Here is a 144,179-nt window from a genome sequence, read left to right as displayed (position 1 = left end):
CCCTCAGAATGGGAAAAAATAATTGCCTATGAAACAACGGACAAAGGATTAACCTCCAAAATATACAAGCAGCTCATGCAGCTTCATACCAAAAAAGCAAATAACCCAATCCACAAATGGGCAGAAGACCTAAATAGACATTTCTCCAAAGAAGACATACAGATGGCCAACAAACACATGAAAAGATGCTCAACATCACTCATCATCAGAGAAATGCAAGTCAAAGCCACAATGAGGGATCACCTCACACCAATCAGAATGGCCATCATCACAAAGTCTGGAAACAACAAATGTTGGAGAGGGTGTGGAGAAAAGGGAACTCTCCTGCACTGTTGGTGGGACTGTAAGTTGGTACAGCCACTATGGAAAACAATTTGGAGGTTCCTCAAAAAACTACAAATAGAACTACCATATGATCCAGTCATCCCACTCCTGGGCATATACCCAAAGAAAACCATAATCCCAAAAGAAACTTGTACCATAATGTTTATTGCAGCACTCTTTACAATAGCCAGGACATGGAAGCAACCTAAATGCCCATCAACAAATGAATGGATACAGAAGATGTGGCATATATATACAATGGAATATTACTCAGCTCTAAAAAGGGATGAGATGGAGCTATATGTCATGAGGTGGATAGAACTAAAATCTGTCATACAGAGTGAAGTAAGTCAGAAAGAGAAAGACAAATATTGTATGCTAACTCACATATACGGAATCTAAAAATGGTACTGATGAACTCAGTGACAAGAACAGGGAAGCAGATACAGGGAATGGACTGGAGAACTCGAGGTATGGGAGGGGGCGGGGGGTGAAGGGGAAACTGAGAAGAAGCGGGAGAGTAGTACAGACATATATATACTACCAACTGTAGAATAGTCAGTGGGAAGTTGTTGTATAGCGAAGGGAGTCCAACTCGAGGATGGAGGATGCCTTGGAGGACTGGGGTGGGGAGGGTGGGGGGGAATCGAGGGGGGGGCGTCAAGGAAGGGAGGGAATATGGGGATATGTGTATAAAAACAGGTGATTGAACCTGGTGTACCCCCAAAAAAAATAAAATAAAAAAAAAAAAATCTAAAGGACAAATCATTAAATACCCAGTACAACCATATTGTAAGTTGAGGAGCTAGGCCATCTTGTAAAGAAATAGACCATAACTGGTTCTGCTAGCATTATCCCATGTTCCAGCCCAAAGACACAAACGGGTTTAGTTGGAAGGAATATAGAATTTTTTAGTGTCAGTGGTCAATATATGGGAGACATATTTCCAACCAGCAAGAGTCTGCCCTCCTCAATTCCAAAACACATAATTAAATGATCTTTTTAAATGAGAGGTGGCCTTCAGGGGAACTGCTGCATTTAAAACCCAAACTCGCTTTCTTAATCATGTGTTTTACTTGGAGCTGAGCATCGGTAATGTATTCCTCTCCTCCAGAATATTCCTTAAGAATTCAAGCCATCCTTCAATCACAGCTCCTACTATGCTATTATATAGAGAACTAATGATCTAGAAAACATCCTAGGTAGCTGTCCAAGCTGAGTACTTCATCCTGTAAACGAAGCACCATTTTGGAGTATCCAAACATGAAGCAAAGTCTTAGAATCCTTATATAGAATTCCCACTTCGGAGTGAACTGCACCTCCAGCACTTGCAGAAGAAAAGGTTATGATCAACAATGTCCACATGTAGCACCCATGATGGGGAGTGGTCTGAGATCATATCCAAGTTAAATCACTCAAGAGAAGACCTTAGATATGGAGAAAAGGGAATCCTCATACACTGTTGACGAGAATGTAAACTGATGTAGCCACTAATGAAGAGAGTATGGAGAGTCCTCAAAAAATTAAGAATAGAATTACCATAAGATCCTGTTCTCCCCCTTCTGGGTATTTATCCAAAGAATATGAAAACACTAATCTGGAAAGATTATGCACCCCTACATTCATTGCAGCATTATTTACAATAGCCAAGATATAAAAAGTACTCATCAACAGATGAGTGGATAAAGATGTGGTATACCAAATGTTAGCAAGGATGTGAAGCAACAGCATTCTCACACTCTGCTGGTGGCAGTGTAAACTGATAAAAACTGCTTTGAAAAACAGTTTGACATTATTTACTAAAGTTAAAGACCCATATATCCAAGGACTTAACATTTTTCCCTAAAGACCCAGCAGAAATGCCTGCACATGTGTGCACTGAAATACATGAATAAGTATACTCAGAGAAGATGATTTCAAACTGCAAATAGGCAGAGTCAAGATGGCAGCATGGGAAGACGCGGGGATCGCGTCTCCCCACAACTAGATCGGTTGCCGGAGGCTGGTGGGGGACCTGAGGCCCAAGGAGACAGGAGAAACCCTGGAGCAAACGGGCAGGACCTGGGGGAAGTCAGGAGGGCAGGGAAGGGGAAGCCGGATGGGACCAGCGCCCCTGGGGGTTGGCTGGGTGAGGGGGGAGGTTCCCGCCTGGAGAGACCCTTGGGGTCTGGGGGGATCGGGAGACCACATCTGGGTTTCTCCCGCCCAGGTGGCCAGGAGGCCTGCTGAGCTCCCGGGCCTGGGAGCCTGCTGGGCTCCCCAGCGGGGTCCTCCACCCTCCAAGGCCCCCTCCGGGCTGCCTGGGTCCTGGGGTTGTAGGAGGGAGGGAGGAGGGGCAAGGAGGTGGAGAGGCGGACTGGTGGGGGTGGGGGCTTTGAGATCAGGGGACAGGGAGGCGAGAGCGTGTTTCGCCTGCCCTCTTGGCCAGGGAGGCTAACTAGGCTCCCGGGCCTGGTCCTTCACTCTCCAGGACCCCTCTGGCATGTGGATCCTGGGACCATGGTGGGAGGGGGACAGGGGGGAGGGAGAGAGGCAGACAGTGGGGGTGGGAAGGGATTTCTCGAGATCAGAAGAATAGGGGAGGCGCCGCCGGGTATTTCTTCCGGGTGGGTCCTCCACCTTCCAAGGGCCCCTCCAGGCCGTTGGTCCTAGAGGTATAGCAGAGAAGCAGTGGGGGGAGAAGAAAAGAGGTATAAGTGGGGAGGGACCCTCTGGGATCAGAGGATGGGGGAGGCGCGGAAGGCACTTCCACTGCACACTGGCCCAGGAAGGCTGCTGGGCTCCCGGGCGTGGTCTCCAACTCTCCAGGATACCCTCCCAGATGCGTTGGTCCCAGAGGCATAGGAGTGTGGCAGGGGAAGAGGAAGAGAGGCAGACCGGTGGTGGGATGCTCCAGGATCAGAGGACAAGGGGAGGCGTGGAGGGCCTTTCCCCTGCCCACTTGGGCCCAGAGGGCCTGCTGGGCCTCCAAGTCTGGTCCCTCTGTCTCTGGGGCCCTCTCCGGCTGCATGGGTCCTACAAGCATGGGAAGGAGGGAGGAGAGGGGAAGAGGAAGAGAAGCAGACAGTGGTGGGGGGAACCTTGCAGGACCAGAGGATCAGGGGAGATGCTGTGGGAAATCTCCCTACCCACTTGGCACCGCAAGGCCTGTTATGCCCCCAGGCCTGGTCTTCAGTCCTCTAGGGGCCCCTCTAGGTCTCACTGGTCCTAGGGGTGTAGGAGGAAAGCAGGGGAGAAGAGGAGAGGCAGGCAGGGGAGGGGGCCTTCTGGGATTGGAGGATCAAGGGAGGCACGGAAGGTATTTCCCCTGCCCACTAGCCCTGGGAAGCCTGCTAGGCTCACAGACCTGGTCTTTCACACTCTAGGGCCCCCTCCAGCTGCTTGGGACCTAGGAGAGTGGGGGGCAGGGAGAGGAAGAAAGGCAGACAGCGACCCTATGAGACTGGGAGATCTGGGGAAGTGCTGCAGGTGTTACCCTAGCCCAGTTGGCCCTGGGAAGCCTGTTGGGTGTCAGAGTCTGGTCTCCTGCCTTCCAGTGCCCCCTGCAGCTGTGAGGGGCCTAGGGGAATAGGAGTGAGGGGGTGAGGAAAAAGAGAATGCAAGGGGGAGTGACCCTCCAAGATTGGAGGACTAGGGGAGATGCCTAGCATTTCTCCCACCAGCTGGGGCCCAGGGAGCCTGCTGGGTACCTTGACCTGGTCCTTTGCCCCCAGGACCAGAGGCATTCCTGGGCCCCTCTGCCTCATTGGACCTAAGCCCCATTCCCCACCACCCCCAGGGCCTTTTCTAAGCATAGGCCCTGCCCATTGCCTAACCTTCGCCCCACCCCCACCCTTGTCTAAGCGCCATCCCCACAGCCAAGGCCTTTTCTGGCTTTTTTTTTTCTTTTTTCCTTTTTTTCTTTTTCCCACCTCCTCACTTTGGCTATCGCAGTTGTTTTACCTTTCAGTTGTTGCTCCAACTATTTTTTTTAAATTTTTTCTAACATATCTGTTGGTTTCCTATTCTTATCGTATTTTTTATCTTGCTATTCTTCTGCTGTTCTCCTACATTTTTTTTTCATTTTCCTGCTGCATAAGGCTTGTAGGATCTTGATTCACAAGCCCAGGGTCAGGCCTGAGCTCCTAAGGTAGGAGCTCTGAGTCCAAAACATTGAACTAACAGGGAAACCCAGTTCCCAGGGAATATTCATCAGAGAGAGGACTCCCAGAGGTTCTCACCTCAACATCAAGACCCAGCCAGCTATACTCAACAGTCTACAAACTGCAGTGCTTGAAACCTCAGGCCAAACAACCAGTGGGACAGTAACACAATCCCACCCATTCAAAGGGGGGGGGGGGAATGAGATGACAAAAAAATATGTCACAGATGAAGGAACAAGGTAAAAATACAGAAAACTGAAAACTGCCTAAAAAGGAATTCAGAGTAATGATAGCAAAGATGATATAAAAAACTCATTAATAAAATAGAGAAAATACACGAAACAGTTAATAAGGACCTAGAAGAACTAAAGAGCAAACAAAGAGTAATAAACAACAAAATACCCTAAATTAAAAATACTCTAGATGCTATAAACAGCAGAATAACTGAGGCAGAAGAAGAAGGAAGTAAGTTAAAACACAGAATGGGGGAAATAACTGTCACAGATCAGGAAAGAGAAAAAAGAATAAAAAGAATGGAAGACAGTCTCAGAGACCTTGGTGACAAAATTAAGCACACCAACTTTTGAATCATAACCATCCCAGAAGAAGTAGAAAAAAAGAAAAGGTCTGAGAAAATATTTGAAGAGGTTATAGTAGAAAACTACCCCAACATGGAAAAGGAAATAATTAATCAAGTCCAAGAAGTACAGAGAGTCCCATACAGAATAAATCCAAGGAGAAACACACCCAGGCACATAGTAATCAAACTAACGAAAATTAAACACAAAGAAAAAATATTAAAAGCAGCAAGAGAAAAGCAACAAATAACATATAAGGGAAAACCCATAAGGATAACAGCTGATCTCTCTGCAGAAACTCTGCAGGCCAGAAAGGAGTGGCAGGATATACTGAAAGTCTTGAAAGAGAAAAACCTACAGCCAAGAATGCTCTACCCAGCAAGAATCTCATTCAGATTCGACGGAGAAATCAAAAGCTTTACATTCAAGCAAAAGTTAAAAGAATTCAGCACCACCAAACCAGCCTTACAATTCCTAAAGGAACTTCTCTAGGCAGGAAACACAAGAGAAGGAAAGGACCTACAAAAACAAACCCAAAGCAATTAAGAAAATGGTAATAGGAACACACATGTCAATAATCACCTTAAATGTAAATGGATTAAATACTCTAACCAAAACACACAGACTGGCTGAATGGATACAAAAACAAGACCCTTCTATATGCTGCCTACAAGAAACCCACTTCAGACCTAGGGACACATACAGACTGAAAGCAAGGGGATGGAAAAAGATATTCCATGCACATGGAAGTCAAAAGAAAGCTGGAGTAGCAATACTCATAACAGACACATTAGACTTTAAAGTAAAGACTATTCCAAGAGACAAGGAAGGACACTCCATAATGATCAAGGGATCCATCCGAGAAGAACATATAACAATTGTAAATATCTATGCACCCAACATAGGAGCACCTCAACACATAAGGCAAATGCTAACAGCCATAAAAGGGGACATCGACAGTAACACAATAAGAGTAGGAGACTTGAACACCCCAGTTACATCAATGGACAGATCATCCAAACAGAAAATAAATAAGGACAAGCAAGTTTTAAATGACACATTAGACCATCTCGAATTAGTTGATATTTACAAAACATTCCATCCAAAAACTACAGAATACACTTTCTTCATAAGGGCACATGGAACATTTTCCAGGATAGATCACATCTTGGGGCACAAATCAAACCTCTGTAAATTCAAGAAAATTGAAATTGTAACAAGCATCTTCTCCAATCACAATGCCATGAGACTAGATATCAATTACAGGAAAAAAATTGTATAAATATACAAATACATGGAGGCTAAACAACAAGCTATTAAACAACCAAGAAATCACTGCAGAAATCAAAGAGGAAATCAAAAAATACCTAGAAGCAAATGACAATGAAAACACAACAACCCAAAACCTATGGGATGCAGCAAAAGCAGCTCTAAAAGGGAAGTTTATAGCAATATGATCCTACCTCAAGAAACAAGAAAAATCTCGAATAAACAACCTAACCTTACACCTAAAACAATTAGAGAAAGAAGAACAGAAAAACCCCAAAGTGAGAAGAAGGAAAGAAATCATAAAGATCAGATCAGAAATAAAGGAAAAAGAAAGGAAACAATAGCAAAGATCAAGGAAACTAAAAGCTGGTTCTTTGAGAAGATAAACAAAATTGATAAACCATTAGCCAGACTCATCAGGAAACAAGGGAGAAGATGCACATCAGCAGAATTAGAAATGAAAAAGGAGAAGTAACAACGGACACTGCAGAAATGCAAAAGATCATGAGAGACTACTGCAAGCAACTAGATGCCAATACATTGGGTAACCTGGAAGAAATGGATACATTCTTAGGAAAGTACAATCTTCCAAGGCTGAACAAGGAAGAAATAGAAAATGTGAATAGACCAATCACAAGTACTGAAATTGAGACTGTGATTAAAAATATCCCAACAAACAAAAGCCCAGGACTGGATGCATTCACAGGTGAATTCTATCAATCATTTAGAGAAGAGCTAACACCTATCCTTCTCAAACTCGTCCAAAATATAGCAGAAGGAGGAACACTCCCAAACTCATTCTACAAGGCCACTATCACCCTCATAACAAAACCAGGCAGAGGTATCACAAAAAAAGAAAATTACAGACCAATATCACTGATGAATATAGATGCAAAAATCCTCAACAAAATGCTAGCTAACAGAATCCAACATTACACTGAAAAGATCATACACCATGATCAAGTGGCGTTTATCCCTGGAATGCAGGGATTCTTCAATATAAGCAAATCAATCAACGTGATACATCATATTAACAAATTGAAGGATAAAAACCATATATAATCTCAATAAATGCAGAAAAAGCTTTTCACAAAATTCAACATCCATTTATATAAAAACTCTCCAGAAGGTGGGCATAGAGGGAACCTACATCAACATAATAAAGGCCATATACGACCAATCCACAGCAAAAATTCTCAATGGCAAAAAACTGAAAGCATTCCCTCTAAGATCAGGAACAAGACAAGGATGTTCACTCTCACCACTACTATTCAACATAGTTTTGGAAGTGCTAGCCACAGCAATCAGAGAAGAAAATGAAATAAAAGGAATCCAAATTGGAAAAGAAGCAGTAAAAATGTCACCGTTTGCTGATGACATGATATTAGACATAGAAAATCCGAAAGATGCCACCAGAAAACTGTTGGAGCTAATCAAGGAATTTGGTAAAGTTGCAGGATACAAAATTAACACACAGAAATCTCCTACATTTCTATACACTAACAATGAAAGATCAGAAAGAGAAATTAAGGGTATAATCCCATTCACCATTGCAACAAAAAGAATAAAATACCTGAGAATAAACCTAACCAAGGAAGTAAAAGACCTGTACTCAGAAAACTACAAGACGCTAATGAAAGAAAACAAAGACAGCACAAACAGATGGAGGCACTCACCATGTTCCTGGATTGGAAGAATCAACATTGTGAAAACGACTATACTACCCAAAGCAATTTACAGATTCAATGCAATCCTGATCAAATTACCAATGGCATTTTTCACAGAACTAGAACAAGAAATTTTACAATTTGTATAGAAACGCATAAGACCCCGAAGAGCTAAAGCAATCTTGAGAAGGAAAAATGGTGTTCGTGGAATCAGGCTTCCTGACTTCAGGCTATACTACAAGGCTACAGTGATCAAGAAAGTACGGTACTGGCACAAAAACAGAAAGGAAGATCAGTGGAACAGGAGAGAAAGCCTAGAGATAAACTATGGTCAACTAATCTATGACAAAGGAGGCAAGGACGTACAATGGAGAAAAGACAGCCTCTTCAATAAGTGGTGCTGGGAAAACTGGACAGCTACATGTCAAAGAATGAAATTAGAACACTTCCTAACACAATACACAAAAATGAACTCAAAATGGATTAAAGACCTACATGTAAGGCCAGACACTATAAAACTCCGAGAGGAAAACATAGGAAGAACATTCTTTGACATAAATCACAGCAAGATCTTATTTGATCCACCCCCTAGAGTAATGGAAATAAAAACAAAAATAAATAAGTGGGACCTCATGAAACTTCAGAGCTTTTGCACAGCAAAGGAAACTATAAACAAGATGAAAAGACAACCCTCAGAATGGGAAAAAATATTTGCAAATGAATCAACAGACAAAGGATTAATCTCTGAAATATATAAATAGTCATGCAGCTCAATATCAAAAAAACAAACAACCCAATCAAAAAATGGGCAGAAGACCTAAATAGGCATTTCTCCAAAGAAGACATATGGATGGCCAAGAGGCACATGAAAAGCTGCTCAACATCACTAATTATTAGAGAAATGCACATCAAAACTACAATGAGGTATCACCTCACACCAGTCAGAAAGGGCATCATCAGAAAATCTACAAACAGTAGATGCTAGAGAGGGTGTGGAGAAAAGGGAACCCTCTTGCACTGTTGGTGGCAATGTAAATTGATACAGCCACTATGGAGAACAGTACGGAGGTTCCTTGAAAAACTAAAAATAGAGTTACCATATGACCCAGCAAACCCACTGCTGGGCATATACCCAGAGAACACCATAATTCAAAAAGACACATGCACCCCAATGTTCATTGCAGCACCATGTACAATAGAAAGGACACGGAAGCAACCTAAATGTCCAACAGCAGATGAATGGATAAAAAAGATGTGATACATATATACAACGGAATATTACTCAGCTGTAAAAAGCAATGAAACTGGGACATTTGTAGAGACATAGATGGACCTAGAGACTGTCATAGAGAGTGAAGTGAGTCAGAAAGAGAAAAACAAATATTGTATATTAACACATATATGCGGACTATAGAAAAATGGTACAAATCAACCGGTTTGCAAGGGAGAAATAGAGACACAGATGCAGAGAACAAACATATGGACACCAAGTGGGGAAAGCGGGGAGGGTTTGGGGGGAATGAATTGGAAGATTGGGATACCAAATTGTACAATCTAAATATATGCAGCTTATTGTCTGTTAACTGTATCTCAATAAAAGTTCTCAAAAAAATTTAAAAAAAATAAAATAAAAACTCTCCAGAAAGTGGGCATAGAAGGAAATTACCTCAACATAATAAAAGCCATATAACACAAACCAACAGCCAACATCATTCTCGGTGGTGAAAAACTGAAAGCATTCCCTCTAAGAACAGGAACAAGACAAGGGTGCCCACTCTCACCACTATTATTCATCATAGTTTTGGAAGTTCTAGCCACAGCAATCAGAGAAGAAAATGAAATAAAAGGAATCCAAACTGGAAAAAAAAAGTAAAATTGTCACTCTTTGCAGATGACATGATATTATACATAGAAAACCCTGAAGGTGCCAGCAACAAACTGCTAGCACTAATCGATGAATTTAGTAAAGTAGCAGGATACAAAATTAATGCACAGAAATCTCTTGCATTCCTATATACTAACAATGAAAGATCAGAAAGAGAAATTAAAGAAACACTCCCATTTCCCCTTGCAACAAAAAGAATAAAATACCTAGGAATAAATCTGCCTAAGGAGGCAAAAGACCTGTATGCAGAAAACTATAAGACACTGATGAAAGAAACCAAAGATGACACAAACAGATGGAGGGACATACCATGTTCTTGGATTGGAAGAATCCACATTGTGAAAATGACTATACTACCCAAAGCAATTTACAGATTCAACGCAATCCCGATCAAATTACCAATGGCATTTTTCACAGAACTAGAACAAGAAATCTTATGATTTGAATGGAAAAGCAAAAGACCACAAACAGCCAAAGCAATGTTGAGAAGGAAAGATGGAGTTGGTGGAATTAGGCTTCCTGACTTCAAACTATACTACAAGGCCACAGTGATCAAGACAGTATGGTACTGGCACAAAAACAGAAAGGAAGATCAGTGGAACAGGATAGAGAGCCCAGAGATAAACCCAAGCACATATGGGCACTTTATCTTTGACAAAGGAGGCAAGAATATACAATGGAAAAAAGACAGCCTCTTCAAGAAGTGGTGCTGGGAAAAGTGGACAGCTACATGTCAAAGAATGAAATTAGAACACTTCCTAACACCATACACAAAAATAAACTCCAAATGGATGAAAGACCTAAATGTAAGGCCAGACACTATAAAACCCCTAGAGGAAAACATAGGCAGAACCCTCTATGACATACATCAAAGCAAGATCCTTTGTGACCCACCTCCTAGAATAAGGGAAATCAAATCAAGAGTAAACAAATGGGACGTAATGAAACTTAAAAGCTTGTGCACAGCCAAAGAAACCATAAACAAGACAAGAAGACAACCCTCAGAATAGGAGAAAATACTTGCCAACGAAGCAACGGACAAAGGATTAATCTCCAAAATATACAAGCAGCTCATGCAGCTTCATACCAAAACAGCAAATAACCCAGTCCCCAAATGGGCAGAAGACCTAAATAGACATTTCTCCAGAGAAGACATGCAGATGGCTAACAAACACATGAAAAGATGCTCCACATCACTAATCATCAGAGAAATGCAAGTCAAAGCCACAATGAGGTAACACCTCACTCTGGTCAGAATGGCCATCAACAAAAAATCTGGAAACAACAAATGTTGGAGAGGGTATGGAGAAAAGGGAACTCTCCTGCACTGTTGGTGGGAATGTAACCTGGTGTAGCCACTATGGAAAACAGTATGGAGGTTCCTTAAAAAACTACAAATAGAACTACCATATGATCCGGTAATCCCCCTCCTGGGCATATACCCAGAGAAAACCATAATCCAAAAAGAAACATGTACCACAATGTGCATTGTAGCACTTTTTACAATAGCCAGGATATGGAAGCAACCTACATGCCCATCAACAGATGAATGGATAAAGAAGATGCAGCACATATATACAATAGAATATTACTCAGCCATAAAAAGGAATGAAATGGAGCTATATGTAATGAGGTGGATAGACCTAGAGTCTGTCATACACAGGGAAGTAAGCCAGAAAGAGAAAAACAAATACTGTATGCTCACTCATATATATGCAATCTAAAAAAATGGTACAGATGAACCCAGTGACAGGGCAAGAATAAAGATGCAGATGTAGAGATTGGACTTGAGGACAAGGGGCTGGGGGGGGGGCGGCAAAAGGGAAGCTGGGATGAAGTGAGAGTGTAGCATAGACATAGATACACTACCAAATGTAAAATAGATAGCTTGTGGGAAGTTGCTGTATAACAAAGGGAGATCAACTCGATGATGGGTGATGCTTTAGAGGGCCAGGACAGGGAGGGTGGGAGGGAGTCAGGGGAGGGAGGGGATATGGGGATATATGTATAAATACAGCTGATTCACTTTGATGTTACCTCAAAAACTGGTACAAGAGTGTAAAGCAATTATAATCCAATAAAGAGCTTAAAAGGACTGCAAATAACCCAATAATAGAGAAATCAATGGTGCTATATTAATTCCATGGAATAGTACATAGCAATGAAAAAGAATAAATTACAGTTACACACAATAACTTGCAAGAATCTCACAAAATCTTGAGCGAAAGAAGCCAGGCACAAAATAATACCTATCATATTACTCCATTTCTATAAAGTACAAAAACAGGCAAAACTGATCTTTGTTGTTAAATTCAGTTTTGGGGTATCTTTGGGGGAGGTAATGACTGGAAGGGGGCATGAGGAAAGGCATCAGGGTTGCTGGTCAAGTGCTATATCTTGATCTTGGTGCTGGTTACATGGTGTGTTCATTTTGTAAACATGCGGCATGCTACATTACAATTATGGTATGTGAACTTTTCTGTACAAATATTTTTTCGTCAATTAAGATTTTTTTTAAAAAAATAAAAAAGTAACACACATCCAGATAAAACCACAATTCGAAAAATATAGGGACTTCCCTGGTGGTCTGGTGGGTAAGACTCTGAGCTCCCAATGCAGGGGACCCGGGTTCAATCCCTCATGGGGGAACTATATCCCACATGCATGCCTCAACTATGAGTCTGCACACTGCAACTAAGAAATCCACATGCCACAACCATGAGCCTACATGCCGCAAAGGAGATCTGTGTGCTACAACAGAGACTTGGCACAGCCAAAATAAATACATAAACATTTTTTTTAAATTAAAAAAAAACACTTCAAAAACTTGGTTATTAAAAAGAAAAGAAAAAGATACATGCACCCCAATGTTCAATGTAGCACTATTTACAATATCCAAGACATGGAAGTAACCTAAATGTCCATCAACAGATGAATGGATAAAGAAGATGTGGTACATATATACAATAGAATATTACCCAGCCATAAAAAAGAATGAAATAATGACATTTGCAGCAACACAGATAGACCTGGAGATTATCATACTAAGTGAAGTAAGCCAGACAGAGAAAGACCAATATCATATGATGTAGCTCATATGTGGAATCTTAAAAAATAGATACAAATGAACTTATTTACAAAACAAAAATAGACCCACAGACATTGAAAACAAACTTATGGTTACCAAAGGGGAAAAAGGGGAGGGATAAATTAGGAGGTTGGGATTAAATTATACACACTACTATATATAAAATAGATAACCAACAAGGACCTCCTTATAGCACAGGGAACTATACTCAATATTTTGTAATAACCTATAAGGAAAAAGAATCTGGAGGAGAATATATATATATTCACAGAATCACTGTGCTGTATGCTGTACACCTGAAAACTAACATGACATTGTAAATCAACTATACTTCAATTTAAGAAAACAGACATGGTATGTCTATGTGTGTGTGTATGTGTGTATATATATACACACACTTGATGGAATACCACTCAGCCATAAAAAAAAGATGAAATCTTGCCATTTGCAACAACATGGATGGACCTTGAAGGTATTATGCTGAGTGAAATAGGTCAGAGAGAGAAAGACAAATCTGTATGATGCCATATGTGGAATTTAAAAAACACAACAAACGAGTGAATATTAAAAAAAAAAAAAAGGAAGCAGACTCACAGATATAGAGAACTAGTGGTTACCACTAGGCAGAGGGAAGGAGGAAGGGGCAACACAGAGGCAGGAGAAAAAGAGGTACAATTTACAATAACTATACATGTAGTATAACCTTTAAAATTATGAATCACTATATTGTACACCTGTAATATATATAATATTGTATAACAACTATACTTCAATTTAAAAAAGGGAAAGAAAAAGACAAATACTGTATGATTTCATTCATATGTGGGATATAGAAAACTAATAAACAAGCAAACAAACAAAAAATGAACAAACCAAACCAAACAAAAACAAATATGTAGATGGGAATTCCCTGGCAGTCCAGTGGTTAGGACTACACACTTTCACCTCCGGGGGCCCAAGTTCGATCCCTGGTTGGGGAACTAAGATTCCACAAGCCTGGAGGTGCAGCCAAAAAAACCCAAGCAAACAAACAAACAAAAAAACTCACAAAAACAAACACGTAGATATAAAGAACAGAGTTACAGAGTAGTGGTTACCAAAGGGGGAGAGGTGGAGGGAGGGCAAAATGAATAGGATCAACTACTCAGTGATGCATGGAAACTGAATTTTTGGTGAACACGTAGAGTACACAAAAGTATACAACATATAATGTTGTACACATGAAACAATAAATTTTAAAAGAGGAGCCCTTAGAAAGAAAAGGGGACACAACAATGGGGTGGATCACAAAATCCTAAGGGCCAGGGTCCATCTATCAGCCAGGTACAGTAAAGGCACATTTCTGAAAGCCTGCATTGAACAGGATGTTGAACACAAGATCTCTCAGGTAAGAGACTTGGCAAAAGGTCTGTTATGGGTTTAATTACGCGCCCCCACCAAAAAAAACACATATGTTGAAATCCTAGCACCCAATTCCTTAGAATGTGTCCTTATTTTGAAAAAGGGTTTTACAGAGATAATAAAGTTAAAATGAGGTCATTAAGAGTGACTCTAACAGGACTGTTGTCCTTATAAGAAAAGGAAATGTGGCCATAGATACATATACATGGAGAATGCTGTTGACCATGTAGCTAGCCATCTACAAGCCAAGGAGAGAGGCCTAGATCGTGAAACAATAAACTTTTGTTGTGTAAGCCACCCAGTTTTGGTTACTTTCTTATGGCAGCCCTAGTAAATTAACACGTCTCTCCAAAGGCCAAGACAATTAGTGTCAAAAACACCCATATTCTAAAGTGAGGTGCTGGTCAGCTGGCAAACAAATGGTACCAAACAGGTATGCCAGCATTACTCCATTAAATTCCACAGAGATGTAAAAGAATTGACATAGAAGAAAGAAAAAAAGAATTTTTCGAGAATTCTGTCAGTGTGCTGGGCATTTTCTAACCACTCGTAAGGGTGAGATAAGACTGTTTCCCCCTTGCTGCAATCCACTGAGCTGAAGAGAAAATCACTGAGGCTGATGAAGGCTGGAAGACATAGGAACTACTGTGTGACTCACACATGTAAAATCAAGAGGTTGGGGCTTGAGGTGCCCCTGGAGAAAGGACAGTAAGTGTGCATCTTGTGAGTGGACAGCAATTCCAGAGAAAGATATTAATTTCCTGGGCCTACATGTTGTCCTGGGAAAATGAAAAGCCTGAGAAAGAAGACAACAGAAGAAAAGGTCACAACAGGCCTAGGGATTGAGACAAGTCAGAGGAAAGTCACCACATGTGACAGTGGCACAAAGTCAGGGGTCCCTGAAGGAGAAGGAAAATGTTCTCTGAGAGCATCATATCATGGTGTCCTCCATATTGCAGAGCTTGTCGCCACACTACAACTTGGCCAACCATGTCACTGGGAGGTCTTCTCTCTGAGCCCTTCTCTCTCTGGGGAACATATCAGAAGAATGAGCAAGTGGTCAAGCAGAGAGTAGACTGAGAACAAAAAGGCAAAAAGACTTTGTCTATGACTGCCCCCACACTCACATATACACATCATGTGCAGGATTCCAGTCTTCACAAAGGGTCCAGCTGGGACTGGAAGATAGTTTCCAAGATTCAGGAATTGAGGTTGGGGTTAATACAACAGAACAGACCTCTTACCAAATGGAAGTGGTGCCAGCACATTTTGCTATGTCAGAGTAACCAGAAAAATGATGGGAACCTCCTGGGCTTTCCTATAAAACATGGCAAGAACTCCCTGAATCATTTTTCTTAGGGGAAAAGAACACAGATAAAGTTACTTTCTTTTTGACCCCACTGACATCAACTCACCAGGAACTCAAAAGAAGAAATACTGACTGAATTTGAATCTGTGTTGTAAAGTTTTATAACAACACAAAAGTCAAAGTGAGGACTGCAGGAACACCATGCATGTTTGCACTATTTGATAACACAAGGCAGGAGATTAAGACACGTTGTGACTTCTTAGCTACCCAAAAACATATACTTCTATTATTTTGAAGGGACCTTTGAAATCACAAAAGAAAAGACGCTCTCTGAAAAAAAAAAAAACTCCCTGGTTCAAAGACCCACGCATGAAGGTTGGGATCCAGCGAAGCAATGAAATGATGCACTTTTAAAATTATACTCATGAACATCCAGGAAATTCACCTCCTGAAAGGGCCCAGCCGTACACTCAGATCAGTCCTCATTCCAATGTGAGAATTATCTCCACATGCAGTCCAAAGAAAATCTTAACCATGCAGATGGGAACTTACATGAAGCACAGTGGCTTGCACCCCACTTTCTATACAGCTGAAAGCTTTGGCAATCTTGGATGCTTTCAAATCTTGACCACCGCATAAAGCCCCTGATTCGTATCAGAGGCAGGATACTGAGCGCCACCCTGAACACCTCTGTTCTTCAAATCCAGCACAATTAGCAGGGCTCCCTCAACTGTCAGACAAAAAGGAAGTTAAGGTTTTGTATTTTTTAATTTATCTTTAAAAATATGACAAAATAGTCCCTTGAGAAAACCGACTTGTACAAAGTCCCCTGCTTGAAGGATGGGGTTAAGTTTGGACGAGAAATGATCCTCCCACAAAAACAAGGAGGCTACAAACCCAGAGACCTGAAGGCAATTATATATATGATGAGTCTGCACATACTCTGACAAGTCACCGAAGACCAGGATATAGGGACACTGGGTTACACCCACAGGCAGTTTCCTGGATTACTCCCAATTCACCACCATTTTCTCACTTTCTCCTTCTGTTTTTCTCTGCTGTTCCCCATGTCTCATGTTCTCATTCATTTTGCTGAGTGATATGTACAAAAAAAGCAGTGATTCCCAGACTAAAAACAGGACCCCAATCGTTAAAAGAAACTTTCATAGGGTTATCTGGGAAAGAAGACGACGAATTGAATCCATTTCCACATAGTCTTCTCCCACACATATGGTTTCCTACGTTAGATGGGCCCAAGAATGACCATGGAGAACACCCTTTTACTGGAGCATCTCCTCCCTCCCTTTTATTGGCTATTTGTCCTATTTTGATCTTCGGGTTTTCACCTATATTTTTCTAAAAGGGCAGTGTAACCACACCAGTCTCCAGATAAAGGGGATTGAAAGTCACATGGAGTAAATCTGCCAAAGGAAACTGAGTCGCTAATAGCTCACCTCCTATGGGTAAAACAAGCAGATGGGGCTCCCTGAGGTACCACCACCAGCACACACAAAAGTTGGGATCACACTTCCTACTTTGGTGTTTGGAGACCTAATATCACAATCCAAATGGCAGAAGGAGTACAAAGGCAGGGAACTCGTATTTCCTAAACTGAAAAGCTACACGCATTGGTCACCAGGATTGAATTAATACGTGAAGCTGGGATAAAATCAACAGCCAACAAACAACCAACTCTTTTCAGGGGCCTTTGAAAATACAAAAGAGGCTCCCAGAGAATACCAAGAGAATCGACATACCCCCACATGACAGCTGGGGGATAAGTCTGGATGGAAGATAATCCTGTCAACTATAAATTGGCACTTGCCATCTACCTCTACAAGGATTAAATCATATTTGCTGCTGCAGCTGCTGACCTTCATCATCCCCTGAAGGGAATTCAGGGTGGAGATCAGGAATGAGGCACTCTGCTTTGGAAAAACGGGTGGAACAGGTCTTCAGATAGTTAGATGTTTTCAGGAGCTGATTTTGTGAGCCGATCCTTGCATCTCCGCATATCTAGAAAAGCACTAAATCCCTTCATGGTGATGTCTGCTCCTCATGACTAGCAGAAACCCTCTACAAAAATATGTGTTTGAGGGGCTTCCTAGGTGGCACCGTGGTTAAGAATCCACCTGCTAATGCAGGGGACATGGGTTCGATCCCTGCTCCAGGAAGATCCCACATGCCACAGAGCAACTAAGCCCGTGCACCACAACTATTGAGCCTGTGCTTTAGAGCCCATGAGCCACAACTATTGAGCCCATGTGCCGCAACTACTGAAGCCCATGCACCTAGAGCCCGTGCTCCGCAACAAAAGAAGCCATAGCAATGAGGAGCGCGTGCACTACAACGAAGAGTAGCCCCAGCTCATCACACCTAGACAAAGCCCGTGTCCAGCAATGAAGACCTAACACAGCAAATAAATAAATTAATTAATTTAAAAAATATGTGTTTGATTGCATGTACTCCTCCTTCACCAAGATTACATATATACTGACCTTCCCCCTGCCTCTTCGGAACAGTTTCTCAGAGCTATCTGGGATGCTGTCTCCCGGGAAGCAGTCCTCATTTTGCCCCAAATAAAACAACTCATAACTCTCATCTTGTCCATCTTTTTAAGTTGACAACCCATATGAAATTCTCTTAGAGAGCAATGAGGAGGCATTTATTCCAGAGAGAACTGAAATATTCACGTATGTGGCAGTCTTCATGCACCCTGACCATAAAAGAATTAGGGGATGAAGGGATACTGGCTTCCCCCCACTTCTGAGGTAAGTAAACTGGATAAGGAAGTGCACTCAAGTGCCTACAGTTAAGGTGTAGTGCGTGAAGGTGCCGTGGTTCTGACATGTCTCTGAAAGCCTGCCTTCATAGGATGATCTAAGTGACCCATCCTCAAACATAAGAATTTTGTAGAGACTCCAAAGGCCAAAACAATAAACACAAAGTGCCTGATATTCTACAGCAAGGTTCTAAGGTACCTTACCAAACATTTAACCAAAAATGGTTCAGCTGGCATTAGCCCACTGCACACACTTTAAGGATATAAAAAGTTGAGCTGGAAAGAGGAAAGGCATATTGGAGGGAGTTGTCAGTGTAGTAGACATTTTCTTACCAATCCTGACTCTGGGCCTCCACCCCTTTGCCTAACCTTTCAATTAAACATTCTATTTAAATAGGTGATACCAGCTGGGGAAATGCCACATTTAGAGCCCAAATTTATTTTCTAAATTGTGTGCTGCACTGGGTCCGGAATACTGGTTGTGTATGTATCTGACTCAGTCTAATCTCTGAGAATCTATGCAATCTGGAACGATATAGGGCAAGAATAATCCAGTGAAAGTCCCATGAAGCTGCCGACGACCGGGTTTATTTTCCTCTGAAGGTGACACCATTGTCTGCTTGGATGTGATAGGGGAATAAAAATATAAAATACAGTCCTAGTAAGAGTCCTTGCATATTGTTCCATTTGTAATGCAGGCGGGGATGTCAGCACCATTCTTTGTAAAAGTATCTATTACATCCGTGGCCAGAGTGACCCCTGAGAGGAGGTTAGGGTGTCAGGTCTAGTTCTCCTAGTTATGAGATATGGAGATCTCTTTTGTATTTGTGTGTGGCTGTCACTCTGGGAACATTTAGCAGGCTACCTTGGTCTCATGTGCTGGAATTACTACGTCTTATTCTGGGGCCAGATTCTGAATTGCAGATGGACTACCATGTCCTGTGTGGTGATCTATCCAGATGACCATGCTGCTAACTTTGGAAGTTCAGGTCTGATGAGCCTGATGATCTTATTGATTTTCATCTTGGAAGGGTACTTATCCATGTACCTCCACACGGAGTACATAAGTAGGGATGCATCTTGGGTAATGTGCAGATGATTTTTGTCTCCAGGGGAGCTGAGATATGACGATACATTTGGCACACTGTCAGACACCAGACCAAACTGTAAATTCATATGAGTGATTCAAAATGTAAAAAGGTACATTTGGAGGGATATTTTCCAGGGCAAGCACCGCAGCCTGCGTTTCCACTTTTCTTTGGGGTTTGACAGTTTCTGCAGCCCACTGCAACCCATCTGCCTTAAACTTAGCTGCTGGATCAGACCCAGCAACCTTAAGAACCTAGCTGTATCAAAGCCACCAGAGGCTGAGGTGCTGCCACAATATCTGCATCTGAGACAGCTACATCTGGAGAGTGACTGCATATCTTTTCCTGTGCCTCTGAGACACCATTAGAGCCCAGTTTACTTCCTCCCTAAATATACCACTTTCCCATAAAATGGACGTTTCCTGTACAATACCCATTTTGTTGATGTTCTCATTTGGGACCAATGCCATGATATGGGAGCCAGTGTGTAACAATCCTTGCTCTTGTTTTGTTACTTTCTAGCACCCACTAACAAGCCAGCAACAGTCTCTCAAATGGGGTATATCATGTGGCAGATTCAAGAAAGGACCATGAACAAACCCCTAAGAGTGCCATTGCCTACTGGACCCATATTTTTGCCACAAGTTCCATTCTGCATAAATGTGAGTCACTGACAATTTCCCTAAAGATATGCTGCATGGATGACTGGCCCGAGTGGAAAGGTGGGCTGTACAGTCTGATGGGTAGTTTCTAATGCAGGATGTTGGTCAACTCCAGTGCTTGTTAGGTAATCGTATGTAATGGGCTGAGCTGGATCCTCATGTAAAACATGATGTGCACCCAATACTGCATGAGGCTATCATATGCTCTTGCCCCCTTTTGGTTACCTGGAGATTTCAAGGCCATCAGTTTTTCAGGAATAGACTCACGGATTGCTTCTAGGCACCAGTCACGTGGTTTCCATGAAGTTAACCTTGGTGGCTTGCCAACGAGACTTGTCAGGATTAACAGTTCAGCCCTTGGTTACTCACATATTGCTCCATCTCTCTGAGGCAGATAGTATGCTACCCTTACTCCTTTAAATCAGAATAATGTCACCAGGCAAGGGCACTAAGACCCCTGGTTTCAGTCTTCCCTAGGTCTCAGTCTATCCTCTGATAAGAAATCACTAGAAGGCTGAGGTTGTCACAGAGCTGCAGAATAAATAAGTATTGTCCTCTCATGTAGGCAACAAAGCTCTGGTCTTCGGCTTGCAGTAGGATCTGAAAAAGGTATTAGCATGTCCACCACTGCATATCAGACCCTTCAGTCTGTGCACTGGACTCTGCGACCATTCTGATATCTGCAAGTACAAGGGTAAGGAAGACTGCTACCACGATGAGCTTACACTAATCCACAGTGAGGACTCAAGAACCATTGGCTTTCATCACTAGACACAACATGATTGTAGAATGGTCTAGATTGTTTAAGAACCTTCAACTCTAATAGTTCCTTAAAACTATTAGGAACTTCCTTTAACCAGCTCCCCCCCATACCAATATCCAACTGTGCTTTACCTATACCCCAGGGCTGGAGTGGGAAAACCTGGTGGCTCCCATTTTTCTACTCGTCCCATAACCACTGTTCTAATTGTGGTGATTATTCACTGGGAACATCCCTTACAATTCAAGAGAAGAATTACACATTCTTTTTTTTTTTTAATGTTTTATTGGAACATAATTGCTTTACACTGCTGTGTCAGTTTCTGCTGTACAACAAAGGGATTCAGCTGTATTTATACATATATCCCCATATGCCCTCCATCCTGCGACTCCTTCCCACCCTCCCTATCCCAGCCCTCTAAGTAATCACCCATTATCAAGTTGATCTCCCTGCGTTATGCAGTTGCTTCCCACTAGCTCTCTGTTTTACATTTGGTAGTGTATATACGTCAATGATACTCTCTCACTTTGTCCCAGCTTCCCCTTTACCCCCCCACCCTGTGTCCTCAAGTCCGTTCTCTACATGTGCATCTTTATTCTTGCCCTGTCACTGGGTTCATCTGTACCATTTTTTTAGATTCCATATACATGAGTGAACATACAGCATTTTTCTCTTTCTGGCTTACTTCACTTTGTATGACACTCTCTAGGTCCATCCACCTCACTACAAATGAATCAATTTCAGTCCTTTTTATGGCTGAGTAATATTCCATTGTATATATGTGCCACATCTTCTTTATCCATTCATCTGTGGATGGGCATGTAGGTTGCTTCCATGTCCTGGCTATTGTAAATAGTGCTGCAATGAACATTGTGGTATGTGTTTCTTTTTGGATTATGTTTTTTTCCGGGTATATGCCCAGGAGTGGGATTGCTGGGTCATATGGTAGTTCTAGTTTTAGTTTTTGAAGGAAATTCCATTTTCCATAGTGGATGTACCAATCTACATTCCCATGAAAAGTGCGGGAAGGTTCCCTTTTCTCCACACCCTCTCCAACATTTATTGTTTCTAGATTTTTGGATGATGGCCATTCTGACTGGTGTGAGGTGATACCTCATTGTGGCTTTGACTTGCATTTCTCTAATGATTAGTGATGTGGAGCATCTTTTCATGTGTTTGTTAGCCATCTGCATGTCTTCTCTGGAGAAATGTCTATTTAGGTCTTCCGCCCATTTGGGGACTGGGTTATTTGATTTTTTGGTATGATGCTGCATGAGCTGCTTGTATATTTTGGAGATTAATCCTTTGTCCGTTGCTTCATTGGAAAGTATTTTCTCCCATTCTGAGGGGTGTCTTCTTGTCTTGTTTATGGTTTCTGTGGCTGTGCACAAGCTTTTAAGTTTCATTACCTCCCATTTGTTTGTTTTTGATTTGATTTCCCTTATTCTAGGAGGTGGGTCACAAAGAATCTTGCTTTGATGTATGTCATAGAGGGTTCTGCCTATGTTTTCCTCTAGGAGTTTTATAGTGTCTGGCCTTACATGTAGGTCTTTCATCCATTTTGAGTTTATTTTTGTGTATGGTGTCAGGAAATGTTCTAATTTCATTCTTTGACATGCAGCTGTCCAATTTTCCCAGCAACACTTATTGAAAAGGCTGTCTTTTCTCCATTGTATATTCTTGCCTCCTTTGTCAAAGATAAGGTGCCCATATGTGTATGGGTTTATCTCTGGGCTCTCTATTCTGTTCCACTGATCTTCCTTCCTGTTTTTGTGCCAGTACCATACTGTCTTAATCACTGTGGCCTTGTAGTATAGTTTGAAGTCAGGGAGCCTGACTCCACCAGCTCCATCTTTCCTTCTCAAGATTGCTTTAGCTATTTGGGGTCTTTTGCATTTCCATACAAATTGTAAAATTTCTTGTTCTAGTTCTGTGAAAAATGCCATTGGTAATTTGATAGGGATTGTGTTGAATCTCTAAATTGCTTTGGGTAGTATAGTCATTTTCACAATGTGGATTCTTCCAATCCCAGAACATGGTATGGCCCCCCATCTCTTTGTATCATTTTTGATTTCCTTCATCATCTTCCTGAACCAGGAAGAAACAGAAAATATGAACAGACCAATCACAAGTACTGAAATTGAGACTGTGATCAAAAATATCCCAACAAACAAAAGCCCAGGGCCAGATGGCTTCACAGGTGAATTCTATCAAACATTTAGAGAAGAATTATACATTCTTAATACAACTCTTCCTAGAATCCATTCAGCAGTATCAGTTATAGCATCTTGTGTACATTGGCCTAAAAGAGCCTTCCCATAAATGCACATCAGTCCGTAGTCCAATTTTAGACTTATTTCCACATCCATAGTAAACTTTCAGCTGAGCCCACAGAGGATTCTAGGCACATAGGCACCACAGTGACTTGTGCCCCAGTATCCATAAGGGCTGAAAAGTGTGACAACTTCAAGTGTCACCAAGTCCCCAAAACACCTTGACTAGTACATAAAGCCTCAAATAGAGAACGAGGGGCCACGACCTTGCCTTAGACCTGTTTGCTCTTGAAAACTGAAGAGTCTGAGTAGAAAGGTGGTACTGAATGTGTCAGATGAAAATCAGTCAGAATCGCACAGATATCACAATAGGGTCTAAGTCCTCTTGATCCATCACCTGTTAAGAGCAATGTGGTCATGGCCAAATTGGCTTGTAACATGGGGTCAGTGACAGAGAATGAGATGGTCATCCCCATCCTCCAGATAACTGGCAGGGTCCCTCATCTGTTAGTCAAGAAGGAAACCTCTATAACCTCACTGGGCTTTTACCCAATTCCATCCTCAATATCACTTCTTTCCAACTCACTTTAGGAGCAGAACTTAGTACATTTTGACACAACCACCTATCCCTTGTCACCAAATATTTTATCGATGAGGTTGGCTCCTGTCCCTCAGATCCTGTTCCATACCTGGACAGGCAACCTTCTGGGTCTCACCTGTATTTATGCAAAGGGATTTTGTGTCCTTATCAGTCTGCCTCCAGGAAGAGGGAGCTTAAAATTCATAAAGTCAATTTGGCAAAATCAGGTGTGGCAAAGTCCCATGTAGTGCTGCCTCAGAGAGAGACCATTTTCACAGCAGTTTTGTAGTAGACACAACTGTTGTCTCAGGAGTGTAGGACACTAGAGTACACAGAAGACAGAAGTTGTTCTTTGACTACCCGTGTGTGAAATCACATTGCCCTCAATTTTGTTAGGAATTGTATGTCTCCCTTCTGGTGGGCAATCACGGCCATAGAGAATAACACCTTTCACTTGCCAATCAACGAGACAACATGAACTGTGAAAACTTCGGACATCAGAGGAACTCTTTTTGATATGCTATAAACATTCAAAATTCAAAAAAGGATAATGTGTCAACGTCAATGACACATTATTACAGAGTACAAACAGTAAGTAGCTTGTAGGCATCTTAGCGAAATAGTAACTTTTAATTTTTCACCTTTTCACTGTAACTTCTCTCAGCGGCATTCAGACAGATTCTTTGGAAACACAAACCATAGATATTTTCATACAGACACTACAACACAAGCTTCCAATAGTACTTCTACTTTCCTCAATTAGAAGCCCAAGGAAAAGAGGGGAAGAAACACAGGGAGAACAACGGACACCAGTAAGCCCGGGCTGCTCATACTTTAGTCCACTCCATGGTACAAAGACTCTTTTCTCAAGAACTAGGCACCAATTAGGTTATTTCAATTCTAACTCTTGCTACCTAACCCTCCCACCTTTATTCAAATGGAAGCATATATTATTGATGCCAAAGAATCTATCTTACTACCAACCTGGCCTACACACCTTCAAAGAGGTGGGACGGTGGCAAGACCGTTATGCTCCCCGATTACCCACCTTGTAGACAAGGGTATGCTACCAGATCCAGGAGAGCTGTATCTCTCATAACGTGGCCTGCACTGCTCTACTGATGCAGAGAACTCTATTTCTCCTTGTTCTAAGACCAGGTCAGGAGAGTTTCATCTCAACCAATGACTCTGCCGAGGTATTCCCACATGCCACGAATTCACAGATACTTTATCCATCTTAACCTGGAACACACAGTCCCCTAGTGGGGGGACTCTGTCGCCCCTTTCATCCACCACTTAGCACACCATGTGCCAACAGATGCTGGGGAATCTAATTAGGCACTAACCAGGCCAGCGTGGTCTCTTGTCTAAAAAGGGGGGCTTTGTAACTTTATTAACCACACATTCAGTGCCAAAGTTGTCACTGAAAGCACAGAGACATACAAGGCCCAGGAAAAGGCCCAACTTATTTAAAACATAAAACTATAAAAAGCCTTTTTATATTTTGACACTTTAATACTTAAAGGGACCACAAAAATAAGAATAAGGCAAAAACGCCAGCTCCCCAGGATCCACGCCCTACCCACCAAAAAAAGACAACAGAGTAACCAAACGGGGCAAGTGACCTCAAGGCAAGTTGCAGGACACCCCCTTGTGGAGGACGCATCTGTAGACTACAGTTAAGTGGTTTTCTATTCTGCAGCTCTGTACTCAGGCAAAGGCAGGGCAGACATGCCCATGTCTCTACAGACTCTGTGAGGGACGAGAAAACTGCCCCATGAGGGACGAGGACTGCAACCACTGACCCAAACGTACCATTGCAGAAAGCTTTAGCTGTGTTCCCTGGACGGACAGCAACACACAGCCTAATGCCTGACTCACATAAAAGAAAAACTAGGGCTGGGGCTTCCCCTGCCACTGGAAACAAAAAGAGGCTGACTTGGGAGAGAACTGCACCTCCAGCAGCTACATAAGACAGGATGGCTATTCCAAGATCGCATGAGGACTCTGAGAAAGACTGAGGGGGCATTTTCTAGAACTTCACGAGGGAGGGACAAAGATTACTTCCCCCTGTGTCCTTGACCAGGGCAAATGACAAAGAGCTTCAGAAAACTGAACTTAAGTCTGCTGGAGCGGGGGACACCAGGACTAGTACAACTCATGCAAATGAAGTCAAGAATCTAGGGCTGTACATATTCGAGCAGAAGATACATGAACATATGGCTTGTAAGCGAACCGTACTTCTGCCACATGCAGAGAACGTTCTATGTTTTCTGTGGTCAACATGAGAACCCAATGAAAGTGCGTGTACTGAGATTTTCTTAAAAGGAAAGCACAGAGGAGAGGCACAGGAGGGCCGGAATCACCACCAGAGGGTGAGACTCAACAATTCAGGGGCTCAAGGGGACACTATGGCAGTTCAGAAGAAAGGCACAGGGTGGGGCAGTAGCCCAAGGCCCGAGGCCCCTTTAGGAAGTTAAAAATGTGCCCATGAGCGCGTCCCCTTAGGCTCAGTATTGTTCAAATCGTGGCAAACTGCACCCCATCACCAGCAAGAAAAAGGCTGTGTTCTCCACGATCCACATGTGGACTTGCAGAAAGGCATGCGGCGGGCCTCCGGGCCTCCCCTCCACTTTCATGAGAGGGACCTGAAGGCTACCTGAGTTTTGATCCAAGCAAATGGCAAGCAGCTTTGGAAAGCTGGTCTTATCCCCACTGGTGCTGGGAAACACATGAAGAAGTATCTGACTCGGGCAAGTGAACTCCACACGTGGGGCTGGAACTGCCCCAAGAGAGGCACACAGAGGACCGGGCCAGAGCCAGAGCAGACAGACACAGTCTCGTCGTGCCTGACACGCAAACCTGGGCACCTGCCAGGCCTGAGGCTGAGCCAGAGGCAGCTGCAAGCCCAGAACGTCGTGTCAAAACAAAAAAAAACTGAGCAAAAATTGGGAAACTTTTGTTTGCCAAAATAGAGGACTGCCCACGCTGGCAAGCTGGGACTAACCAGCCTCCTGAGCTACTGTGCATTCAAAAACCAAAGAATGCCAACTCTTTCTCAGGGGCCTATAAATATACCAGGAAACCCACACGCCTACACAGCCAGGTGTGAATGTTAAGGGACAGAGTTGCACTGGAGATAATAATACAGTATAAAAATTCCTTCTGAGAACAACCAGAGTGGTCCCAGTCAGGAGAGAGCAGAAGGGAGTCAACAAACGTGCATGAACCCTGACAAGTCACAGAATGATGAGATGAAAGGATACTGGCTTCCCCCCAATTTGAAATATTTACAGTGGATAAGAAATGTACCCACGGTTCCTACAATTAAGGGCACGGTGGGAGAAGATGCTCTGGGTCAAACACACCCCTGCAAGCCTGCCTTGTAAAAGATTTTGAAAGCAAAATGATGTCAATATAAGTGTTTGGAGAAGCTCCAAAAACTAAAATGATAAATACCAAGGACTCCATATTCTAAGGTAAGTACTTTAATATCCTACCAAATCCTTAGCTGGCACTGACCCACTGACAGCCTCAGAAAATGAAAAGTGAAGTGGAAGAAGGAAGATATTTTGCACAGAACTGACAGAGTGGTAAGCATTTTCTACCTGCCTGTAATCTGTGTTTCCTTCCTAATAATGACACTTTCTATTTCATTGAGAGGAACCTGCTAAGGAAACGCCACATTTAGAGCCCAATCTGACTTTCTTTAGTGTATGCTCCACTAAGAGCTGAGCATGGCTTTTCCACTTCTCTTAATGTTTTTTCTTCAAGAATCCAAACCATCCTTCATTGGCACTTGTTGCCTGGAAATGACATGTGGTATGAATAGTCTAGCAAACGTCCCATGGAGTTCCCCACTACTGGGTAGTTTTTGCCATAAAAGTGACACCATTTGCTTGATTAGGTCTCACTGGCAAATGGAAGAAAAAAGAAAAAGAAGAACATACACAGTCCAATTAACACTCCTTGTATAGATCCCCCATCTGATGTGCATGGGATTGTCAGGGCAATAGTCAGAAAAGGGATCTACTGCTGTCCATGCCCGTGGTCCCCCTGAGAGGAGGGCAGAGTGCCTGGTCTGGCACACCTCTGTATGGGAACTGGAGATCCCCTCTCTACTCGACTGTGCAGCTGGCACTCTGGGCACATTTGCCAGGCTTCCTTGGCCTCATGTGCTGGAATCACTAGGAATTGTTTTAGGGACAAGGCCTAATTTGTACGTGAATTACCATTTTTTGTGCCAAGTTTATCTGGGCAGACATAGTCTTAACCTGGGCAGTGCAGATCTGATGACCCTGTCGATTCCATTGATTTTCATCTTCAAACTGTCCTTACCTATACGCATGGGGCATGAAAAGGAGGTACGCATCTTGTGCAATCAGCTGATCATGTGTGCCACTACAGAGGCTGAGACTTGATCATCTGGGCATCCCTCTGCCAGGCACCAGTGCCCACTGTCCACACATGGATGCATACCCAAGCATCAGTCAAAAATGAATGATGGGGGGCTGCCGTTGCGGGCGGCGCAGGCGCGCTGCGGCCCGCGGTTTCCACGCCCCCGCCCGCCCGGCCCCGCCCCGCCGGCCGGCCGCGCGCTCCCAGCCGTTGGCGCTGCCATGTCGGGCCCCGGGCCGCGGGAGCCGCCGCAGGCGGGCGGGCCGGAGGGCCCCGAGGGCACGGACGCGGCGCTGGACGAGGCGGGGCTGAGCTTCACGACGGCCGACCTGAGCCTGGTGGAGATGACGGAGATGGAGTACACGCAGCTGCAGCACATCCTCTACTCGCACATGGAGGCGGAGGCGGCAGCGGAGGCGGCGGCGGCCGACGGCGAGCTCGAGACGCGCCTCAGCTCGGCCTTCCTGGCGGCGGCGGCGCCGGGGGACTTCGCGGCGGCGGCAGCGGGGGGCGCGCCACCCGTGTACCCCGTGCTGTGCCCCCCCGCGCTGGCCGACGGCGGCTTCGCGGGCACCAGCCCGTGCCTGGGCGCCGTCGACGTGCAGGAGCTGCACAGCATGCTGCTGAGTGAGGCGGGCGCGGCCCCCGCCGCGGAGCGGACGCCGGGCGCTAACGGCCCGGGCCCCGGCGCGCCCCGGCCCCGGGCGCCCGAGGGCGCTGGCAAGGAGAACGCGGAGGGCGCGCCCGAGGCGCGGGCCAAGCCGGCCGTGCGCGACTGCCTGGAGGACCGCTTCAACAGCATCCCCGCCGAGCCCCCGCCCGGCCCGCGCGGCGCGGCGCCCCCGGAACCCGGCGTGGCGCTCAGCAATTTGGTAACTCTTATTGGCCATCCATCCGAGTTAATGAATGTGCCTCTTCATCAGCAGCAAAACAAATGTACAACATTAGGGAAAAACAAAACTGCTGCTGCAACAACCGCTTTGCAGTTTACATACCCTCTGTTCACTACCAGTGCTTGCTCTACTAGTGGAAGTTCTCATCTTTCCCAAACACAGAGTTCTAGTAACTCATGTTCTATACTCGAAGCTGCCAAGCATCAGGATATTGGATTGCCGAGAGCATTTTCTTTCTGTTATCAGCAAGAAACTGAATCCACTAAACAGACTTTGGGTGGTAGAAACAAAGCTTTGCCGGAGCAGGTTTGGATTAAAGTCGGGGAAGAAGCGCTATGTAAACAAGCAATAAATAAGAGGAATCGGAGTAGGATATGTCAGTTGGACACGCACATAGAGCGAAGAGCCCTTGGAGAGATTCAGAACGTGGGCGAAGCCTCCACAGCGGCGCAGGGTGCTTGGCCGTCGGCGGAGCTGTCCCAGGCCACCCTCGGGGAGCAGATGCAGAGCGGGCCCCAGGGAGGCAGGTCCCAGCCCAGGGAGAGGCACAACCACATGGAGAGAGATAGAAGGCGCAGAATCCGCATCTCTTGTGACGAGTTGAATCTTTTAGTCCCGTTCTGCAACGCCGAGACCGATAAGGCAACGACCCTGCGGTGGACCACGGCCTTCCTGAAGTATATTCAGGAGAGACATGGAGATTCTCTTAAAAAGGAATTCGAGAGTGTATTTTGCAGTAAAACTGGCAGAAGGCTAAAGCTGACCACACCAGACTCCGTGGTGACGTGTCCCACACAGGAGAGTCTACAGAGTAGCCTGGCTACGGAGATCGAGTGACTGAACGTGAACACGGATTCCTGGGAAGTAAACGGCCGTTCCTTCGTGACCCATGAACATTTCCTAGGACCCTGGGACTCTGCTCTGATAGTCTAATTCTAAAGGGACATGACTTAGCTGATGGGACTCTGGGGGGACTTTGAAAGCACATTTTGTAAAAATATTTATCTGAAACAAAATACTTACCCATTAATGTCCTCTTAGACCATTTGGGGATGAAGATATCTTGACAACTGTAAGTACTTTTTCAATTATCTGTCTGATTCCATCATGTTTTCTTAACATGATAACTTAAAGAGAATTAACATCCTTTGTAATCTCTTTAGTCTTAAAAGGTACATTGCTTTTTACTTATTTTATTTACATTTTAAATATGCCCCCTTAGCAACTAGAACAAGTTAAATTGTTCTTAACTATAAGTAGTTTGGAAATTTTCTTTCATTTGTTTATCGCTTCCCCTTGTGACGACTTCTAGCTGCATAGAATTGTATTGCAGGATGCAGTCCTGTTTTAAACCTTTTTGCTAGAGATTTTCCAGAGATCGCCTTTAAAGGTGCTTTTGTCCACAGCTGAAATACTGTCACAGTGGATTGCTTCAATGCCCTCATTTTCATATTGAGAGTCATTACTTTCTGTGTAATAAACTGTAGTGTTTGGAACTGAAAAAAAAAATGAATGATGTACACTTGGGGGAGGAGGATGCTTTCAGACAAGCACCACAGCCCAGACCCACACATTGAGCAGCATTCCCTTCTGTCCGTGAACAGGTGCAAGCAATGTTCTCTGTGGTCATGTGACCTCCACTTCCAACCATACCCCACTAGCCATTAACTTAGTGGATGTGACCAGGAATCCCATGCAGGCTTCTTCAGGAACCTGGGTGTACTGAAGCTGTCCCAGGAAGATGAGGTGACACACACGTTGCATCTAATACAGCCCCATCTTGGAGGGTGGTTGGACACTTTTTCTCAGTACCTCTTAGACACCAGTAATTCATGGTTTACTTCTTTTGTGGATATACTACTTTCACTATAAAATGGATGTTTCTTGGGCAATATTTATATTGTTTGAATTCTCATGTGTATCACGTCACATTCTCATGAATTTAAATTTGTACAACTTCTCTTGCTTTGTTGCTCTCTCAATGTCCTACACTAAAAAGGCAGCACTAGTCTGTCAAACGGGATATATCAAGTGGCAGTTTGAAGGCACTGCCAGGAGCTAATTCCACAAGGTGCCATTGCCAGGTGGCCAGATTGTTTTACACGGATTCTAGTCTATATACAAATCAGACTAGAAAAAGTGACTAACAATTGACACTTTCTCAAAACCTGCTCTGCACAGGTGACTGTGCTGTGTGGGAAGGTGGTCTATACCACTGATTGGAGAATTTGGCCAACATGCATGCTTTTAGAATAATCTTATGTCATGGGCCGAGAAACAGTCCCATATGAAGTATGAATTGCATGCAGTAGGAAATAAGGTTATCATATGCACTGCCAGATTTCATTTATAGATATATTAAGGACATCTGTCTCACTTGAAAGAACCCAGGAATTATTTTCTGGGTATCAACCCACATGTTTTGCTAGAGTTAGACATATGTGGGACATCATTGGCAATTTTTACATCATCTTGGGGCAAATGATGAACATGGGTTTTAATCTGAGTCCAGTAAGGTAAAGTGGCTCTGATCCCAAGGAGGCAGAAGCCTCTTAAGAAAGCATTGCTATGTAAACCACCATGAACGTGGCCTCCAGTCTACAGAATGAACTCTGTGATCATTATAATTTCTGGAAGTTCAGGTTCAAGGAGGATTACTGCCCCACTGAACAGCACCGTGAATGTATATAAGCCTCACGAGGGCAAATATGCTTTGAATCTCTGATTACGGTAAGATCTAAAGCATTAATACATCTACTACTTCATACCAGGTCCTTCAGTCTGTACAATGGACTCCACGACTGTTATGATATCTGGAAGAGCAGGGCAGGTACAAGGAGGACTGCTGCCTCACTGTTCTTATGTTATGATATAGCAAGGTGTACCACTGGCTTGTTGCACTGGTTATTCAAGGCCACTGTAGGAAGGGGATGATCTCTCAATCACCTCTGCCTACATTAGTTCCTTGATCAGTGTAGAAACTTCCTTTCATCAGTATACCCCATAACCTGGTATCCTACTCTGCTTTACTGATACCTCTTCGCTGTGCTGAGGAAGCCTATGGGACTGCGAGTTGTCTACTTGTCCCACTACCACTGTTCTATTGTGGCATTTCTCCATTGGAAACACCCTTTACACAACTCTTCCCAAAGTACCCTCAACAGTATCAATTACAACATCCTCTGTGTGTACTGACCTGAAAGAGTGCAACTATAAACACATATCAGTCCATTATCCAGTGCAAAGACTATTTCTAAGTCCAGTCAAAGTAAAATTTGCGCTTTGGGACAAAGCACAGTGACTTGTGCCCAAGTGTCCAAAATGGCTGAAAAGGTTTGGAAACCTGGGTGCTATCAAGTCCTTTATACATTTTAACCAGTGCCTGAAGCCTCTGATTCTAGTAAGAAAGGGGCCTTGACTTTATCATAGGCCACTTTGTTTTCGAAAGAACAAAGGTCTAGCTTAAAAGGTGGTATTTAAAGCTTTAGATCAACAAAGTCCAAAGAGATAGGATCTCAGGAGAATTTAATCAAAATACCTGCTGCCAAGGATTCTTCAATATATGCAAATCAATCAATGTGATACACCACATTAACAAACTGAAGGATAAAAACCACATGATCATCTCAATAGATGCAGAAAAAGCTTTTGACAAAATTCAACACCCATTTATGATAAAAACTCTCCAGAAGGTGGGCATAGAGGGAATCCACCTCAACATAATAATGGCCATATATGACAAACCCACAGCAAACATCATTCTCAATGGTGAAAAACCAAAAGCATTCCCTCTAAGATCAGGAACAAGACAAGGATGTCCACTCTCGCCACTACTATTCAACATAGTTTTGGAGGTCCTTGCCACAGCTATCAGAGAAGAAAAAGAAATAAAAGGAATCCAAATTGTAAAAGAAGAAGTAAAACTGTCACTGTTTGCAGATGACATGATACTAAAATCCTAAATATGCCACCAGAAAACTACTCGAGCTAATCAATGAATTTGGTAAAGTTGCAGAATACAAAATTAACACACAGAACTCTCTTGCATTTCTGTACTAACAATGAAAGATCAGAAAGAGAAATTAACAAAACAATCCCATTCACCATTGCAACAAAAAGAATTAAATACCTAGGAATAAACCTAACTAAGGAGGTAAAAGACCTGTACTCTGAAAACTATAAGACATTAATGAAAGAAATCAAAGATGACACAAACGGATGGAGGGACATACCATGTTCTTGGATTGGAAGAATCAACATTGTGAAAATGATTCTACTACCCAAAACAATCTACAGATTCACTGCAACCCCTATCACATTACCAATGGCATTTTTCACAGAACTAGAACAAAATATCCTAAAATTTGTTTGGAGACACAAAAGACCCTTAATAACCAAAGGAATCTTGAGGGGAAAAAATGGAGCAGGAGGAATCAGACTCCCTGACTTCAGACGATACTGCAAAGCTACAGTAATCAAAACAAGATGGTACTGGCACAAAAAGAGAAATACAGATCAATGGAACAGAATAGAGAGCCCAGAGATAAACCCATGCACATATGTGCACCTTATCTTTGACAAAGGAGGCAAGAATATGCAATGGAAAAAAGACAGCCTCTTCAGTAAGTGGTGCTGGGAAAATTGGACAGCTACATGTCAAAGAATGAAATTAGAACACTCCTTAACACCATACACAAAAATGAACTCAAAATGGATTAAAGACCTACATGTAAGGCCAGACACTATAAAACTCTGAGAGGAAAACATAGGAAGAACATTCTTTGACATAAATCACAGCAAGATCTTTTTCGACCCACCTCCTAGAGTAATGGAAATAAAAACAAAAATAAATAAGTGGGACCTCTTGAAACTTGAAAGCTTCTGCACAGCAAAGGAAACTATACGTAAGACGAAAAGACAACCCTCAGAATGGGAGAAAATATTTGCAAATGAATCAACAGACAAAGGATTAATCTCTGAAATATATAAACAGTTCATGCAGCTCAATATCAAAAAACAAACAACCCAATCAAAAAATGGGCAGAAGACCTAAATAGGCATTTCTCCAAAGAAGACATACAAGATGGCCAAGAGGCACATGAAAAGCTGCTCAACATCACTAATTATTAGAGAAATGCAAATCAAAAGTACAATGAGGTATCACCTCACACCAGTTAGAATGGGCATCATCAAAAAATCTACAAACAGTAAATGCTGGAGAGGGTGTGGAGAAAAGGGAACCTTCTTGCACTGTTGGTGGGAATGTAAATTGATACAGCCACTATGGAGAACAGTATGGCGGTTCCTTGAAAAACTAAAAACAGAGTTACCATATGACCCAGCAATCCTACTCCTGTGCATATACCCAGAGAACACCATCATTCAAAAAGACACATGCACCCCAATGTTCACTGCAGCACTATTTACAACATTCAGGACGTGGAAGCAACCTAAATGTCCATCAACAGAGGAATGGATAAAGAAGACGTGGTACATATATACAATGGAATATTACTCAGCTGTAAAAAGGAATGAAATTGGGACATTTGTATAGACATGGATGGACCTAGAGACTGTCATAGAGAGTGAAGTGAGTCAGAAAGAGAAAACCAAATATCATATAGTAACATATATATGTGGAATATAGAAAAATGATAGAAATCAACCAGTTTGCAAGGCAGAAATAGAGACACAGATGTAGAGAACAAACATATGGACACCAAGTGGGGAAAGCGGAGGGGGGGGAGGTTTGGGGGGGGTTGGGGGGATGAACTGGGAGATTGGGATTGCCATATATACATTACTAATAAGAAAAAAATATCAAATTGTACACTTAAAAAACAAAAACAACAAAAAAACACCTGCTGCCTAATCCTATAAACATTTTTCAGCAAGTAGCATAAGCTACCAGATCCGTGAAAACTATCTTCAGAGGATGTTGGGATGAAGGCATACTGGGTTACACCCATATTACATGCACCTTGTTTTCCTGGATATCTCAAAATTCATTCTCTTTACTCCTTTCTTTTCCCTTTTCTGTTTTTGTCTAGTTTTCTCCAGGTCTCCCCTGTTGTTACTCATTATGCTGAGTGATATCTATAAACAATGCAGTGGCTCTTGGACTGAAGGAAGGACCCTAATCACTGAAGGAGACTAAGGAGAGCTAGGCAAGGAGAATCCTAGTCCTGTTTCCATACATTCATCTTCCATACGTCTGGTTTCTGAAATTTCATCTGCTTGTGAATGGCCATGGAGAACTTCCAGTATCCCCTCCCTCCCTTTTCACAAGACACTTGACCTATATTGATCTACAGGGTCTCATCAGTATTTTTCCAAAAGGGCATTATCAACTTAGTAGCCTCTAGGTGAGGTGGCTAAACAATACCATAGAGTACATTTTTCCAAGAAGTTGGGGCCCAGATGGCCCAGGTCACGGGGAGTACAACCCAGGTCAACATGGAGATAGGATCCCTGAGGTGCTACCACTTCATACACAACCTCAGGATCACGCTTCCAAGCATGGTGCCTGGTGACCCAACACGTTGTGATCCATTGCAGACAGAGTATAAATGCAGGGAACTGCTATTTGCCAGGCTGAAGGATTAGACATACCGTCAGCCTGGACTGACTACACACCAGAAGCTGCAGTAGATCGGCAACCAACAAATACCAAGGCCCCAAAAGGGCCTTTGAAAATACAAATGAGGCTCCCAGACAATAACCACTAGTCTATATACCGCCACTTGATAGTTGGGAGCAAGTTCGGACTGCTGATAATCTAATATAAAGTTCCTCCTAAGAACAACCAGAAAGCTTTGAGCTCAGAGAGAGCAAAAGAGAGCTAATACGTGGCAGGGTCTGAAGGTAACTTGACATCTCATAGATTGATGGGATGAAGGGATACTGACTTCTATCCACTTTGGAAATATGTAAAGTCAATAACAAAATGTATTAGCAATGCCTTAAACAGGATGTTGAAAGCAATATGTTTTGGATATGAGAAAATTAGCAGATGCTCCAAAGGCCAAAATAATAAACGTCTTTTGAAAGTAATACTTGCCAAAAACTTAAGCAAAACTGAGTCAGCAGGCACTAGCCCATTTCAAACTTAAAGATATGAAAACTGAGGTGGCAAAAGAGGAAAGAAGCTTGGGAGGAAGTTATTAGTGTGGTATGTATTTTCTTCCCAGATTGATTCCAGGCCTCCTCTTCCCTTCACAACCTCACTATTGAACACTTAATTTAAATAAGAGGCACTTGCTGGGGAAATGCTATATTTAGATCCCAAACTGACTTTCTTAGGTGTATGTTCCACTGGGAGATTAGCATCAGTTATTCATTCCTCTTTGAGTTTTTTTTTTTTTTTTAAGAATCCTAGCCATCTTTCAATGGCATCTGCTGCCTGGGGATCACACACAGAGGGGCAATGGTTCATCAAGTACCCCATTGCTGGGTATATTTTACTACAAAGGTGATGCCATCATCTGACTGCATGTGGCCAGTGAATCCAAATATAAACACACTCCAACTAAAAGTCTTTGCTGTGCACACAGGGGTTGGCAGTGCCGTACTCAGAAAAGGAATCTACTGCAGTTGATGCCCAGCAGTAACCTTGAGTAGAGGGAATGAGCCAGATCAAGTACATCTGTGTTTGGGACCTGGAGATCCCCTCTCTACCCCACTGTGTAGCTGGCCCCCTGGGTACATTTCCTTGCTTTCCTTGGTCTTATGTGCAGGAATCACTAAGTCTTGCCTTTGGGCCAGGTCCTAAATTGTAGGTGAACTTCCATGCCTCGTTACATTGTCTAGCTAGGTGACCATGGCCCTAACCAGAGCAGGATAGGTCTGATCAGCTTGTTGATTCCTTGAATTTCATTCTCAAAGGATCCTTCTCTACGCAATCCACATGGGGCACGAACCAGATGTGTGGGTTTTGTGCAATTAGCTGATTAGGTATGTCACCTTAGAGACTGAGACTTGATAAACCACTTATCACATTGCCAGGATCTTTCCACATTGTCAGCCCATAAGCATCTTCCAGAAGTCAATCAAAATATAAAAGGGTGCATCTGATGGGTATTTTCAAGAGCAAGCACAGAGCCCATATATTTATCCATTATGCCAGACTCCATTTTCCATGTACAGATATAAGTAGTTTTCCTTGGTATTCTAAAACTTCTGCTGCATTTAACTACATTTAAGCAAATTCATCCATGTACTAGACCAAGGCATCGTCAGGAACCTGGATGTACTGAGTTTCTAGGAGTCAGGTTGCTAGCATAGTCCCTGCATCTCAGTCAACTATATCTTGAGGGTGACTGGGGACACTTTTTCCTACACTTCTGAGATACTGTTAATGTCTAGTTTACTTCTCCTCTGGATTCACCTTTTTCACCTAAAAATGTATGTTCCCTGGGCAACACTCACTTTATTATTTTCATTTAGGCCCTATCTCATGGTAGGGAAGTCAGGGTGTAATAACCCCTGCTACTGCTTTGTATTCTCGATGTCCACCAGCACCCACTAAGCAGCAGCAATACTCTCTCAAATGGGGTATACTGGGTGGCAATGTCAGGCAAGCATCATGAACAAATTTCAAAGGGCACCACTGCCTAGGGGTCACATCTTTTTGCCAGAGGTTACAGTCTGCAAAAAGTGTCAATGACATATTCTCTCAAAATACACTGCACAGATGACTGGCCCAGTAAAAAGTTGTTCTCTACAGTTTGCTGTAGAGTTTCTAAGCATGTTGTTGGTCAAAGTGGGTGCCTTTAGAGTAATCTTATGCAATGAGCTGAGCAGGATCCCCATGTAAGGCATGAAGTTCCTCCAATACTGATCAAGCTTACCATATGCTATGCCAAATATTGTTTTATGGAGGTTTTGTTTTTGTTTTTTTATTGAAGTATAGTTGATTTGCAATATTGTGTTAGTTTTCAGGTATACAGCAAAGTGATTCAGATACATATATGTGTGTGTGTGTGTATATATATACACACATATATGTATTCTTTTTCAGATTCTTTTCCATTATAGATTATTACACGATATTGAATATAGTTCCCTGTGCTACACAGTAGGGTTTTTTTTGTGGGGGGGGGGGGGAGTTGGTTTGGTTTTTGTCTTTTTTTTCTTTTTTGTTTTTGGTTTTTTTGTTTTTGTTTTTTTGAGGCAAGGAATACAACTTTATTCAGAAAGCCGGCAGACCAAGAAGATGGCAGACTAGTGTCTCTGAAAAACCAATTTATCAGGGTCTGGATGCCAGTTTGTTCTATAGAATCAGAGAGGGTGAGGAAGTAAAGTAAAAGGCAAAATAGAGGGAGAAGCATGGGGAAGTAAAGTAAAAAGGGCTATCAGCCTTGCAAAATATCTCCTGGAATGACCAGCCTCGCGGAGGGGAGGTGTTCATTTCTTCTTTTCTGCAGCCATTCACACAGGTGGGCAGGGCAGACTGCCTGCCTGTGAGCTGAACAGAGGCATTTTAGCTTAACATTCAGGCAGAGGGGCAGGGTTGCCTGAGGCAGGCCATCATGTAAAATTATAATAACAAAAGCAACGAAAAGCAAAGGTTAAAGTCAAAGAAACAGACCCAACATGGAGTCCGATTTAGCTCTTCCCTGTTACAATTCCCTACTGTCAATGTCCACTCCACAATCTTGTGGAAGAAGGGGTGGCAACGTTCTAATCACTCTATCAGATGGATCTTTCTGGGAGTGTCTGCCATCAGTGTCAGTGTTCCAAATGTTGAGATTTGTTCTGCTTTGAAAGTGTCTACTTTCCACCTGTAGACTTAAAAATATTTACAATCCAAAAGTTGAGAGTTATTATGAATTTTGAGGGCTTGAAGCGCAGGAGGCCACATCTCAAGTTAAGGAACTTGGCATTTTTCTATGTATGGGAAGATGCAAGAGTCTGAGCTTGCTGAAATCATTTTTTTTCATATGTACCACAGCTGTCTGGGGCCTGTATCCTGTATTTTCACCTCCTGAGTTTCCTCAGGGCTCACCATAGGGAGTGGCTGCAGTCTGATGGCTGCTAGATGGCAGGTATTCTTCTCCTTCCTGAGTTTCCTCAGGGTTCACCGGCTCACAATGGAGGGCCTCCAATGACTGATCCTCTCCACTTGGTCAGGAATTTGACCCGTATTTGGAAGACATTTCATGATCAAATTTTGTCCCACAGTGCTGGGAGGCTCATCCCAGGTCAGGCGAAAATTCTTGATATACCACTCCAGGTGCTAATTTTTGTATTAGGCCCTATTGATAATTAAAGATTTTCTGGATCCTCTGTCTAATTATGATCCAGGAGACATTTTCCCTTGTTGCTTCTTCCCATAAGTAGGTCCTTGTTGGTTATCTATTTTATATATAGTAGTGTATATATGTTAATCCCAAACTCCTAGTTTATCCCTCTCCCTTTCCCCTTTGGTAACCATAAATTTGTTTTCTATGTCTGTGAGTCTATTTCTGTTTTGTAAATAAGCTTTTTTACCATTTTTAGATTCCACATATAAGTGATATCATGATATTTATCTTTCTCTGCATGGCTTACTTCACTTAGTATGATCATCTCCAGGTCCATCCATTTTGCTACAAATGGCATTATTTCATTCTTTTTTATAGCTGAATAGTATTCCACTGTGTGTGTGCCACACATTATTTATCCATTCATCTTTCAGTGGCATTTTCTGGAGGTTTAAGGCCATCAGATTTTCTTGAATAGGCTGGAAGATTGTTATCTGGTCCTGAGCTGGCATGCTTCCCTAGAACTAACTATGGGTGGCTGGCCATTGATTCTTGCTCTAGTTACCCAAGTACTAGACCATCTATGTAAGACAGAAAATATGCTGTCTTTAGTCCTTCCAATCAGAATAATGTCATTGTTAAATGACAACAGGACTCCTCTGGTGAACACTCAGTTTTCTGTAGTTCTTGGTCAATCCATCAATGAAAAATCATGGAAAGCCTTAGGTTGCCATGTGGCAGAAGGCCCCATAAAGGCAAACAGGCTGTGATCCTCTGATTGCAGTGGGATATGAAGAAAACATTAACATGTCCAGCACTGCGTACCAGGCTCTTCAGTCTGTGGAGTGGACTCCATGACTATTATGATATCTGGAACCTCAGGGGCAAGGAAGACTGACACTGCATTGAGATTACAATAAGGTACAGAAAGGGGTGAAGTACCATTGGCTTTTATCATTGGACACAGGGCTACTGTAGGATGGTATGGTCTTTTTAAGAACCTCTATCTCCATTAGTTCCTTGATCAGTGTAACGAACCTCTCATCACTTGCTCTCTAAGCCAGTATCCTACACTGCTTTACTGATGCCTCATGGCAGGGCTGGAGAAGTCTGTGGGCTCCAAATTGTCCATTTGCACCACTACAACTGTTATAATTATGGTATTTCCCCATTGGGAGCATCCCTCCCAATCAAGAGAAGAACTACACACAGTTAACACAACTATTTCCATAAAACTCTCAGAAGTATAAGTTATAAAAATTTGTATGTGTATTGGTCCACGTGGCCTCTACCATAAACTCACATCAGTCCATAGTCCAATCTGAGAGTTATTCCTATATCCAAAGTAAATTTTTGACTGTGCCCATGAGGACATCAAGGCAGCAGAGTAACTTCAGTCCCCACCTACATAACAACTGAAAAAGTTCAGAACCAGTCTGAAATCAAGTCCCCAGCACACCTAGACAAGTGGATAAAACTTCCTGTTCCAGTTGGAGAAGGTCTAGCATGTCCTGACCTCTACCTTAGACCTGTTTGTGCTTGAAAGAAAAAGAGTCTGTGTAGAAAGGTGTTGTTGAATGCATTAAATAAACATCAGTCAAAAGATAGATCTCAGCAAGGTTTTCTAGGTCTTCTTGGTCCTCCTCCTGTGTTTACCAGGTGTTGGTGGCCTGACTGCCTTAGACATGAGGACAGTGATTAAGCAACCACATGATCTCCACTCCTCACCCTCCAGCAAAACTGGCAGGGCTCTCGCATCTGCTAGTCAAGGAAGAAGCCTGTATGGTCTCATTGAGTATTTGCTCAAATATATCCTTAATATCACTTCTATCTCACTCTCTGTAGGAGCAAAAGCCTCAGTACATTTCCCTGTAAGCAACTGCCCCTTGTCACCAATTTATCCATGAAGACTGCTACTGCCCTGGGTCCTGATTCATACTTCACTAGTCAAATGCAATACCAATTACACATTATTACACAATATATTACATGAATTGACTTGCAGGCCTCTCAATGACAAAATCACTTTTAACTCTATGTTTTCACCGTCAGTTCTAGAGTTGCATTCACATACCTTTTTCAAAAACACTGACAATGGATATTTTTACACAAACACTACAACACAAGCTTCCAGGAAACTACCTATTCTCCTAAAGTGGAAGCTCAGGAAATAAAGGAGAAAACATGCAGGTGGAGCGACTGACACCAGTAGGCACAGATTTGCACTTACTTTCAACCACTCTTTGGCCACCAAAAATGTGCTTTTAAAAACAATTACGCACCAACCAGACAGGTGACTTCAATCCTACCTCTTGCTGCCTAATCCTCCAAACTGTTTCAACAGGTAGCAGACACTATCATATCCCAGAGAATCTATCTTACCTGTGAGCTGGCCCACACACCCTGGAAGAGGCTGGACACTGGGAGGACCCTTATGCTCCCCCTTCTCCCACCATGTAGACAAGGGTTAGTTTCTACCTCCTGGTGAGATGCTTCTCTCATAACCTGGCCCACGCTTTTCAACCTGATCTAGGGGAGACTTGATCTCTCCTAAACTGCCCAGGCTGGGCAACAACATCAGGAAAGTCTCATCCACTGAACCAGAGATCCAAAAGTCCTGTCAGTCCTAACATGGAACACAAAGTTCCTTAGTGGGGAGACCCTATACCCACTTCTCACTCACACCTTAGGTCAGAGGATGTGACCAGATGCTGGTCATCTATCCCAGGCACTAACCTGGCCAGTACGACCTACTGTCTAATAAATGGGCATTGTACCTTTATCAGCCATAGATCTGAGGCCAAATTTGTCATCTCATGCACAGAGATAAGCACGGCCAAGGACAAGGCCTAATATACTGTTCCAGTTAAAAATACAAAAAAAAATCACTTTTATGTTTAGACACTTTAATATTATACTTACAAAGATGCCAAAAAGTAAAGGAGGTAAAAGTGCCAGCTCTGAGTGAACCTTGTCCCACACACCAAAAATACTGACAGGATAACCAAAGAGGATGAATGATGTCAATGAAAGCTGTAGGCTACTCCCTTCTGGAGGAGCTACTTCTAGACTCCAGCTAAGTGGTTTTCTACAAAGGCAGGACAGAAATTCTCATATCTCAACAAACCCTGAGGGAATGAGAAAACTGCCTCCAAGCACCAATGACTTCATCAAGAGGGTTTAAGACCTCATTGTCTTGCTACTGTTATGAGCAATGTGGTCATGGCCAGACTGGCTTGTAACATGGGGTCAGTCATAGAAAATGGGTTGATCTCAACTCCTCGTCCTCCAGGAAAACTGGCAGGGCTCCCTCATCCACTGGTCAAAAAGGAAGTCTTTATAATTCCACTGGGCTTTTACCCAACCCCAGTCTTACCATTACGTCTTTCCCTCTCACTGTAGGAGTGGTCCTTAGTACATTTTGACATAACCAACTACCCCTAGTCATCAAACACTTTATCAATGAGGTCTGCTACTGTCCCCGGGGCCCCGTTCCATACTTAGGTATGCTGGGGTTTTTTCCAAAAAGACATTGTAACCTAATCACCCTCCAGAGGAAGGAGTTTAAATCCATGGAGTCAATCTGCCAAAAGAAGGTGGTATGAACCCCTAGTGCAGCATTACTTCTTTTACTGAGAGGCAAACCAGCAATTTTTGCAGTAGTTTTGAAGAAGCTACAACTGTTCTCTCAGGAATACAGGATATTAGAGTGTGTGATGGACAGCTATTGCTTTTTGACTATACATGGGATTCTGTGTGTGAATCCATTTAAATAACATCAAGTATTATAGCTGACAAGTACGTCCGCAAATTTGTTGGGAATTGTAAGTCTCCCTTCTGGTGAGCACTCAAAGACATTGAGAACGATACCTGTAATTTGCCAATCAACAAGACATCATGATATACTGAAAACTTTGGACATCCAAGTAACTATCCTCTGATACTGTAGGCATATTCATAGTTCAACATGGAACACGTTCCAATCACACATTAGCACGTGGCACATACAATGAATTGGCTTGCAGGCTTCTCAAGAACACAATCACTTTTAACTTTTTATCTTTCCACTGGTAGTTCTATAGCTCCATTCAGACACTTTTCACAGAAAAGCCATGTGTATTTTTTACACAGATATAACATACCAGCTCACAGAAGACCATCTACTCTCCTTAGACAGAAGCCCAGGAGGTAGGGGTAGAGGAAGCAGGAGGTGCAACCGGCACGAGCAATCACTGGTTTACACATACTTTCAGCCACTCTTTGGCCACAACCAACATACTTTTAACAGCTACGCACCCATTGAACACGTGATTACAACTTACACCCTGCTGCCTAAACCTCCAAAACTTTTTTCAACAGGTAGCATCCACTGTTGGATCCCAGAGAAATCTATTTTAACCCTGTCCTGGCCCACACACCCTGGCAGTGGTTGGACAGTGGGAAGACCCTTATGATCACATCTTGCCCACCATGTAGAGAAGGAATGTGCTACCAGATCCTGGGAGCCACACCCCCCATAACTTGGCCTGCAGTGCTCTACCAGATCCATGGGAGCCTTGATCTCTCCTAACCTGCCTTTGCTGTGCTATTAGATCAGCAGAGTCTCATCCATCCACAGGCTCAGCCAGGATCATCACAGGTACCACCAATTCCAGATGCCTTATCCATTTTACCATGGAACAAGCCATCTATTAGTGCAGGGACCCCCTTGTCCCTCTCACCACCACTTAAGTGAGAGGATGTGATCCCAGATACTGGGGAATCTATCTTAGCCTTTCACCTGACCAGCATGGCTTCTTGTCTAATAAAAGAGTATCATAACTTTATCAGCCACATGATCAGTGCCAAATTTGGCATCTTACTCACGAAGACATACAAATCCACAGAAAGGTCAAACTTGTTCCACTAATAATATTTTTAAAGGCCCTTTTATATTTTGAAACATTAATGTTTACAAACACAGCAAAAGAGAATGAGGCAAAATTCCAACTCCCTGTAATCCTTAAGCCACACAACAGAAAAAAAACATGGTAAGAAAATGACGTTAGTACAAGTTGTAGGAGACCCACGTGTGGAGGACTCACCTTTCGACTGCAGCTAGGTGGTTTTCTATTCTGCAGCTCTGTACTCAGATGAGAGCAGGACAGAAATTCCCATGTCTCAACAGACCCTGAGGGAAGATGAGAAAACTGTCTCATGAGGATGAGGGTTGGAATGGCTGACCCAAGGGCAAGAGCTTCAGAAAGCTTCTCTTGTGTTCTCTGGTGACACGGGCCTGGTGTCTGATTAACGTAGAGAGAAAAACTGGGGCTGGAGCTGCCCAGCCAGTAGGGACAAAAGGGGGCTGGCATGGGAATGAACTGGAGATGACAGTGTCCCACTTTACAGCTATGATGCTCAAATGACTGCATCCCGTTTAGGCCTACAGTATTTCATCATATTTTCAAGAGAGCACTGTGGCCTTAGCAGCCTCCAGGAGAAAAGGGTCAAAAATCTCATGGAGTCAATCTATGAAAAATATGTGGGGCTCTGAGTACCTGTCCTTGTGAGAGTTCAAGACCCCCAGCCAGGGGCCAACATGAAGACAGGCCACTCAAGAAGGAGCCACTGACAAGCTGGCAAGCTTGGCCTCGGGTTTCCCAGCTTGGGGCTGAGGCTGCATGTCTGGAGCACTGACATGTCACTATTCAAAAGACACAAGGAACTGGTATTTACCAAAATGAAGTGCTACCCCACACTGGTTTGGCAATCTGGGTTGTGGCAAGTCCTTTATTATGCTTTACCCAATACATGAACTTTCCAGGTCTTTTTGGAGATGGAGGGGCCTTGACTTCAACCACAGGCTTCTTTGCTTTGGAATGGAGTAAGGTCTGGCTAGACAGGCAGTTTTGACAGCTTCAGCTCAACAAAAGTCCAAATAGCCAATCTCAGGCGATTTTAATGATAACATTTGCTGCCTCAAGCTACAAAGATTTTCAACAGCTTGCATACACTATCAGATCTGGAAAATCTACCTTCAGAGGATGTTGAGATGAAGGCATACTGGATTTTATCCACGTTCATGTGCCTTATCTTCCTGGCTATCTCTCAATTCACCCCCTTTCCCCCGTCTTCCTCCTTTCGTTTTTGTCAAATGTTCCCAAGGTCTCCCTGTTCTCACTCATTATGCTTATTGATATCTATAAAGGATGAAATGGCTCTAGCACTAAAGACAGCATATCAATCATTTAAGAAGACTCTTAGGTAAGCTGGATGGGGAGAATCCTAATGGAATCTATTTCCACAAACACATCCCCTACATATATGTTTTTTTCCCCTAAACTAGTTCTGCCAGCAAATGACCATGGAACACTTCCAGAAACTCGGCCCTCCCTTTCCAATATCAACTTGTCCTATTATGAAAGGCAAGGTCTCACAAGTATTTTTTCAAAAGGACATTAAAACTTAGCTGACTTCAAGAGAAGGAGGCTAACATATCATGGAGACTATTTGTCTAAGAAGCTGGGGCCAGACTGTCCTGTCCTTGGGGAAGTTGGACCCAGGCCAACATTGAGATAGGAACCCTAAGGTGCCACCACCACCTCACATGCAAACTTGGGATGGGGATTCCTTGCCTAGGATCACGAGCCCCAACATGCCACAGTACAAATGGCAGAAAAAGTATAAAATTGGGAAATTGGTATTTGCCAAACTGAAGGACTACACACATTGGTCAGCCCAGACTGACTACACACCAGAAGCCACAGTGAAATCAACAGACAACAAATACCAAGTCTTTTCAGGGACTCCCAGAGAACACCCACTAGTCTAAAACACCTCTGCTTCACAGCTAGAGGGTAAGTTTGGACTGGAGATAATCTGATATAAAATTCTAAGAACCAGAAGACTGCAAGCCAGAAGAGAACACAAGGGAGTCAATGTATGGAAGAGTCTGCATGCACCCTGACATCTCACAGACTGATGGGATGAAGAGGCACTGGATTCCCCAACATTTGAAAGTGGATAAGGAAATGTACCCACAGAACCTACAGTTAAGGGCGTGGTGAGGGAAGGAGCCATGAGTCAGACACGTCTGTGAAGCCTGCCTTGAACAAGATGTTGAAAGCGACTCATCCTCAGATATAAACATTTTGGCGAAGACTCCAAAAACTAAAAACAAATATCTAGAACGCCATTTCTGGAGTGAGGTCATGTACTGTCTTGCCAAAAATCTGAGCAAAAGTAGGCCAGTTGGCATCAGTCCATTTCCTACCAGAGTTATAAAAAGCTGAGGTGGAGGAAGGGGGAAAGAAACTGAGGGAGTTATCCATGTGGTAGGCCTTTTCTTCCCCAATCAGAATCTGGGCCTCCTCCCCACATCCCCAAACCCATCAAACATTCGATGTAAATGGGAGGTACCTCCTGGGGGAATGCCACATTTAGACCCCAAACTGACTTTCTTAAGTGTGTGCTCCACTGGCAGCTGAGCATGCGTTGTCCATTCCTCTTTTTTTTTTTTTTTGAAAGAATTCAAGCCATCTTTCAATGGCATTTGCTGCCTGGTAACAACACAGGGAATAAATGGTCCGTTGAATGTCACATGATGTAGTCCACTGCTGAGCAGGTTTTACTATAAAAGGGGCCCCAATATCTGACTGCATATGATCAATGAATCAAAAAAAAATCACAATCCAACTATAAGTCCCTGCATAAAATTCCCCCATGTGCTGTGCATGTACAAAAAGTTGGTAGTGACATAGTCAGAAAAGGGGTTGACTGCAGTCTGTGCCCAGTAGTAATCTTGAAAGGAGACTACAAAGCCAGGTCCAGTACCTCTGTGTATGAGACCCGGAGATGCCCTTGGCTTGACTGTACAGCTGGCACTCTGGCACATTTCCAGGCTTCCTTGGCCTTGTGTGCACAAATCGCAGGGTCTTGTTTTGGGGCCAGGTCTCAAATTGTATACGGATTACCATTCCTAGTGCATAGTCTATCCAGGTGACCGGGGTGCCAACCTGGATGGGAAGTGTCTGATCACCTTGTTGACTCCAACGAATTTCACTCTCAAAGTCAGTGATGTACATCACATAGGGCACAAATAGGAGATGTACATCTCGTGCAACTGGCTGCTAATGTGTGCTACCACAGAAACTGACATTTGATCATCCAGTCGCCATGCTGCCAGGTACCTGTGCACACTGTCAGCCCATGGGCTCCTGCCCAGGAATCAGTCAAATGTAACAAGGTATGTTTGCGGGGCTTTTTTCCAGGGCAAGCACCACAGCCTGCAGACTATGCAGGCAAGCTTTACCAGCTGAGCAGATTGTCCTTTTCCATGCTCAGGAGCAAGTAGTTTTCTTTGAGGTTGTACAGCTTCCACACCCCACTATGGTCTACCTGTCTTTAGTCTAGCAGATGTGTCCATGTATCAGACCCAGGCATCCTCAGGAGCCTGGGTGTATAAAAGCCAACAGGGGTGCCGGCACCATCTCTGCATCTCAGTCACTCACAGTTGAAGAGATGTCTAGACACTTTTTCCTGAACCTCTGAGGCACCATTAATGCCTGGGTTTACTTATTCTCTAGATATACCACTTTCCCATAAAAATGGATATTTCTTGAGCAATACGTACTTTGTTGGAGTTCTCATTTAGGACTCATTTCTTTACGACAGGCGAGTTAGGGCATATCAACTCTTCCTCATGCAGTGCTACCCTCTCAATGTCCATCAGCACACACTAACAAGTCTTTCAAATGGGGTATATCTAGTGACGATGTCAGGCAAGTACCACAAACAAATCCTAAAGGGTGCCATTCCCCAGTGACCACATCTTTTGCCACAGGTTCCAGTCCAGATAAATGTCACTCTCTGACACTTCGTCTCAGAACACACTGCATGACTGATTTGCCCGGGTAGAAAGGCTGGTCTGTATAGTGTTTAAGAGTTTCTAAAAGCCCGGATGGCTTCGCAGGCGAATTCTATCAAACATTTCAAGAACAGCTAACACCTATCCTTCTCAAACTCTTCCAAAATATAGCAGAAGGAGAGATACTCCCAAATTCATTCTACAAGGCCACCATCACCGTCATAACAAAACCAGGCAAAGATGTCACAAAAAAAGAACATTACAGGCCAATATCACTGATGAATATAGATGCAAAAATCCTCAACAAAATACTAGCTAACAGAATCCAAGAGCACATTAAAAAGATCATACACCAAGATTAAGTGGGGTTTATCCCTGGAATGCAAGGATTCTTCAACATATGCAAATTAATCAATGTGATACATCATATCAACAAATTGAAGGATAAAAACCATATGATAATCTGAAGAGATGCAGAAAAAGCTTTTGACAAACTTCAACATCCATTTACGATAAAAACTCTCCAGAAAATGGGCAAGGAAGGAAATTACCTCAACATAATAAAAGCCATATATGACAAACCAACAGCCAACATGATTCTCAATGGTGAAAAACTGAAAGCATTCCCTCTAAAGACAGGAACAAGACAAGGGTGCCCACGCTCACCACTATTATTCAAGACAACTTTGGAAGTTTTAGCCACAGCAATCAGAGAAGAAAATGAAATAAAAGGAATCCAAATTGGAAAAAAAGAAGCAAAACTGTCACTCTTTGCAGATGACATGATATTATACATCGAAAACCCTAAAGATGCTATGAGAAAACTGCTAGCATTAATCGATGAATTTAGTAGAGTAGCAGGATACAAAATGAATGCACAGAAATCTCTTGCATTCCTATACACTAACAACGAAAGAGCAGAAAGAGAAATCAAGGAAACACTCCCATTTACCACTGCAACAAAAAGAATAAAATACCTAGGAATAAACCTGCCTAAGGAGGCAAAAGACCTGTATGCAGAAAACTAAAAGACACTAATAAAAGAAATCAAAGATGATACAAAACAGATGGAGGGACATACCATGTTCTTGGATTGGAAGAATCCACATTGTGAAAATGACTGTACTAGCCAAAGCAATTTATAGATTCAACACAATCCCTATCAAATTACCAACGGCATTTTTCACAGAACTAGAACAAGAAATCTTATGATTTGTATGGAAACGCAAAAGACCCCGAATAGCCAAAGCAATGTTGAGAAGGAAAGGTGGAGTTGGTGGAATTAAACTTCCTGACTTCAAACTATACTACAAGGCCACAGTGATCAAGACAGTATGGTACTGGCACAAAAACAGAAAGGAAGACTTATGGGACAGAATAGAGAACTCAGAGGTAAACCCAAGCACATATGGGCACCTTATCTTTGACAAAGGAGGCAAGAATATACAATGGAAAAAAGACAGCCTCTTCAATAAGTGGTGCTGGGAAAATTAGACAGCGACATGTCAAAGAATGAAATAAGAACACTTCCTAACACCATACACAAAAATAAACTCCAAATGGATGAAAGACCTAAATGTAAGGCCAGACACTATAAAACTCCTAGAGGAAAACATAGGCAGAACACTCTATGACATACATCAAAGCAAGATCCTTTGTGACACACCTCCTAGAATAAGGGAAATCAAATCAATAATAAACAAATGGGACCCAATGAAACTTAAAAGCTTTTGCACAGCCACAGAAACCATAAACAAGACAAGAAGACAACCCTCAGAATGGGAGAAAATACTTGCCAACGAAGCAACGGACAAAGGATTAATCTCCAAAATATACAAGCAGCTCATGCAGCTTCATACCAAAAAAGCAAATAACCCAATCCACAAATGGGCAGAAGACCTAAAGAGACATTTCTCCAGAGAAGACATGCAGATGGCCAACAAACACATAAAAAGATGCTCCACGTCACTAATCATTAGAGAAATGCAAGTCAAAGCCACAATGAGGTATCACCTCACACCAGTCAGAATGGTCATCATCCAAAAATCGAGAAACAATAAATGTTGGAGAAGGTGTGGAGAAAAGGGAACCCTCCTGCATTGTTGGTGGGAATGTAAACTGCTACATCCACTATGGAAAACTGTATGGAGCTTCCTTCAAAAACTAAAGATAGAACTACCATATGACCCAGCAATCCCCCTCCTGGGCATATACCCAGGAAAAAAAACATGATCCAAAAAGAAACACATACCACAATGTTCATTGCAGCACTATTTACAATAGCCAGGACATGGAAGCAACCTACATGCCCATCCACAGATGAATGGATAAAGAAGACGTGGCACGTATATACAATGGAATATTACTCAGCCATAAAAAGGACTGAAATTGATTCATCTGTAGTGAGGTGGATGGACCTAGAGAGTGTCATACAAAGTGAAGTAAACCAGAAAGAGAAAAATACTGTATGTTCACTCATATATATGGAATCTAAAAAAAATGGTACAGATGAACCCAGTGACAGGGCAAAACTAAAGATGCCAATGTAGAGAACGGACCTGAGGACACAGGGTGGGGGGGTGAAGGGGAAGCTGGGACAAAGTGAGAGAGTATCATTGACATACATACACTACCAAATGTAAAACAGAGAGCTAGTGGGAAGCAACTGCATAACACAGGGAGATCAACTCGATGATGGGTAATGACTTAGAGGGCTGGGATAGGGAGGGTGGGAAGGAGTCGCAAGAAGGAGGGCATATGGGGACATACATATAAATACAGCTGAATCCCTTTGTTGTATAGCAGAAACTGGCACAACAGTGTAAAGCAATTATACTCCAATAAAGAGCTTTAAAAAAATCCATCTGGGATCCTAACCACTCAGTCCACATGGGAGCTTGGGTTAAAATCAACATAGAGATGAGGCCCTTTAAGGTACTGTTACTACCCCACATGCAAAGTTGGGATCAAACTTCCTACCTTGGGGTCCTGGAGGCCAAACATACCACAAACCAAATGACAGAAGGAGTAAATATGTGGGGAGCTACTTTTTGCTAAAACGAAGGGCTACACACACTGGCTGCTGGGATTGAATCAATACCTGAAACTGTAGTAAAGTCAACAGCAACAAATGCCAAATCTTTTTAAGAGGCCACTGCAAATACAAAAGAAGCTTTCTGAGAATGCTACCTAGTATAAATATCCCTCTTGAAAGGTTGAGGAGAATTTTGCAGGAAGGTAACTCAAAATGAAATTCTCTCTGAAAACAAAAAAGAGGCATTACCTGCAGAGAGAGCCAAAGGCAGTCACATATGTGGCAGAGTCTTCCTGCACCCTACTTATAAAACAATGGGATGAGAGAATACTGACTTCCCTCCACTTGTGAGGATAGGTAAAATGGATAAGTTAATGCCCCTGCATTATAAGAATTTTGCCAGAGGCTCCAAAAGCCAAAATCATAAATGCCAAGTAACCCGTACTCTTCAAGTGTGAACTCAGCTATCTTGCCAAAACCTTAAAAAAGCTGTGTAGGGAGATATCAGCTCATTGCCCATCTCTGGGATATAAAAAGTTAAGGTGGAAGGAGGAGGAAAGGAATTTGGAAGGGAGTCACCAGTATGGTAAGCATTTTCTTCCCTGTTTTGTGGGCCTCCTCCACCACCTTCTCAACCTCATAATTAAACCTTCTATTTAAACAGGCTGTGCCAGCTGGGGAAATGCCACATTTAAAGAACAAACTTGCTTTCTTAAGTGTGTGCTGCATTGGGGACCAAGCATCAGTTGTCCACTTATCTTCCACTGTCTCTTCTCTAAGAATCCATGTAATCTTTCAATGGCACCTGCTGATAATGAATGATATGGGGCATGACTAGTCCAGTAACAGTCCCATGAAGCTGGCCACCACTGGGTACATTTCCCTCTGAAGGTGGCACCACTGTCGGACTGGATGAAGTTGGTAAATACAAACATAAAAGTGCAAATAAGAGTCCTTGAGTACTGCCCATACTTGCTATGTGGACAGGCACGTCAGTGCTGTTCCTTGAAAAGCTATCTACTCCATCGACGGCCAGAGATACCCTTGAGAGGAGGTTAGGGCACCAAGACTGGTACTGCTGGCTATGGAACCCAGACATCCCCTCTCTACTCAACTATGCAGCTGGGACTCTGCACTTATTTCCAGGATTCCTTACCCTTATGTGCTAGAATCACTAGATCTTGTTTTGTGGTCCAGGTGAAGATGGATTACCGAGTGCTGTGCAATGGTCTATCCAAGTGACCATGGTCTTAACATGGGCATCACAGGTAATGAGATCCTTGATTCTACTGACTTCCATTCTTGAAAGGTCGTTATCCATAGGTATGCATGAGGGACAGAAATAGGAGGTGAGCATCTCGAGCAATCTGATAATAATTTTTGTCCCCACAGGGGCTGAGACTTGATCATCCAGTGATTATGCTGCCTAATACCAGCCAACATTGTCAATCCATGGGTCCTTGCCCAAGAGCTAGCCAAAATACATCAAGGTGAACTTGAGGTGGTGTTGCCCAGGGCTAGCTACACCACCCATTGTGTAGAATCACCTTTGCCTTGCACAGATGCAAGCAGTTTTCTGTTAGGTTGTAAATCTTCCACAGCCCACTACGACCCATCTGCCTTTAACTTCACTGATGTTTTCATGAACCATATCCAGGCATCCTCAGAAACCTGGGTGTACTGAAGCTATCAGAAGGCTGAAGTGCTGACACACTGTCACATACACAGTTTAACTAAGAGTCCTTGCATAGAATTCCTCCACTGCCACCAGAAGGCTGAGATGTTGGCAGAGTCTCTGCATCTGACACAGCCACATCTACAGAGTGGCTTTTTCTTATACCTCTGTGACACCATTAATGCCTGGTGTACTTCTTTGCTAAATTTAGCAGCTTCACGTAAGGTGGCTATTTCTTAGTCTACACCCACTTGGTTGGTGGTCTCATTTGGGAGCCACCCCACAGCATGGGAAAAGTTGGGGGGTAACAACACCTGCTCTTACATTTTTACTCTCAATACTGAGGGGCATCCACAATAGGTGAGCAACAGTCTTTCAAATGGGGTATACTGTAGCAGTTTCAGACAAGGGCCACAAACAAATCCCAAAGGGTGCCCTTGTCTAGTGGCCACATCTTTTTGCCACAGGCTCTACTTGGCATAAATGTCAGTCACAGACACTGTTCCTCAGAAGTACTGAACAAGTACTTGCCTGAATGGAATCATATTCTACTGTACAGCTTGTTGGACAGTCTCGAGACAGGCTGCTGGTCAAATCAGATGCACTTTAAGATGTATAATGTCATGGGCTGAGCAGGATCCCTATGTGAGGTACAAATCACATCCACTACTGAACAACCTTGTCATAAGCTGTGCAAAATGTGGTCTTCCAGAAACTTTTAGGACATTTTGCTTTTACTGAACACATTCATTGATTGTTTATAGACATCAGCCCACATAACTGTACTTGGGGGGGCTGGCTGCTGGTTCCTGTAGGGTTAATCTCCAAGCTCTGGTTACTCAGATATTGGACTGCCTACCTGAGACAAATGGTATGTTGTCCTTAGCCTTTTGATTCAGAATACTGTCACCCATGTAATGTTATCAAGACAACCTGGCTGAGGTTTCAATCTTTTCTATGTCCCAGCCTGGAGAAAAATCAGTTTTAGGTCTTTGGGAGGCAGCACACTGAACATATGTTGTGACCTGAGACCCAGGGAAGGTAAATAGGCTCTGATCCCATGGATGCACTGGGATTTGAAGAAAGCATTAGCACGTCCACCATCGCAAGCCAGGCTCCTCAGTCTGCACACAGGACCTGTGATCATTATGAAACCTGGAAGTTCAGGTGCAAGGAGGACTGCTCCTCACTGAGGCTGCTATATGGTGCAGTGAGGCATCTAGTACTTTTTTGGCTTGTTTCATGGATAATTCAGGGCTATTTTAGGGTGGTACAGTATCTTTAAGTACCTCTGCCTCCGTGAGTTCCATGATCAGTGTAAGGACATCCTTTCATGCAACTCCACCTTCAAAACCTAGCATCATATGCTGCTTTACTGATACATCATGGCTGTGCTGAGGAAGCCTGGTGGGCGCCTGCTTGTTTACTCATTCCAGCACCACTGTTCTGTCATGGCACTTCCCCACTGGGAACACTCCTTACAATCAAGAGAAAATGTACACACATTTAACCCAATTCTTCCCACAACACACTCACCCATACCAGTTACAACACATTGCATGTGTACTGGCCAGAAAGGACCCACCTATAAACTCAGATAAGCTATCCTTCAGTCTGAGAATTATTTCCAAATACAGTAAGTGCAAACCTTGACCATGACATCAGGGGCTTCTACACAGCATAGTTCCCAGGGTCCAAAATTGCCAGAATGGTTTGGCAACCAAGGTACAGTCAATTCCCCCAAATACTTTATTATTGGGGGGGGGGGGGATGGTACAACAGAGATTTATTTTATTACAGTGTTGGAGGCCAGAAGTCCAAGATCAAGATATCTGTATGTTTGCTTTCCCCTGAGAACCCCCTAACTGGTTTACAGATGACCGCCTTCTCCCTGTGTCCTCACATGGATTTCCCTCCTTGTGCACACACCCCTGGTGTCTCTCGTTGTGTCCAAAAGTCCTCCTTTTTTAAGCATACCAGTCAGCCCAACATACTTTAACCAATTACAGACGGACAGCCCTTGAACTCTATAGCCTAAACCTCTTCTTGTTGAAAGAAGTAAGGTCTGGGTAGAAAGGTGATGTTGAAAGCATTGGATAAACATCCTTCTGAATAGCATCAATCTCAGCAAAGTTTCCTACTTGATCCTCCACCTTTCATTAGCAAGGATGTCATGGCCAGGCTGACTTTAAACATGGGGTTAGTCATTAGATGACCAGGTGATCTCCACTCCTTGTCCTCCAGCATGACTGGCAGGGTTCCATCATCTGTTAGCCAAGGGCCCAAACAAATATAGTCAGTTTCACTGGGCATTTGCACAAATCTATCCCTAATATGACTTCTTTCCCACTTTTTACTTATATATCTCAGTACATTTCTGCATGACTGACTGCCCCTTGTCACCAAACACTTTATCAATGAGATCTGCTACTGCCCCCCAAGTCCTGTCCCATACTTAGCTAGTCAACCTGTGGGGTCACATCTGTATTTTTCCAAGAGGGCACTGTGACTTTATCAGCCTCCAGGAAAAGAGAGTTTAAAATCCCATGCACTGACATATATACACTACCAAATGTTAACTAGAAGGCTAGTGGGAAGCTGCTGCAAAACACAGGGAGATCAACTCGATGATGGGTGATGACCTAGAGGGCTGGGATAGGGAGGGTGGGAGGCAGGCTCAAGAGGGAAGGGATATAGGGATATATGTATAAACACAGCTGATTCACTTTGTTGTACAGTGGAAACTGGCACATTGTAAAGCAATTATACTCCAGTAAAGATCTGAAGGAAAACAAAAAGGTATACAAACTTTAAAAAAAAATCCCATAGAGTTGGACTTCCCTGGCAGTTCAGTGGGTAAGACTTCATGCTGCCAATGAAGGGGGCATGGGTTCCATCCCTGATCAGGGAACTAAGATACCACACGCTATGTGGCATGGCCAAAATATTAAAATTAATAATAATAATAAAAATAAAATCCCATGGAGTCAATCTGTGAAAAGCAAGTGGGAAAGGACTTCCTAGGTGGCGCAGTGGTAAAGAATCTGCCTGCCAATCTGCAGGGGACACAGGTTCAAGCCCTGCCCTGGGAAGATTCCACATGCCACGGAGCAACTAAGCCCGTGCGCCACAACTATTGAGCCTGTGCTCTAGAGGCCGTGAGCCACAACTACTGAGCCCATGTGCCGCAACTATTGAAGCCCACGTGCCTAGGGCCCATGCTCCACAGCAAAAGAAGCCACAACGAGGAGCCCGTGCACCACAATGAAGAGTAGCCCCCGCTCACAGCAACTAGAGAAAGCCCGTGTGCAGCAATGAAGACCCAACGCAGCCAATAAATAAATTAAATAAATAAATAAATTTATTAAAAAAAAAAAAAAAAAAGCAAGTGAGAAAGCCCCAGGTACTTTTGCCTCTTTAAGACTATATGACAATAAATGCTCTCTCATCAAAAAAAAAAAAAAAAAAAAAGACTATATGACAAATGGGCCATGACTGCAGCAGTTTTGTAGGAGCAACAAGTGTTCTCTCAGAAACATCGAATTCTTTAGTTTGTGGAAGACAACAGCAGTTCTTTGCATGCAGAATTCAGTGTGTGAGCCCATTTACATTATTCCAAGTATCGCAGTTGACACACAGGCCCTGACTTTTATTGCGGATCATAAGACTCCCTTGCTGGTGGGCATGCAAGGCAAAAGAAAATGGCACCTTTAACTCACCGATCAACAAGACACCATTATACAGTGAAAACTTTGGACATCAGACAAATTGTTCTCTGACACCATATGAACATTCAAAATTCAAACATGTAACACATTTCAGTACCCATGACATATTGTTACATAGTATAGACAACGAACCGGCTCACAGGCCTCTCAACAACAAAATCACTTTTAAGTTTTTATCTTTTTACTCCAAGTTCTCTCAGATGCAGTCAACCCATTTTTTCAGAAATAGAAACCACAGGTATTTACACAGACATCACAACACCAATTTCCAGACGACCATCTAACTCTCCTTGGCTGGGAGCCCAGGAAAGGGGTAACAGGAAATAAGGGGTAAGGGGCGCAGGAACTGCAACTGGCACTAGTAAGCACAGGTTTGCACACACGTTTGGCCATTCTGTGGACCTTGACAAACATACTTTTATCAATAACTAGGCACCAAACAGATGCGTGATGCCAATCCTACCTCTTCCTACCTAAACAACCAAATGTTTTTCAACAGGTAGCAGACACTATCCCATCCCAGAGAACCTACCTTACTCCTACTACACTGGCCCACACACCTCAAAAGAGGTTGGTCGGTGGGAGAACCCTTATGCTCCCCGCTCCTCACCGACCATGGAGACAAGGGTGTGCTACCAGATCCCGGGGAGCTACACCGCTCATAACCTGGCCCGCACTGCTCTACTGATGCGGGGGAGCCTTGATCTCTCCTAACCTGCTCTCGCTGTACACCCAGATTAGAGAGTCTGATCTCATCCACTAACCCAGCACGGGCTCCTAGGGAGCACAGATCCTAGGTGCATCATCCCTCCCAACATAGAACAGGCAATCTGTTAGTGGGGAGAACTTACCCTCCTCTCACCCACTGGCAGGTGAGCGTATGTGCTACCAGACGCAGTGGAATCTAGCTTAGGCAGTAATCTGTCCAGGGTGGCCTCTTGCCTAGGAAAAGGGCATCATAACTTTTCTTGGCCACACATCAGTGCCGAGTCTGGCATCTCACGCAAAGGAGACCTATGAGACCAAGGCTAAAGGCCAAGGCCAAATTATTGTCCCATCAAAAATACAAAAGGCCACTTTTACACTTTCACATTTTAATACTTACAAAGACACCAAAAGAAAAAAAAAAGGAACGAGACAAAACTGTCAGCTCCCCATGATCCTTGTCCTCCACACCAACCTGACGACCGCGTGACAAAAGGGAGCAAATGACCTCAATGCAGGTTGTAGGATATCTCATTATGGACGAGGCACCTGTAGACTGCAGCTGAGTGGTTTTCTATTCTGCAGCTCTGTACTCAAGTGTTGGAAGGACAGAAATAACCAGGTCTCAACAGACCCTGAGCGGGGTTAGAAAACTGCCTCATGGGGATGAGGGTTGGAATGGCTAACCCAAGGGCAAGAGCTTCAGAAACCTTCACTCACATTCCCTGGAGTCAGAACAACACAGAACCTCGTGTCTGCCTCTTCTAGAAAGAATAGCTGGGGCTAGGGCGGCCCCTGCCTAGAAAGACAGAAGGAGGCTGACACAGGAGAGAACTGCACTTCCTCCAGCTGCAGCAGAAAGGAAGGTTCTCCAAGGTCCACACGTGGACCCTGAAGAAGGGAAATTGGTGGGCATTTTCTCCACCCTCACGAAGGAGGGACAAAGATTACTTCCCCCTCTGCCTCAAGCAAATGACAAACAGCTTCAGAAAGCTTGACGTATGTCTCCTGGGGTTAGAGGAACAGTGGGACTAGAGTGGGACTCATGCAAACGAAGTTGAGAACCTGGGGTAGAAACGGCCCAAATCAGAAGGTATAATATAATGGCTGGCACAGAACACAGTGCTTTTTCACCACCTGCATAAGAGAGGACTGTGTTTTCCATGGTCAATACGTGAACGCTGCTAAAGTGAGTGGACTAAGTTTGTCTTAAAAGGAAAGCACCAAGACCAGTGCCTAAAGAGAAAGAAAAGCTCCACAGAAGAGAGGGACACAAAAGTCTATATATTTAGGGGGAGTCTAAGGCCCAGACAACAGCTGCACCTGTGGACCCTTCCGGTAAATGGCGACAGCTACTAGTATGGGTATCGCATAGGAAGAGAAGCTAGAGATGCAGCTGCCCTGTAGAAGAAAGGACTTTCTGCCAAGGTTGACATGTGGACTCTGAGAAAGGGACAGTGGTGGGCATTTTCTCCACTGTCATGAGAACAAAGATAACTTCCCTCTGACCTTAATCAAGTGAAAAGGAGCTTAGGAACGCTTGAGTCATGTCTTCTGCAGTTAGCAAGACACAAGAACTAATGTCTGATTCATGCAAATGAAACCCAGCATCTACAGCAGAAAATGTCTGGCCAAAAGATGCAATAAGAGGAATGGCATAAAAATATACTTCACTCATGCCACATGCCAAAGAAAAGTCTGTGTTTACCATGGCCAACAAGATAACCTGGGGAAAGCGAGTGTACTCCGATTGTTTTCTAAGGAAAATACCAAGATGGAGCACCTAAAAAGGCAATGACCCCAACAAAAGTGTGGGTCACAAAACACCAGGGTCTGACACGGAGTTTATTGGCCAGTCAGAGGAAAGGCACTGGATGTGACAGGAGCCTGCAGTTCGAGTCCTTTTAGGAAGCTCAAAATGTGCCCAGGAGAACGTGAGCTCAGAATTTCTTCTGTATCACAGAGCCCCAAAGCCTCACTACAGTTTTGCCAACCATAAGTGTATGTTCTCAAACAATCACCTCTCTTCCTGGGGATCACATCTGGAGTGGTGGGGCAGATGGGTATATATATATATCCATCCTATATAAACATATATACAAAACACTGGCAGGATGACAAAACTCAAGAAATACACAGTTGCATATGTGGGGGTCTCCATGCACCCTGATGAATCCTACAAGGATGAAATAAAGGAACACTGGTTTACATCACTTTACCCGAGCACAACTTCCCAGTATTCTCCCATGCTCCCTCTTTTCTCTCCTTCTCTGCCACGTTCTCCTTTTTCATTACTTTTCCCCACTTCTCTCATATCCTCGCTCATTATGCTGAGGGAGATACATAAGAATGCAGCATTTCTCTGGCTCAGGTCAGAGGCCTAATCCTACAAGGAGACTTTCTTAGGGGTACCTAGAGAGTCCTAATGAAACCAGTTTTACATTTTCATCTTCTATATGTATGTTCTCCTAAAGTATATCTACCTATAAAGAATCCTGGGCCTCAACCATGTCCACCTTCCTCCCTTTTCATAATCAACTTCTTATATTTACAAACCGTAAATCACTTAGAAAAAAAAGTATTTGTAAATCTTTGTGACCTTGTGCTACACAATAGTTTCTTAAGTATGACAGCAGCAGCACAAACAACCAAAGTAAAAGTGGTTTAACTGGAAATTACCAAAATTAAACAAAGTTTGTGTCAAGGGACAGTATCAAGAAGAAGACAATCTAGCCATTCACAAAGTAAACAGATATTACATGATTCCATGTATATGAAACGTCCACCACAGGCAAATCCATAAAGTCACAAAATAGATTAGTGCTTCTCAGGTGAAGGGAGAATGGAGAACTGAAAGTGACTGATAAGAGGTTCTGGCTATCATTTCTGAGGTGAAACGTTCTGGAATGAGCTAGTGGCAATGTTTGCACAACACTGCACATATACTAAAAACCTATGGACTATAGTTAATAATACTATATTGCATACTGAATTGTACACTTTAAAATGTTGAAATTTTATGCACTGAATTATATCTCAATAAAAACTACAAAATAAAATAATAATAAACATTATCAAACTCACAGTTTGTGTGGGTCTCGAACTCAGGAATGGCTAAGAGGGGTGGTTCTGGCCCAGGGTGTCCCATGAGGCTGCAACCGAGATGTTACCAGGGCTGCAGTCATCAGAAGTGACTGGAGCTAGAAGATCTGCTTCCAAGGTGGTGCAGTCACAGGCTAGCAAGGTGGCACTGGTAGCTCATGGGAGGCCTCAGTTTCTTCCCACACCATACAGGTCTCTCCAAAGGCCACTGGAGTGTCCTCACAACTTGAAGGATGACATTCCCCAGGATGAATAATCCCAGAAGGAGACAGAAAGAAGCTATCCTCTTTTTATGACCTAGGCTCAGGAACCACAAACTTACTTCCAACATACGTATTTGTTAGAAGTGAGTCCCCAAGTTAGAATGTGAGGTCCACATTCAAGGTAAGGCATCACACTGACCCTATCCTTTCAGCTTCACAACATGGGGAAGGTATTATTGTCTCCCATCTACAGATGAAGAAACTGAGTCTCAGAGAGGTTAAATATATTTCCCAAGGCCATGAGGCCAATTGGTGGCAGAGCTCAGATTTGAACCTAGAAACGGCTGACTCCACAACTTGTGCTCTTAACCTCCATCAGTGGTGGCTGTTAACCAGACACACCCACTGCAGGACTGTAGACACTTGGAATGCTCTCCAAGGACATGTCACATCATTGCCTGCCCCCTTGTGACACTCACTGTGACGACACATCTGCCTGCAGGAGGCAGGCACTGCAGAAGGACCAGTGGATAGAAGGATTCTGAGCAACTGCCAGCCAGAGTGACAGTCGTCAGGAGGTTCCAAGGGTACTAAGGGTGCATGGGATACGCCTGTGAGATGGCTGGCCTGCGACATTCCCTCCAGTGGGCAGGAGGTTCACTAGGGCTCACTTGGGGTCAGTCCCTGCTACCTACAGGGGCACCTCAGCGCAGCCCAGAGGAAAGAGGTGTAGGGAAATTAAGCTCAGTACAAGCTGCCTCTCTCAGCTCCCAAGGGAGCCCTTATCTGTGGGTGAGCTGATGCCCTCCACACAACTAAATCCTCATCATATCCAAAGTTTATCAAAAAGTCTCACAATTTACACTGACAACTAAACCCCTCTGGTGGCTGCACATTCCATGGCAAGCAGAGCAGGCACTTTGCCACAACCTTTTTACAAAGATGTGTGCAGAGTAATGCACTGGGGGATTAAGACCTATGGTCAAAGGGTTTATCACCATGCTTCTGTCTTAGCCTTGTTGGCCCCTTTACTAGGAGGGGCACCAGAACACTGGATCCTCCTAGAAGGAGGCATTGGAATGGTGGAGAGTGAACGGCCCCTCATACTCTCAAGAGGCTTAAGCTACTGACTGCTCAAATAATGTACTCTTCCAGGCCTGAGACTGGCACTGTCTTGCTAATTTGAACAGAGACTATTTTATTGAGAAAACAAGTTTTATTGGCCCTCTCTTTTACAGATTTGAACCTACTTGTGTTTTACCCTCTCCAAAGAAAGTTGTATCTCAGTCATAATTTCCACTTTTCCAAAATTATTTTTCTAACTTTAGAAAAGTAAATATTTTAGAAATAAGCCAGTCACTACAAAGGTACAAAATGTAACCTTTTACTACCATCTACTGGAATTACTAAGCTTTGCACAGAAAATTGTTTCGCTTTGTCATTCTAGTATTTCATTACCCTCACCTATCACGAAGGAATATCCCTAACAAAAACAGCAAGTCCCCGGTGCCATCCTGACCAGAGCCCCACCCCCTCTGGCGCTCTACAATGTATAGCAACTCCAAATAGCTTTGAACTGAACTTATAATATCCCAAGTAGCATAAAGTTTACAAATTTATTAAAATAACTGAGGTTTTAAAGTTATTAGTTGAAGACAACAGGAACCATGAGAAAGCCAGTATGGTAACATGATGACCCTCCAGACTTGTCTGTCCTGAGGACATGATATCAGCTAATGGAGAGAAGGTAGCTCCAATAACTCTCTACTCTAAGCCACACCAAATGCACCAAGCGCCTATACAATAAATAGTAAAGCTATCTCGAGAGAGTAGCACAGACGTATATATACTACCAACTGTAAAATAGTCAGTGGGAAGTTGTTGTATAACAAAGGGAGTCCAACTCGAGGATGGAAGACGCCTTAGAGGACTGGGGCGGGGAGGGTGGGGGGGACTCGAGGGGGGGGAGTCAAGGAAGGGAGGGAATACGGGGATATGTGTATAAAAACAGATGATTGAACCTGGTGTACCCCCAAAAAAATAAAAAAAATTAAAAAAAATAGTAAAGCTATCTGTGCAAGAGAAGGCTTGTAATCCGCCAACAATCATACTTCCCTTCTCACATGGAACTGAAAGTTTTACCTGAGCAAATGGCCAGGCACGCCGCTCAGACCTCAGCTGCTTCACCGTGCCTCTCCTGCTAGGGGTTAGACATGGTGGTGAGCAATCCCTGACCATGTGAAGGAAGGGAACACTCTAAAATGGCAGTCACAAGACAGCAGCCTGACAACCAGCCCAGAATTTTGTTTAAGGGAGAAATGAGTAAGAAGTCAGAAGCAAAAGGGAAAGGTCAGGAGAGGAAATACGGATGGAGACATCACCCTCACGCAGCTAAGATCTGGCAAAGAGGGACCAGAGATGAGAAAGAGTTTAAAAACAGATCCTTGGATAACAGTAAATCTTAGAGAATGGGAGAGAAAGACAAGACAGAGAAGGAACAATCAGAGCAACAGGATAAAAAACAAGGGACCTGAAAACTCACAGGACAGAGGCACTATAAGCCGTAATAAAGAAAAGAAGGCCTAAGAATGGACCCGTGGATGCCCAGCTGTGGGATATTGGCAGGACCACTCCCTGGAGCCATCCCTTTGCCTTTTTACAATCCTCCCACTGCCGCATCCACACATGTGCCCAGACTGTCCTTACATAGCTCACCAATTCCTTCCTCATCTCTTGTAGCACCCTAGAACACCTCACACTCTCAGACATTTGGGCCACAGAAGGAACACATTGTCAACTGCCACCTCGTATCCAGGATCACATTTATGATCCATAACTGCCCACAGCCAACAGTCATGGCCAGGTAGAATCAGAAGCACCAGATTAGTCTCCCAGACCTCAACTTCTTGTTATAATGTGCACATTCTATTCCCTTGGTGGCCCAAAGGCAGGCACAGAATGGGTCTGTTACACCCAGCCTGAACCTCCTCCCCAACTCCAACCTCAATGAAACATTGGATTTAAATGGGATGTACCCTTCTGGGGAAATGCAAAGCTGACTTTCTTAACTGTTTGCTCCGCTGGGCCCTGAGCACTGGTGTCCACTTCTCCTTTTCAGTTTCTTCGTTAAGAATCTGTGCCATCTTTCAGTGGAACCTTCCATCTGGGGTAATATGAGGCATGAACAGTACAGTGAATGTCCCAGGTAACTGCCTACTACTGGTACTTTTGCTATAAGCGTGGCCCCATTATCTGATTCAATGTGGTTAATGAATCCAGATGCAAAACACAGTCCAACTAACAGTCTTTGCATAGCTCTCCATCATTTTGTGTGAGAACACAGTTGGTAGAGCCATACTCAGAAAAGGGACCTACAGTAGTCCATGCCCAGGAGTGAGTACCTCCGAGAAGAAGGTGAGGTGTCAGGTCTAGTACTTCTAGTTATGGAATCTGGGCATTACCTGCTCTACTTGACTGTAGGTTGGGCAAGTTTGCCAGGCTTCCTTGGCCTCATGTGCTGGAATCACTAAGTATTATTTTTGGCAACCCGGGTGTCATCGAGTCTCCAACACACTTTAACCAATGCATAAAGCCATTGTTTCCTATCAGAGATGGAGGGACCTCGACCTCTACTGTAGGCCTCTTTATTCTTGAAAGAAGTAAGATCTGCCTAGAACAGTGGTCTTGAAAGCTTTAGATAAACGGATGTCTGAAAAGCACAGGTCTCAGGTGATTTCAGTCATACCTCTGCTGCCTAACAAAAAGATATTTTTCAAGAGGTAGCATATATCAGATCTAGAAAATTTATCTTACCACTAACCTGGCCCACATACTCAGCACTAGGCCAAACACTGAAGGAACCCTACACCTCAGACCTGGCCAACCATTCATATGAGTGATCTACTAACAAAACTCAGGGTTTCTCTGACAGTCTGGCTCCCACTGCTCTACCAGATCCTGGGAGCTTTTATCTCTTGTAACCTGCCCCTTGCTGTGCTACTACGTCTGAAGAAGAATTATCTCATCTGCTAACCAGGCAGGCACAATCCCATTAGCTACTGGATCCCAAATGTCTTATGCAACCTAACATGAAACACTCAATCCCTTACAGTAAAGATCCTGCTGCCTCTCATACACACTACCTAAGCGAGTGCTCCTGCGTCACTATTGGTGGGGAATCCCTACAGCCTCTAACCTGGGCACAGGGGCCCCATGTCTACAAAAAGGGCATTATACCTCTTGGCCTCCTCATTGGGTGACATGAGGACAAAGCTAAATTTTATTCTTCCTGTAAAGATTTTTTTAAAACCTGCTATTTTTACATGAAGCACTTAAATAACATATAAAAACAACTTTAAAAAGAGTAAGTCATAGGAAGAAGCTACGGTATTACTTCTCAAACACTAAGGTAAACTTTTGTTATTTCTTAAATTTTTCTCAAGATGTCAGAAAAGCACATTTATTTTATTATTGATGTCTTACTTATTTTTTTATTGGAATATAATTGCTTCACACTCTTGTACCAGTTTCTGAGGTACACCAAGGCCAATCAGCTGTATTTATACACATATCCCCGTATCCCCTCCCTCCCTCGACTCCCCCCCACCCTCCCCGTCCCAGTCCTCTAAGACATCATGTGACAACAGAGATGAACCCTGAAAACATTATACTTAAGTGAAAGAAGCCAGACACAAAAGGACATATGTTGTATGATTTTATTTATATGAAATGTCCAGAATAGGCAAATCTATATAGACAGAAAATAATTAGTCATAGCCAGGGGCTAGGGGGAAGGGAGGAATTAACTGCCAACAGGAATGAGGTTTCTTTTTTGGGGTGATGGAAATGTTCTCGAATTAGATAGAGGTAAGCCCAAAGTATAACACTGTGACAATACTAACAACCACTGTATTTATTATATATTTTAAAATTATAAATTACATATTTTGTGAATTTTATCTCAGAAAAAATTTTTGGAGAGTAAGTCTTCCCCCAGATTGAGTAATATAAACACAAGACACACAGAAACTATCCTTTTTATGACCTTGACTCAGAAGTGACAAAGCATTCCTCCTGTCATATGCATTAGAAGTGAATCCCTGGGCCCACACTCCAAGTTAGGTTTTACACTTGTATCATGAAACTCATATTACTTCAGTTTCACAGCATGGGGAAGGTATTGATGACTCCCATCTGCAGATGAAACTAAGGTTCAGAGAGGTTAAATTAATTTCCCCAAGCCACAAGGTTAATAGGTGGCAGAGCTCAGATTGGAACCTAGAAACAGCTGAGTCCCCAACTTGTGCTCTTAACCTCCATCAACAGTGGTTTTTAACCAGACACATCATTTGTGAAACCATAGATGCTTGAGACCCACCCCCCAAACATTACTTAAATCATTATTTCTGGGGCTGGGTCCATACACTCAAATGTTTTTAAGCTCCCCAGGTGTTTCTATATACACAGAACCACCTCCCTGTGTCTGACTGTTTTGTATTATTAATATGGACAGCTGATTCCAGCTGGATGGTGAGTGCCTTGGGGGCAGGGCCCCACCCCAACCCTCCTTGTGACTGCCACCATGACAGCACAATGTCTACCTGCAGGAGGCAGGCACACGGGGAATATCATTGGACAGAAGGATTCAGAGCAACTGCCACCCAGAATGTTAGCTACCAAGGGGTTCCGGTGAGAGGTGTACAGTTTGTGCCTGGGAGCCAGCCTACCTGCCCACTCTCTCCTGTGGGCAGGAGGTTCACTGGGGCCCACTTTGGTGGGCAGCCCTTGCTGCCAACTGGGGCACCTCAGCTCAACCCAGAGCAGAGGTGTCAGGAAATAATACTCTCCCCAACTTTCCTCTCCCAGTTCCTAAACTAAGGGACCCAGTTCAGAGCCTAGAATTCACTGAGGCTCTGTGGCTGTTTGCCCAACAGTCACCATGGATCACCGAAGCCGACTTCGGGGCATAGGCCTGAGCCGAATCCCTGGGACTCAGTCCCGAACTCCCCGGGCCCCACTCCCCTTCCATGTGGAACAGGAGGCCAGAGAAGGAGAAGAATGGGAGATACGCGAGGTGCCTCGTCCAAGGACTCCTACCTACGGGCCCGTGGAAAGTGAAGAACAGACAGACAATGTTATGGGTAAGGACATGGTCCCCCCACCCCCTGCCTACCCCCTTCAGCAAAAGAGAGGTGGCTTCCTCCTTTGCCCACAAGAAACAGAGGTCAGGAAACAAACAGCAGATCACGTAATGGGGTGGGGTGAGGGATGAGATTGTAAAGGGCAGGTTTCCTGTCTGCCTCAAAAGGGTTGTCACAAAGAATAAGGATATAACATGTGAAGACAACCTAAAACTATGACAGGCTATCAGGAACATTAGGTGTTATTTACAAAAACAAGTGTCTACAATAGCAAATGCTCACCTTGTGCCAGGTGCCTTGGGAAACAAGGATGAATTAGACATCAATTTTGACCCCAGGGAGCAGACAGTCCAATAGAGGAAAGAAACTGTTAGGATGGCTTCTGTGGGATTCAGAAAGATGACAAGAGCTCACAGAAAAATAGAAGGGACCCTGGGGGCATAAAGGCTGCCAATGGCTTCTGTCTTTCTGGTGTGTGTTGTGTTTCTCCCCTCAGTTCTCATCTGCCATCTTAGCAAATGGGTGAGCGGTGGGGTAATTGTCAGAAGATGGAACCATACCATGCCTGGGAGAAAGGGTTTTGTGGAAACTTATCAAATCTTGAATTTAAAAAAATACACACCTTGAGACAGTCTGAAGTCACCAAACTGTGACTTTCCTGCTTGAGCTTCTTTCCCTCTAGAAGGTAGTAAATGGTCTCAAGATATTGCTTTTCAGGTTAGACCTTTTTTCTCTAAGTCCTCCCAGGACTTAAAAGGACTACAACCAGAGTCATGGCACCATTCACCCAGCTCACTGCAGGAAAAGGAGAATAAGTATCTGTTAAAGGTATAAAATGCAAGCCATTCAGAGGGAGAGGGTTACTTTTAGCCTGTTTGGGGGGGGGGGGAGATGGTGTGCGGCAGCAGGAGAGATGGGCGCGGAAGGATAAGAGGGTCTAAAACAGTGCCGCGGCCACACGACCAGTCACCGGCAATGGCAGGAAGCCTGTCACAGCAATGGCGGGAGCCCAGTCTCCGGCGAAGCTTTGTGGAAGAGATGGGCCTGGAAGGATGAGGAGCACCTAAAACATTGCAGAGGGCGAACGGGAAGTGTGCTGGGGGCGCTGCAGAAGACCTGACGCCATGATGCCATAAAGTGATTTACTGAGTTGGGCGTCGCTGGGCAACCTGGGCCGAGCCCCTCAAACTCTCCCAGGTCCTATAATGGGCATTGACTAGGGTGAGGGATGAGTTTGGAAAGGGTTGTCACAAGGAGTAAGGATATAACATGTGAAAGCAACTCGAAACTATGACTGGCTGTCGGGAACATTAGGTATTATTTACAAAATCAAAGGCTCACAAGGGCAAGAGCTCACCTTGCTCCAGGTTGCCTTGGGAAACAAAGCTGAAATCCACATGGATTTTGACCCCAGGGAGCTGACAGTCTAACACAGGAAAGACAAACTGTTGGGTGGCTTCTGTGGGATTCAGAAAGATGACAAAAACTCACAGAAAGATAGAAGGGACCCTGGGGGCATAAAGGCTGCTGAAGGCTCCTGTAAAGCGATAGGGTAATTGTCAGAAGATGGAGCTATACTGTGCTGGAAAAAAGTTTGGTTTTCTGGGAACTTTTCAAGTCTTAAAAAGAAAGGCAACTTTGAGACAGGTTTAGGTCACCAAACGGCCTGTCTGCCTTGCCCGCTGGAGGAGAGTAAATGGTTAGGCCCTTCTCTCAGTTTTCCCAGGATTTAAAAGGGCTGCAACTAGGGGCGGGGAAGGGGGGAGGAGGTAGTCATGGCGCTGTTCACACAGACCACTTGAAGCAAAAAACAAGTAACCGTTAGAAGTATAAAGTGCAAGCCGTTCAGAACAGAAAAGTTAGTTTCACCTTTTTGGGGGGATGGTGTGCGGTGGTGAGGCTTTGTGGAAGAGATGCCATCGAAGGATGTCTAAAACAGTGCAAGGGCTGAGTGCGTGAGAGCAGTCACGGGCGATGCCACTCCACAGAGTTACGCTAAGCGCTCAGCCCTGGCCGGCCCCAGGGCGCATGAGCAAACGCCAGCAGCGGGTGAGCGAGCGAGCAGGCGGGGCTGGCGCCCACGTGGCGGGGCGGGGCAGGGCGGGGCGGCGGGGGAGCCCGAGAAGCGGGGGACCGGGGCGGGGGCGGGGGCGGGGCAGGTCTCGCGAGGCCGCGCTTCGGCTCGCGCGGGCGTTGGGCGCGCGGTTGTAGCTCGCTGGCGGCGGGAGAAGTGGCACTCGAGCCAAGGAACGTGCAACAGCACTCGCGTGGTCATGGAGGCGCTGCCGCCGCCGCTACCCGCGACGACTTCGGCCCCTAGCCGGAGCCGAAAGCTACTGCTGCTGCCGCTGCTGCTGTTCCTGCTGCAGGCTGAAGCTCTGCAGGGTTTGGAGGCGGAGGAGAGGCCCCGAACCCGCGAAGAGGAGTGCCACTTCTATGCAGGTGGACAAGTGTACCCAGGGGAGGCGTCCCGGGTTTCGGTCGCCGACCACTCCCTGCACCTCAGCAAAGCCAAGAGTAGGTGGTGCCCCGCCAAGGCGGGTTGACCGGTGGGAGAGGGAGGCGGGAGGTGGGGAAGGCCAGGAGACACGTGTACCCTGGTTACGGTGGCTACCCGGGGGCCTGGCTTGGGCGGCACCCCCTGGGCTGCCTCCGGTCCGGGGGTACCCTGGCTTTCTCTTGGGGGTTGGGGGGATGGAGGAGGGGGGTGGCAGGTGTGAAGAAAGGGATGGGTTCCACTAATCAGATTTTGGAAGAAGTAGTGGTTACCCCAAAAGCCGCAGATGAGGGAAAGAGGATGGCTCTGGTCCTGGGCTTGCAGGCAACGAGGATGTTGTGCAAACTAAAACACTTCCTCAAACATCGCAAAGTGCCTTGCAGCACATCGCGTCTGTTTTCAAGTACGATTTCGGGGAAGAATGCATTGATAAGTTGAATAATGATTCACAGAAAGTTTGATTAAACAGAAAAGTGGCTAAACAAAATACTCAGGAGGGCAAACGTTTGTTTTCTTTTTTTCTTTTGTTGTTGTTGCATCTTATAAAAAAAGACTATTAAAAGTCACTTTCCCAAAGACCTATATATAGTTAATGGGTGTTCTTTGTGTTTCTCAAAAATGAAGAACTTGTTACAGGGTGTACTTTGGAGGCTCTTTGTAGGGAAATGGGAAAGGGGAGGTTAGAAGTAATGCATTTGGGTTGATGATAAACCTCGTGGCAAATTTGTGTCCTGCCAATTTGGCGTTTGATTATTTGCATTTCTGTCCAGTGTACACAACTAATGGCCACTTTCAGGAAGGACACGTCAGACTAAGTAGATACTGAGAAAGTTGTGGCCTGCTGCATCTGGATGTTAAGATTAGCCAAAAAGAAGTGGCTAGGGGCCAAAGGATAAAGATTGTCCCTCGCTCGCTTTTAAGTAACTCGCTTTTCCTGCTGACCATCTGGCATTCTGAAGATGTGTATTTGGCTTTTGTGGTCCAGTTACAGCATGTTCCTTGCCCATGTTCAGTGAAAAAAAATAATGCTTCACAATTGTGAATCCCCTGTGTTAAATGGGATGTTGTTATGCCTTAGGATGGAGTGGGAGTGATAAATGAGAAAAACTGTTTTGCCTCCTTAAACAACTGCAGTTCTACTGAAAGTTATCTTTAGATTTTTGTTTTTAAAAAAGCTAGTGTTGCATTTTTAGAATCATATTTCCAAGTCCCACTGGTTTTACTTGCCTGGGAAGATATTTTGAAATATGTCAGCCAAAGTGTTTACTGGCATTACATACATTTCCCACAACAAATCCCATCCAAGTCTGCTCATGGAAGCAAAAAGTAGTAATAATAATAGATTTCCCTCTACCAGCAAACCTTTTCAAATTTTAGGCACTTGCTACATTTCTCTCATGTGTAGGTAGACTCATCTAGAATTAAAGTTACAATGACTTTTCGCTCATAAAATCGAATATTATGGCACTATTAAGCATACTTTCAAATAATTTTTAGTAACATGAAAAACTTCATGATCTACTGCTTCCTTTTTTAAAATGTGGGGTGCAACATGATCCAAATTTGTGTGTTTAAAAAGGACTGGAAGGAAAGACATCAAAATGTTAACAGTAGTTAAAGTGATGGGGGTCATGGGGAGAGGGGATTTAAATATTCTGTATACTGCTCTGCATTTGCTTTGTTAATTATATGAATTATATTCGGGACAATTTTTGTTTTTTATAACATGCAAGGGGTTGCTTTGGGAATTCCATTTATAGATCTTAGCAAACTGCATTCTTTTTGCTCTGTAAACTGATGACAGTTTTTTTTTAAACAACACTGCAGTTCTTAAATCAAGAACCCAAAATTTCGCCAAGGGGAAAAAAAAAAGCAAACCACATCCAGGTACAGTTGAGGATATGAGGGCCTGCCTTTCCACCACCTTGCCAACATTGTGTTATTTAACAAATCTTCACCGATTTGCTAAGCCAAATAATAAAGTATTCCATCAGTGTTTTTAAAAAAGAAAAAATAAATGAAAGAAAAAAGAACCCAAATTTTCCAAAATCAAGACTTTCAGAACAGAATTTTTCAGTTTTATTGGTTTTCCCAATATGCTAAACTCATTAAGGACTATCATTGTAATGCATTTTTTTTAATTATAATTTATTATAGAAGATTTAGGTTTTTTATTTTACTTCTTTATTTGGCTGCACTGCATGGCATGTGGGATCTTAGTACCCGGACTAGGGATCAAACCTGCACCCCCTGCTTTGAAAGCATGGAGTCTTAACCACTGGATCACCAGGGAAGTCCCTGTACCACATTATTACAATTATAACCTCACACTTGAGTATCATTTTAAGTAATGTATATAAAGCATATGTAGTTCCATATCCTTTTATCTAATTCTCCCTCCTGGCCTTTACCTAATCAGATCAGGATATTTCTGTGAGGTAGACTGCTGGCTCAAGATAAGTAATCACGTGTTATATATTAACTTCAAAGAGAAATTAATCTTGTCTCTTCAGAGTTATCAAAAATGCTGGCTATTATACAAAATATAATAAATGCTGGCTATTTATTATAGCCTTACTTTCTAGGAAACTTAGTCAAACTAGGAAGCAAGTGTTGACTTTAATGTATGTAATGGTTCTGAAAGTTTAAGTGCTATCTGAATGTGTTAACAGAAGATTAAGGTACCTTATTATCAAACCCTGTCATCTAGACTTACAGCATGCCCTTACAAGACAGCAGCATGAACTATTCAATTTCCATTAGGTCACTTGAAACCTGTTCAAGAGGGTCTCCTCTTTCAAAGTCCTGGAAAATAATCCCATGGTCTGGGATTTTACACTTCTGTCCTCACATATTTGCAGATTTCCTGTTCCTTGAATGTAACAGCAGGTCCTCCATGTGTATGTGGGAAACTGGACAAACATTTAAATTAGTAAATCTGGAATACTGCCATTAGAGAACCAAAAATCTAATTATTTGAAATGTAGGAAGCTGATTATCTTGGAGGGACTATAGTGAAGTATCCAGTAGGGTTTAGTGAAGTGATGGAATGTAGGGGGTCTGTGAGCATGAATAGGAAAAAAATATTTTTTCACTAACCTCCAACCGAAATTTAGCATTTCTTTCCATTATTAACATCAGCAGCAAACCACCTTCGCTTCAGCAGTACTTGCTTGTACTTGTCTCCAGTAGAATCACAGGTATTTTTATGCCACATTATGGTTGTTGCAAGTATCCTGAAACACCATTTACACTCATCACAATCTTGGGTAGTTACTAGATCACTGCTAGATTTTGCAGTTTTAAAGTGTTAATAAGAGGGCACAAATATTAACATATCACCAGTTTGTTTTTTGACAGTTTTGATAATTGCATTTCAATGTAATTGGTTTCCCTTTGAAATTCTAAATATTTTATGCATTCAGTAACACTATTCTGAGAAGTTTGTCAGCATCACCAGACTGCTAAAGAGGTCCAAAGATTCAGAAGTCTTGATTTTAAGTGATTTCCTAAAGATGTCCTTCTGTCATCCCACCAACCTTCTCATTGTTAAAGAGCATCATATATTTTTCTTTCTTAGTTTCCAAGCCAGCACCTTATTGGGAAGGAACAGCTGTGATAAATGGAGAATTTAAGGAGCTCAAGTTAACTGATTATCATGGCAAATACCTGGTTTTTTTCTTCTACCCACTTGATTTGTAAGTAATACATGTACATAGCAGCTAGTAAAACCTCAGACATCGATCATTATTCAAGAACATCAAATAGTTAGAAATTATTTTCTTTAGCACTTGTTCTTAAAGGGCAAACTGAGATGAGTTTTTTCAAGAAGGTAACATCTTGAATATATTTCAGAATCATAACCCATTGATCCCAGTACTTTATATCTACATGATTGTGTTATAATATAATCATTAGAGGAAAGCCATATTTATATTCATTAAGCTATACTTAGTGAAGCAAGAAAATGGACTGAGAATATTTTAGAAAGCATTTAATAGCAAGACTTATGCCACAAATCTGTTTCTGTGTTAACTTGAATATTTATAGACCTTTTTCTCTGGTGATACCATTTAACTGTGGTTTTACTATTTTTATCCTTTGCTACATCTGTTGCCTTCCTGTGATCTGAACATTTTCCTGAAAATATTGGATGTGCTTAAAGAATAATACTTATAAATTATGGTTATGGGGGGGTTCGAATGTTTTTCAAATTCCATGAAAGTGAAAAGATACCAAAGAGAGTTATCCCAGCTTTTACCTTTTTTGTTTGAATATGTTTTTTGGTTACAAAAAGTAATAGAAGATTTTTCTGTCTTTGCCACTGTATATTAAGGTCCTTTTTCCATTAGGAGTAATCTAGAACTATGTAAATATATTTTAAACTTGCAGAGAGGATATACTTAAGCTCATATCCTTATGTTGTCTCTAGGCCAGGGGTCAGCAAACTTTTCCTGTACAGGGCCAGATAGTAAATATTTTAGTCTTGAAGTGATCTTCATTGTAGCTGCTCAACTTTGCCATTGAAGCACAAAACAGCCATAGACAATAATGAATGAGTAGTGTTGTGCTCCATTGAAAATTTATTTACAAAAAATAACATAGGCTAGATTTGGACTGTGGACTGAAGTTTGCTGACCCCTACTCTAAATCCAAATAGAATTCTCATAAAAATTTGTACATTGAGACTAAAACAAATCATGAATCTGCCTAATATGTAATCTTTTAAAGAACTTGCTTCTTTCTAATCACCTCATACTATGGCTTGACTAGCTAAAATGTATAATATAACTTCCAGTAGAAACCAGAAGTAGAAATTTTAATATATATATTGATAAAATTATAAGCCTTCTAACTTTACGTTGCTGTAAAACTGAAAAGCAACACATATTTTAAATATATATATGATGCTAAACCTGAATTTTGAAATTAGTGTAACATAGCAGACAAATACGCTATTTCTCCAGTGTTATTTAAAACTCCATAATGAATAAGACATATCTAATTACAGCATGATGTTAGCAATGGCCTTCTGGGGCAAGGAGCTAAGAGAGCTTCTTTCTGTTGTTTTCGTGTAATGCCTGTCAGACTGGGCCTGGTTAGAAAAGGAAGAATCCTGGGACATTTGCCACAGTCTGCAAGGAAGAAAGTCAGAATTGTAACCCTTCAGTTTTCTGCCAAAACTTTAAGTTGGGCCAGTATGTCTCTAGGTAGCATTTCTTGGGACAATAGGAAGGAGGGCAGGGGCCAATCCTTCCTACTTTTGGAAAATATTAAAAATACATGTCATAGGCCAGGTTTCCAGGGACATAATCTGCCTGCTTGTAAATGGCAGTCTTCCACTGGAGCAACTGAAACATTTGAAAAGCCTATATTGGGCTGTGGTAGGAACTTGTTGTCCCCTAAGTCTCTATTTTCAAACTTTCTTGACCATGACACACAGTAGGAAATACATTTTTCGTTGCCACCCAGTATACTTACACATACATACAAGGTAACATTCAGTCTGTATGTACCAGTATAGTCATGCTCCTTAAAATACTGAGCAACTTCCATACCAAGTTGCCCCTCCCACCTAGTCCCTTTCAGAAACCTCCAGAGCTAAAGCCAACCTTGAGTTAAGGTGGTTAAATATTTTTAATATCACTCCTGAACACACATATATGTGCACTTGTGTGTATATATGCATATATATACATATATATACACACATATATACATGCTTCATAACTTACCCTTACTATGTATGATGTATTCTCAATATTTTCTATTTCACTTTTTTAAAATGTTGGTTGGAAGTCAGTAAATTGGCTTCAGGAGTCCCTGCCACTGCTTGAAGAACACTACCCTAAAGTAATATTCTCTAAATGTGCCCTTCTGACAACAGGACTGGGAGACAAGGTAGTAAGTAGAAGAGGACCTTATCAAGAAAGGGAGGGGGTGGGAGAGTATTTCCTCATCTCCATAATAGGGATAGATGCATCTAGCTCATAGGGTTGGCATAGGAAGTTAAAAAAAAAATAGTGACATGATGTAAAATTTGTATTGATCCTTTGAAAGCTATAAAGCACTATATAAATATTATTGAATAAAAGCTAATAAAATGGGGGATGCTGCCATAAGAGAGAAGGGAACATTGGTTGGTCACTGATCCATTAAGTTATAAAAGTAAAGTTTATCAAGATATAATTGGGGACTCTATAATATACTTTTTAAATTAAATGATATTTGATAAAATAACCATTTTTTAGACTATTACATCTTGAGAGGGTTCGTATATAAAATTGTTCTTAGTGTGCATTTTTATATACTAAAGATGTTTATAAAAACAAAATCATTTGAAACTAAGTATATGTGTATTTTGAGAATAATGATTTTTTTTTAACTTTCAGCACTTTTGTGTGTCCAACTGAAATCATCGCCTTTGGTGATAGAATTGAGGAATTCAGATCGATAAACACTGAAGTGATAGCATGCTCTGTCGATTCACAGTTTACCCATTTGGCCTGGTTAGTATCTTAAAGTTAACATTTGTAGGGAAAGAATGGACATACTCTTAAATTATGGGCAGACAACTCTTAACGTGATGCAAATATAGTTATTTATCAGGCAGTTCAGGAATAAATTTATCTGAGAGCTCAATGAAGGTACAGTAAAAATGCTTAAGGATTTTATAAGATATTTCAAATTTAGGAGAAAAAAAGTTAAATTCAAAAGATGTAATATCCATAGCAAAACCCACTGAATTGTGTGATTATTATGATAAGTTGGGTAACCTTCATGTGGAGAAATAAAATCTCAAATATCATGTCTCTCTGTTACACAGTTGTCTAGTATTAACTCAAACTCAAAATAGGTTTTATAATTACTTTTTAAGAAGCAATGATTTTTTTAAATTAATTCTTTAAATAATTTTTTAAATTAATTAAACATGAAAAGATGTTGCACCTAATTAATTGCAAAGAATTTAAAATTACAATAAAATGACAAGAGATGCCATTTTTTTTTCTGACTGGCCAAGAGTTTAAATATTTAAGAATTTCATCCAGTGTTGACAGAGGTGTGAAGAAATGGTACTCAAACACACACAGCTGATTCAGCATTTCTGGAGAGCAGTTAGGCAACATGTTTCAAACACTGAAATGTGCATGTTGATGTGAGTTTTAAATAGCATCCTTAATTTTGTTGACAAAATTTTATGCACAATGAAGATTGCTCAGAATTATTTTGGTTTCAAAACGATATTCATTAACGTAACAAAGTCAAAACATTTACAATTATGTATGTAAGTATATATACATATACATGAGTATATATTTGTGTGTATGTATTATGACTATAAATGCATATAAATTATAATTATAAATGTAAATTATATATACATGTGTGTATATATAAGTAAAATTTTAATTGGTTCAGGAGCTACAATTTAAATTTAATTTACATTCCCTTAAGTAATTGATTTTCTTAAGTATTTTAAGATGCAGTTAAATATATTTAAGTATCTCAATTTTCAGATAAACTCCCAAGAACTTAAGCAATTCTTACAAACCTAATAAATAGGTGTGTTTTAAGTCCTTTTGAAATGTTTCTTTACTATTTATAAACTGAATGAAATTTCAGATTATACATTTTGAATTGGAATGACAAAGTGAATCTGTTAACATGCCAAATCTCTTAAACATTATAATATACAAATATAAACTAATTATTTCTTATTATAAAAATATTAATCTATCGGTTTAATTTGCTTCATCATTTCTATAGTAATTCTAAATTAAAATGCAAATCCACTAAGGAAAAAGTTATGTCATCCCAAATAATTTGGGATTGCTTTCCCAAGGAATTCTTGGGGATACATTCTCAGCTGGACAGGTTTCATATCAAAGATTGCTACTTGGATGTCAGAACTGGGGCTGCAAACATTTGAGCAACATTTCCCTGTTTTCTAACTGCTGTGGCAGTGCCTTACCATGAGGGCCCCAGCCCACATCCCCCAGTTTCCAGTTACAGAATACTTAGATCTGAAGACAGATAACTTCCTTGCTGCTTCAAGAGGACTTTGCATTTCTTGTCTCTCAGAATATTAAAATGCTATCCAGTTGTATCCTGCTTATCTCACAAGGCTTTGTCTTGCAATCACAATTCTAAGGTTATGCTTACGACAGTGCATATCCTTTGATCCATAATCCCACTTCTAGGAATTAATCAGACAAGTATACAAAATTGAGAATTATAAGGATTTTCCAGCAGTGTTTATAAAAGCAAAAAAAAAATGGAGACAGCTTAAATCTGTCAGTAGAGATTAGTAACATATACAGTATGTCTATACATTAAAAATGTGATGTGTACCTCCATATTTAGTGTTTAAAGGATATGAATATATTGTCAAGGGGAGGGGGAGGCAAGAAAAAAAGAATGTTTGTTAGCCTTTGTTAGAAAAAGAATGTGTGTTGTGTGTTTGTGTGCATATGCAAAGAAAGAGTGCTGTTTTAATATATGCCGTTTACTTAACTCTGAAAGGTAAATTTTCTGTTACAGGATTAATACCCCTCGAAGACAAGGAGGACTTGGGCCAATAAGGATTCCACTTCTTTCGGATTTGAACCATCAGATCTCAAAGGACTATGGCGTATATCTGGAAGACTCGGGCCACACTCTTAGGTACCTTTCAGTGGTGTTACAATATATTTGTAATCCTCCTTGAAATGGACTTAGAAGATACAAGGTTTGATCAAGAAATCTCTATTTGCTTTATTTGCAAAAGTGATGTAGATACCATTAAGAATAATTGGTGAGTGCCTGACTTAAACTATGTGAGTGTTATAGACTGTTAGAGCTAGATTATTTAGAGGTCTTTGACCAACCCTGTCATTTTACATAAAAACAGATTCAGAGTTCCATGAACTTGGCCAAAGTTACTATAGTTAACTGCAGAGCCCAGACATGAACCCAGGTCCCCAAATTCTTTGTCCATTTCTTTCTCTTCTTTTCCAAACTGACTCTAGTAATGGTAAATACAAGTATCATAGTATTTAGCAAACCTATGTCTTTGGCGTAGGAAGAATGAAGGAAATATTTTACCCAACAGCTCTCATTGGGTTACTTGAGTTAATAAATGCTGATAGAATTCTTTGAAAAAAGGGCAACTTCAGCTTGAAACGGTTGTAATTTTCTTATATACTGTTGATTTGCTTTGCAGTGCTAATAGTTTCTTTGTTTTATGTGAAGGTGTCAGTATTTTATAATCCTGTTACAATTTTTTATAACAGCTTTATTGAGATATAATTCACATACCATACAACTCACCCACTTAAAGCATACAATTCAGTGGTTTTTAGTATATTCACAGAGTTATGCAACCATCACCACAATCGATTTTAGAACATTTTCATTGCTCCAAAAAGAAATCCCATACCCATTAGCAGTTACTCCCCATTTTACCCAGTTCCCCTCCCCTAGCCCTATACAGCCGCTTACCTACTTTATGTCTTTCTAGTTGCCTGTTCTGGACATTTCATATAAATGGAATCCTACAATATCTGCGCTTTCATAACTAGCTTCTTTCACTTAGCATAATGTTTTCAAGGTTCATCTATATTGTATCATGTACCACTACCAAGTTTATTTTTTTGTATTTGCCAAGTCTGTAGTGGTTTCTGCCTGAAGTTTATTAGTAAGTTAACTCCCAAAGAGTAAATATGCCACTAAAAAGATTGAGACATGTTTAAAATTTAGGTTTATTTGAACATTAACCAAGTAAAATTATCTAACGTTAGCTATTTTATGTGATTTGAACCAGTAGTTTAAATTATTTTTTATTTTTGTCAAAGTAATATATGTACATAGTTTTTAAAAGTCACATTTTCTTAAGCAACAGTCCCCTCCTTACTCCTAGCCCTGCTTCAGGGAGGAAGCTACTTTCAGCTCATTAGCTACTGCTTTCATTATTTGTCTCCATATTTCTAAATAATATCTTATATAATACTTATCCTGGATATATCAATTTTTGGTATTTTTTATCATGGTAAATAGGACTTTATCTTTCTTACATCATCCCCAAATTAATTTTCCCAGTATAATGTGTCACAATTTTGGATTAAGTCAGTATTCAATGTTTATATAAATATTGTTGACTGCTAAGCTTTTAAGTGTAGTGTGCAAAAGATTACATTCCCTTCTGGCAAATTTTTTTATTTTTTTGTAGCTAATAAACTACTTCATTTCTTTCATTCCCTTAGTTTTCTATGTATCTGTCCATCACTAATTCTTCCTAAGTTCCACAGCTGGATTGTAACCCCATTGCATTTTTCCTCTGTCCGTTGTTTTTTTCCTCCATCCTCCTGCTTCAAATCAGACTGACAGCTGTCTAGGCCTGCTACATAGCTGCTGTCGCAGCACTTTATGCACCAGCATCCTGGGACTTTCCTTCACCTCTTCTCTGTTAGATACCTAATTTTCTGGCTCCCATGCCTGCCTGCCTTCTTTATGTAATCCTTTGTTTTGGTGAAGCACATCCTCATAGCTTCGTAATAAAATGTATTGGAAGGTAAAATGCTTGAAAATGTCTGAAAATGTTTTTATTCTGCTCGCATGCTTGATTAATAATTTGGCTAGGTGTAGAACTCTAGATTAAAATGCATTTTCCTGTGGACATTTGAAAGCATTGCCCTGATACCTTTAGCTTTGGGGGTTGTTATTGAGATGTCTGTTGCCATTTTAATTTTGTACTGTTTATAAGAATAACCTGTCTCTGCTCTGTGGAAGAGACATACATACATATTACACCAAGTATGGCAAATGTCTTCGTCTCATAGTCTACCAAAGAAGCAGTTCACAAAATCAAAACAGAAAACAGAAGCTACGATTTACTACCACAGAAAAGGCAGATGTGTTTTTGTGTGGTATATGTTGGTATGATGTGCCTTATGGAAGCAAGGTCAAAATTTCCAATCAGGGTCACTTACTTCAGAACAGACTTGATCACCTTAGTTGAGAATTTTCAACCGTAAAAGTAGTACATGAAAGAACACCCATATGAATGGTAATTAACAATTTTGCCTGAGTTTGACCTGCTCTAAGGAGACTGAGCCCTAGTTAGTTCAGACATCAAGTTGCTCATTCAAAAAATGTAGAATAAGCAGGAACACTTCAGTAATGTTTAATATGATTATGGAATAAGATTTCGTGTAGTAGATATGTAATTCCATGTATTTCTACTAAATATATAGCTCATCATTATTTTAATACTTGTACCTAAGCAATTAGCCCTAGTACCCAAGATCTTTTTCTAATTCAAAGTAAGTATTGGGTTGAAATCCATATTGACTGAAATAGATAATAAAATCCTTTGACAATTTTTATCTCTAGTATACTTTAACTCTTACTATGCTACCCCTATCTCAATGGCAGGTCTTTTAGGTCAAACTATTTCATTTATTCCCCAGGCCGTAATAGTGAATCACATATAGATAGACTGAGAAGGAAAGGCAACTTCATATTGGTGACTTTGTCTTTTTCCACCACTGAAAAAGTAAATAACAAAGACATTCAAAACAGCCAGTGATACGAAAGATGGATCACTCCTTCATCCAGAGGAAGGCTTTGCTATGTAGTTTCACCATTTCATTTACAGTACAATCCCAAACCTAGTACACGTGAAGATTCAACTGACAATACTACAGTACATTTCATAGACAAAAACAAATTTTTAAAGCTACCATTAACAGTGATAATCCCAAAATATATAGTAGGTCAGTGTGGGTATCAGGGTGTGTGCATGTGCATACCAGTCAAGTAGGTGGGTAGCGTGGTTTTGGTTCTGTATAGCATCTTTCTGTGTGAGTGGTACAGGGATTCACATTAGCTAATATTTGTCTTAACTGAGAACAAATGTCCTTACCTTTACCATTCTTATGTTTTATAGAGGTCTCTTCATTATTGATGACAAAGGAATCCTAAGACAGATTACTCTGAATGACCTTCCTGTGGGTAGATCTGTGGATGAGACACTACGTTTGGTTCAAGCATTCCAGTATACCGACAAACATGGAGAAGGTACCCTTCCCTTCTAACTATCATAGCTTCTTGATTTTTTTAGTTTGAGAGAGAGTAACATAATTAATTTGGTTTCTTATCTTACAAGTAATTTTGATGGTTCCACAGTCGTCTGATTGTTTTCAAAACATTAGGTCTTTTAAACAGATCAAATTATAATTTAAAATGCTTTTAACAAAATATCACTAATATATTCTACTTACTGAATAGGATTATTTTCATAGTCCTTTTGGATAAGCTCAGAGAAAAGTTTCTGCTATTGTAATTTTTCAAATCTGTAAACTTAAAATGCACCAGCCAAACTGGCAGTATCTAATAATGCAGGTTTTATTTGCATGTTTACATTATTTGATTTAGCTTTTTTCCTCAAAGTAATTCAGAAATCCTTAAGGTTATTCAGTATCACACTGGTAGTCTATCAGTTCATCCTTTCACTTCAAGTGTTTGCAGAAGCCAAATGGAAAAGGTCCGTTTTTTCTTAAAATAGAACACGTTATATATTCCTTTCAAAAATGTAACTCAGTGCCTAAGTCAGGGTGCATTCTAAATCAAGGGGAAATCCTACCTTCCAAATAATGTTAAAGTCTCTTTTGACAAACTGAACCATGGCATCAGTACAAAATACTGCAGGACCTAGCAGATAAGCATAAGGAAATGTACATTCGAGGAATTTTTGCTGTACCCAGACCTATCAGTTCACCAGCTTCCCAAACTTTCCAGCTTTATTAGAGGAACACTCAATTTGGTTTCTCCTGTTGTTTAAATGTAACTAAACATAACTGACAAAAGTGAAAACAGATTAGCTGCCTGCTGGTAATAAGCTCCGTGACTAAAATTTCTTGGTGTGAACCAGTAAGCTAACAGAAGTCAAGTGTTCTGTGGCCTAGAAATGTTCTCATTAATATAGGCTCTATTTTCAGTTTCATTTGGAAAAAGAAAAGCCAAGAGTTGCTAAAGAGAACTGAACTCTGTTTTTAAACTGTCTTTTGCCAATTTTTGTTCCTTTCAGTCTGCCCTGCTGGTTGGAAACCTGGTAGTGAAACAGTAAGTCAAATTGATTTTTCTATTAAGGGGATGGCTGGGGCCAAAAAAAAAAAAATGCCAACCTTAGGATAATCTTTCCTTACAATAGAACGGCCTTGATTTTGTAAGTGAAGTAAACATTGCTAGGCAGAATTCCGTAAGAGTACAGGCATCCTTTGGACTGTAGGGAGAGTGGCTGAAACTGGGAAAGAAGAACATGGGACTTGATGCTGTGAATTTCAAAACCAAGTATCCAGAGAAATATACCATTAAAAAAGCAGGGGGAGCAGTAGCGACTTGGTAAATTCAGGGCAAAGAAAACAATCACAAGCAAAACCTTTCAATGTATATTAAAAGCTTTTGAGGAAATCTGGCTTGACAATGAAGCTAATGATTCCCTCCTTGTCATTTGAAGGAAGAGTAGACTGAAACAAGTCCATTTTTTCATTTAGGGAGGCTATATGATTTATAGACAATCTCTAAAGTAGTCCCTGGCCAAAATACAATTTGGAAGCTTGCCTCTACCTTTTTAAAGAACATATTTATCTTCTAAAAAATGAAAGTTTTATACATAATGTAGTTAAGAAATTGAAAAATACTAGCACATTGGAGGAAGAAATCATTATCTTAGGATAAAAGAAAAATGTAGACTTATAAAACTTTCTTCCTTAGAAAACCAAAAAAAAAAAGGTATCATTAGCCACAGACAATGAGAGGTAGAAATTTACTCTGTAACCTCGCCCAGATTAGGTAAACTAACATTGTACTGGTTTTGAACCAGTTTTTGATGGGTTTGCAAAAACAGCTTTGCCTTTGAGGGTCAAAGCTGATGTTTTAATACAAACTCACTCACCTCTACGTGGATCTGATGGATCTCAAAGGGAATTTGAAGTTAGGCACTAAAGGGACTTTAAATTATAAATTAGTCATTAGGTTAGTTTATAATTATTGATTGTGAGCCTTGCAGATAGAAATATGAATAGAAGCTGCAGGCATCACCCAAGAAGCCTTAAAAAGCATTTCTGGACAGATCTTCAAGGTTGGAGGCACTTCCCCCTGGAGGGTACAGCAAAACCAAGAGTGACTGACGAATAACACCCCTGTCAATCACAGGCACATGCTAAGGGATGAGAGCCCCCAAGAAGTACAGATTAGCTAGGATGACATCACAGGATGAGTACCTTACATTTCAGAAAACATGCTGTCTACTTGATTAACTTCTGGGGGGCTTATAAACCCCTGTGAGTACCTAATGAAAACCATGGATTCTCCCCCCAGAAAAAGGCACATGTAATATCACATACTGTGGGCATTCCTTTTTTTTATTCTCAACTTTATTGAGGTATAACTGACAAATAGAATTGTATATATTTAAAGTGTACAATATGATGATTTGATATATATATATATACATTGTGAAATGATTACCACAATCAGCATAATTAACATCCATCATCTCACATCGTTACCCTTTTTTTGTGTGGGGTGAGAAGGCTTAAGATCTACTATTTTAGCAAATTTCAAGTATACCAACAGTATTAACTATAGTCACCGTGCTGTGCATCAGCTCCCCAGAATTTATTCATATGAAAACTGAAGGCTTATACCCTTTGACCAGCATCTCCCCATTTCCCCCAGCCCCTGGCAACCACCATTCCACTCTGTTTCTATGGGCATTCATTCAACAGACATTCCTTGAGCATCTGCTATATGGCAACTATTCAAACTTTGATGATAGCCAGATGGTACTTACTAGTGAATACCACAGCCAAGATCCCAGCCCTCGGAGTTACGGCCGAATTCTAATTTTAGTTGTGGCAAATGCTTTTAGAAACAGGTTGATGGGAGTTGGTGGGACAGTGCCTGGGATGGGGATAAAGTAGTCAGGAAAGACTTCTCAGGTGATATTTGTGCTGAAACATGTGAAGAGAGGGAGCCAGTTGTGCATGGAGCAGTGCAGAAAGCGCAGCACGGGGAGAGGCCCTGAGGCAAGAAGCATCTTAGCATGACAGAGGGAGCAGAAGGGGGCCGGCGTGGGAGCGCTAAGCCACAGGGATGGGGAACGCCAGCGTCCCGGCGCATTGAGGGTTGGAGTCCCATGAGTTGACTGAGCAATGTGGAGTCCCTGGTGACCACAGTGAGAGCAGCTGGTGGTTTGAGGACAGAACCAGGGTAGGATGAGGAAAAGGAGATGAAGTATGAACTGGTTCAAGACCTACAGCTGTGAAGGGAAGAAGGAAAGAAAGTAGCTGGAGAGGAGGATGTGTGGGATCAAAGAAGGTTTGGTGGTGGCATTTCTTTGAAGATAGATGAATTTTTCATGTCCATTGCACTGGCCTCCTGATTTATCTCCCTGACCTCAGTTTCTCTCCTCTCCAACACATGTCATTCTGCAGACCAGAACCTCTTAGTGGCTCTGCAGTTACAAAGTCCAGATGCTCAGGCACAGCCTTCAAGCTTCTGCATTCTTTGTTTCCACCGCCTCTCCTGGGTTATCGTCCCATGCTGTGTGCGTGCGCGCGCGCGCACACACACACACACACACACACACACACACACACACACACACACAGTGCTCCCACCAAATCACATGACTCATTTTTCCCCAAAATAAGCCCTACTCTGTCACACTTTTGTGCCTTTGCTTAGGTCTGTCTTTCTGTAGCCTGGAGTACCTTTCCCCTTCCCTGAATTCTCCATCTTTCAAGACCAACTTAAATGCTACTTCCACTCTGAGGCCTTCCCTGATGCCATCTCAGCCTCTGTTTAGTCACATAGCCTGTGTCGTTGCACCAAAAGCAGTTCTGTACACGTACATCTGCCCCACATGCTTGTATGAGCCTCGCAAGGCGGGGACTTCAGTGGTTATCCTTGGGTCCCCCACTGCGCAGCACACTTGGCACACAGTGGTTATGCCATAAGTACTCTTGAATTGGAATGCGAGAGATTATAAATTGGCAAAGACAGAATACTCCTGGAGTGATGCCTGAAATCAGGTAACATTTATGCTGAAGAAAACGCATATAGAACTATAAGCTGATTACAATAGGTTATTTTTTTATATAGGGATAGATGTACTTTACCTGTAACTAGCAAGTAACAGTTAATGTGAGAAATGTATTTTAAGTCTAGGAGGTTTCTAAGGCTGTAACGCTCTAGGAGGGAACACTTCTTTTAGAGTATTTGTCCATTCAGTAAATAGTTATTCATGTTGTTTTTAGAGTATTTCTTTTACTTTGCAGTTTGAGATTAAAAGTTTACATCCTGGAACTCCAAAAAATTCCATTTGAACTCAGTGCCCCCTTTTCAGGTTGTAGCATACCATCACTTCATCAGCAGATGATTTTAAAAATACATTAACATCTGTAGCCATGCTCTCTTAATATGTTTGATTTAATTAGATCAAACCTGAAGATGCCATGAAAGCCTGGTGGCCAAGAGAAGAGCTGTAAGTAAATTTGGGGGTGCTTGAGTACAGATGTTAATTTACTAGCAAATTATCTGCCTTCTGGGATAGCTGAGATTAGCAGGTAGGACAAATCGTTTTTCCTAAACATACATGATAAAATTTGGTACACAAAAATAATCTTTATTTTCTTCAATCAAGAGATGGGCAGTTAATGTCAGACTGTTGATGTACTTTGGCTTTTAAAATGCATAATTTGCTTTTTTCCTTTAACAGATAATCCCAGATCCAGCGGGAAAACTGAAGTATTTCGATAAACTGAACTGAGAAATACTTCCTCAGATCATGATGCTTGAAACTTCTCAATAAAGCTCACTGTTCTGTTACCACATTGTGTTACAGTAGTAATTTCTTGAATAATATAAAAATCCATGTCAGGGTCTAAAGATCTTTAGTATTTGTTAGACACTGATGCCAAAAGGTAGGCAGTTATTCTCTATCTTGCCAAAATACAAAATGTCAGATTGGCTCAAACTAGTAACAAGAGTAATAACTAACATTTATGGAATACATGCCACATAACAGGCATTGTGGTAGAAGGTCGGGTGCATTGTTTCACTTAATTCTCACAGCAATTCTTTGAGTTATTTTACAGATGAGGAAACAGCTAGCTAGCAAAGGTGGAATCAATCTTTGAACCCAGACAGGCTAATTCTTATTTTGGGGGTACCTTTGAGGGTGGCAGGAAAGAATAGGTTGTGAGCACAGTCACCTTCCATAGTGTCTGGTAGGGATGGTAGACCCCAGACTCTCTGCTCTGTATACAACATAAAGCCCCTTGGTTCCCCCTTTCTCTAAATTTACATTTTCAGCTTGTATCAAATTTATAAGTAACAAATTACATGTTTATATATAGTTTAACAATGGGAATTCCCTGGCGGCCTGGTGGTTAGGATTCTGGCCTCTCATTGCCGTGGCCCAGGTTCAGTCCCTGGTCAGGGAACTGAGATCCCACAAGCCGTGTGGTGCGGCCAAAAAAAAATTAACAAAAGTTGAATCCCTAAATATATGTAGCCAGCTATTTACAAATGACCACATACAAAGCTGAACTCCAGGGTTACTTTATCACCCCAGTATGGCAATGGCTTTACTATAATTATTTGTATACATGCCTTGTAGTTAAGAGAAGTGGGACCCAGGAGAATCTGCCTCGCCCTGTCTTCCACGCTAATCCCCTCTCAACACTTGCAAAAAAGCCCCTCGCCCCAGGGGAGGCTGTCACTAGAACTGGCGATGTTACTGGCCTCCTGGCTGATGCTCTGAGTTGTGTCATAAATGGCAGGTGATTAGTGACAGGCATTTGGACATGGACATGGGACTCCAACTGCCATTTATAACCCTTTGCTACAGCAAAGTATGTTCTAAGTGCTCGCTTACAGTCAACATTTTAGAAGCCAGCTACTAGTAAAGTTGACTACTGCTACTACTTTGGCATTCACACAGGTTTGTGATGATCTTGTCAATCAATACCTGCAATAGCATTGGAATCTTATTCTCAGGTTTCCTCTTTCCAATCTGAAAAGTACAAATTTTTTACTCACAGAGTAAGCTTGTATCTTCTTGATAAGCAGTTTCCATTCTTGGGAGCTCTTCTAGCCTCATGTTTATTTTAGGTATGTTTACAAGGAGGACAGCTATTTTTGGATCCATTCAAAAAAGCCAGTCATTAATGTTTTCATTCAACTTTCAGGAACTATTGATCACCTACTCTAAACAAACACTTGGTGACCAAAGACAAACTTCTGCCCTCAAGGAGCTCAGTATTTGATTTCTGAAGCAGGTGCTAATGGTGTAATTTCCAGGTACCTACAAATAAGTGAAAATACATCCTGACTCACCACTTTTCATATTAACTGGGTAATGTTAACCTATGAATAAGATAGCATTAAATGCACTCCTTCTTGGTGCCTTTTATTAACTATCCCTTCAACAGCTGACTTGAAAGTCCACAGGCCCAAAAGTATACCCAAAAGATGATCTCATGTGGCCATTTACAGAAGGCTAGAAAAGGGGTTCCAAAAGAATAGTCCCTTGCCCTGCTGGAGAGGATGGGCCCTGGGCCTGACCAGGATGCAGCTACAGGAGACCTAATTCAGAAATATGCTGACGTACCATAACCTGCAGCAGTAATTCTCAACTGGGCACAATTTTCCCAAAGGACATAGTAATGTCTAGAGATGTTTTTGGTTGTCAACTATGGGAGTGCTACTGGCATCTTGTGGGTAGATGCCAAGGATGCTGCTAGACATCCTACAATGCACCGGACATACAACACAACACAATTACCTGATCCAAGATGTCAATAGTAGCAAGGTTGAGAAACCCTTCTCTAGGGACAGTTGCCAACGGATTATGGAAAAGAGACCAGTATAGTTTAGTAGCTACCTGTGCAACAGGAGGACAGACAATACCATGAGAGTAGAAGCTTATCCAAAATAATAGGTCAAGAGGTGGCCCAAAGTTTCTATGAAACACTATGAAAACATCTTTTCAGTATATATACATATATATACACACACACACATATATGAATAACATCTGTAACTCCCTGCTTCTCCCTCAATTTCTGATCTTCTGTTGAATATTCCCCAGTTAAGCCTAGCCAGTGTTCTCACCTTTACCGTGATCGTGGTGGACTGCTCTTTCAGGGATTTCTTAGTCCCCAGAATCTCATGCAAGGACTCATTCCCCACTCCCATCATTTTTTCTGCATCCAAGGGCACATCTAATCCTACATCCTAAACTTCCCATCTGTCAGTAGACTTGCAGGTTTTATATTTTGTTCTTAAATACATTAACCAGTATTTTATTAGTAATATTTTTGTACCCTACCCCCCCCATATGGTATCATGGAATGCATCCTGGTATTTTGTTACCCATGAATTCTGACATTATGTCACTGAAGTATCTTTGAGTAGAGTTATTAACATATGAATGTGAGGAAATATATATTTCAGGTAAATAGCTCCATAAAGGTCTCCACGCCAGTGGGGGGGGGGCATGCATAAATATTAATGTGTTTGTGTGTATACATACATACACATACACACTTCTATAAAATCATTAAATTCTTTACTTAGCTTTTAAAAGGAAATAAAATATTTATCATAGTTACCATTTATTTAGTCTTAGTCAGCAAAGCCACTTTTAGCAATTCCATTATTAACATAGTAACAGAACCCAAAGAGATGAATCCACCCAATTCCCTGAACTAGCTGGTAACAGACCCAGGCGAGACCTCACAGGTGCCTATGAGCAAACACTCGAGTCAGCACCACTCCTCCCATGTCACACTGCCTGCCCGAAACCCACCCGCTGGACCAAAGGACCCCAGATTCACCTCAGATTGATCCCCTTAGATCAAAATAATCCCATGATACAACAGTTTTATCTAGAAGCATTGTGACTGGTCAAGGGTCCTTAAATTCATTTTTGAACTTGCCAAATCCCTATTTTCAATTCCTCTTTCCTGTTATCTATTTTAAAGTAGTTCATTATTTGTTGCCAGGGAAGGAGAGAAAACATTCACAAGTCAATTTAGAGGGTCAATCACAATTGCAGCAAAAGTTTTTCTCTAACAGCAAATAAAAACAAATGCCCAAAAATATGTCTCTTATGGCTGAGACCTGGTTGTATACTCATGTGCTAAAATCACAAGTTAACCCTTTATCACACTAGCTGAGAGAGTATGTATGAAATATGGGAAAGGGCCGAGATTCTAGACCTAGTCTGGGCCTACCCCACCTAACCCCACCTATGTACAATTACAAGGTGGGCTGTGGGAAGTTACTTTCCTTCTCTAAGCCTCACTTTCCTCACCTGAAAAAGTGGGTAATAACGGTATTGACCTCAAAGGCTGACTGTAAGAATTAAACGAGAAAATACATTTTGATGTCATTAGCACAGTGCTAAGAATCCAATATGTGTTAGCCATATACAGAAATTCTTATTTTACACTGATTACATCCTGTGACTGATTTTTTGCTACACTGCACTAACATACGTGTTGCAATGGGGTTCTATATAACCAAATAAAGAACCCATAATTACTTCCAAATGTTTTCATGTTAAAGCATAAAGCACTGAATTTGAGTTTGAGGCTCTTGTACAGAAACAGAATAACACCACTTATGTTCTCTGTATCAAAATGGAGGGAAATATCTTATAAACCAACCTTCACCATCTTCCTGATGCACTTCCCTTCACCTCCCTCTTCTACTCTGTAAAGGAGCATAATGCTAAAAGACTACTATTCAGAATTTGTTGTAAAGTTAAATGCATTGCTACAAGTTAACGTTTTATAAAACATCAGCAGTGACAGCAAGAAATTACACTCCTGTTAAAAAGCAAGACTGCCAACCCTGGAAAAGCGGGAAAGTCAGTCCGATCTAAAATCCTTAATTTGTCCTAAATTTGTTTTTAAGAAACATAATACTAATACTTGATTCTTCATAGCAAGGGACTTCCCTGATGGTGCAGTGGTTAAGAATCTGCCTGCCAGTGCAGTGGTTAAGAATCTGCCTGCCAATGCAGGGGACATGGGTTCACTCCCTGGTCCAGGAAGATCCTATATGTCGCGGAGCAACTAAGCCCATGTGCCACAACTACTGAGTCTGCGCTCTAGAGCCCGCGAGCCACAATTACTGAGCCTGTGCGCTGCAACTACTGAAGCCCACGTGCCTAGAGCCCATGCTCTGCAACAAGAGAAGCCACTGCAATGAAAAGCCCATGCACTACAACGAAGAGTAGCCCCCGCTCATCACAACTAGAGAAAGACCCGTGTGCAACAACGAAAACCCACCATAGCCAAAAAATAAATAAAAAATAAAATTTTTTTTAAAAAAGAGGGCCTGACGATTTACCCTTTGGACAATACACATACTGCCATTTCATGTTACAAAATAGAACACAGAATATAATTCTGGCTTTGTAAAAGTTCTTAAAACTCCTAGTATGTTCCATTTATTCATAGGTATTAACAACAACAAAGTCCATGAGCAAATAAGTTTCACAAAAGCTGATGTAAAAAGTTAAACAGGTGTTTTAATGGCCCTACTTTTCAAAGTCTTTTGTAAGCTAATATGCATTATAAAATACCACAAGAGTGGTATCCGATGCAGTGTCTCTCAATGTTACTTGTCAATAAAATGTTTATAAAAGACATTTTATAAAATCTTACAAATTGTTAAATTGTTTATATATTAAACATAGAAAATGTTTATGAAAGAGCATTTCACCAGTGTCCAAGGACTTCACCCAGGAAAGAAAGCTGGATGCTTGGAATTACTCAGCCCCTTACCATCCAGCTCTAGGCACCATTGCTTTTTGAAACTGCTTTTTCTTACCAGTGACCTCTCCATCATCCAACCGGTAGCCTCTTCCCAGTGCTCATCTTTGGGAACTTCCACAACACCACTGATCACTCTTCACAAAAATGACTTCGAGAGGCAGGATGATGTAGTTAGGAGCTGGGAATCTGACTGTTTGCTCACAGAGCCACAGGCCACCATTTAAGAAATCCAACTAGCCTCTTAAGAGAGGCCTGACTGGCCCCTGCCCATTCCAGCCTCCCCAGCTGATGTGCCAGATGGTCTAGCCCAAGACAAGCTCCCAGCTGAACACAGCTGCCTGCGTGACCCCAGCCAATGCCACACAGAGCAGAAGAACCTCCCAGATAAGCCCAGCCACCCCAAAGAATCAAATGTGTCTTTTGAAAGATGAAAGGCCTTTTTCTCTGCCCAAACTCACTGAAAAGAAAAATGAAATGTTGAACTCCCTGGGGTGGGCGTGGAGGGCAAACTTTCGTTTTTCAGGAATCAAGCTACTGGCTCTATTCAAAGACGGGAGGAAGAGCAGATGATACAGAGAATGCAGGTAGCAAAGGGAACATGCAGACATGAAGAATACTCAGGTTACCACGAGAAATGGAGCCACAGCATCACATGGGCACACAGAACACAGTGCAGAGCATACTAGTGTGAAGTCAACTCTTCTCAAGAAACCAACAGTAGACACTATCCCTGAAGACTTCCCAGTGAAGAACTACCTCAGCAAAAACTAAGAACTTAATAAATGCCTGCTGTAAAATGGGGATATCCCAGCATGCACTATTCAGTACAAAATTATGTCCAACTCACATTAGGAAGTTCTGTGCTAGACAAGCAGCAGTGCTTGTACTGGTTAAAAGCCCACTATTCCTTAAAGAAGAAGGACAAAACACTAAACATCAACAACCTACTGTATATCCTTTGGAGTTTGCTTCATCTCATCTTCTTAAAGTTCTGCATTAAAAATAAAAATCTCTAGCTCTTATAAAAACTTTTACTGGTAGACAACATATTTTGATTTAAAAATCTGATTTTCAAAAATTACTCAAGTAATTTAACTAAAAAGACAATAAGCAATTTTTATTTGTTTGTTTTGTTTTTTTGGCACACGGGCTTAGTTGCTCCGTGGCATGTGGGATCTTCCTGGAGCAGGGATCGAACCTGTGTCCCCTGCATTGGCAGATGGGTTCTTAACCACTGCGCCACCTAGGAAGCCCAACAATAAGCAATTTTTAAAAGTTCAATCTCAATAGAATTCAAAGAAAAGCAATTAATGAATGTCATCTTTTCACCTACTGAAATGGCAAAGATGTTTTTAAAAGTAAAGGATAAAAGTAAAGGATAAAATGCAGCCAAGTTCAGGGAAATTGCTAATGAGTTAGTTAAGTGCATGTGTACAACTGCTCTGGAGGGTTATGTGAAACAGTCAAAGACTTGAACATATGCACACTATTTTGACCTACAGATCACTTATCAACAATTTTCCAAAGGAAATAATTTAGGAATTAAGTGTTTTAGTTTTAGGTTATAGAAAGATCTGCAAAATGCTGTGCTGAAGCACTAGGTGAAGCTCAGGATGCTAGCAAGCTCATGGCGCAGCACACGCTGGGTGCCACGAGGCCAACGCGTGCCTCCAGACGAGCTGTTTGTTCCCATGACTATTTATGCCAGAAATGTTCGTTCACATTAACTGTGGTTTCAATAAACATTAAACTAATACAAAATTTTTAAAAAGCACTCCAGCCAATTCTGAGACAGAGCAAAGTTTGTGACCGCTGTTCTAGAGCCCACACTCAAGACTATTTCTTTCCTGGGAGCACCTTTGCAGAGATTACGTTTTTTCCTCTGTGCAGCCTGGTTTTTCTCTCTTCTGAACTTGATCAACTTCCCATCCCATCAAAGAAGAAACTGGGTCTTGGCTGCAGACTCATGGGCATATGTCCCTTTGGGTTCCTGGGTGGCACTGTGATCTTGGGTATGGCCTCCCTTGCTATCAATACATTCCCAGAAAGCAGCACTCTGGCCCCACACTACCTGGTTCTGAATCCCAGCACCACCATCTACTAGCTGGGGGAGGCTAAGCAAGTTATTAACCTTTCTGTGCTTCAGATTCCTGAGTGACCAAACCGTATGAGCGGGTTACAGAACCTTCCTCATGGTGTTGGTGGAAGAAGTAATCGGGCTGATACACATCAAGTGCTTACGAGAGAACCTACCTAGCACAGGGCAAGTGCTCCACAAGCAAAAGCAGCTGTTATTATTATTACTGTTCATGTTTCTTAATCAGATATACACTGCCCAGCCCCTAGCAGTGTGTGCTGAAGGGCTGTCAGGTGAATGGAAGAATGAACACTTGGTCCTGTGTCTCCTCACCTAGACTATCTGTGAATGCCTCCTCTTGGTATGGTTTCAGATCTAATGCTTCCTACAAATCCTTACAAATGTCGTGTCTTTTGTTGAATCCCTTCATTCCAACTTTTTATCTACCCTCTGCTAACAACAAAAGCTGGGAAATAGAAGGAGGCAAAAATACAAAGGAATCACGTAGGGTTGATGGGATTTAAACAACACAGGGGAATTGCAGTAAGGGTCAGGTTTAAAGAATGCCCTCCAAATGCCCTGGCAGGAAACCATGTGGGTTGATGGCTGAAATATGTGTAAGAAAAGAATATGTCCATCACATAAAAGGCATTCTGCCCTCATTTCCTGAGCAGACAGGAGGCAACATGATAGGTTCACAATTTAAATTGTCTTGAAAGTATTTATTATTCAATAATTCTTTCGCCCTCTGCCCCACTCAGCCATTCTCTCATTCTACTCTTCTGATCATCCTAAAAGCTGAATACATCCTTCTTCTCTATGGAGGATGAGACTAAGCACTAAAACCAATACACTTGCTCAGGCCTTCATCAGGCACCGTGTCTCTGGGGGACGCTGGCCTTCAACACACGCAGTCTTCCTAGGGCTCGACGAGGTAGTCCTTTTTCAAGGTCACTGGTGCACTCATGGAGTTGAAATGCCGCTGCCCATCTAAATACAACATGGACTCTGGAACACAAGAGAGGGATCCCTGGAGAAACGTGCAGCACCTAAGAAAATCACTATACAAACACAAGACCACTTGAGAACACTGAGACGGCAATGAAAATGCAAAACAGGCACCAGGCATGCACTGCTGGGCCAGAGAGTGTGCAACGTCCCTCAGGGAGTGAACCTCGACTCCAGCCCTTTGGCTGGACCAGTCCTAACCACCAGTGGCTGCCTGCAGATGGCAATAGCCCTTGAGACAACAGCCAGGTGGGCAGAGCCGCAGTGGCCACCTGAGAGCCATGAGGCATCCTGGGCTTTAGGGCTGCAGAATCTCAAAAGCACAACCCCCTAAAGACATGGTCTCGGGCTGGTGGGCATCAGAGTACTTCCTACAACAATTTAAAAGGGAGAAAAATGTCTTTGCAAGTTCCCCTCGTTAGGGACAAGCAGTCATTTGCCACTTACCTCCATATGTTCTGGGGAAAACCAAGGGCACTTCTTTTTCCGACATGAACGTGAAATGAAAGACATTGGTGGTCATATGCTCTTTATTCTGTAGAGAGGCCACCTCACTGTGTACTCTGACTTGAATGTAATTCTCCTGGGTAAAGCAAACCTAAGCGATTATGGACACAATAGTCAATTGCATTAGGAAGGGGGAAGAAAGCAGTCATAAGAGAAATGGTGGCTTTAGAATATAAAAACCTCTCTTCTGGGGCCAAATAATAAAAAATTGTATTTCACCTCTCACTGCACACCTACCTGCGAGGAAAGAAACAGCAATGATCCAACCTCAACAGGTTTCTGAAACATGATATCATCCACAGCAACTATAAATGGTCGGGAACCACTACTGGGAAAAGACAGTACTTGGGGTCAACTGCCAAATTCAGATGATCTCCAGTTTTTCCCTAACAATCAGCTAAAGCAAACTTTAAATGATCAAAGAATAAACCTAGAGAAGGAGGAAATAATCATACCAGGCGGTAAGAGGTGACACTGTGACCAGATCAGTGCCAAAATCATCTTTTCCCTTCTGCATATCATCACCCCTTTTCCGCAGCAGGCGTTTAATGTACTAAATGACAACATCAGAGCAAGAGCCTTCCAAAATGAAGATCAAACCCACCTGGTACCAGTGTGGCATTTACTTAAAAACGCAATACATTCCCAAACACATCCAGACTGGTCCAGTGTTTCACTGAGTGGGGTAGTATATATGGCCTCTCAGGAGTTAAGACCACCTTAAATCTAACTCACCCGAAGTTACAAGCAGTAGCCCATCCAAGTTCATATGCCCTCCTCATAAGGAAACCACCAAAGATTCGATTGAAAATGTTCCGCTCCTATAGGACACAAAATAAATATTAATAAATACGAGCCCTGTGACCATCCAAATCTACAGAACAAAGGAATTAACAATGCCATAGAACAGAGGTCAGTTTAAAGGTGGGTCAAATCTTAGATGAGTGTCATGAGTCCAAGTTATCCTGTTTAGAAGACTTTTCACTAAATTCCAATACCTGAGGGTGGCAAATATCCAAGCTCTTCAGTTTTGAATTCTCCATCCACACCGCATTAGGAGGTAAAACTCGACTTCGAAAACTTATAGTCCTGTACAAATGGAGATTGAGTAAACTCTGTCAATGCCACCGTTTTGCTGCTGAAAAGTAAAATATTCGCAAACAATACCCAATATGTTCAAGCAAGCGCAGCCCTGGAGAAGGCCAAGGTTTAGATGCTTTCCCAACCTGGAATCTCACCATCCGTACTTACTTTGTATCCAGCGTGTTAAGAAACATCTCATGTATGGTTGTCCTCTCCTCAGCAGTGGGAGCCATTTTCAGTAATGACGTGGAGCTGAAGGTGACCCTTCTCCCCCTGTTCACTGGAACAGGGGACAATAAGGAGCTATGATCAGGAGGGCCGCACTACAGCACTGGGTTCCTGACCAGGGCCGCCTCGGACCCTCTAAATGCAGTATTTCCAGATTTCGAAAAGCCCACTGGAAACTGTACATCTATCCCAGAGAAGGCTGCTGAGGCTACATAAAACTTGCAGTGATTTTTTGCTTTCAGATGGAAATCACATTGTCTCAGTGTGAAACCACTTATAATCACCTTGACCTGCAGCCCCAACCAGCAGTTATTTCATTAAGATACATTTCCCATTTCATTAAAAGTAAGAAAACAAATTACTTCACTTGATATTGTATCATCGATAATACTGGTCAAAGTGTGGACTCTGTGGACACTTTACTGGCATGAGGAGTCCATACATACTCTTAAATAATCTCCTCTGCAGTAGAGTTAATGTGCTTTTTAAATTGTATCTTATTTTGAACAAATTAATATACATTCTCCTTGTCTAAAGAGCTCTTCTTCCTCTGGGCTTTCAAGGGTGAGTGGATTTACAAACGCCGGCCTAAAGAGAAGAAAAGAAATGAAAATTTTTAAGACACACCATTACCTAATAAAAAGTGAAGATGTTAATTTTGGGTAACGCTTACTGACTGCTTAACATAAGAACTCTGAACAATTAGCAAGCCTTCTGGTTACAGACTTATCTGTATACTAGAAAGTTCACATTGTAAAAAGGATACAGCCACTTGCCAAAATGTTTCACCTGTTTCTAATTATGAGGAAAACAGTCAAAAATAGATTGTAGAACATTCTGTAAGACAACTGGCCTGGACTCTTCAAAAATGTCAATGTCTACCCAAGGCAATCTACAGATTCAATTCAATCCCTATCCAATTACCAATGGCACATTTCACAGAACTAGAACAAAAAAATTTTTAAACTTGTATGGAAACACAAAGACCCAGAATAGCCAAAGCAATCCTAAGAAAGAAAAACAAAACTGGAGGAATCAGGCTCCCTGACTTCAGACTATACTACAAAGCTACAGTCATCAAGATAGTATGGTACTGGCACAAAAACAGAAACAAAGATCAATGGAACAGTACAGAAAGCCCAGCTATAAACCCACACACTTATGGTCGATTAATCTATCACAAAAGAGGCAAGAACATACATGGAGAAAAGATAGTCTCTTCAATAAGTGGTACTGGGAAAACTGGACAGCTACATGTTAAAAAATGAAATTAGAACATTCTCTAACACCATGCACAAAAATAAACTCAAAATGGATTAAAGACCTAAATGTAAGACCGAATGCTATAAAACTTCTAGAGGAAAACACAGGGGCAGGATACTCGTTGACATATATGGCAGCAAAATCTTTTGGGATCTGTCTCCTAGAGTAATGGAAATAAAAACAAAAATAATCAAATGGGACCTAATTAAACTTAAAAGCTTTTGCACAGCAAGGGAAACCATAAATAAAATGAAAAGACAACCCTTAGAATGGGAGAAAATATTTGCAAACAAAGCAACCAACAAGGGATTAATCTCCAAAATATACAAACAGCTCATACATCTCAATATCAAAAAAAACAACCCAATAAATTATGGGCAGAAGATCTAAATAGGCATTTCTCCAAAGAAGACATACAGATAGCCAAAAGGCACATGAAAAGATGCTCAACATCACTAATTATTAGGGAAATGCAAATCAAAACTACAATGAGGTATCACCTCACACCAGTCAGAATGGCCATCATAAAGTCTACAAATAATAAATGCTGGAGAGGGTGTGAAAAAAAGGGAACCCTCCCATACTGTTAGTGGAAATTTAAATTGGTGCAACCGCTATGGAAAACAGTATGGAGGTTCCTTAAAAAACGACAAATAGAGCTACCATATGATCCAGCAATCCCACTCCTGGGCATATATCTGGAGAAAACTATAATTTGAAAAGATACATGCACCCCAATGTTCATTGCAGCACTATTTACAATAACCAAGACATGGAAGCAACCTAAATGTCCATCAACAGACAAATGAGTAACAAAGATGTGGTATATATACATAATGGAATATTACTCAGCCATAAAAAAACAATGAAATAATGCCATTTGCAGCAACATGGATGGACCTAGAGGTTATCATACTAAGTGAAATAAGCCAGAGAAAGACAAATATATGATATCATTTATATGTGGAATCTAAAAAAAATGATACTAATTAACTTATTTACAAAAGAGAAACAGACTCAGACACAGAACACAAACTTACGGTTACCAAAAGGGAAAGGGAGGGGCGATAAATTGGGAGTTTGGGATTAAAATATACATACTGCTATATGCAAAATAGATAACCAACAAGCATCTACTGTATATCACAAGGAACTATACTCAATATTTTGTAATAACCTATGTGGGAAACAAATCTGAAAAAGAATATAGGTATAGATACAGATATAGATATATAACTGAATCTCTTTGCTGTACATGTGAAACTAATACAACATTATAAATCAACTATACTTCAATAAAAAAAAAAGTCAATGTCTTAAAAGACAGAAAGAGGCAGGGGGATTATTTTAAGGGGAATTATTTAAAGAAATATAAAAACCACATATAATATATGGTCCTTGATCAGATCCTGACTCAGGGGAAAAGGTTATAAAGAATATTTTAGGGACAACTGGCAAAGTTTGAATATGGATCATATATTAGATAACATAATTGTATCTGTTAAATTTCTTGGGTATAATAAACGCACTGAGGTTATGTAGGAGAATAATCTTATTCTTAGGAGATACATGCTGAATTATTTATGAGTAAAGCAGTCTCAAACTTACTTTGAAACAATTCCAGGCGGAAAAGTGTATATGCTTGTATTTATTGTGAAAGGGCAAGGGTGAGACAAATGTGGTTAAATGTTAACTTGAGAATTTAGGTGAAGGGTATATGGGTGCTCACTGCATTATTCTTTCTACATTCCTGTAGGTGTCAAATTTTTCATAATAGAATACTGAGAAAAGGGATAGTACTTCACTGTGGTAGAAACCAAAGGTTGGATGAAACAAAAACGGAAGAAGTACTGAAACGGCAGGTTGGAAAAATAAAATGCATCGGCTGGGAGAGAAACTTTAAGTAACGCCCTCAGTGCTGGAAAACAAACCCGAGGCCAGCCACTAGGAGTCGCAGGTCAGCTGGAGCTGGTGGGAGGAGGTAGAGAAGATGGGTGGATTGTTTGCTTGGATCAGAATCACCACGGGGTTTTTTGTTCTTAATTCAGGTTTCCATGTCAGCTTTCCACGTACCATAAGAGATTTCTCATTGCAGACTCCTAACTCAACTTTAGAAAACAAATTAGACTTCCCAAAGGCCTCTAGACTCTGTCCTGCACAAACAGCAATCCGGTAATGTTCCCTCCCATCCTACTCCCATACACATAATTAAACAGTTTTTCTGGGTTTGAATGCCTTGGGTGTAACTGGCGTTAGGAACCAAGAATTCAATGTAAGAAGAAAAAGACAAAGTATAAAGCATTAAAGTCTGCACAGTTAAACTTGACTTGGAAATGACAGCATAAATTTATGAGTTTTTTTATCCACTTTTTAACATACATCCAAGCTCTGTCCACTGAAAAGGCCTAGCAATAATGACAAGCTAATAACAACATATAGTTCTAGCGCCCAGAGTTTGGTGTCTAAATACCAGTTTCCCACTAAAAGGAACCTGAGGACTCCTTGGAAAATGGCTGATTCCAGGCCTGGGGAAAGAAATGTACAGGATGAGTCCAGGATATCTCATTGTACCAGAGATTAGAAAGTTATCAAAGACTAACTAGGGGGACTTCCCTGGTGGCACAGTGGATGAGACTCCACGCTCCCAATGCAGGGGGCCCAGGTTCAATCGCTGATTAGGGAACTAGATCCCACATACATGCTGCAGCTAGGAATTCACGTGCCACAACTAAGGAGCTCACATGCTGCAACTAAGGAGCCCAAGGGCTGCAACTAAGGAGCCCACCTGCCACAACTAAGACCCAGCACAACCAAATAAACAAACAATTTTTTTAAACAAAAGACTAACTAGGAAATGTCAAAATAGCTTATCACAGGAGCCAGCTTAAAGGAGTTCCCACTGGGACTTCCCTGGTGGCGCAGTGGTTAAGAATCCGCCTGCCAATGCAGGGGACACAGGTTCGAGCCCTGGTCCAGGAAGATCCCACATGCCGCAGAACAACTAAGCCCATGCGCCACAACTACTGACCCCAGTGCCACAACTATTGAAGCCCACATGCCTAGAGCCCGTGCTCCACAAGAGAAGTCACTGCAATGAGAAGCCCACACACCACAACAAAGAGCAGCCCCTGCTCGCCACAACTAGAGAAAGCCCACGCACAGCAACGAAGACCCAACAGAGCCAATAAGTAAATTAATTAATTAACTTTTTAAAATGTAAAAACAAAAAAGGAGTTCCCACTGACCAAAGATGTTCACTCTGAGGAACACGAAGAACAATGGCTGCAATTTACTGAAACATATTTACTAATGGGTTGGCCAGAAAGTTTGTTTGGGGTTTTCTGTAACATCTTAACAGAAAAACCCCAAATAAACTTTTTGGCCAAACCAATATATTAAAATCCATGAACTCACAATGATACTTTTTTAAAAAGTAAAAAAAGTAGAAAAACCAGGTCATCACTACCTAGTAAATGTGTAAATAAAGGCAAGAATGAAACACTGATCCTGACTTTCCTTTACAAACCAAATTGCCCTAATTGATAAAAGAAAACCTCTTCTTAACAGATCTGCAGCTAATAAACATAGAAAGAATGACAGAATTTGAGAATCATTTTACATCCCCTAATGAAAATGATTCAAACAATGACCAGCAATGGATATTAAAAGCACTGCAGGAAGCCTGATGGGAAACTAGCTATTCATAAGACTGGATACACTGGATATACCTTATACTGTGCTACTACATCTGCAGATTACTGCTGATCATAAGAGGATGAACAGAACTACACAATGGAAAGATCAGTCTGTCACTACTTGAACCCACACACTAATCTCAGCATTACTATGAGTGGGACAATCTGTACCTCCTGGCATGATACAATATGAGGTTACAGATACAGCATCACCTACAAAGTGCTTGAAGTGCTCTCACCAAATACGCTGAACTCAAATCTAATCAAGGTTTTAGATCTAACTTCAATTGACAGAAAATACTGGGGATAGTGAAACAAGTTAAAAAAAAAAAAACCACAAGGAAGCAAAGAGACAAATCCAGAAAGTAGGACACTGTATAGAACAATCACTCTGGGCTTTCAACCAGTTAATGATATGAAAGGATAACAGGGCAGTGGAGACACACAACCATTCTGAATTAAAACAGACTGAAAAGATTGCACAATTCTATGAATATACTAAAAGCTATTAAATTGCACACTTTCAGTGGGTGAACTGTATGGTATGTGAATTATATCTCAAAGCTGTTAACAAAAAAAAAGACTTAAGAGACATAAAAATCAAATGTAATATGTGGTCCTTTTTTGGATCCTGATTTGAACAAATCATTAAAAAGATATTTGGGGAAAAGTGAATTTGAACTATTAGAATATATTAAGGACTTACTATTATTTTAGTTAGGTTTGCTAATGATAATGTAGTTACTTAAGGAAATATCCTCATTTTTAAAGCAATGCCTACACACTAAAGTATTTAAAGGTGAAATGTCATTACGTCTGGGATTTGCTTTAGAAAATTGTAAGGAAAATAATATACTTTAAAAAAACAGAAGAAACAAATATGGCAAAATGTTAAAACTCAAGTCTAGGTGATGGTATCTGGAAATTTATTAAAGTCTTCTATCCAGTTTTATGTATCTTTGATATTTTTCAAAATAAAGAATTTTTAAAAAAACAGCAATTACCCTTTATTTTCAGAATCACGAGCCACCATTACAAATGTTGCATCCAAAACAGGAGAAAATTCATTGTCATGTAACTAGACAAAAAAGGAAAGAAAATGCAGATGTAAGAAAAGCGTTTACTGGGAAAACCTACTACAATCCTTACAGATACCACAGCCTTCGGGAAAGGCTGAAATTAGCAAGAGGACGAGTGCATTCATTAACCGCCATCTGCCGAGGTGCCAGAAACAACTAGGCTCTGGCTGGGAAATGACAGCAAGACCAAGGAGTCTGTGCTCTAGCAGAGGAGAGGGACACCCAAATCCCAAACCGTGCACACTCTGAGAAGTGCTGGGATGGGCACAAACTATACGCCTTGGAGCTGTGCATGACTGGGACCCAAGGGCAAGGGTCACAGAGGGACCTTGAGCATCATCGTTATTTACGTGTCCTGCATCTTGCAGAGCAATGGCCTTCTTCAGGCCTACCTGTCCTCCCAAAGGCACACACAGCCAGGCAGTCTTCCATTGCTCTCCCAGGCATTCGTATTTTCAGGGAACTTGAGTGTGCCAACTACCAGGATGTGTGTCTTTCCTTAGCCTAGTACATGGCCTTCCGAAAAGGGGTAAGATCAGTGAGAATTCTGTGCATTAAGCTAAATATTTACAATGCAGAGGCCATTGACATTTTAAGGTATTTTTTTTAATCCCCCTGAAGTCTGTACTTCCAGGAAAGTCATAGTGTCAAGTCATATCATAAACTGACGGTACAGTTGGGTCCAACCTCAACAAACCTCATCACTAGGCCTCATCACCACTACCTGTTCAGGTTCTTATGAGCCTTCCCCCTCGACTTTGGTAAGAGTCTCACCAATCTTGCTATGTCCCTGTTCTGTTCAAACCTTACAAGAGTTCCTCCTTTTCCCCAGCATCTGGTCTAAGCCTGCTGGCATTGCATGGAAAACCTCTACAACTGAGCCCAGATTCCTCTCTAGTTGTTCACTAAACACTCCCCTCATGCCTGTACCTTTTCCTCTAGCCACAGCTAACAACTCGGAGATTCTGGAATGTCCCATCTTGTCACCTGACCACCTCCCCTCCATGCCTTTGCCTGATGCCTTCTTCAGCCCAGGCCCCAGCCCTACTTCCCAGGCAGAGTTCATCATTCCCTCCTTTGTTTGCCACCTAAGTGGAAACAAAATCCTCTCCTGACAGTAGTTCTCAGCATAAGCAGAGGAGGTATCACCCCCCCAGGGGACATTTGGAAATGTGCAGAGCTGGTGATGGTTGTCACATGAGCGGGGGGACATTACTAGTGCAGAGGGGGGTAACCAAAGAGCTAAACACCTCATAATGCAGGGGACGGTCCTGAAGAACAAAGAACTTTCCCACATACAATGCCAACAGTGTCCCTGTTGAGAAACAGTGCGTAATAATTTACTATATCATAATCATTTATTCATGTGTCTGTCTCCCTACTGCACTGAGAGCTCCTTGAGGACAAAGACCATTTTTATTCACATTTGTATCCCAGCAACTGGCACAAAGACTGGCAGATAGCAGACAGCAGATCAATGATTGCCAATGAATGAACTGAGGCAGCTACTGAGCACTACTAGAGTGTGATCTCAAAGAGAATGGAACTTTCTCTGTTTTGCTCACGGCTATACACCGAGCACAGACAAGGCACTCCATAACTCACTGCTAAGTCGACATTAAATGAACGCCGTCAGGAAGTAAGTTAGGTGACTCACACCCAGATCCTGTTGTTGAGGCGCACACAGTCGAGTGGAAGAGAAAAGACACGTTTACACACAGCTCTGTAGGGCAGAGGATAGCAGGTGCTGGGAGAAAGGGCCAGAGGAAAAGAGGCGTGGGGAAGGAACAGGTACTATGAGCTGAAAGGATCGGGGAAGGTTTTGAGCATGAAGTGACCCAGAAGCACAGGTGGAATGTGGATGTGCAGAGCCAGAGCGCAAGGAACCCCAACAAAGGGAAAAGTGAACGCCAGGACACTCATCGGCTCATCTACTGTTTTACGTCCGGCTTATGATAATGAACATCCGCTAGTGATGAGCATCAGGGATGCAAGATGAACAACCCTCTACTCTTAGGACGCTCAAGGTCTCTAGCGGTGCGCTCCAAGGTGTGTGAACAGTAAGTTGGAAGGAATACAGTTGCAAAGGTAGGTTGGTGCTAGTTTATGGAGCACCTTAGACCCTAACTAGTCAAAGGAATTTAGATTTTGATTCACTGATAATGGTCACGGAAGGGTTTTGAGAAGGGAAGCAATGTAACTGAAGATCAGCTTTGGAAGATCCATCTGGAAGAAATGTATAAAATTAACAGAGAGAGAACAGACTGGAGGCAGGCAGAGTAATCAAGACAGCTAAAATACTCACACAAGAGGCAATGAGGGCTTGAAAGAAACAAAAAGGCCAAGGGGAAGGGGAAGAAAGACTCTGGTGAGTAGCTGTGGGTGATGAATTTGCAAGACTTGGCAAAAGGCTGCACAGGAAAAGGGAAAAATTAAAGCTTTCACAAAGGTTTGGAGCTGGGAGAAACAGGAGGATGGCAAAGGGGAAACCGAAGGAGGATCAGGACTGGAAAGGAAGCTGATGCACTCAGTTTGGAACACACCGGACTTGAGGTAGCAAAAGCACACGTGGAAGAGAGATCTAATGGGAACCCCGAAAGGCAGGTCTGAATGTCAAGCCTAGAAGAGATTTGGGACCATCTCCATAGTAATGATAAAGTAATATAATTGCCAACATTTGATTAGTGGTTACTGTGGTAACAAAACAGCACCTCAGAGAAGGCAAGACATTTGCCTACAGTCACATGGCTAATAAGCAGCAGAGCTGGGATGTGAACTTACATTTCAGCCAAACCAGAGGCAGGGTACCTATTGCCAAGCTCCCTCTCTGGAATAAATGATCACTCAAGCCATGAGTTACTAATCAAAATGGCCAACGAGAAACGCAAATTAAAAACAAAAGTCTGTACTTCTCTGACACTGATTTTCACTAGCTCTCTCTTCCCAATAATTCCTGTATCTCTTTTTCAACCTATTTGCCCAAGATTCCCTAGAAAGCAGGTCTTATGCCAGGAATCCACCATGAATCAACCATGAAGATTAAAAAAGGATGTGAACAAATCATAGCACCATCCCCAACAACTTTATAATGTTTGGCTTTAAAAGCAATATTACTGTCAGTTACAACAACACAGGAGTTAACAAATTCAACTGCTTACATACAGCATCAAATAAAAAACTACTTAACTATTTTGACAAATTACTGCACAGCAACCTTCAGACTTTTTCCAAAAGGTGAAGTGCTTCATAATTCCATAACAGAAAAAAATGTATCTGAATGATAGATCCACTGAACACCCTGACATAACTGAGTAAATTATTCTTAAATAAGTCTTCCACAATGAAATCTTGAACAAACTCTGAGTTTTTTTTATTTCTGTACTATTATCTTCTTTGAGGTCCTTTTCCTTGACAAATTTCTTCATTTCTTTATCATAGCTACTCTGAGTTTTGCTCATTAGAGAGGCTGTTCCTAACTGCTGTAGTAATCTCAGTGACTGTTAGGGGTTGAACTGTGTCCCCCAATAAAATATGGTGACGTCCTAACCCTCAGTAGCTGTGAACGTGGCTTTACTTGGACATAGGGTTGTTGCAGATGTAACCAGGTAAGATGAGGTCACACTGGAGTAGATGGGCCCTTAATCCAGTATTATTGATGTCCTTATAAAGAAGAGAGGAGACACAGACACACAAGGGAAAAATGCTATGTGAAGGAAGGAAGAGATTGGAGTGTTACAACCACAAGCCAAGGAACGTCAAAGGGCCAGCAACCCACTAGAAGCGAGGAAGAAGCAAGGAAGGTTTCTCCCCTACAGGTTTTAGAGGGAGCATGTCCTGCTGAGACCCTGATTTTGGGTTTCTAGCCTCCCAATTGTAAGACAATTAATTTCTGTTGTTTTAAGCCACCTGGTTTGTGGGACTTTGCTACAGCAGCCCTAGGAAACTAACAGTGACCAATCCATTCATGCTTAACAGAACTCAGACTGTTGTGAAATTCTCTGGGGCAAAACCAGAAATAAGTACCTTAACATGGAGCTGTATATGATTTGAAAGTAATAAACACTAAGCGTAAACACCAAATTGTGTGTCAGTCTTCATCCGGGAGGAGGATATTAACAGCACACCATCTGTATGACGTGACCTTGAATTGTTTTTCTATAAATGGGTGAACTACATATTTGTCTATGGATAGATAGGTAAATAAGCTTTTCTTTCCCTGAGACTAGCTGGTTGTACTGGAACAAGGGGGCAGTCTTTGGGCACAGACACACCTGGAACATATGCATCTTCACTTCCATGGACGTCTTCCCAACCCAACTAACATGGCCACTGAACTTGATGTCCTGTTCTGGGCTTAAGCTCTTCTTACACATATCTACAAGACAGAAAGATCAACCTGAGCCCAAACCATACTCCACACTTTCTGTATACTGTAAATGGACAATTTCACTTGAAATTTTGGCAAATTCCACTATACTTTTTCGTCTTCAAAACTAAAAATAACTTTTTGACATACAAAAGAAATCTGTATGTCTTTTTGAAAAATTAGGCAATTAGACAAAGAATATAAAAAATAAAAATGGAATCATGCAAAACCCTTCCATCCAAAGATAAATAATAAATATCTGGGAATACAGCAATCTAGACATTTTCATATGCATATATATATGTATAAAAAGCCCCCCATAAAAGGAAAATATTTCCTCTAATCTCAATAATATTTTGTAATTACTAAAAATTCTAAGTATGCCTAGAAAATAATGTCACTTACCAATCTTGTCCACCAGAGCTGTAACTATCGATAAAGGAGACATCTTAGTTGAATGAATTTTGTTGTGCATGTAGCAAATAAGAACTGTAGGAAAATAGAAGAGAACCAAATAAAGGAACAGCAAAATTAATTTTTAACATTCACGATTTACTCCCTGAAATCCATAAAAAAGTCTTATCTGGTTTTGAAGACCCAACCCCCCATATTCCACTAATGGTCTTATCCTAGAACCAAAGACTTTTTTTTATACATTGAAGAGATCTGGGAATCCTCTAATCTGCCTGCTCAATTTTAGATCTGGTGAGGAAACTAAAGCCTAAAGCCCAGACCCACCAGGTGGCTTATTACCACTCAACAGAGACACAGTGCCTAAATCAGAAAAAGACCCCAGCACATGAGTCTGACAGCATCAAAACATCTTCAAAGAAGAGAAACAAATCACAAGGGCTCGGCTACCTGTTTTCCTCTTGACTGTTTCCTAATCATGAAGTTACTACTTGGCTCAGAATTCTCCTTCCTTCCCTATAACACCCCCCTCGGCTCCTACACCATCCTGTGGTTATCTGTGTACTTTCCATATTTTAATAAGCATTTATAGGTACCAAGCATGGTTCTATGTACCTTACAAATATCAACTTATTTAAAATTGTACTATACTACTTTAGCGGTCTTCCTACTTCCCCTATGATTCATTCAAATTTGTATCATCAATGCTCAGGACAGGGTCTGTGCTCAATAAATATTCGTTGAGTAACAATAAACCCTTCCATCCACGCACCCGCTAAAGAATGTACTGGGGGAATGAGGGGTGAAAGACAAGAAACTCCATTTAAAAATCTCTGTGGTGCCCAGAAAAGAAATCATATGTGTCTGACCTAAAGCAACATTAGTGGAAATGAAGAAAAAAGATCCAAGAGCTAAGAAGAAGGCAGGCTTGACAACACTTGAATAAACTCAGGTTTCTAACTTGTGTGAGTAAAGATGGTATACCATTCACTGAGGAAGAGAATATAGCACAGGCAGAGCAGAATGGACTGTTTTCAACATGTTGAATCTGAGAAATCCAAATGAAGATGGCCAGTAGGCAGAGGACAAACTGGTCCACAACTCACAAAAGGAGGCCAGGAAATGTCACTTCCTAAGGTGTTCCACATACTAAGAGCAACTGAAGCAGTGGGATTGGAGATTATTTATAAAGAAAGTGTAGATACCATCAACAAAAAAGGGCAGAAGGCAAAACCCTGGAGATAAGCAACATTTAAAGGATCGACAGAGAAAGAGGAATCTACAAAGGAGACTGGGAAGTAGCAGCCTGAGAGGCCGGAGGAAATGTCACCAAAGCCCAAGGATGAGTTTGACATTAGGAGCTTCAAAGGGGTCGGCTAATCCCTGAGAAGCACCCGTGAGATCATGTACTAAGCGGGGCAATGGAGAGCTTGACACCATCAGCTCAATGACATGGAGGAGCAGAAGCCAGAATACAAAGCTAGCTCTAAAGTGAGAGAGAGAAAAATTGAAGAGTGTTATAAGGGAATAAGATTTTACCTATTTTTCACTGTAAGATGCAAGAGACTTGAATATGTTTAGAAGTTGAGGGAAAAGTGAAGCTGAGAAAAGGCTTGAGGTATGAGGGAGAATGTGTACGTGATAAGGCAAGTGCCTTGAAATGGAAGGAATAGAATCAAGTGAACAGGTGAAACGGACTGGCCATCAACAGGAAGTGATGAGGAAAAACAGGGTAGTGGCAAGGGAGTTTGTGCATTCAGGGACACCTCAGTAAACCAAAATCACATGAGAATGTGTGTGTGTGTGTGTGTGTGATTCTTTTTTAAAGGCCAATAAAAATTTTAAAGGTTTATTTAATCTGAAGAAAAATGTAGCTAGGTGTAAACCTAACAATGGATTTGTGTCTCTATTTTAAAGATTATTAGGACCTTTCTCTAAACCCTTTCCCAACAGTTCAGTCCAAAAGCCATTAGGTAGGAGCAAGCAAGATAGCCCACAGTCAGGTGCTGAGGCCCAAGTGATGTCAGGAGGACCCGCAGAGAGGCAATGTGAGCGATGGCCCAGCATGCCACAGCCCGAACACAATGAGGAGGGGAACCCTGTATGGAGCAGAACGCCAGTGAGGGGAGCATCCATGAGGGTTTCGGGGTGGCAGCAATATGAAACTGGCTACGTACAGGGAACCGACCAAATAAGTAAATGTACTACAGATAACGGAGCCAGCTGGAGAAGGGAATTAAAAATGTAATAAGGGAGGAGTTAAGAATGAACGTGTGGGGACTTCCCTGGTGGCCCAGTAGGAAAGAATCCGTCCTGAAATGCAGGGGACGTGGGTTCGATCCCTGGTCAGGGAACTAAGATCCCATGAGAGGCAACTAAGCTCACGTGACACAAACTACAGAGCCCACACACTCTGGAGCCTGTGCACCACAACTAGAGAGAAGCCAGAGAAGCTCATGTGTCACAACGAAAGATCCCACATCCCACATGTCGCACCTAAGACCTGACAAAGTCAAAAATAAATAAACGAAATATTTAAAAAAAAAAAAAAGGATGAACCTGTGGTTGAATTAGAATTGGAGCTATCAATATCAACCCAGGGTTCTGAAAGATAGACAGATAGACAGAGAGAGAGAGAGAAGGAGGGAGGGAGGGATATGGGAATAGTGATACCCCAGCAACAATGGCAACTCCCAGCACCCAGATCTTGGTTTCTAAGTATCATTCTCCATTAAAAAGAACCGAGGCTCCTTGGAGATTTGGCTCATTCCAGGATGGCACAGGGAAAGTACAAATGAGCCTAGAACATCCTGTGCCAGAAAGTGAGGAAGTGCTCAAAGAATGATGGGGACACATCCAAAAAACAAAAACAAAAACAAAAAAAAACAAAAACAAAAAACAAAAAAACCCAACAGAAGCCAGTGTGAAGGGATGGGGAACAGTCTTGGGACAAGCTGAGCATCAAAACAGATGACAGAAATATATCATAATCCATTCAGTAAAACAGAAATCCCTAAGTCCATACTGATTTTAAAATAATTGATAAAAGTCTGACGAAGAATGGGATATTTACAAGGTCTCAAAGTACCTCCCTACAAAGTACTTATTAATAACAAAGGGGAAAAGAGTAACTTTTCAACAAACAAGCCTGGCAGACACCACCTTCCTCAAGGAATCAAAGTTAATAACACAGTAATGGGACAAGTCAGAATTATACACTACCTGCTAAGATGCAATAAAAACACAGCATCCCTTCTGTGACACTTCTGCCAAAGATGCATGTCCCAAATCTAATCTTGGGGAAGCATCAAACAAACCCAAACTGAGAGAAATTCCACAAAAGAATTGGCCCATAACCTTCAAAAGTATCAAGGTCATGAAAGTCAGGGGAAGACTGAGGAACTATTCCTGACACAACTAAATGCAACATGTGATTCAGAACTGGATCCAGAACTGGATCCTTCTGCTATACAGGACCTCTGGCCAAAGTTGAAGGAGGTCTGAGGATTAGACTGTCTAAATATCAGTGTTAATTTCTTGACTTTGAGGGTTATATCGTGATTATGAAGGAGAATGTCCTTGTTTGTAGGAAATACATGTGAAAACATTTGCAGTGATGTGCATCCTGTCAGCAACATACTCTCACATGATTTGGGGAAGAACAACTGTTTATACTCTGCAACTTTTCAGTAAATTTAATTAAATAATTATGACACTTCAGAAGTAGTAGATGCCCTTCTTTTTCTGCTCCTTTAGAATACCTTCATCTGTGCAAGTTAAGGAATAAAAAGACCCTTTCCAGCCAAAGGATTCAATGTATTGCTGTAAGTACCTATTTAAAAATACTAAAATATCAGTACCTCCTAAGCTGTCAAGATCCTCAAGAATCCTGCCAAACCTGTGAAATAAAGAAAACGGTGATGAAATGAAAATCATAATAATCACCCACCCTTAACACACTGTGGGGTGATAAACATCTCCTAAAATTGATTGTGATGATGGTAGCACAACTCTCTGAATATACTAAACACCAGAGAATCACACACTTTAAATAAGTGAACAGTATGATGTATGAATTCTATCTCAAAGTTGTAATAAAGAAAGGAAATAAAATAAAAACACAAACAAAAATAGTGCTAGGTTACCTTACGGTGTTTTGAACAGTCAAATATTTCTCTCGTAATTCAGGCTGACTGCCCAAAGGCAAGAGAACTTCGATGTAACTGTCTTTCATTCTCCTAGGTGGCAGTCCTTTTTGTGACTCGGCCAAAAAACCATGAAGTAATTTTCTTTCCTCCATTGCTTTCACATGGTCTCTGAGAAGAAAGGATACAAGCTTCATGAAACATAGGACAGTGCTAGCCCGCAACTCCAGTGGCAATACAAGCCTGTCAGACACCATCAAAGGAGGAAAGAGCAGGTCTGGACCTACCTCATCTCCTTTTCCTTCCCTCCCTTCCCACCTGCCACTTGGTGAAATTAAAAATTTCTGTTAAAATTTCTCAGGCTAGTAGATAAGAAAAATACACTTATAAGTAATATAGATATATCCAAATGAACTATACATTCACACTCATCAAAAAGTGCATTCAAAGAATAGAATCTTCAAAATCAAATTAAAAATACAGAAATGGACATAATAGAGTGTGGTGCGTGTGTAGACACACACACACACACAACATGGCCACTGAACTCCATATTCCCATTTCTCACCTTGACAAGTCTCATATCCTCTGTGCCCCAGCTCTCTCTCTCTGCCTTCAAATTCAGGAAAGAGAGACAAAGGAGGCAAAATGGAGTATATCCAAAAGAAATTTGGAAGGCAGAGCAAAAAGTAAAGAGGAAGAGAACAAAAAGGAGACAGAAAAGGGAAAAAGAAGAGACGATTAAGGTGGCAGAGAAGAGAGAGACAAGGGGACAGGGAAGGAAAATGTTGACAATATCACTAATAAAGCTGTCTTTCTAAGCTTTACTTATGAAGTATTATTGCCAGAAAGGTGTAACCTACAAAAATATACGGAGGGAATTGAGGAACAAGTTAAATGGCACCAGGTAAATCCAGAATGTGCAACATTCAACAATACAAATGGCTTGACCTCTTTAAAATCAAGCTCATGAAAAAAAAAAAGGAGGGAGGGATAACTATTACTCTAGATTAGGGGAGACTAAAGAGTCATAACCAAAAGGAGAAAAAAAAAAAAAAAAAGAGTCATAACCACCAAATGCAATATGCAATTGTTTCCTGGACCTTGATTTTTTTAAAAAGCTATAAAAGATATGTGGGGAACAACTGAGGAATTCTGAATATGGGTGAAAAATATGCTATTAGGGAATGACTGTCAATTTCCTTATGTAAGAAAATATCTTTACTTGTTGGAGATGCACAGCTGCTGATTTTGTTACATAGGAAAACATATTTATTTACTAGAGATGTATTGGAATATAACTGGAGCTGAAGTGTCATGATACCTTTATAGTTCAGCCAGTATATGTATATCGGCAAATCTGCAAAGACATTCATAAGTATCCAATTCAGATGGTGGGAACACAGGTATTCATTTTTTCTACTTTTCAGTAAATTGAAATTTTTCATATAAAGAGATAAAAAGAAGTCATTAGATAATTTTTATACCAAATAGATTATTATTGTTATTGTTCTTTTTATCTCATTTTAGCCTCAAAATTCTATGCACCAAGAGGGATATTATCCTATTTTATAGCAGGGAGATATCTAAGAGAAAAAGAAAGACTGTATGGGACACCTGGTTAATTGTGAACTGACAAGAAGCAATAAAGGAATTGGGCTCCATGAAACAGAAAAACCAGGAAACTTGGGTTCAGGTCCCAAACCCTGGTACTCAATTGTTCAATGTCTGAGTTTTAACCTCATCGTATGCAAAAAAGGAATAGGAACATATGTCATAAGCACGTCACAAGTTTCACCGAGAATCAGTGAGGTAATATACCTTAATGCACTTTGAAAAACGTAGAGTACATGTAACATTACATGGTTTTATGACTGCAAAGCATTAACTGATGAGTATGTTGGAATGTTGATCTTCTCCCCCAAATAAAAGAACCTCTCAACCCATTTCCAAACAAAGGGTTCCCCCCATTCCTACAATGGGACCATCAACTGAGCCTAAATACAGCCTAGCACACCACTTCAGGGACAGAAGAACAAATGAACACAGAGTGCGTACCTCCAGTTTGTGGATGCTCCTACTATCTCCCGCAACTTATCTCGAACTGAAACAAAAATAAAGAGGTCATTCCATGAAACAAAGAATGTGAGAAGTGGATTATGGCAACAAGCTCAAGAACTAAGAAAAGCGATTCATGCACTCAAAAGCTTCAAAGATTCATGAATTTCCATTTAATACCCCAAACAGCTCAGGGAAGGGATCAGGCCTCTGCTTCCCGAAAACTTGAAACTATTGTCTCAGTGTAGAAAAGAATATCCTTGTGTCAATCACTGGGATTTATATAAATAAGTAAAAAAGGATAACTCCAATTATTCATCGGATGGGGCTATATCAGTGTCAGTAGGAGTCCCTTTTATGATGGAGATATTATGAACAGAATTCCCGCCTATCTTCTTATAGGCAGTGGGACTAAGACTAATATCAAAATTTGAGTCTCACTCTAATTGATTTCTCATATATTTATACTACCCTAAATGTTAGAAAAGTTGAGGCCAGAAAAATGAAGCAAAAAAGCAAAGGCAAAGAAAGCAATTTAAGTCTAGTTAATGCCCACTGCCCAAAAGTGCAAGAATGAATTAGTGCAAAAAAAGTCTAAGCACTTATAAAAAAAAGTTGATACTGATTACCACACACACCATGATTCACATGTATTGGTGAACATGCTATATGGATAAAGGGGAAATAAATTAGATAAGCAGTAGTAAGTCAATACTAAAAAATAAATCTATAGGATTTTAAATAATGTTTTGAGTTCATGTGTTTTTTTCTAGCATTTTAAAATAGATAATCTGGTTACAGAAAATTAACTATAGCAATCCTGGGTCCTTCAACAACTAAATATTTGATCAAAACCAAATACAGTTAGATGAACATGCATTTTAATTTTCATGAAAAAGTGGTCAATTTTTCTATCAACTGTTATGGGGAATTCCCTGGTGGCCCAGTGGTTAGGACTGCTTTCACTGCCGGGGCCCAGGTTCAATCCCTGGTCAAGGAACTAAGATCCCGCAAGTCACATGACATGGCCAGAAAAAAAAAAAAAACCCACAATTGTTATATACCATAAATTAGGTGCAAATTTTAATTACAATTAAATCATAGAGCAGTACTGCACCAAAAATATCCATTAGTAAATTAGTCTTACTTCTGTTTTTTTTTTCCTTCTGAGTTCCTTAAATAAAAAATGGTCTAGAAAAGCACTAAATCCCTATATGATGAGGTCTGCTCCTTGTGACTAGCAGAAACCCCCTACAAAAAAATGTACTTGATTACACGTACTCCTCCTTTACCAAGAATACATATATACTAATCTGCCCCCTTGCCTCTTTGGAACAGTTTCTCAGAGCTACCTGGGATGCTGCCTCCCAGGCTGCAGTCCTCATTTCCCCATTTTGCCCCAAATAAACTCAATTCGCAGCTCAAAAAAAAAAAAAAAAGAAACAACAGACAGAAAGTATCTCAAGTAGTACACAGACCACTGACGCTCAGTAATATAAAATGATCATTACTAGTTTATAACCAGTGTAAGAAGAAAGGCAGTGTTGAGGGCGAAGAAACAATTTTAAATTATATATATATACATATATATTTAACTGGATCCTTTAAAGAAGTCACAATTTTCATTAAAATGAATATTCCTACACTGACAAAGACATCCACAATTTGCATATCAGATTAGTAACTGAAATTAACTTCAATTAACCATGGATTAACAGGGTCCCTCTATCAAAACTACAGACTAGGAGCGTCTAGTTGGTATAACTGAAGGGCCTGTCTCTTGCTTATGCATTAGATCTCTTTTTTCCACGCTCTCCCCTTCAGTACCTACACAAAGGAAGCAGCAATCATTTAACTGAAAGAGTTCAGTCCCCAAGGCTCCCAGGAATCAAAGTTCAAGTTCTGAATGTGATTTCTACCCAAAGCTACCCTGGTCATTTTATAAGTGAGAAGTTTATAAAATATCTACCTTCAGTATGCCTCATTTGCTCTAAACTGTCTGTCTACGTGCCTCCCAAATAAAACAGGGTTTTTCCCCCATGTAGGCATTAAAGGTAAACACCCATGCTTGCCTTCATGAATGTGGAAGACTCCGTGTTTCTCAGGATTCTCAGATCCTTGAGTTAGTCCTCTGCTGGGAGCAAGCAGTCCCTTGCTCAGGGTACAAAGCCTACAAGACAGAATGAAACACACTTGGAAAAGGTTCCATGGCTTCTTCCCTGGCAACGCCAAAGACCTGTGCCACCTCCAGAGCACTCAGCCGTCCCACACCCTTAGTAAATACTGTCTTACAGGGTCTGTACATGTTTCTCAAGTGTATGTATATTTGCATATGAGGCTATTCCATAAATCATCTCTCCAACAAGAGTAAACATTTCTTGAGAGCAGAGACCAATTAGATAACGACCTACAAAATAAATAAAAGATATCAACCAGGTTTAATGGATTTATTCTTGCTCTTTCTAATTTATTAGCTTCAGAAGCCCAGAATCAATTTGGTAAACAGCTGAGTAAACTAATTATGAACATTTATTTCATTACTGTCATACCTCACTTCCTCAATAAATAAGCTAAACCCAATTATAAGTCAGACAACTTTGAAAACAGAATTAACCCTTTCCAGGGTTACTCAAAGAGAGTATTTATTGGACCTAGGCAGAAATTTCCTACGCCCTAGTGGAATAAAGTCAAAGCTATTTACCCAAATGTGCCTAACCTGTTCTCCCAAAATAGGTTGTTCAACTTGATTTTGGCTCACTATTGCTTAAGTGTTGACTCCTAACCACACACTACTCTATCAGGGATAACACACACATAGTATCAGGGACTGACAAAATGATCTGTTGAGAGCACAGTGGCAGAAGGCAAGGCATTGAAAAGGTCAAGAACCCCAGATACTGTTACTCATTCTAGCTAAAGTGACCAGTAAATTCTTACTACCTAATGCCAGGTTCAGTGATGACTAAACTATTTTTTTTAATATTCATTTATTTATTTGCTTGTTTGGTTGCACCAGGTCTTAGATGGGGCAGGCAGGCTCCTTAGTTGTGGCATGCAAACTCTTAGCTGCGTCACGCATGTGGGATCTAGTTCCCTGACCAGAGGCCAAACTCAGGCCCCCTGCAATGGGAGCACAGAGTCTTAACCCCTGCACCACCAGGGAAGTCCCGACTAACCTATTTCTGAAAAGCATATTTTAAATTTTCTTTAGAGCGAAAATCTATTATAGATTTCTCTTCTGAATTACAGCATTCAGGAAGAGTCTCTGAGTAAAAATATTTGCTAAAATCTACATGTAGTTTTGACACTTGTCCTACTAGAACAAATCCTGGTCCTTTCACCAAGTCAATTACTCTAACTGCAAAGAACACAAAAATAGAATCCCCTGCTCACTGGATAATTTAACTCCTTAGCCAGCCACTCATCACACCAGCTCTGATACAATTCCTGCTGGTCCACTAAGACCAGAATGCTTGAAGCGTTTGGGGTTTTGATTTTGTGTTTATTCTCCAATCACACAGCCTTTATCTTACATAGTTTTGGTTTTTCACAATAAATTTTCCATTACTTTTATATGTGGATTAATATTTCAGTCTTCTTGTTCTTGACCTTCTAATTTGCATTTTCTCAGAACATGAGTTGAACTTTTTTCTTTTTCACTATTTCATTTTATGTATTTTCTGTAGGTTCAAATCCCTCACTGAAGGATACAAGAGCATGTGGTCCTTCCTTCTGCCTTCTCAGAAACTATCATTCTGCAACTGAATATATTGGGTTTTAAAAAGCACATTGGAGGGCATCCTAGGTGGCTCAGTGGTAAAGAATCTGCCTGCCAATGCAGGGGACACAGGTTCGAGCCCTGCCCTGGGAAGATTCCACGTACCACGGAGCAACTAAGCCCGTGCGCCACAACTATTGAGCCTGTGCTCTAGAGCCCGTGAGACACAACTACTGAGCCCATGTGCCACAACTATTGAAGACCACACGCCTAAGGCCCGTGCTCCACAACAAGAGAAGCCACTACAACGAGGAGCCTGCGCACCACAATGAAGAGTAGCCCCCGCTCGCAGCAACTAGAGAAAGCCCGTGTGCAGCAACGAAGGCCCAATGCAGCCAATAAATAAATTTAAAAAAAAAGAAAGAGCACATTGGAAAAAGCTAAAATCTTCCATTGCTACTATTAGCTGAAAGAGCAAAAAAAATCATGCCCTCGATACATTAATTAGCAATAATAATAGATGCAGTAGATGATCTCAATATAAGAAATGAGCTCTGACTCTGACTGGCTAAATATTCTTAATACTCATCACAAACTAACAGGAGCTATATAACAGATCTCACATATTTGGGTAAATACACATATACACAAGCATTTCTGTTTTGTTCCTTACGGAGCAGCATTTTCTGAAGAGTAATGAAAACCATCCCATCCTGCCTGAGTGAAAAGCAGTGCAGTATACAGAGGTTAAGAGCCTGACCATGCTGCTTGTTAGCTGAGTGACCTTGGGCAAGTTATCTAACCTCTCTGAGCTTCAGTTTCCTCATGTGTAAAATGGGGATAATAATAGTACCTATCCCTTAGGATTCTCAAAAGGATGGAGAAGTTAACATTAAACTGTGAGGGGCATGCCCAGCACACCAAGTCCTCAAAAAAACATTACCTATTACTATTCCAGAAAGGCGTGCTTCTCCAAAGTCTCCACTAAAAGTCAAAAATGACCCAAAATTTGGAAATAAGCCAAGCACTATAATGGACCATCTCTGAATGGAGAGTCAAATGGAAATAGTAAAGAAGGGAGTTGAGGAATACAGAGAAACACCTGGGCCAAATTATTTGGAAAACTGTGATCCTGCAGCCCTGTTCTTTGCATACTGCCATAAGAAATTTGAAAATAGATCCCTGTAACACAACAAAGGCCTAATGTGAATGCTTTTTTTTTAATTATTGATTATACTAATCATATATTGGTATAATAAATTTCTATTCTCCTGTGAACATTTGGCTTATTGTAATTTTTCACTACAATTTGACCTCATCCCCACTGATAATCAGATGAAACCTGTGGACCCTCATGCCCAATAGTTGGGGGGGAATACATTTTTATTTATACACGAAATGGTATATACCATTTCAGACGGTTCACAGACCACTCCCTTTTGACACTCCCATGGGCTCCTAGACTTAAAAAGCTGTGATTCAGACCAACCTCCTGAAAAAACTGAGGCCCAAAGGAATTAGATGACTCTTCCCCTGCCAGTCAACTGGCCCAGTTCTTCTGACCCCTCCCCACCCCATACACACCACACATGCAGGGAAACTGCTCTTTTCACCGTCTCAGGCTACTTATTCCCTGATAAGCACTCAGTTTTACCTACAGCAAAACCTCTAGGCCTTTAGAAGAAACTGTCAAGAGGCCTCTAGAACAGTCAGCCCCTAGAACTCCATGACTGAACCTTCCCAATGAAAGGAGACCAAGGAACCCAACCTCTCCATGGCTAGCCAAGGCAGTCACGAAAGTCATGTGAAGGTGTGAACAGAAGTGTCTTAGCTGTTCTGAGTTCCAAGCTTAGGGTGGGTGGCCGGGAAGAGTTTTCAGTACAAAAGCAGGCAATACCACTCATATGCCCTCCACTCTGGGGAAATGCCTCAATTTAGACACTAAACAAATTCAGGCGACTCTTTTGTGAGTCAGAGGGAAAAAGAAGTTACAAAGATTGCCCACCAGTCAAAATAACCCAATCACTTCAGACAGTCTGTATTCATTTATGTCCTCTTCCCCTCACTAGACACTAATGGAGTACCTGCTTAAGGTTCAACAGGACTCACAGGGAAGGAACCGCAGGTTTACAAGGAGTTCAGGGCAAAGACAGAGGACTTCCAAATTGGTGGGGGGGGGAGGGGTGGCAGTAAAGATCAAGGAAGGTTTTCTGGGAGAAGACCCATGGACAAAACCGTGGAGCTTGTAAAGGCCTGTCACATCACGTCCAATGCAAACTAAAGTCAACTGTGGCTCTTCTTGTAATGACTTTCAACCTGTCTTCAAAGAGTGTAACAAAGTAAAGGAGAGAATGAGAGAGACAGACACAGAGAACCTTTTTCAACTGACAGCAAGGTCCACAGGGACAATAAGAGAGACCCAGGGCCCCCAAGAGAACTGCTGGGGATCACTGTCACTCCGAACCACTGTGGGCCACACCAGGGGGGCTGGCATACCTGTAGCAGGATGACATCAGAAGCTGCAGCTGAGGTGAGACCCCTGGGACCCAACTAGGCAGAAAGAAACTGGAACAGCTGGAGTGCTCTGGTGAAGGGGGTTGGGGGAGAGCCAGACATGCCCTGGAGTCTAAGGTCCTAAGCCTTAACTGGACAAGCTGGGATGATGACTTACACAAAAAGGCATCTTCCATGTCCAAGCCACTCCCCCCACCTAGCCTTATGGGCCTTGCTGCTCAGTAAAAGTAAAGTTCAGTCAGCACCAGGGGCCCAAGTCACACAGTCCTGAGGTGCTGACAGCCCAAAAGGTGCCTTGCAATCCCTACCCACGTTACAACACACTTAAGTCAGAGTCCCAGTCAGTCAAGCACTTAACCTTAAAAATGCTCTGCAAAGAGGGCAGAGGGCCGGAAAAGTAACGTGCAACCCTAAATACTAGCTTTCTAACAAGCGGCTAACTCCAAACCACACCCCTGATGAACAAAGAGATAGGAATTTCAAGGAACGCCCAACTTCCTCCCTTTTAGTGCCGCTTCGCTTTTAACATCAAACTCCGGGGCCAGAAGACGCGAAGGTGGGGGGCGCGGTACCCCACCCTAGGCCGGCGGGGTCGCGGTAGGCGGGCGCCCTCCCCCACCCGGCCCTATTTTCTGCCCAGAAGCCCCGGCATTAGTTCCGCCCTCCGCGGCCCGCTCATTCCGCCGGGGCCCGCTAGCAGCTCGGAGGGCGGGCGTGGGCGCCCTCCGGTCCGCTACCTACCGCAGCGCCGCCCGCTTCATCGCGCTTGCCTGCCGCCGCGCACGTGACCACAGACCCAGGCCCGCGCGCCGCTCGGCGGAGGGAACTGGAGGCAATGGGGCGCGCGAGAGGGAGAGGGAACGCGGGCGCAGGACTGGACCTCGCTCGACCGCACCCATGCAGCGTGGCCGCGGGAGGGGGCGGGGGCGGAGCCACGCAGCTAGGGGCGGAGCCACGCTGCGCTTGCAGGCCCACTCTTTGGCGAGACGCTGGAGTCTGTTTCTGGGGCTTCCCGTTCAGTCAGCATCGCGGGGCGTGTTGCTAACTAGGAGACTGGCTCTACCTCCTCCATTGTTGATTAAATGCACCAGGCGGCACCGATGGGGTGTGACTAGAGGCTCGGTGCAGCTTGGAGCTTGTCTCCGTTATCCCGCTTCGCTGAAGGCTGCGCGACCTTTATCTCCATGCCTCGGCTCCCGGTTGGCTCTGTGCTGCACTTTGGAATCTTCTGGGCAGCTTTCCAAAATACCGATGCCGGGGCCCGACCCTATGGAGATGTTCATTTAGTCAGGGGTGCAGCCTGGTCTTCAGGATGTCTAAAGGTGCCCCAGGTGATGCTAACGTAAGCAAAGGTTGAGAACCTCTACCCCAAGGGAAGAAATTGTTCCCCTCCTAATCTCGGTCTGCCCCCTAGTGTTTGACAGTTGAAGATGTTGGCCCGCCCAGAGAGATTCAAGGCCAGAAAGTAAAGATGATTTTTACCCTAGGAGCTGATTCTCCATTTCGTTCAACGAATTCAACAGCTGTTTGCAGTGCGCAAGATGCTGTAGATTCTGGAGATGCAACAAAATAGACAAAACTCCTTGCCCTTAGGGAGCTTACCTTATAGGAAAGGAAAACAAGTCAGCAAGCAAGTTAGCAAATTATATCATCTCAAACGTGATAAAGCGGTCTAAGGAGGAAATAAGGTAATCAGAGGGGATCTTTCCAGAATATATGCACGTCTTGCTTTGTCCTTGAAGATGGTAATTTCCTAAAAGGCAGGGTCGATATCGTATGCTTTTTCTAATACCCCATGCTTACTAAAAATTTTCAATTTTAATTAAGCTGGCTTTTTAAAAACAATCACCTTATGAATTACAAATGGAGCATGGTCTTGGGCTTCCTCTTTCCTCTCCACCTAACTTTCCCTGCTTTTATCAGTCCCACATCAGGAAGACGCTCCTTTTGGCCTGCAGGGATCTCGCCTTCTTTTTTGTTTATATTGTCCATACCTTTTAAGTGATGGTTTTGTTTTGCTTTGTGGCAGCTATACTGAAACCGAGCAGAACCCTACAGGGCCTTCCCAGGGACAGACTCCCCCCTCCCGCACCATGTCGCCTGCTTCTCGGGTACAGAAAAGCTTTAGCCTCCTAGGCCTTCCCCAAGTTCCATGAAGCAAATTTAATCAGAGAAGTGAGAAAATAAATACAGAAACAAAGGAAAAACAGTCAAGCAAGACAAAATAATAATAATTTAGCCAAGAAGCAAAGTCAAAAACCTTTAGCTCCTCCTCCGGAGCTATAGATAATATCCTAAGCCACATCCTGGATTTGTTTTGCAGGTGCTTGAAACCCCCACCAGGGGGAAGCAGTTAACCGCATGCTGACCGCAAGCACTTAGACCCCAGACCAGTTGGAACCAGAAGGTTGATGACAGTTAACTCCCTAAATACCACCCGGTTACCTCACCGCCAACCAATGAGAAGAATGTCCACAAGCTGGTAAGGCATCCTCACCTGTACTGTGGCCTTTAAAAACCATTCCCTAAAAGCCATCAGGGAGTTCAGGACTTTTGAGCATTAGCTGCCTGATCTCATTGCTTGACCCCACTTTGGGCACCTTGCAATAAACACTATACTTTCCTTCACCACAATCTGGTGTCGGTAGATCGGCTTTACGTGAGTCAGGTGAGCAGACCCAAGTTTGGTTTGGTAACAATACTTCTTTATACTCTACCACACCTAAAACAGTGCAATAAATATTTCATTGAATTATACTTTTTGTTGGTTTTTACTTGAACTTTCGGTTGAGGCAATAGCAGGTTCAGGGAAAAAATTAAGTTCAAGAGAATTTTTTTAGGTTACATAAATGGTATAATGATAGCTGGGGTAGCTTGTAATTTTGTGCAATCAAGTCACCTTCCAGCCAGACACATTCTCATCAGTGTATAATTAGGGTATAAACAGTGTCAATCTGGGCTGGAACAGCTAGAACCAGGGACTGACTGCCATGAAGATGCCTTTTCTCCATCACTTATCTTTGCTTTACTTTGCACACTGGCTTCATTCTTTTTTCTCTGTATAATGGCTTCCTCCACATGGCCAAAGCAGCTCCTGAACTTTACATTTTATAATCACAGCCACATCCACATGCTTGGAGACTGACCCAAAAATCTATATCCCAAATACAAAAAGTCCTGAAAAGAGATTCATTGGCCCAGGTGGGATCAGGTACACACCCCTGGACTGGTCAACTATGGCAGCAGGGCAAGGTCACATGACTGACCCATTTGACTTACAAGGAACCTCCTCGCCCAGGCCCATGGACAGGTCACGATCTACTGGTATGGCTATCTCCATAATTAGCCACCCAGATGGGGATATGGAGCACTCCTTAGAAAAGGAGTACAGAGCAACTGACCCCACAGATGTCCCACTGCAGATGTTATTTAAAGAGAAAAAAAAGTGACCTCATCACTTAGCCCACTTACCTTAGTTCTAACCTCGGGGAACCCCTGCTAAAACCCAGCCAGCCTAGCATTCGTTCACATGTCTACAATTATCTCAATCGGTAGCATGCGTAAAATTCTTAAAACAGCTTCGCAACCCTGATTTCTGTGTGTGTGGTGGTGGTGGGGTTGTAAATTTGGCATATGCTATACCAAATTTTGGATAGCAGGGTTAGAAAGCAAAGTGGTCAAAAAAAACGGGCCAGGAAACATGCAACAGTTGTATAGTGGTGAGAATCACTGTCCCGAAATAACAGATTCCCCACCCCACCTTTTTGTTTCCTGTTATTCTCCATTACTTCTATTCTGAAATGGTCTCAGGGTAACAGAAATGGTATCAAATGGTATCATTAAAATCAAAGACACCTCATCATACATTGACAGATACATAAGATATTATCAATGTCATTATTACAAGTAGAAGAATAATATCAAGTAACAAAACCTAACAATACGTTATCAGTTCAACCTAGTATTATGAGTGAAAAGTATCTAGTAAGCATCTTTCCTTGGGCTGCTAAACCATAGATATTTTTGGATATCTAATTCAGGTAGAAAATGTTCTTGGAAAACTATGTCATCAACTTTCAAACAAATTGATTCATGCTGTGATTTCATTAGGATAGAGAAACCACTTTTTAAAAAATAGCTTATTTCCCAGATTAGAAATTATACAAAAGAATCTAGAATAAAGTTGGGAGGGGGAGGAGGAAACAATGGAAAGGTGATTTTCCCCCTAAACCTGAAAGACTAGTGAGCTGTTACACGAAAGTGCTTAGTATTATATCCACTTGTTCCAACAGAAGTAAAACCCAGGCTAGGCAATTTCAAAACAGTGGTAATTTTTTATCACTTTCCTCAGCTCCACTTTTATGACTGCTCATCAAATCCAAGTGTTGAAAGGTTTATGTCTTTAGCAATGCTTTTTCCTCTAACAATTTCCTCTTGCTTAAAAATGGCAAACGTAAAACATGTCATACTATTAGTGACATGGGATCAGAGCGTCTCTTTAGGATAGGACATCTTCATTTCAGGGTGTCCTATTCAATAAAGATGTCTCTTTCAATAAAATTAGGCTTAAAAGGTAAAATTTCAGTGGGTATCTCTCCTACCCACACCTAATCTTCTGATCATTCTTCACCTTGTCACGCCCACCCTCCCTCCCACTTTATCCACTTTCTCCAACAAATTCAGTTATCTTCCAATCCTTCTTCCCTCTGCATCCTATTTCTCTCCCTTCTCTTGCCCACCCACTTTCCATCATTTTTCTCACACTGCCCCAACTGCTACCATCCCCGCTGGGAAACAGAGCCTCCCTTCAGACCCCAAGGCAGCCCATTCAGATGGGTCAGCGTGAGAGCCAACCCTGCCATTCCTCAGCCCAAGGAAAATCAACAAGTACCTCTGATACAATTACAGCTGCACCAGGATGCATAGCCATAGAGGGAACAAAGCTATAAACATACATGCTTCAGAGAGCCCGCAAGCTTTCAAAATTGACTTTACAATGAGGATTTGCCTATTTTATAGACACTAAAATCATGCTGGTTGTTTGAATTTACATAACATGTTTTCAAGTATAAATGTGTGTCTTGTACTATTTGGAAATGGGGCACACAAAGACAGGATGGTGCCATTAGTATTGGTTGACTTTATCTTCAGAAACAGTGATGTTATTCTAGCTGGTTTCTCTTTGTGAGTGATCTTTATGGGGCTGTTAGACTGCTTTGTTCTGTTTATGTAGGTAACTCAACACATTGTGCAGGATACCACATATGGCTTCTGCCTGGCTTCATCTGTGAAGATGCAAAAACTAAGCCTGGAGAGAGGAAAGATCCTTATTTTACTCCTAAAAAGGCTCTTCAAAGTGGCTGTTTCTTCTTGACTCCAGTTCCTATTATAACCCACAATTACTCACTCCCCACGTATTGCTCAGGCTCCTCTATCTCCCTCACCCTGGCCCTAGCAGTTCCTGTAAATATTCCCTGAGGAAATATATATATATATATATATATATATATCTCCCTGAGGAGGTATAGGTATAGGTATAGATAAAGACATAGATATAGACACATAGATACTGTCAAAAATAGCACAACTAAAACCACCAAATCAATAAAGAGTATTTAGTGAGAGCTTGTTGTGCATATAAAAACAGTTCTCAAACTGGGAGCTTCCAAATTCAAAGATTGATATGAAGTTCATGGGCATGAAATTAAAGGATAGCTTATAAAGTGAAGATGAGAAAGTTATTAACATTTACAATGAGTCGTTATTACAATGGGGGTTCCAGATGGCAGCAGATTGGTTAAAAGTGATTCTCTCACACCATTTTTAAGAAGATGACAAGTTTTGTTATGACTGTCAGATGCATTTAAAAGAAATAAGTTTGACTTATGTGCATGAAATAAGCTAGACTTAGTTTTGCTTCCATGGCTTACACGGTTTTGTCTGCTCAGGGAACCCTCAAGTTCAGTCTCCATTTTGTATTTCTGTTTAGCAATTCCCCCCTTTTTGGTCATTATCTCAGCAAGCTAAGGGTGTGACCAACTAGTTTAGCATTACTCTTGGTGACCACTGTTGATACAGCCAGGCTAAAGAATCACACGTCCATTGTTTCCAGTCATTGAGTCATCAGGATGGAGGGTCATGTAGTTGCTGTTACCAACAGCTGCATCATCATCATAGACATGGGAACTTAGATCACTGAGTTCTTCGAGTTGTCTGAGCCTGATGGATATCATTTGGTGTATAAGAGGCTGGCAAAAGGCATTTAAAAGATACAGTGCACTAGAGAGGTTAACATGATGACTATACTCAGAATAACAGCCAAGAATTTTTGAAATTCTCTGGGGCAGAGATTCCCAGAAGCCAAGATTTAACCAACTAAATAACTCAAATTGGTTGTAACCAAATTCAGGCTTTACCTTTTAAAGTATATATATACACACACACACACACACACACACACACACATATACATATTTGCATAGGCACAACATGATGTATTAGCAATCATATATCCTCATGACCACCTAGGACAGGATGAACATAAGGATATTTTAGTTCAGGAGGTGGTACTGCAGGTGTGTCTCCACCTAAGTTAGGCTTCTATATGATGTGAGCAATAAGGTAATTTAATAAGAGGCATTTCTATGGAAATAAAAGAAAAACAAGGGTTAACAGTTCAAGCAAATTATAAATTCAGCTTCTGAGTTTGGAGAGCAGCCAATTGAGAACATTTCTAGATTTTCTAGATTTAAATTCGAAGCACCTCGAGGGGGTCGAATAAGGACGGTAGTTTCAATCTGTGGATTTTCTCGGTTTGCAGCTTAATTGTCTTTGATGCCATCAGGTATTCTGTTGAACTTTCTCGAGCGCCCCACACAGCAACAAGCATGCAGGTTGTCCATACATGAACTATTGTGGTCATTTCTCTGAAGTTTACAAGTAGATAACAAAACCTCAAAGACAATTAACAGGACTAGAATCTGATAATGACTATGCCATGCTTTTCTATACTTACCTGCTAGGAGAGATACCATGATAAGCATAGTTTGCTAGTGAAACAATTTTTTCCATAGTCATCCCATTTTTATCAAAGATATTTATAGTGAAACTAATTTGCTTATAAAAATAAGTCATCTTATTAAACTTGGATGGACTATTTACATAAATGTAATAAGAATAGTAATTCTATGCAGATTCTCAAACATGACATTTCAGTCAAAGCCTTGGTAATATCCAAGGGGCTTTATTGGCTCCATAAAGTCAACTTTAGGTCTTTAAAACTGTCTGGTAATAAGGAATTTCAGATTAGACCTTTAAAGTCTCTTTAGTAAGAAGCCAAGCTAAGGACTTGTCTAATTGTGTCCTGCTACGAGAACAAATTCTTATTGAGTTTCTATAAATATATATGCTGTCATGAAAATAAGAGTATTTACTAAGAGTTTCTGAATTCTGGAGGAATTAGGGAGAAAAAGATAAATGTTTTAACTTTTGTTTACAAAAGTATACTTTATCAAATTGCTGTCAAGTTATAAATATTAATAGCTTAAAAGAGAGGAGCAAAAGGGGTCCTTTAAATCTGGAAAACAAAATATTAAACAACCAGCAATATTTTAAGTGGTCTTAAAAATTATAATCATCTTCATAAGTTCATTCAATTTCCCATAATTAATTTTCATTTTGCTTCATTTGGGGTTAGTAGCTTTATGAATCAACCACTTTTCCAGTAGAGTCTTAGAAATTCTTACCCAGTTCAGTGCTATGATCTTAAAATTATCAGAAACCTGTATTCTAGAGTACTTGTTAATGTCTTTTCCATGAATCTCTTTGAAGATGAAGCATTTTGCCTGTAGTTGATTATAAATGCTTTCAGAGAAGAATCAAGAGTAAAACAGTAACTGTAAGAGACAAAAGACTTAAAAACAGCCATGGTTAAAGATCTAGTGAAAGTTTACCAAAAAATGATGCACAAATTATTTTGTGATATACAATATTATAAAATAATAACTGGAATTTTGACTGATAACCTTATACCAGGACATATCAGATTTTTAGGAATTTCATATAATTTCTAGAACACATATTAATATTATATACTACGTAAATATAATCTGAGAAGGTCAAACATTACTTTTTATTTGATAATGCTTCTCATGCAATTTATTATCAAATAAGTCTAAATAAATTGAGGTTTCTCTTTATAAGGAGAAAGAGCAATTTTTTTGAGAACTTCCAGGGGCCTCTGGAAAATCCCAAAGTTAGTTTGAGGTCAAGAAGATTTCATTAAGAATTTGATTTGGGGAAGTTTGTTAAAAATGTCAAAAGATTTGAAACGATCAATTAGGAGCGTAAGTCACTATGATATAATACTTAGTTATCTGTTTACCAAAGTGATAACTGAAAGAGTTCAAAGGCAAATATAGTAAGTTATATAGCTGTAAAAAACCTTAGCTCTTAAAACTGAAAAGACTCAGTTTTCCTAATTAATCAAAGGCCTGATAAAGACAATATGGAACACAGGAAATATTTCCCATGTCACAGAATCCTTGTTTCCTAGGCCAATGACATTAAAGGTAAAGAAAAACATTTTATAATATTATATTAAGAACAGACCAATAATCTTAGAAATTTTGTGATTTTAACAGAGAGAAAATTAAACTCTAGTTTTTTATCAGTATATTACTGAGCTCATTTTAAAAATCCTTGTAAATAAATCTATTCAACATAAAATTTCTCTTCCACAAACCTTTTGCATCTTTCTATATCCACTTCGGTTTTGTCTTCTTTTTCCTTTCTTTTTCTGAAAAAACAAACAAACAAACAAAAAAGTCATTTTATTTTACACATTACACTTTCTCCTTAACAAAAACACATCCTATATTCCTTGCATACTCCTCATATAAAAATATATTTTACTGTAAATCAACTATACTTCAATTTTTAAAAATTACAAGTTCAAACCTCATAATAAGGATCACTTTGATGTTCCAGATCCCTAGAATCAGCAATATTTTCACTATTATATTGATTTCTTCCAATCAATGTGAGGGAGACCAATGTCAGTTTTCATTTCTTTGAATCAAAGTGAAAAACTGTACAGGAAGAATAGTCTAACAAATAATGTTCATGTGCTGTTGGCTGTCAAAGAGAAGAGTTAAAGGGAAAGAGAAAACCAGACATCAGCTCCTCTCCCTACAACACACTAAACAACCAGCTCAGGTGGTTTTGTGTCCTATTCACTTGTGCAGTAACGGTCTATTATTTTTAGGATGTAGAATACACCTCGCTATCCTTAGCAAGGAAACAGAGGAGCCAGTCTCATAATGAATAAGTGCTCTGGCACTTGTAAGGGGTTTGTATCCTAGGGTTTAGGCCAATGAGTTTAATTTCTTAATGCTAGATATTCAGGGGCTTTATGGAGACTGGATAGAAGTTCTGCTGACAGAATTAAAGGCTATGTGGCTGTGACAAAACTAAGACTATCTCAGTTCTGCTGTGTTTTGGAATTTGAAGAGAGAAGAGAGTATGTAGAAAAATATGCAAACACTGAAAACTGTTCTTTTTCTTTTCAAATATTTTATGGAGTTATTTTTTTGTGAGGAAATGAAATAAACCTGTACTTATATTTTTTAAATCTGATTTTCTTCCCTTACTTTGTATACAAAGTTGTTTTCCTTCACTCTATTATTTCTAGTAGCTCTATTTTTACATATCGATTATAAATTTTAACTATGAGTAACTTTACTTTCCAGTGAAAATTACGAAGCAGGCAATAGTTAACTATCTACCATATATTAGCATCCCATAGTAAATTAGCAAATTTATAAAATACATAATTATAAAAACATACTTTTTAAAAACATGTTTTTCATAGTATAATATTTAATGTGGTTTTAATGTGGTAAAAGACCCAAATATCATTCGTCTCTGTAAAAATTAAGAAAAGTAAATAAATTTAAATTTCTGGTTAGTGGTCAATGTAAATTATCTTATTTGGAAATGATCTAGATAATAAATATTCATTATTTAGTTTACCTTAGTATAAACTTTTATCTTATTTACATTTATTTAAATTACTTGTTTTTAACAATTATGCTTAGATTAGCCATCAAACAGCTAGCCATCATCTTAAGTTATTTTGTAACATTTCTGAGAGTTTTAGGAATACTTAATTTATCTATGCACTTTCTCTTTAAGCCAACTAAGTAGAATTCTTTTAAAAATATCATATATACATGCGAATTCCCTGGCGGTCCAGTGGTTAGGACTGGGCACTTTCACTGCAGAGGGCTCGGGTTCAATCCTTGGTCAGGGAACTAAGATCCTACAAGCTGTGCAGCGCAGCAAAAAAAAAAATCATATATGTATATAATATACATACACATATGGATACACATAAACATGTAGACAGACACAAACAAAGGTCTTATAGTTTTCATTTTTAAATTTTAGCCATATCTCAGGTATAATAATACAAAACTCAAAAGAATCTGGATCCAAATTGTGTTTCTGGCCCACAGACTAAGTTAAGGTTACTTGCTCAGATGGCCAAGGTTTTTTAATGAAGATTTTGTTTGTGTGTGTGTGTGTGTGTGTGTGCACGCACATGTACACTGTAAGGATTCTTTTAGAGAAGCTATTTTTAGAGTCATTTTGTCTCTTAGAAACTTCTGCATACCAATCAAAGAGTATCTTCCATCATCTCTGAGAGGTTTGCAATCCTCTTTTCAAGGGCACCCCGTAAAGTGGACACTCTTATCTCAGTTAAAGTTTCCCCAAAGTGGCCACTACAGTTCCAAATTATCCTTTGTAAAGTTCACCTATTTTTCCAGAAAGGCACAAGATCCTGGTCCATAGTGGGTATACATACAAGAAGCAGGAGTCTTTCAGAGAGGGGGAGAAGGAGATTTAGATGAGGTGGAATCTATCTCTTCCTTTTGATTCACTGAAACAATCTATGAGGAGCTCAGTAATCCTACCACTGGCTAAATCCCAGGCAATCACAGGTTTCTCCCCTTTCAGACAGAAGGCTGACTTACCAAGCAGCTTCAACAAACAGGATACAGGTATGCACGATAGAAGTCAGAGAGCTCAACACGCAAAGAGAGCAGCACTCGGGTTGCAAGGTTGGCAAAAAAGCAGTGAGCTCAATGGGCCCTGTGGGTACCAGCATGTGGTTGCTCACTGGCCTCAGAGGATCCCACTTCTGATGCCAGAAAACTGTCAAAAATCCAAAAATAACACAATTAAAACCACCAAATCAATAAATAGTATTTAGTAAGAGTTTGTTGTGCCTATAAAAACAGTTCGCAACTGAGAGCTTCCAAATTCAAAGATGGGTATGAAGCTCTGGGGCATTAAATTACAGCAAGGCTTATAAAGTGAAAATGAGAAAGTTGTTAACATTTACAATGACTGGTTATTACAATGGGGGGTGTTTCCAGATGGCAGGGGATTGGTTAAAAGTGATTATCTCATACCATTTTAAAGACGATGACTTAAGGTTTTGCTTTTTTTTTCTTTATGACTGTCAGAGGCATTCACAAGAAATAACCTAGGTTAAGTTTCACTTATGTTCATGAAATAAGCTAGATTTAGTTGAGCTTACTGGCTTAAATGGTTTTGTCTGCTCAGGGAATTCTCAAGTACAGTCTCCATTTTGTATTTAATTTTAACCACACTCTCACACTGAGAGCATTCTGCTTTAATAAACTGGAATAAATGTCTCCGGCCAAGCCTCCCAGAGTTTGGGTTTGCTATTAAAGGGCACATTCAGGGCCCGTCAAGGTACCGAAGTCTAATGTTGGGAAACTAGAAAATACAGTGTCACTCGCAGGAAGCCCAAATTGAATACTTTAGTGAATGGAGCTGCTCCAGTTCTAACTGAAGTCTGTGCTTTCCTGTCTGGGTCTATAAGGGTTGAGAAACTCTCTGGGTGAGGGAGTGGGTGGGAGGGAATCAGAGAGGGGTTCACTACCGATGAGGCAGATGCGGGAGACTCAGAAGTCTGTTCAGTCATTCCTGGGCCGAGAGCCCCGCGCAAAGCACGCAGCTTTAGGCGCTTCCTGCTCGTGCCTGCAGTGAACCTGCAGATTCTCTGCATTCCAGCCCCGCCAGCGCACGCTGCTGAGAACTAACGTCAGTCGGATCCAGTCCCCACCGGTTCTCGCGCTTCCCCTCCCTCATGCTGACGCTACCACCATCACGTCTCCTCCCCACGTGCCTCCCCACTTCCTTCTTGGTCACCATAGACACAGACAGAGATTCAATGACATTTGAGGGACTAAGAATACAGAGATGAAAAAAGCACAGTCTTGCAACAGGAGACGCACACAGCCTAAGAGAGAGAGAACAGGGACACAAATCAATATATGACATTAACTCTAATTGAGGAATATGCAAAATACTCCTGATACAGCAAGAGTGAATTATTCCTGGACAATGTGATTTGGACAGTATTTTCCTCACCCACTATATTAGTTTCCTATTGCTGCTGTAACAAATTACCACAAACTTGGTGGATTAAAACAACATAAATTGATTAGCTTACAGTTCTGGATGTCAGATGTCTGACACACAACCCGATGGGCTACAATCAAGGTGTTGGCAGGGCTGTTTTCTTTGCTGGAGGCTCTAGGAGAGAATTCATTTCAGAATCCCCTGCAAACCAGTTCTGGGGATGGCTTTTACTTGGCCAAGCGGCTCTTACAGTCTCAGTTGGAGAAAGTAAGTATAATGAATAGGAGGAATTTTTCTGATGAATTCTAAATTCTTTAAAAATAGAGCCAATATATTAATTTAATCCATTTATTAAGCACCTACTATATGCCAGGTGCTTTGTGGAGTGCTGAGGCTACAAAGATCAATCAGAGAGAGCTCCTGACCTCCAGGAATCCACCACCCAGAGAGAAAAAACAGAAATGTGATCAAGCGCACTGTGATAACCGCTCCAACGAATAATGTACCATAAGATCTCAGAGGAAGCAATATAAATAATGCATTCTGCTGGGATGGAGTGTTGGAGGAATATTGGTGAGGAGACAGGATAGTGGCCTGTAGAGCCACAAAAGAAGGTGACATTTGAGAGTTCTTCTCTTAGAGAAAAAGATACTAAATTACCCAAATTGAATTTTCCAGTTTCATAAATAAACTTTTTATAAAGAGGCTAAGGACATTTTCCAAAGAATTAAATGGGAATGTGTGTGTTTGTTCTTCTGTCTCACATTATCACACATACCTGGTTAATTAAAATATATCATTTTAGTTAAAGGCACTCGTGGAAGGTGGCCAGGTATCAATGTATCAATGTACTGATGGCCCAGCTGCTCATTTCCTGGCAAGAGGGTTCCCTGAATGATCTACCAGTGTCACCATCACTACCAACCCAGATGAAACCTATGCTAGTAGCAACCAGGCCTATGTGTCCTCAGTGGAAATGAGTTGCGTAAGCAAGACATCCCTTTCACTACATTCTCAGAGAACTTAGTTCCACGCCCAGGGAGAAGTAATGTGCCTCTCTCAGGATGGTTCAGAGCTGAGCCCCAGATTCCTAAGGGAGATTCATTGCTTGCTAACATGAACTTTGGCCCTGGGTAGACAAATCTTCAAACCATCTCCCTTCATATGTCATGTTTGTTCAGGACACACCTATCAACTGCCTACTCTATGAGAGAAATTCTGCTTGATGCTGGAGCCACAAGACTGAAAACAGTCCCTGCCGCAGAGGGGCTCATGTCTGGCTTCCTGACTCATTTCACAGATAAGGAAACTTGAGGCTCTGCACTTTCTGGTTTCTTTTTCTGGTCTGTTCATGTTCCCTTCATTGAGTACCTTCCTCCTTTCCTGGATTCACAGAGCCCAACTGAAGTCCCATTTCTTCTAAGAGGATTTCCTGACTCCTGTAATCATTAACTTTTACTTTCTCTACATTTCTATTTCACTGCATCTGACAACTTATCACTTAATTATACTTTGCTTTATATTATTTCCTTAATTATTTAAAGTGTCCATCGTGGAACTCCAATGATATTGTAAGCTTCTTGAAGGCAGGAGTCATCTTTTAAATTTTGAGTCTGGGCACATAGTTAATTCTCAATATCTAGTTAAGATTTAACTGACTGGATGATGGAAACCAGCTCTTGAGCAGTAATGGAAGGAGAGGAATGGTAAGCAATGCTCCCACCTTCAAAAGGCTGGTTTGGTCCTAACCCAGCCTTCAAAAACCAGCTGCATTGGGTTTAAACAACATTTCATAAGAGCATAACATAAAAACAAAAGGGTCCGCATTGTAGATCATATTCACAATCCATCCAATTAAAGATTGGGTCCATCACAGTTTTTTTTTTAAGGATGATTTATTATATGGGAGAACAATGTAAATGCCAAGCTCAAAAGCTAGACTCCCCAGCATCCTAAATTTAATTTAACCACTCTATTATCCATGCATTAATCTAAACCCTTTGAGACGTTTTTAAATTAAAAACAACTTTTTTTCTTATTGCCATAAAGGATTGTTTTTTACTCCCTCTCCCACCCCTATTCCTGGGTTCTGACACCTCCTAGGAAAGCTGGATTAACAGAAGTAGGCATTTAGTAGGGAAAGAGATAGCAACTCTGTAGCATTACAACGCATGAAAGCACATGAATGTTGGCAGTGAGAAGTGTCTGATTTTTTGTAACTATGATAAAAGCCTCTTTCTTTTCTTTCCTTTTCTACCTACTTGCAAGATTCAAGCCCCAAGAAATCCTCAATCCTTTTCTAACCCCTGGCCTGTCTCATCCAGAAGGAACTGGATGACAGACACCCTGCTGAAGGCTATGGAGTGGAAGAAGCCCAAAGGGCTGGGTTTTCCCTGCAGGCTGGAAAAAGACAAGTCCACTACTTTCTTCCGGTCTCTTGTGGGAAGGCTGGAAGTGGACGTTTGGTCTGTGTTGTTTTGTGTCTATACTCTTTTCTCCTATTACAGTAGAGTTTTTCCCCTGGTACTTCAGCAGAACTTTTTCCCTAGTACACTTAGGTTCTGTGAAAAGAAAGGGAAAGGTATAAGGATAGGAAAAGGAAAGGAAAGGAGAAGCAAAAGCAAAAGCCCCATCAGGAGCAGGTTATCTCCCACCTGCCCATGTGGGCAAAGGCTTTTCGCATCCTTTAAACCCCTCTACCATCCTATTGTCAGCCAGGACCTGGCACATTGTAGGAAGGCATCTGACAGTGATGTCTTTCACTGAAGAGAAAATATTGTTGAAGAATTCCAAAGAATTCATAAGGAAGACGAGGATTCCCATTGGTAGAACCAGAAAAGCTTATCCAGAGTCTTGAAGGTTCTATCTTATTTACTGGCTGCTAAACTTGGCACAGTGCCTGATACCCTGTAACTGTATAACATGAATTGATGAAATTACTAAATAGCTGTATATAATAGCTACCATGTATTGAGTACTTATCTCAGTGCCTAACATATTGAAAATATATAATAAATATTTGTTAAACAAAGAGGGAAAAGCAGTAAGGATAATATTATTTATTGAGAACTTATTGCTCAATTGTCTTATTTAATCCTCACAACAACCATAGGAGATCAGTATTCCCATTATTCCCATTTTACAGATAAGGAAAATCAGGGTTTAAAGGCATCAAGAACTTTCCCCAAAATCAAAGTGGCTAGCAATAATTTTCCAAATAGCTATCACCAGACATGCAGTGAGTGGTGTCCTTCTCCACCAGAGTGCATCATCTCATACCCCAGACTTGCCCTGAAAAACTGATGATGCGGGTAGATCTGGGGAAGTAGATTCATGATCCCAGCCAACAGCAATCGCTGCTGGAATCAGGGGATTCTGCACAGTCAGAGGAACCAAATTGGGAAATGAGAAGACATTTTGAAAACTAGATGATCACAAGCCGTCAAATCATAATCCTCAAGTTCCCCTTTCATGTACATAGCATTTTCTAAGCCTTCAGCCAATATTTCTCCCTTTCTGGTTTGTTTCCCCATGTGGACAAAAGTATTCTACATTTACTTTTTACTTTCGTAAATGATAAAGTAATGACACATGGTTCTAACTTAATCCATGTGTTATCATCAAATGGCTCCCCAACATATTGTAAACAAAATGTTTTGAAATTTGTCATTTCAGAATCCTATATCTGAATGTTAATTTTCCTAATCTAGGACTCTTTTCTATCTCAAGCCAGTAAATAAACTCTATTTCTGCTTCTTTCCACTGTGTTTTGGCAAAAATAGATTCACAACTTATTACTAGTTAATTTGATCCTTGTGGGTGGATCTGAGTCTGTTTCATTTATTGGCTAGATCCTTACATACATATCATCCTTATCCACCCCTTGGTCCTGTCCAGCATGGATGCAGTAAATGATAAGGGGACAGAAACAAGTATGAAATTCAAAACCAGATACAAGCTGGTACCGGGGCTACAGGGCCCTTATTTTCTGTAACTGGGGTGGACCATCCCTACTGGCCTGTTCTTGGTATGATACAGTAAGGTCAAAAGTCAAGATAGGGGGAAAAGACATATCAGGTAAATACTTACAAAAACAAAGCTATACTAGCTGTATTTATTTCATAAAAAATCTACTTTAAATAAGAAACCACCATAGTGCTTCCGTGGTGATGCAGTGGTTAAGAATTCGCCTGCCAATGCAGGGGACACAGGTTCAAGCCCTGGTCCGGGAAGATCTCACATGCCGCGGAGCAACTAAGCCCGTGTGCCACAACTACTAAGCCGGTGCTCTAGAGGCTGCGAGCCACAACTATTGAGCCCACGTGCCACAACTACTGAAGCCTATGCACCTAGAGCCCGTGCTCTGCAACAAGAGAAGCCACCACAATGAGAAGCCCATGCACTACAACAAAGAGTAGCTGCCGCTCACCGCAACTAGAGAAAGCCTGTGCACAGCAACAAAGACCAAAACGCAGCCAATAAATAAATAAATCTATTTTTTAAAAAACCACTATAAAAATAAAGAGGCACAAACATGAGAATAGGAAAAATTCACCATGAAAATATAAAAATTCTGAACTTGCTTGCACCTAATGACAGTCAGTTCAAAATGGACTGATCAATTTGACTGCTTTAAATTGAAAAACTTCCATGTGACCAAAGACACTATGAACAAAAAAAATAGCCTAGCCACTGATTTGGTACATGTCTGCAAGAAAAATAACAAAAAAGAGGGGTGGGGAGAATAATAAATTATATAAAAGGGTTAGTACAAATGAATAAGAAAAAGATAATCAATCAAAAATGGATAAAAGTCAAAAAAAGTAAAAAAAATGGATAAAAGTCATGAATTGGCAATTCAATAGAAGAAAAAATATGTGGCCAATAAACACATGAAAAGATCAATATCACATTAATCGAATTCAAACAACAATAAGATACCAATTCATATCCATCAGATAAGCAAAAACCATGAGGTGAAATTACCAACTGTTGATGAGGATGGAGAGCACTAAGATCTCTCATTCACTGCTAGTAGAAGTTGTGAATTGGCAGAATCACTTTGGAGAACAATTTGGCTCTACTTCATAAAGTTGAACCCAAATATTATACCCTTTGACTCAGCATTCCAGTCCTAGGCAAATACCCTATAAATTACTGCTCCTGTACTCAAGGACATATACAAGAATGTTCATAATAGCATTGTCTGAAATGGCAGGGGGGAAAAAAGGAAACAATCTAAATGTCCATCAATAGGAAAATTTTTTTAACCTTGAATCCTCTGAGGATGAATTTGACTTCAATTCATTCACAATACATTGCACAAATCACAGTTTCAAGGTCAGGATTTCTTTTTTTTTAATATACATTTCAATGTTTATAATTTAGTATTTCCTTCTTGTATCCCTTTCACACACATGAATAAGTATAAACATTCCAAATAGGGAAAACATGCACTATTGGGTTGTTAACTGGAGAAAGCTGTGTGGTTCTCTGTCTCCACAATGGCTCACAAGGTTGAAATCCCTTGTTCAATTTACCAAGGTTCAGGTACGGGCCCTCAGATGTGCAAGTCAGAAACTTGATTTGTCACTTCACTAAAGGTGAATCTATGTCCTTAGGAGGACTAACATCAAGCAAGAGACTGATACATGAAATAAGGATACCAATTTCTTAATTCATAATGAGATGTAAGACTGCTTAGGGGCCATGAGAAACCCAGTTATAATCAGAACATTTACTGATGAGCATGGAATCAATTGCATTCAGCTAAGACACATTCACTAGAATGTAAGCACCATGAGGACATTTTTGTCTGATTTTTCCACAGCTAAAATTCCAGAGACTATAACAACACCTGATTCAATTAAAATCTGTTAAATAAATGAATGAATAAGGAGAAACTTAAGTATCCATCTCCACAATATGCAAAGACCGATCTCAACATTCGGCTACTGGAATTCTCACAACAGGGTATTCTTGTTCCAGTACAAGTGCCAGAGCACAAGCTGCCAATTTTGGCATCTGAGATTCTTTTCCTATGCTTCCAGGACTGATCCTAGTAGACAACTTTAGTTGCCTACACTACAGCCATTCCCTTTTTTTTTTTAAGAACTTTTATTGAGATACAGTTAACATACAATAAACTGCATATATTTAGAGTATACAATTTGGTATTTTTTTATTAGTAATGTATATATGGCAATCCCAATCTCCCAATTCATCCTCCCCCAACCCTCCCCGCTTTCCCCATTTGGTGTCCATATGTTTGTTCTCTACATCTGTGTCTCTATTTCTGCCTTGCAAACCGGTTGATTTGTACCATTTTTCTATATTCCACATATATATGTTACTATATATTTGGTTTCCTCTTTCTGACTCACTTCACTCTGTATGACAGTCTCTAGGTCCATCCATGTCTATACAAATGTCCCAATTTCATTCCTTTTTACAGCTGAGTAATATTCCAATGTATATATGTACCACATCTTCTTTATCCATTCATCTGTTGATGGATATTTAGGTTGCTTCCATGACCTGGCTATTGTAAATAGTGCTGCAATGAACATTGGAGTGCATATGTCTTTTTGAATTATGGTGTTCTCTGGGTATATGCCCAGCCAGTGGGATTGCTGGGTCATATGGTAACTCTATTTTTAGTTTTTCAAGGAACCTCCATACTGTTCTCCATAGTGGCTGTATCAATTTACATTCCCACCAGCAGTGCAAGAGCGTTCCCTTTTCTCCACACCCTCTCCAGCATTTACTGTTTGCAGATTTTCTGATGATGCCCATTCTAACTGGTGTGAGGTGATACCTCATTGTAGTTTTGATGTGCATTTCTCTAATAATTAGTGATGTTGAGCAGCTTTTCATGTGTTTGTTGGCCATCTATATTTCTTCTTTGGAGAAATGCCTATTTAGGTATTCTGCCCATTTTTTAACTGGGTTGTTTGTTCTTTTGATATTGAGCTGGATGAACTTTTGGAGATTAATTAATTTGGAGATTAATATTTTGGAGATTAACCCTGTGTCTGTTGATTCGTTTGCAAATATTTTCTCCCATTCTGAGGGTTGTCTTTTTCGTCTTGCTTATAGTTTTCTTTGCTGTGCAGAAGCTTTGAAGTTTCATCAGGTCCCACTTATTGATTTTTATTTCCATTACTCTAGGAGGTGGATCAAAAAAGATCTTGCTGTTATTTACATCGAAGAGTGTTCTTCCTATGTTTTCCTCTAGGAGTTTTATAGTGTCTGGCCTTACATTTAGGTCTTTAATCCATTTTGAGTTTATTTTTCTGTATGGTATTAGGGAATGTTCTAATTTCATTCTTTTACATGTAGCTGTCCAGTTTTCCCAGCACCACTTATTGAAGAGGCTGCCTTTTCTCCATTGTATATCCTTGCCTCCTTTGTCATAGATGAGTTGACCATAGTTTATCTCTGGGCTTTCTATCCTGTTCCATTGATCTATATTTCTGTTTTTGTGCCAGTACCATACTGTCTTGATCACTGTAGCCTTGTAGTATAGCCTGAAGTCAGGAAGCCTGATTCCACCTACTCCATCTTTCCTTCTCAAGATTGCTTTGGCGCCATTCCCTTCTAATTCCTTGCTAAAAGCATCCCAGTTCTGCTCGGGGAAGCCACGTGCACAACCTCAAAGAACAAATCACAATTCATCTTGGCCAAACATAGCATCGCTGTTCCCCTTTACCAAATACTCATTGTCCCAGCCTCCCCTGCAGCCATGGGTAGCCATATCACCCAGTACTGTCCAATAAGACATAAAGAGAAGACTTCCAGAATATTCTAGGAAAGATGTTTCTTTTTAGATAAACAGACAGAGCCTCAGTTGGATAAAGATTTTTGCTCCTGACCTTTCCTCCCTGTTTAAGATGCTGACGTGAGGACATGATGCTTGGAACTGTTGCAGCCCCTTTGTGTTCATGAGATGAGAATAATTCAGAGAATGGAAGGGTTCTAAAAGCCCAGTTCCTAACATGGTTAATTGCTGAATTAGCCCTGAAACTGGCTACCTACATTCTTCTAATTCAGTTTTTTAAGTTTTTATGGCTTAAGCTACTGTAAGTTATTCTGTTAGCTGCAGTCAAAAGCATTCCTACCTGATAGAATGATTAAGGTTGTTATAAGACATACCTTTTCTCTTTAGGTATGTTAATACATTCAGTCAGTCTATAGTCAAATATTAACTGGCCTGGGATACAATGTGAATATCTCTGCTTAATTTTAAATTTTACTTTCAGAGACTATCCTAATCTCACTGATTTCTAATGCTACTACCCAATGTGACAGCACTAAGCATTTCAGGTCTCCTTTTCCCAACACTCCTTTGCCTGATCTATTCCTTCTTTCAAATCTTTCCAAGTTGTGCCAGGTTGCTAGTACTTGTGAACAAAAATTATCTTTTATCATGATAAACAGAAATTGACTTCAGTGCTGAAAGAATCAGAATGTAGTTGATGTTATCAACCAAAGCTGCTGAATTCCACTTGTGGGAGTCTAGATATTATGCTTACTTACTTTTTCTTTATCTCATTCCATTTTTGAGAGGTAAATGTAAGATGTTTTAGGTGTTTCCTTTGGTGATTTCTTACCTGATAGGTATAAGATATCAAAGACCACAGCATCTGTCCCATCTGTTCTTTATTCCTTTTCTCCTCTTTTCCTGTCTTCCCTTGGATTATCTTTTATGAACCCATTTTATCTCCTCTATTGACTTATTAGCTATACGTTTTTAAGAAATTTAGCAGTTGCTCTAAGCTTTACAATATACAACTTTAACTTATCACAGTCTACTTTAAATGTTATAGCATTTAACATATAATGTAAGAATCATATAATAATATACTTCCATCCCATCTCCCCCATTCTTTGTGCTCTTGTGCTCATACATTCTACTTCTACAAATGTTATAAATCCCATAATATACTGCTGTTATTCTTACTTCAAGCAGCTAAGTATCTTTTAAAGACATTAAAAACAAGAAAAATGTCTTTTATATGAACAACACATTTACCATTTCTGGTACTCTTCATTCCTTTGCATAGATTCTTGTGTACATCTGATATAATTTTCCTTTAACCTGAAGAACTTCTTTTAGCATTTCTTGTGGTACAAGTTCCCTAGTGATGAATGCTCTTGGCTTTAGCTTACCTGAAATGTCTTTATTTTGCCTTCATCTTTGAGGGACATTTTCACTGGATATAAAATTCTGGGTTGACAGTGTCTTTCTTCCAATGCTTTAAAGACATTGTTCCACCATCTTCTGGTTTGCATTGTTTTTGATGAGAAACCAGTGATTAGTCTTAACTTTAAGATTTCCTCTGTATCACCTGCTCTGAGAAATTTGATTCTGCAGTGACTTGATGTGGTTTTCTTTGTGTTTATGCTGCTTGGCATTCACTGGGATTCTTGGATATGTTTGTAGTTTTCAACAAATTTGGAACATTCTGAAAGTAAAGTAAGAGAATTATAAAATTGTATATTGTGTTTCATTGTTATAGATTGCTGAAGGTAAATGAAGAGCACTTAACCACTAGTCACAGCTCTTTAACAGGTTTTTGTTTTTCATCATTGATTCAGAGACTAGGTACTGAAAGAAAGTTTAGGACATTGTTCTATCTGCTGTCTTGCCCAGATTCTAAGCACTGTAACTGTATAACTTCCCTCTATTTGATATAATGTTTAAACATCTGTAAAAGGAGAAGGGAAAAAAATGTGTGTGAATATGTTCTGCATAACGCTTTTTTGACATTTTCTCCTGTTTTCACTAAGCCTGTCTCTTTAAAAAAAGACCTCCACATGTGGTTTATAGTCAGAGTGTTAATTAGGTCACAAATGAGGTCCACTTCTAGGGACAGGACTGTAAATAATTTATCCTGGATAATGTGTTCTGGATTTGACCTTGTCTACATGATGTCTGGCTAGGCAGATTTAAAACTCCAGGCAGAGTACAATAGGGATTACAATACTGATTATCCAGCCTCTATGATTACCAGCCTCTGTGATGATTCCTGATTCTATGATCATTGGAGCAGGACTCGTTGGTTGGCAAACATTAACAGAATCATTGCACATTTATTATTTGTGAGGAAGGTGAAGCTTCATAACAAAGGTCAATGAAATGCTAGTTGTATATCTATCGTGTTTCTTCCTCTCTTGCAGTACCCTCCTATAATTACACTTTTTTAATATTTATTTATTTATTTTGGCTACTCTGGGTCTTAATTGTGGCACACAGGATCTTTGTTGCAGCATGTGGGGTCCTTAGTTGTCGCATGCAATCTCTTACTTGCAGCATAAATGCGGGATCTAGTTCCCTGACCAGGGATTGAACCCAGGCCCTCTGCATCAGGAGCGCAGAGTCTTAACCACTGGACCAGCAGGGAAGTCCCTAATTAATCTTTTAAGCAGAACTTAAAATGTATTACAGTTCTCCCAATTCTACAGTCCTGGGTCCCCCCCTTTTTTTTCCTGGGTCCCCTTTTGATCTTCTCACACCCTTCTCCTACCTCCATCATCCCCCTAAAAGGAATGGCATCCCCACATCCTCTACCTCCTGAGTGAGTTCTTAGGTAATAACCTCTGTTGTCTCCAGCAGAATATGCCCAACATCCACTCACACCAGGGCCAGAACATGGGTCTGTTCTTTGTTGCTCAGGACAAACAGAGGCTGCTTGCATGGAATTCACTCCCTTGAATTTCTTTCTTTGAAGTATCTTCTATTTTCCTGAATTCGCTGTTAACATTTAATTGCCAGCTTATGAATGGTACAAAGATTGGTAAACTGGATTCTGAACTTTAAAATCTATTGTGTGTACCCAGGGGCCATAGGGAAAAGAGGGGGTGTCTTATACTTTGTGCATTAATAGGCAATTATTTCCTATGATCTTCTTACTGAGTAACCGCCATGCCCAGATTCAAAGAACTGATACTTTAAGAGGCCTAGGGATGGCTAATTGCGCTTTTCAGATTTCCTAATCATTTATGAAGAGGTAGAGCCTTGATCCCTGAGCTGTGTGGTGGACAGTAGTCTTCCCTTTGGACATGACTTCACAAGGGGAGGGAGGGAGGGCTGCTTGGAGGAGGTAGGTGACACTGAATGGATGACAGTGGATGTGTATCTGTCCCTCAGTTCTGATTGTTTCTGTCCTTTTTCTCCAGAAGGCTAGATCCCTTCCAACCATAACTACAACTGTAAGGGCCTGTCATGTTGAAGTGTACCTGCCTGGAGAGCAGGGACTCTGCCATATTTATTTCAGCATTTCCCAAGCACAATGCTTGGCAGGAAACAGACCTTAACAAATGTTAGGTAAATGTTGAACAAGAGGCAGGCTATTACTGCCCTTTAAATGTAGACAGACTCCAAAGTGGCCTCCATGAAACTGCCTCCTGGTGTTTACACCTTTTGTGATATTCTCCATTTGAGTGTGGTCAGGATCTTGCTTTTAACCAACAGAATATGCTAAGGGTGATAGGGTGTCACTCCCATGATTATGTCATGTTATGTAAAACTCTCTCTTGCCATGCAGTAAAAGCAAAAAATAACAAATGGGACTATGTCAAACTTTAAAATTTCTGTACATCAAAGGAAACAACCACCAGAGTGAAAAAAGCAACCTACTGAATGGGAGAAAATATTTGCAAACCATATATCTGATAAGAGGTTAACATCCAGAATATAGAAAGAACTCCTACAGTTCAACAACAACAACAACAACAACAACAACAATAACCTGATTTTAAAATGGGCAAAGGACCTGAATAGACATTTTTCAAAATAAGACATACAAGTGACCAACAAGCATATGAAAAGACGTTCAACATGACTAACCATCAGAGAACTGCAAATCAAAATCACAATGAAATCTCACCTCACACCTGTTAGGATGACCACTATAAATCTAAAACAAAAACAAAAATAAGAACAAAAAAAAGAAAACAAAACAAAACAGCAGAAAATAACAAATACTGGTGTAGATGTGGAGAAAAGGGAACTCTTGCGCACTGTTGATTGGAGTGTAAAATGGTGCAGATTCCATGGAAAACAGTATAGAAGTTCCTCAAAAAATTATAGAACTACCACATGACCCAGCAATCCCGTTTTGGGGCACATATCCAAAAGAACTGAAAACAGGATCTTGAAGAGATATATGTGCACACCTATGTTCATTGCACCATTATTCATAACAGCAAAAAGGTGGGAGCAACCTAAATGTCCATCAGTGGATAAATGGATAAAGAAATGTGGTATACATATAAAATAGAATATTACTCAGCCTTCAAAAGGAAGGAAATTCTGTCATAGGCTACAATATGGATAAACCTTGAGGACATTATGCTAAGTGAAATAAGTCACAAAATGATATGGTATGACTCCGTTTATATGCAGTGCCTAAAGTAGTCAAACTCAGAGACAGAAAGTAGAATGGTGATTACCAGGGGA

The 144,179-nt window shown here is 41.3% G+C and overlaps 3 protein-coding genes, 1 long non-coding RNA gene and 1 other non-coding gene across 13 annotated transcripts; 2 read left to right on the top strand and 3 right to left on the bottom strand.

Moving 5' to 3' along the window:
* Positions 1-28,404: 28,404 nt before the first annotated feature.
* On the top strand, positions 28,405-31,035 carry LOC130841899 (transcription factor-like 5 protein). The gene has a single exon (XM_057718515.1). It carries the CDS (start codon positions 28,428-28,430, stop codon positions 29,934-29,936), a length of 1,509 nt encoding a protein of 502 aa, XP_057574498.1. The 5' UTR covers positions 28,405-28,427; the 3' UTR covers positions 29,937-31,035.
* A 37,903-nt stretch (positions 31,036-68,938) lies between these two features.
* Positions 68,939-86,147, top strand: PRDX4 (peroxiredoxin 4). 4 transcript variants are annotated; one of them, XM_057719270.1, is made up of 8 exons: positions 68,953-69,292; positions 72,853-72,970; positions 75,665-75,781; positions 77,814-77,936; positions 81,199-81,329; positions 82,339-82,373; positions 85,754-85,800; positions 86,035-86,147. In XM_057719270.1, the coding sequence occupies exons 1-8, from the start codon at positions 69,049-69,051 to the stop codon at positions 86,036-86,038; spliced, it is 819 nt and encodes a 272-aa protein (XP_057575253.1). In that variant the 5' UTR covers positions 68,953-69,048; the 3' UTR covers positions 86,039-86,147. The 4 variants fall into 4 exon arrangements, with proteins under 4 accessions (XP_057575252.1, XP_057575254.1, XP_057575253.1 ...); XM_057719269.1 differs by lacking the exon at positions 85,754-85,800 and having other exon boundaries at positions 68,939-69,292; XM_057719271.1 differs by lacking the exon at positions 85,754-85,800 and having other exon boundaries at positions 68,952-69,217.
* A 7,739-nt stretch (positions 86,148-93,886) lies between these two features.
* ACOT9 (acyl-CoA thioesterase 9) lies at positions 93,887-120,258 on the bottom strand. 6 transcript variants are annotated; one of them, XM_057719265.1, is made up of 16 exons: positions 120,002-120,258; positions 115,101-115,198; positions 113,667-113,693; positions 113,029-113,074; positions 110,971-111,141; positions 110,686-110,723; positions 106,820-106,903; positions 106,320-106,423; positions 101,974-102,047; positions 96,532-96,599; positions 95,952-96,063; positions 95,699-95,789; positions 95,436-95,521; positions 94,938-95,025; positions 94,641-94,776; positions 93,887-94,193 (listed from the first exon to the last, which is right to left on the bottom strand). In XM_057719265.1, the coding sequence occupies exons 1-16, from the start codon at positions 120,157-120,159 to the stop codon at positions 94,105-94,107; spliced, it is 1,470 nt and encodes a 489-aa protein (XP_057575248.1). In that variant the 5' UTR covers positions 120,160-120,258; the 3' UTR covers positions 93,887-94,104. The 6 variants fall into 6 exon arrangements, with proteins under 6 accessions (XP_057575248.1, XP_057575247.1, XP_057575246.1 ...); XM_057719264.1 differs by having other exon boundaries at positions 94,938-95,028; positions 120,002-120,256; XM_057719263.1 differs by having other exon boundaries at positions 94,641-94,791; positions 120,002-120,252.
* A 7,401-nt stretch (positions 120,259-127,659) lies between these two features.
* LOC130842599 (uncharacterized) lies at positions 127,660-141,174 on the bottom strand. The gene is made up of 3 exons (XR_009050487.1): positions 140,888-141,174; positions 130,297-130,477; positions 127,660-128,057 (listed from the first exon to the last, which is right to left on the bottom strand). It is a non-coding gene; the product is annotated as an uncharacterized LOC130842599 (long non-coding RNA).
* Positions 141,175-142,049: 875 nt separating this feature from the next.
* On the bottom strand, positions 142,050-142,122 carry TRNAR-CCU (transfer RNA arginine (anticodon CCU)). Its single transcript has one exon. It is a non-coding gene; the product is annotated as a tRNA-Arg (tRNA).
* Between the last annotated feature and the right edge of the window lie 2,057 nt (positions 142,123-144,179).

This window comes from Hippopotamus amphibius, chromosome X, assembly GCF_030028045.1.
Source record: "Hippopotamus amphibius kiboko isolate mHipAmp2 chromosome X, mHipAmp2.hap2, whole genome shotgun sequence".
Taxonomy (NCBI): domain Eukaryota; kingdom Metazoa; phylum Chordata; class Mammalia; order Artiodactyla; family Hippopotamidae; genus Hippopotamus; species Hippopotamus amphibius.
The sequence above is the reverse complement of the archived record's forward strand: the minus strand, read 5'-3'. Positions and strand labels throughout refer to the sequence as shown.

Coding starts and splice junctions, on each gene's coding strand:
- PRDX4 (XM_057719268.1), top strand. CDS start 69,049: ATGGAGGCGCTGCCGCCGCCGCTACCCGCGACGACTTCGGCCCCTAGC. Junction 75,782..77,813: donor CAGTTTACCCATTTGGCCTG/GTTAGTATCTTA, acceptor TTTCTGTTACAG/GATTAATACCCCTCGAAGAC. Junction 77,937..81,198: donor GACTCGGGCCACACTCTTAG/GTACCTTTCAGT, acceptor TATGTTTTATAG/AGGTCTCTTCATTATTGATG.
- LOC130841899 (XM_057718515.1), top strand. CDS start 28,428: ATGTCGGGCCCCGGGCCGCGGGAGCCGCCGCAGGCGGGCGGGCCGGAG.
- ACOT9 (XM_057719262.1), bottom strand. CDS start 120,159: ATGGGTGCGGTCGAGCGAGGTCCAGTCCTGCGCCCGCGTTCCCTCTCC. Junction 111,142..113,028: donor GGAGCATCCACAAACTGGAG/GTACGCACTCTG, acceptor CTTTCTTCTCAG/AGACCATGTGAAAGCAATGG. Junction 95,522..95,698: donor TGGATATTTGCCACCCTCAG/GTATTGGAATTT, acceptor TGTGTCCTATAG/GAGCGGAACATTTTCAATCG.